The 144,179-nt window shown below is 40.7% G+C and overlaps 3 protein-coding genes and 1 long non-coding RNA gene across 17 annotated transcripts in view; 2 read left to right on the top strand and 2 right to left on the bottom strand.

Moving 5' to 3' along the window:
• rnpc3 (RNA-binding region (RNP1, RRM) containing 3) overlaps positions 1-13,837 on the bottom strand; it is a 16,808-nt gene extending 2,971 nt beyond the window's left edge. Inside the window, exons 1-13 of one of the 5 annotated variants that reach the window (XM_037078979.1) lie at positions 13,721-13,837; positions 13,018-13,173; positions 12,885-12,932; positions 12,635-12,744; positions 12,277-12,366; positions 9,949-10,060; positions 9,180-9,248; positions 8,172-8,314; positions 7,783-7,908; positions 7,257-7,399; positions 4,506-4,673; positions 2,053-2,147; positions 1,791-1,849 (exon numbers count right to left, since the gene is read on the bottom strand). In XM_037078979.1, coding sequence (XP_036934874.1) covers positions 1,791-1,849; positions 2,053-2,147; positions 4,506-4,673; positions 7,257-7,399; positions 7,783-7,908; positions 8,172-8,314; positions 9,180-9,248; positions 9,949-10,060; positions 12,277-12,366; positions 12,635-12,744; positions 12,885-12,932; positions 13,018-13,173; positions 13,721-13,822 — 1,421 coding nt within the window. In that variant the 5' untranslated portion in view covers positions 13,823-13,837. Of the gene's footprint in view, positions 1-1,790; positions 1,850-2,052; positions 2,148-4,505; positions 4,674-7,256; positions 7,400-7,782; positions 7,909-8,171; positions 8,315-9,179; positions 9,249-9,948; positions 10,061-12,276; positions 12,367-12,634; positions 12,745-12,884; positions 12,933-13,017; positions 13,175-13,577 lie in introns of all 5 variants that reach the window. The other 4 variants (XM_037078981.1, XM_037078978.1, XM_037078977.1 and 1 more) reach the window with 4 other exon arrangements.
• A 17,949-nt stretch (positions 13,838-31,786) lies between these two features.
• Positions 31,787-112,256, top strand: col11a1a (collagen, type XI, alpha 1a). Of its 10 annotated transcripts, none has more exons than XR_005071451.1 (69): positions 31,787-32,406; positions 37,263-37,427; positions 37,778-37,991; positions 40,671-40,833; positions 50,863-50,988; positions 52,863-52,955; positions 53,834-54,019; positions 54,236-54,334; positions 56,071-56,349; positions 57,759-57,824; positions 58,108-58,149; positions 58,253-58,315; positions 59,967-60,041; positions 60,188-60,271; positions 61,227-61,283; positions 62,545-62,598; positions 62,720-62,773; positions 63,714-63,767; positions 63,912-63,965; positions 64,755-64,808; positions 65,227-65,271; positions 65,474-65,527; positions 65,620-65,664; positions 66,722-66,775; positions 67,637-67,681; positions 68,184-68,237; positions 69,973-70,017; positions 70,818-70,871; positions 71,021-71,065; positions 72,631-72,684; positions 72,819-72,926; positions 73,022-73,075; positions 75,230-75,283; positions 76,266-76,310; positions 76,419-76,472; positions 76,712-76,756; positions 79,233-79,286; positions 79,890-79,943; positions 83,455-83,508; positions 83,986-84,093; positions 86,835-86,924; positions 88,190-88,243; positions 90,777-90,884; positions 90,990-91,097; positions 91,643-91,696; positions 91,910-91,963; positions 92,161-92,268; positions 95,099-95,152; positions 95,236-95,289; positions 95,455-95,508; positions 96,056-96,109; positions 98,219-98,326; positions 98,727-98,780; positions 98,872-98,925; positions 99,945-99,998; positions 102,658-102,711; positions 104,070-104,177; positions 104,450-104,503; positions 104,891-104,944; positions 105,718-105,825; positions 106,974-107,027; positions 107,123-107,158; positions 107,252-107,305; positions 107,436-107,676; positions 107,930-108,042; positions 108,499-108,567; positions 110,000-110,233; positions 110,887-111,390; positions 111,809-112,256. XR_005071451.1 is itself a non-coding variant. In XM_037078968.1 (69 exons), the coding sequence occupies exons 1-68, from the start codon at positions 32,292-32,294 to the stop codon at positions 111,031-111,033; spliced, it is 5,610 nt and encodes a 1,869-aa protein (XP_036934863.1). In that variant the 5' UTR covers positions 31,787-32,291; the 3' UTR covers positions 111,247-112,256. The 10 variants fall into 10 exon arrangements, 9 of the variants coding, with proteins under 9 accessions (XP_036934863.1, XP_036934864.1, XP_036934866.1 ...); XM_037078968.1 differs by having other exon boundaries at positions 110,887-111,033; positions 111,247-112,256; XM_037078969.1 differs by having other exon boundaries at positions 37,266-37,427; positions 110,887-112,256.
• On the bottom strand, positions 102,534-104,158 carry LOC119008552. The gene is made up of 3 exons (XR_005071452.1): positions 104,068-104,158; positions 102,793-102,804; positions 102,534-102,670 (listed from the first exon to the last, which is right to left on the bottom strand). It is a non-coding gene; the product is annotated as an uncharacterized LOC119008552 (long non-coding RNA).
• Positions 112,257-135,243: 22,987 nt separating the features above from the next.
• Positions 135,244-144,179, top strand: part of olfm3a (olfactomedin 3a) — a 22,187-nt gene continuing 13,251 nt past the window's right edge. Inside the window, exon 1 of the mRNA XM_037078330.1 lies at positions 135,244-135,801. Coding sequence (XP_036934225.1) covers positions 135,682-135,801 — 120 coding nt within the window. The 5' untranslated portion in view covers positions 135,244-135,681. The remainder of the gene's footprint in view (positions 135,802-144,179) is intronic.

Below are 144,179 nucleotides of genomic sequence, written 5' to 3'. Positions count from 1 at the left end.
ACTTAAGCCTAAGAGAAACAACTATAAGCTCTAATACATCTACTGTTCGGTACAACCAATGAACGAAGTAACAGTGGTTAACATTGCATTGTGGATATCTTAGGCAGTGTGTAGGCTGTTGCCAGTTCGACCGCAACAAGCCTAATTTTTTTAAAACTCAGATTGCGCTTGAAAAATATTTGTTTCCACACCTCTGCTCCCAGTGAACTACAGAAAAAGACATCTTCTTTTTCGTCCATGTTTCATTTGGCAACCAAAAACCTGCATCATAGTCAACATTAGCTAAGGAGTGGGATGAACAGCTGGGCTGATCCAATTACCAATTTATGATCGCAACATAACAAAGTCGGTATAAATGCAGGTTAATGACAACAGCTGTGAATTGGTGATTCACTCTCACAATTAAGTTTAGATATGACAGAAAGTCTTTCTCTTTACTGTCACACAGCACATTAACCTCACCGGGTAGCTCGTCATCAGTTTGAAAAAGCTCAGCTTTCTCAGTCAACACAGGCGTTTTAAGTTTTAACGTTTTGGAAAATCACCTTTCATAGACCTGTTCAAAAGTTGAACTCAAGCACTTCATCACCGCATCTAAATTGTAACTATAAATGTACTGGGAAAAATAAAGTTTACAGAATTCCTTTATGCCTACAGAAATCAATGTATATTGTCACCGTTTATTTTTCAGGCCCTTCAGATTAACTGCAATTGTATGTTTCGATCAAGATCATTCAATGCTTGCTAATTTTGACGCCAAGAGACAGCAAACTAGTATGCCAACAACGATCATTTCATTTCAAATAATGTTTACATGAGAACAGTGTCCATGGCACATCAGACAATGTTGAAAACAGCATTTTCAAACTGGCAATGTACAACTTTTTTGCTTTAACTAATAGTTCTGAAGTATACGGTGTGTGCAGTGTAATGTCTTTAGAAAAATTAAACCATCCATCACATCTTTCAGAAGACCTATAATAAATTCACTATTGAACCAAACTTCATGAATAATTTTTTTGTGAAAAAGTAGTTTGTGTTCTGCTCATGCCGCCACATCAAAATGCCATGATATTAATGTTCTCTGTATATTGTGTTATGTTTTTTGAACGTGTATGTAAACTTTTGACCACAACTGTAGATTGATTTTTTGATGTGATTTTAAATGTAATTATCTGAATACAAGCATACTGGTAAAATAAACCCTGGCCGCAATATCTACGAAGTGCATCTCTACAAGGAACTGCTCAGTGGGGTGTGCTGTTGTGTTTGATGAAAATGAAACCTTGACCCAAAGGTCTGTAGGTTAAGACATAAAAACTAGTATATACATATTTGCATTGCATGTAACATTTGAATTCTCTCAAATAAACTGTAGTTACACTCTAATAGGAAAAAAAAAAAAAAACCTCCAGAATTCAGAAACAGGTTATCAGAGGACAATCTGTTTCTCTGGCAGAGCTGCATCTTCCCGTTTATCACCTACATCTGTGCTCAGAGTCTGGCCTCTCTACTCAACATAAGCTCGGTTTGATGACTCAGGTGGAATATTCATTTGAAGTACTGCTGATGCACGAACATAAAAATGTCCCTCATGATCCCCTACGTCAGGTTAGATACTTATTAATAACACAACACACAGTCAGCATGAATTACTAAAACTCTCAAGGGAGAGTGACAAATTGCCAGAGTCAAAAATAGCTCATGGAGATAGGAGGGGGATGAAGAGACACGCAAGCCTATGTCAATAAGAAGTTCCGTCAAGATTATGTGGATTACAGTTTACTTACATGTTTCTCTCCGTTTCTGACGAAGGGTTGATGTATCTCCCATAGATGTACTTCAGGTCCTGCAGCACAAACGGTGATTTTCAGGAAACAATGACAATGAAATGAATTGTTTACGCAGAAATGATGTAGGATTGGAGGATTTCCAACTCGTTCATTAATATTAATCAGTATCACAAAATTCTGACAACATTAGAACAGAATAAGAATCACATCCAGTGAAACAAACACACAGAAGTGGGTCAAGTGCTATAAATGCACTTACTTTCTCTTCCACTTGCTTTGCGATATTCTTCACGTACAGTCTGCAGGTTGGCTCGCCCGGTTCATAATTTTTAAACACAGACATCCTTTTTATCTCTGTTTTAAAAAGACGGGAAGAAGAGAAAATCATGATGCAAGGTTCATTTCAAAAACAAGCGCAAGGCATCACAGAGCTGCCTATACCTACAAAAAGGTAGATTCAAAGTCATTGCAACTCAATATCATCCACTCCATGTTTTATTTAAGACGGAGTGGACTGAAGGACTAGACTAGGAGATGTGAGCAGACATTAAAGCAATGAACTTGTGTTTGATCCCAACACCTACCAGCCGGTTCATTTTAGATACGACCTGGACGTATCGTATCTTGTTTGTGCTGCATTCGAATGGAAATCAAAAGACTATTTTCATATTAATACACACTTCCAGCTCAGCGCTTCTCCTCGATTTTTTGATTACATTCATATTAAAAAAATACAGTTAGAAATGTAACTGCCCACTGATGTGGATTCAGGGGTTGGAGGATGATGAAATTCAAGAGCAAAATCACCATTCAGGGCAGCTGCAATCACCCATTTACACTTATCTAACAGAGTGTACCTATGAATGTAAATGGATCTGTAGTTGTTAACATCAACTGTAGATGTGCACCCAGGTGGTCAATGTCTGTACAGGAGCTCTTGTATCAATTTACATGATTCATTTTTGTTGAATCAGACCTTCTCTGTCTCTCTCAAGTGCCAACACTAAACATTTGTTTAGGTTGTTTAATGTTGCTGGACTGTGGATTTCCCTGTGATGGAACAGTTGCCTATTTAGATCTGCAACAGATATGGAACAATATATTAATTGGGGATGAAATATATCTTGTTGATAGCGAGGCTGCCTTAACAATGGATTTCTGGTTAAGCATTGATAATATATCAAATACGTTGGATGTAATATAAAATGTAAATAACATTAAAAAACATGAAATACAAAACAATGACTTCACTGTAACTGCGTAGCTCTGACATGTCTCTTTTCAAAAGCTTCCCGACAAAATCCAATCAACATTGAGGCTACTAAAATTCTAAAATGTCGTAATATCTGTTTGTATAGAATGTCTTTTCATATCCTCCAAATTGTACATCACTTGAATTTCAAATACACTGAATTAAACACAATTATTTTGTATTTCCTTTGATATATTTGATGAGCAAGTATTTGTATTTTGTGACCAGATACTTTGTGATCTCCATCTATGAATGTTTATTAACTAATTTTTAAATTGGTCGCAATTCTTGATTGCGATTAATGTTTTAATGATTTGTCATTAACATCCCCAATTTGTATTCAAGTGGAGTCATGTTTCTGGTCATCTAACAAATGTAGGTACAATATTAACTCTCCTTTAAGCCTTGTTTTGGTCTTTAATGGGTCCCGAGGAATGAATTTTGCTATTTAGCCATTAAATTCTATACTATGTTTGACAGCTCGTCACTAACTTTGTATGTGGTTCGGTGCTGGGTGGGTTAAATACAGAAAACAGCTGCTTGTGTCTGGAAATGGCACTGATGAGAAAGGAGAAACTAACAAGATGCTGAAACTCTGAGTAAGGCTGAGGGGAACTGACAGGTTGGGCAACATTTCTCTGTGGGGTTCCTTCACGTATCACACACAGTCTTTTGTTCCATTTCAATAATAAAAAAAAAATATTGATTATAACACTGTATGTGTGTTTTTCTACTGACAATCAGAGGGAAATGGCTTGAAATAATAATCCACAATAGTCACTCCGCTGATGTTTTGCACTCAATATTGGACACCCTCCTAAAGACAGACAGCAGCTAATTACCAACAGCAGAATTTACCATTCAAAAAGAAAAACAACTATTTTACATCTCCCCTCGGTCCTGATCATCCTGTAGAGATTTTAATCTTAGAAAGGTAACAGTGGTGCGAAACTTTCTGGCACAAGCTCCTCATCCCCTCAGGGATCTATCAGATTCTTTTGTTAAGTTAGATTTTCTGCAGTTGGCACTTTTCTTTTTTGTTCAGCCACAATGGCTCTCACTGCTCACATTAACTGCCAAATTTTTCTAATATGCATTTCAAACAAACCACTCTTGCTGCTTCCAATCTTCTTGCAGCACAGAACAGGATTTGTGCAAGGGAGGAAGACAGTTATTGCTGTTTAAAACGTGAAATGCAAAAGTGTTTTTTTTTTTTTCCAGCTTGTTATCGTCACTGCTGTTCAGTCTCAAAGTGCAATGCACAGAACCAAAACAAAACACTTTCTTACAGGAAAAAATGGCTGGATGATTGTTTGTGATTGTTAACACTTCTCTAACCTGACCACACGGTCACTTTCCTGATACCAATATTCATTTCTTTAGATAAGGAGAGAAAAGGCGCTGGTAGTTTATAACCTCTTCGTTGACTGTGCGGTTGAGAAAGGTGTTTGTTTGTTTACCGTCTCTTGACAGCCGTCCTTTCTCCAGCTCCTTCCTGGAGATGACGTCTGAGGGGAGATCCTGCTCGTCGTCGCTGTGTTGGTCTTGTTGTTGGGACGGCTGGGTGCTGGGGTAAAGCTTCCCAAAGCCCTCAGCCTCCTCCTGACTGCTGCTGAGGTTGAGCTCTTCTAAAGGGACATGGAGCGTGTTAAGGAAACTATATTTAACACGTTCATATCAACTTGTCAAGTTGTTACTGTTCATTTTGGCAATATTGCTGGCAGCACCTTACATTACGTGCCACCAAGCTGGATCTACTAAATTGCTTTATGATAGAAAACAGGACGACAACTCTCTCCCTCTAGCACAAATACAGATGGAAGTTTTCAAAGTGTCTAACAATGGCAGATGGTGAAATAATCACTTCCACCATGTTTATCCTTTTCAGTAAACCAAACAAGCACAGGATGGGGGAGTAGAGGCAAATCCTCTTGGTCACAATCAGTTCAATATATTGATGTTTAGAATTTCTTTCCGTTTTACACTGGTTGAGATGAGAATAATACAAGAAGTCTTATTACAAACTGCAACAATTAGTTGAGTAATTGCTTAGTTGGTCGAAATAAAATGAATGACATCATTATAAAGATTGTTAGGTTGTCTTTTTTAAAAGCAAAAGTGTCATCCATTTGCCCGTTCCAGCTTTTTTAGTGTAGGATTTGCTGCTTTTCTTCAATTACAATTACAACTACAATTTATGACAGTAAATGAAGAATCTTTGGTGATTTGATGGCGTCACTTTGGAATTGTGATTTTCAAAGTTTTTTTTGTTTGTTTGTTCACATTTTTCAATTTTTTCAGACTAAACAGTTAATAGTGAAAATAATCTATCTGAATTAATCGTTGCGGACAAACATGCTATCCACTGGCAAAAATAATGTCAAAGTGTGAAGTGTTTCCGCTGATAATTGACAGAAGACAGTCTCCAGAGTGAGCTGTATGCACGAATGTACGATCAAATAAAGAGCTGTAATCAAATCAAAATCCATCCCTGCTTTACAAACATGAGTTTGAAAGATGCCGGGAAGGATAAATCTGGCAGACTTTTGAGGAGCGCATGCATGTGCACACACACGTTGTAGATGGAATTACAAAGAGCAGTGAGCCTGTACAAATCCGAGGAGGAAAAAAAAAGAAAGAAGAAGCTTGTCATCCACGTAAGGGGTATGTGTGTGTGTGTGTGTGTGTGTGTGTGTATGTGTGCACTGGAGCAAGAAGTGTTGGGGAGCTTTTCTGATACACTCTCGGCAGAGAACTAGATCACTGCTTTCAAAATTATCCTCCTCCTTATCTGTCCCCCACCTCCCCTTTTCATTTAAATAGCTTGTTTATCGGATCCAACACCACCCTCCTTTCCCAAAACAAGACTAATCCAAAAAGCCACCTGTCATAGTTTATCTTTCCCCTGCCTTTAGGAAATCTTTTGTGTTTGACTTTGAGATCTATTTTACTTCTCAGGGGCTTGCCAGGGAGTGAAGTTGTAGCTAGAGAGAAGGGAGATAAGGCAAACAGGGACCTGCACAGCTGACAAGTAACACAGACTGTGCCCCCAATGACATTTCCTCGTACAGATAATGGTAAAACCTTTTTGGTGTGAGTCGCTTCTGTGATATACTGCTGTGTAACACTTGGCTCTGACTTCACCCATGGCTTTAACTTATGTCAATAGAAGTATCAAAAACCGCCTCCTGCTTCAATGTGATAATAAACATGATGTATAGTAATCATCAAATCCCTACAGGGCCTTTCTTCCTCAAAAAGAGCAGTCAGTGCACTTTTTATAGTGAATCCCCCATATGTATGTGCACACTATAGTATTAGTCTGATCTACTTTTACTACACTTTTTTTTGTGTTCCTTAAGACAACTTAGCTCAATTTCCCTGATCTGAATTTGCATTGGCACCAAGTTCCATCCCAAGATACAAATAATCACTAACAGAGAAGTGTGGGGAAAGCATGGATATTAATCTCAATTCAAGCTAATAAGATTAGAGGATTAATCGACGGATATTTAAGCTATTTTGATCACTGCATAAACAATTAAGTAATTTTTCAATCAGAAATTCTAAATATTTGTTGGATCCAGCCTCTTTACTGTGTGTAGATGTGTTACTTTTCGGTGTCTGATATTTCCAGGTTACTGACTGCTGCTTGGACAAACTTAGACATTTACAGGCACTACTTTGGGCATTTTTAAGACATCTAATGGGCCCGGAGATTAATCAGTTCATTGAGACAAAAATCTTGCAGTCAGGTGAATCTTATAATTGTGTGCTGAGCTTCAATATATTTTATAAACTCATTCGTTAATTAGAGCTGCAACCATGAGTCAATTAATCGATTAGTCGTTTGAAAGACAATTATTTGCCATTTGTAGGTAATCGTTTCAGTCCTTTTTCAAGCCAAAAAGGACAGCTTTTTTCACTTTTGATACATATTTAAATGATTAATCACCGTTTGTTGCAGTCCTATTTGATATTACCTGTGATTGACTTTTTGTGAAGTAATGTCACACAACTTTGTGGAAATCCTCAGTCGATTAGTGGATCAATTAATCAATAAAAATGTATCTTCAAACGTTTGGACACCAGTGCCTCAACTCAAATCTGAGGAGCTACTCTGCTATCAATTATTTGAAATCTAATAATTCTGGTTTTGACATAAAAATAATCAGAAGTTGCAGAAAGTGACTATCGAGCGGAGCCCTTACCTCTGCCTTCATCATCATGCTGACCTGGCCCGCTACCTTCCACTATGGCTGCCACCTCTGGACCCGAAATATGGAATTCAATTTTCTTCTGGCCGGCGGGGAGGGGCTGCTCAAACACATCGGAGGGCTGCAGCACTGGGGCACTGAGGATGGCAGAGACAATCACAACCGGCCTAAACAGCAGCCTCTAAAAAAGTATCCCACAATAAACCCGGCTCCTGAGCGGCTTAACGGCAGGGATATTTTGGTCTGGTCAACCACAGATATTTCCCAGTCCGCACACATGCAGCCAGGAGACACCGAGGCGTGTATGTTTTTATAGTTTTGAAACAGAGTCTGTCATTAAGGGAGTTTGTGTGTGCATGTGTGGTGCTGAAACAATAAGTCTCGGAGCCGCACAAGGCTGTCTTTATGAGGACGAGTTATTGTCTGGAGGTTTTTGTACTCCTTTTTAGCTGCCTGTGAATACTGTCTCGAGATGAGCTGTGCGTAAGGACCGTGACATGCATGAGTGCCTTTGGTGTACCTCTGAGAGTCTGGTTTGGGAGCATAGAGTAGATCCTTGATCTTGGGCTTCTTTCTTTTTGAAGCTGTTTTTGGTCTCAGGGGTCTTTTGCATGCTTGGTTGACCAGGCCCATCAGACGAACAATCCTGAAATAAAGCAAGCATAGGGAATAAGGGCAAGAAAAAAAAAAAAGTATAAACCGTCGGACCCACCCGCTGGAATTTAAAGACATTTCCCTTCAAGCCAATTGTGTTTCTAGAAACATTATTACTTCTGAATGACACATTAGCACGCTGGCACTACTGGCGGCTGCAATATGATGCAAAACGAAATGAAATTCCTTTGTCTCAAGAAGGCATTTACGTGAGAGACGAGTCCTCTTGAATTCGATGAGTTACGTGCACCTCACCTCTCCTTGTCTTCGTCGTCCCCGCTCTCATACTCAGATTCTTCCCCACTGGACAGCTCCATCTCCTCCTCTGGTAAAGGGGGGCAGTCGGGAGGGAAGGGAGGAGGCATGGGGATGGGTGGCGCGGGAGGCAGATAGTCAAACTGCAGGAAACAGAACAACACGGCTTAGCTTACAGACGCCTCCAGGTTCGACTGAAACATTTCATGAGCGTCTTCTTCCCCAAGGTACCTTTTAAGCAACGTTTTGGAAGTGAGGATTGGTTTGCAAGCAGCAGAATTGATCATTTGTAAGTATTAAAGCCTGCCCAGCCACCTGTTTCCTATCACAGTACGGCTGATTTATCATAGTTTTTCTTAAATCACAACATTTTGAGACTTACACAAAGTGGTCAAATATTACCTGCTCCGATAATAATAAAAGATGAGTGTATAGGTAGTAAACTTCACAGGGCTGTGATGGACGATTCTTGTCATTATCTGGTCTTCAGTACTCAAGGCTTTCTGTGTACGTCTGAATTTTTAGAACAATATCTGCACTTTTAAACGATTTCAGACTTTGAGAAAATAATTGATGCTTCCAAAAAGTGTGTCACTAAACCTATAACCCACTGACTTAATGAGGGTCCTTTTAAACTGGGAGCTGATATATCTCAACAGTTGAGCTTAAAGCTGCGATGGTTGACAACTATTACAATTAATAAATAATCATACTGATAATCAATTAACGGTCTAAGTAATTTTATTATAAAGTTAAAGTATTCTGGTTTCTTTACTCCTCCATGACAGTAAACAGAATATTTTTTTCTTCACTCTTGATTCTTGATATACTTTATGAAATACTGAATGATATTTTTCACCATTTTTGACTAAATCAAAATATTTGAAAATTGGGCCTTGTCATTAAAACAGTTATTCTCATTTAACAATAATAGCTTATCTCCATCTTTAAACCATTCAGGCCATTGTCCTTTTATTTTTCATTGGACAATAATGTATGCATGCTTACCAAGGGAGGTCTGGCAGTGACAGGGCCAAAGGGACATGGCAAATTCATCTTGTTCATCAGATGCAGTACCTGTATAATTGGAGATACGAGTATTACAGCAGTGAGAGTTGTATCTCAGGATTCAAACCACGGGCTGGGTGGGAGCTGGTAATATAAATATACTGCTGCTCTCAAACAGGCAGCCTGCAACTCGGGCTCCATATGTAAAACAGATTGCAAGGCTTTTGCATTTTCATTTAAAATACGGGGATCAAGGTGAGATTGAGGCTGAAGTGAGATAGCAGTGGTGAGGCTGAGCGAGAAGGCAGCTCCTCCGCAACACACTAGCACCACCAAGACGCTAACGTCGGAAGTAGCAGCAATGAAAAATCCAGGCAGCGCGGCTCCCAGGGAAATGTTAAACCCATAACTCATGCCTCCCACTTATGGTTTATTATTAATACTAGCTCCCAAAATTGAAATTTAAAAGGCAAATGTTTGCTGTTTGATCTTTAAGAGGTTGGATGCAGTTCAAAAACCTCTGGGACACTTATTCCAGAATCGTATTTCCATTTCACAATATAAATCTGAAGGCTAGAAATGCTGTCACATTTGCATTTCGTTTTGTATAAATTCACACTTTCCATACAAGGAAGGTGTGAAACAGAGACAGTATAAAAAGACACCAAAATACAAATACATACACACAGAGGAGAAACATCTGCATATCAGAGACATGCAGGTGCTGGATAAAAACTAAAATAATATCAAAGAAGCAGTATTTACTCACTTGAACATAAAACTTTGGCACACTGATGAGGGCATGCGCTATATTTGTCAAAATGCCATTAGACGGCGGCGGGTATAAATATTTCAAAGTGGGATTGGATTGAAATTTCAACCTGCGGGAGAGAGAGTGAGAGGAAAAGACAAAGTTACTCAAAGGGGAACTCTGTAGCTGCAACTCACAGCCTCACAGAACAAATCACAACATATGTCAACATAATGGAGACACATGAAAATGCAGCCCAGCCGGTGAGCTTTAGCCACGTAGTTTATTCTTTAGATGACAAGCACTCAGCCAACAAAATGTAAAATCCAGCCATTAAGGGACATTGGGACCGGCATGCCATGTCAGCACCAAGGCTTGTCCTCATGTAAAAATAATCTTCATAAACCGAGGCGTGGTGTGGCAAGAGAGAACAAATCTAAAGCTACTCAAGCCAAATAAACAAAGAAGTAAGGTGGGGATGCAATGTGTATAATATATTATCTGCTACTTAACTAGATGACAAGGGACTTGTCAGCAGTCAGTCCTGCTGGGACTGAGGAGAGTAGTCAACACTGTCAGAAATAAGTCAGTGAAATGTAACAACAATGCTATAAAAAATAACACAATATTTAAAAGAAAATAATCAATTAAACAAATACAATAATTTCCATAATTAATTTGTAATTTAATAAGCTGTAGCACAGTTGTAATCTACTGCCCTACCAAAAGGGGTGTCTGATTCAACAGAAACTTTGGTTTGGAAAATGCAATGTATGGTTGGTAATGTAACTGTCCCAGTCTGACAAGCAGCTCCTCGGAATTCCATACATCCTGGCATGGATCTGATGATGTACCTTGATATGTCAGTTACTGGACTCAGTGGATTAACTACATTCCTATCCACTTCTTACACTGAACAGATTCTCAGTTACAATCTTAGGAACTTTATTGAACTATGTATCAATTTTGTGATACTGAATTACACAGATCAACAAGCAACTTCTGTTAGTGTCCACTTCCTGCCAGAAATGATGACTGCCATTAACAGGTGGTTAGACACATTAGCAGTGTTCCTGCAGTCCTGCAGCACAGTTTTGCAAAGTGTACACACTAACTGCAGCTTTATCAAGAGATATGGAAAGATCCGAAACAATGTCTTGGTCTACCAGACTTTTCTATAAACGGCAGACATTAGTCACCAACAGAGACGATGACAAACCCCCATCAAACATATTAAGTAGACTTGAATCAATCGCCATAAGCCCCAATGCATTTCAGATTAATCTGGTTTCTTGTAGTAGATCACTGAAGTGCATTCTCATGATTTATAACTTAAACAGTATTTTAGTGCGATGAAAGAATCACTACAACCAAACATAAAACCAATTTAAAAAATGAATATTTGGACATTAATGTGAATATTACTTTCAGACATCAGTTCCATTTTAATATCCCAAAATATATTCCTGACAGAATAAAAATGAATTCTCAGCATTTCAACTGTGAGACACCAGAATTCTCTACTGCTCTACACAACGAGAAGAATAAAATCTTTAATTTGCTCACACTTAATTGCAATCCAATCAAGAAATCTCTAAAGATTCATCGTTTGATTCATTCACATTACACGGCTTTCGTTGACAATCAGTGAAGTATCGATTTGTGCAACAAACACATAATAAAAAAAACGGCATCATATCAGGAGAGAGTGGACACTAAAGGCTGATCCAAATTTTAGCACAAGGCAGGACAGACTGTCAGTATTGGAGCAAGAGGTATCAAAAACCACCTGGTTCCACCAACTGGCAGGACAGACGGCCTGTCAGGCACTCAGTGGCAGCCTGACCATCTAATTGGACACAGGGCCGCTGACAGCCCCTGACTACAGCTCTCAGATTCTCATCCAGGTTTGCTGTCAGCTAGCCTTCGGGGCAGCCTCTACACACCTACACTAACAACACTTTGACCAGGTTTGGAGAGCATGTGTCATACATACATACATACTTAAGGTGCATGAGGTAAGTCTGTTCAACTGCATAATGTAGTTGATTAGTATGTCTATTTGGCTCACAGCACCAGGCGACAGCAAATACTAGAATTCAAGATGATATTTTCAGTACAATGTGCTGGAGAATGACAGACTAACCTATTCACTCTGCATAATTGAAATATCACTTTAGGAAAGTCTCATGTGTCTTTGGCCTCACGGATTCATTTAGCAAAAGCAAATTTAGAATAACAGCATTCCTTATCTCATTCCAAAATCATACAGTACATTGAGATCAGCTCATATCACACCAGCGCTGTCAAAAGCTGTGTCGGGATGGACATTCATGCAACACTCACCCAAGACTAGGAGCAACGCCAGTCTCTATGAGGGGAATATTCGGCTGTTTGGTCTCCAGTGTCTCCTGCAACTTCCCAACATGTTTACCGCTGTGGAAAATAGATGGTACATGTTACAAAAATGGCTCGATTGCCGCTTTCATCTTTGATCATGTTTAACTTGATATGTAATATTGTATGTTCATATTGCGGCAGAGTGATTTTCTGTTTTCACTATGCAAGGATTTCTTGTCAGTTGTGACTCCGGTTCATCTGATTCAGGGTAATTTCTATATACATGAACATAAAATCCCTGTGTCCCTGGAGAATCACCTGAGCAGATCTGTGTTTCTCAATTCATATGATTCAAGCAACATACCTGTTAGACACCGGTGGGTCCTTTAATACTGTCACATCATCTTGGCCTTTTGCAAACTCCACTACAAGCGTACGATCAAGGATCTCTAACTGATGGAGCCTGCTAAGAGCCTAGAAAAGATGTGAGGGGGGCTGAATGTCATACAAAACGGATTATGATACAACATTAGCTGCATTAGCTTTGGCAAACTTCACACAAATCAGGCCGACTCATGTTTCTTACAATTACAAACACCACATCTGTCACTCACTCTTGCTGCTGACTTCTCACTCCCGAAGGTTGCGAAGGCTGCATGTTTCTGTGGAGACAGAAAAGGCTAGTTCAGACTGGACAGCAACTTGTATGATGTTCAAGAGGTGAAGTCCCTGTGAGGCACAACCTACCAAACGGCCCCTGTTGGAGAAAACCCTGACTGTCTCGGCTCCAAAAAACTTTAAGAGGTCCTCTTTCTCATCCTGGCTGAGCTCAGCTGGCAAGTGGCGGATCAGCAGAGTTTTACTGCCGACTGTTTGGACCTGGTCTTCATTCTTGTCCATTTCCTTTTAGGGAAGCAGGCAGAGAGAGGACACAGTTACATATCACTGAAACAAAAACAACACATCATGCCCACAACCAGCCGGCTGGATCCTCTTTATTGTCACAACTTTTGCTGTCGAGTTGCATTAAACAATAATACATATTTCTAAATCCCTTTGCCAAACACTTTTGTAAGCTGTGAACCTTACTGTATTAAACGTACGTCATTTGTAAAAGGACTACTGCCGAATTAAAATCATGTCATATATGTCATACGAGATGTGTACATTTATCCACCCATGACTGATTTAAATAGCAAGTTCTTCGGATAAATAACAGTACTGCTACAACTACACCGGGCCAGCTCTAACATTAGCTAACTAGCTGAACGAAGCTAACGTGCAGAGAATTCCCAAGCTTCCTCCACCTTTTTACTCCTCTGTTGTGAACTCCAAGTCTTCCTCTGAGTCTGACATATATATATATAAAAAAAGCCCCTAGTATCAACAGTTAAACGTTTGAGAGAATCATTCATTTGAATTCAAGTGATATCTTTGAAAGCACACCTGCCTGCAGCAGCCAGTAAACAAATCCACTTCCGCCCCCTTCCTCTTCCTCTTCCTCTTCTTCTTCTTCTGTGATTCCTGTCGAGTGACAAATAGTAAAGCGCATTACCGCCACCTTCTGGACTGGAAGATTCCTCGCACTGCCCTGTCACACTGGTTTTATTCTCCGCCACTATGAATGAAGCTGTACACACGATAGCTAGCCGTCCTGCGGATCTTATTTCAAGTGTACTGAGGAACTAAACACATGCGGTGGGTAGGTATGCTTTCAAAGTAAAAGACCGAACTGAAGCGATCAGAAGGGAACAAAAAAATACTGAAATTTGACAAAGTGACATTAATTTTCCTGCCATGGTCAAAGACCTCAATGCTATAGTTTAATGGGATTAATGGAGCTATTGATACTTAGTATTATATATTTAGGTGTCAGTAAAGGTACTACTCAAGTTAATCATGTTAAGTTTTTTCTATGCACTTTTATATCAAGGAATATAAAGCTCTGCACCATATGATGTATTTTGACATGCAGCCCTTCAGCTTGAAAGTTTAGTTGTTGTTTTTTGCCAGCAGGTGTCAGCTTCACCATATGAAATAACAGCTGCTGCAGCAGTAAATGAATGGGACACTTCAGGCTACAGCATGCAGGTTGGAAACTACTTCAGTTGACCTCTTTAACTTGATTATATTATTAAACAAATGCTTATGAGCTAACCTAAACTAGTGGCATTGTCTTTTAAAACGTATTGAACAATGTCTGCTAAAATGGACCTCATAAATAAAAAAGGCTAGATTGTTCATTATTGATAGAGACTTAAAGGGGTCACAAAATGTGTCGTCCCTAGCACAGAGGGGGTTTTCTGTAGGTTGAATTTTAATCTATCGGAGGGAGACTAGACAGTATCACTGTGGGAAGGCCTGTCCCTCTCCTGCCTAGCCTTACGAGGGCCTTCAGATTCCCATCTCCACCCCCGAGAAAATCTCCCCTACACTTCTCGAGATGCCTCCAAATTCCTGGCCAAATGAAGCCTTTTCTTTGACGAGCGATGCAAGGGCATTCCTCATCAGGGGGACACAATACCCCCTTTCACCGTGGCCTGGCTCTGAAATTTCACAGGTGATGGGAGGAACGGTAGATACTCTGTCCTCCTACCTCCCTCCGACGTGACGCATCAGACTGAGGGAGGGGGGGAAAGGGAGAGAGATGCTGATCGGGAATGCGGTGGCTGGGGGGAAAACGAGCCGAGTCTGACGGAGGAGTGACTCAGTTTCTATCCAGTGGGCTGACAGCAATATTTTGGGCGACAAAGCTGCGGATGAAAGTTGAAATCTTTTACAACTTTCATGCTGAAAATGGTATCTGGCATTCAAAGGAGGCTGACAATGACTGCACTAGATTCTCATGTTTGATAAAATGCCAGTTTCAGGCTACCCATCATGTCTTATTCAAGAACTGAAGGAAAACGGCTTGACCGTGAAAGACAGGGAAAGAGTGAAAACTGAAAACTGCAGACTTTCAGGTTGTAAAAAAAGATAAATGGAGGGCTATTACTGCCTCTGCAGGCGAGCCGAGGTAATAGCAGAGTCAGAAGAGGATTCGGATTCTGTCAGCAGGACATTATAAAGCACAAAGTAGTCACCGGGATGAAAATTAATGTTTGTATTTGTAGTCTTTTGGCTGATTCTATCCACCAGAGAAGCATCCAAAAGCTACAGACTCGGTGTCTTATTCCAGTCAGTGGGCTTTCACTGAAGCTCAGCAGCCTCTTGATATTCAATTAGGAAAACAAACTGGGTTAAGTTCATCGCAGGAAGGGAGCGGGCACACGATGTAAAACAACATGATCGACTCATGTGGCAATCTGCGGGAATGTGAGATTTATTTCTTTTAATTTTGCCGGCGCCGCACTTCCAGACAGTAATCACCAGGCATGGAAATGAGAATGTGAGGTGTGAAAGAATGAAGAGATATTCTGGTCAAGGGACACTGTGGAGTTTTGATGTGGGGGTTTTATCATCTTTACTCATTATTATCTTGGCAGCACATAAACCAGTGTGGAAACCAATCTCAGGCCTGGATGGGACGTTACGGGATCAAAATTCCTCCATCGTTACAAGACGATCTGTGTGGTCTTTATCAACATTACAGAGCTTAAACCTAATTGAATTAATGTTTTGGCAACTTACGGGCAGTGCAGCAAGTTGTAATCACCTTGGCATATTATCACTTCATACAGTTGCCTATTTAAACAGACAGCAGAGACAGAGCAGTATTAGCATTCATCTGATATTGTGCTCATGTGCTGGCAAACATTGGCGAAATATTCCCCCTACTTTTAGCTTTGATTTGGTCTCCACCGACTCCTGAGGGAAATCTATGGCTTCTACGGCTGCTAAAAGCTCTGCTGTGATCTAGAGCTGTGTCAGTGTCGGTTTTTTATGCCGGGCAGGGGAGTTCAAGGGAATTGGAGCGAGGGGAATCAGCCATTCGTCTCTCAATTTGGTATAAAGTTGAAGAAAAATGGAAAAAATTCCCCAAAAGAATCAATAGCAACATCAAAATTTTGTAAGAATTAAGACCAAGTATGTGTACACGTTTATGGAATCTGGCTGAATAAACGATGCCGTTTCCCCACCTGGCTGTTCAAAATGGATGCCGCAGAAATAAGGTCAACACTCAAAATTCTACTCATGTCTCTCCAGCATTTCATCTCCTCTCTGAGGTCGTCCGCAGAAATACTTTTCCAGTTAGGTTTTTAGCCTCAGATGAAAAGATTTGGCAGCTACACACATCCAGTCCTGTTTGTGAGTTTGAGGGACTTGCTAATAAAAAGGAAAGTGCTTCCAAAAGTCCAGTCAACAGTTTGGATTTCAGCTGACACGGATTGAACAAATTCACCTAAGTTTTGGTAAAAAAATAAATGAATAAAAAAAAAAGACAATATATATGTTTCATGTTCTCAGCCAGGGACATATTTCAATGATCTGAACCTTCAACAGGCCACTACAGTCCTCCTGGCCGGTGTATTCCCTGAGTGGACACAGAGGGAAGGCTAAATACACCCTAGACAGTAAACTCAGGTCATGTCCAGCCTCTGAGGCTTTAAATGGACTCTTTCATGGTTGGGGGCCGCAGGGGCCTCTGTGGTGGGATAGTGTGTATTTCCAGCGGCCGGCATGGAAACTGCATTGAAAAGCGTAGGTGCGGAGCATATCGTGCCTCCATTGTGGCTCTACAAATATGCCAAATACAGGACTTGGCTTATTTCAGAGGGAAACAGATCTGGGCTTACTGGGGCTTACATCTTATTTTCTTAGCAACTGCCTCTGAACCCGGCCAAGAAACAGACCCACCCAGAAAACCCCCGTGTTGTTTTTGCACCTTGGTTGTGGTACTGAGGCACAACGCGTTTATTAGCGAGCTCTGGACGTGCTGTTAGGCAGTCGGTCGGTGCTTCATAGGCAGCCACGCTAGGTGTTTCCCTCTGTTTCCATTCATTATGCTAAGCTAAACTACCCAGCTGCTTGCTCCAGCGCCACAGTGAGCAGACGGTCGTGGGAGAGCTGTCGATCTTCTCATCTATCTTTCACCAAGAAAACCAAACTTGTCCTTTAACATTAATATTAATGACCTCAATAGCATCAGGAGGAGGCAGCCACATCCCTTCCTCTTCCTGTCTGTCTGTTTAACACCGCTCATGTGTGCGTGTTTGACAAAGTCCATCTCTCGGATTGGTGTGGAATGCCAGAAAGCGGCGACTGCTCTCAAGCCTTCACTCTGCTCTCTTCTGGAGACAGTGATCCCTCAGTCTCGGCATTCATGATTGCCGCGGCATACAAGCCAAGCTGATTGTTTGAATAGGCTATTTACATATATGTTTGCACAAAGTGAGCTAATGTTAGCTGTGACAAACACAAATTCAGAGACCATCCTGAGGAGAGGAGCCAATGGGTGGATGGATTTTTTTTAGATTCTTTACTAAAACTATTATTGTCACGTGCTACTATTTCTAACGCTTATTACACTTCTAGCTGCTGGTCACAGCAGCAGAAGTCTTTTGGTAATGGTCTTCTCTGACATATGGATAAACAGGAGTCAGTCAGTGTAGTAAGGCACAGAGGTGCTTGGAGCTAAATGCTAACATACCCCTGTGGCAATGCATGTTTAGCTCATCATATTTTACAGGGTCACCATCTAAGTTGCACGTTAGCACCGTGCCAATTGTAAGCTGGCACTAAAAAGAATATCATTAGGTTGCAGGAAGGCCCATTGTTTTCTTTCTCAGTCCTAGTATTTTCTCAAAAAAAAACAAAAAACTCAGTTCTGCAGTTAACCTGGACAAACTAGTAGTTAGCCAACTTACAGAAGGATGCCCAACGGTGACAGTGCCATCAAAAGAGACATACATATGCAACAGTGAGCCCCTATTAGTGGCAGCATCTGAAAAGTGTTCAAGTCTGATTATAACCAGACCAATTTGTCTTCAAATGTCTCCTGCATGCATACTGACAGGCAGTTCTTATAGACCCAAGCTGACTTTATGTGCGACATGTGTTGTATTTCAACCAGTCACAACAGAGTTGACATGCTGTCTCGCATAAAACCATTAAAGGCGCAAATGTTTTGTGTTTAATTCATGTCGGAACAGACGACCGAGCCTTCCCACTGACAGATGTGCTGCATGAAGCCGTTGAAGCCACTCGTGCATTGAAGACTCATGTGGCCTACAGATGTGCAATGCTGCACCTATTAGGATTATAATTTCATTGTCATGATAATTTATTTGATAGTTGTGACTGTCTGGTTCTAATTTTGGGGGGGGGGGTGTACTGGTCATGCTTTGGATGTCCTTGTTCACATCTGCGTTGTCATGCGCTGGTAAATCAAATAATTTCTTGGAGGGAATAACAAATAATTTCTGTTTTGCCTTTTTTTAAACAACGCTTCCAAAAGGGAGGTTTGGTGCGGAGACTTAAAAGATGCACACTTTGGACAGCACGGAGGTTGATAACAGTGCATCTCAGGCGCTGAACCTGTTATTCTCAGCCGATCAGTCTTTATTTCGGTCTTTGCCTGAGTCCGGGCAAAGAAAGAAATAATATGAATTATGTGCAGTCTCTGTTTAATCAGCACTTCCCCGAAAGCATTTGATGGAGGATATGGCTAAGTTCAGCCCGTTAGGTTTACATGATATCTAGGTCCAGCATCAACCCAAACATGAATTTGTCTACACCTGACATCCCAAAACGATGCGAACAGCAGCTTGATTCACAGCAGACACCACCTCAAGCTCGAGTCCACCATACTCAGTCTCAGGAGCCAAATGAGCCTGGTTTCCTGTTTTCAATCACTGTCTGAAACTGAGTGAGAAGATAGAAATCTTCCACAGATTCTACAGGTGAGCCTGAACCCCAGAGTCCTCCATCCGTCCAGTGACGCACCTAAACAGACTTCCAACTCGAAGGGCAATCGGCGTCGGTGCGCACACTTTCGCTCCGTAACCATCCTCTGTGATTAATGACAGCGAGGGTCCTCTGTCCATGCAACCTGAGCTCTCATTGGACAGGTTTAAAGCGGCTCACTCGTTTGCTCGTGTGCTCTCTTCCTGGCTTGGTGGAGAAAGGTAAGACGTGTGCGGGGATCAAACACGGTGTCACCCGCTGTGGAAGGAGACTGCCAAGGGTGAAAGGAGGTCAGGGATCCAGGGCCGAGGCAGAATGCGAGGAATGTTGCCTGCAGCCCCGAACGCTGAACGCCGGCGACCACACAGAGATAGCATCGAAGGATTTGCAGAGTAATGGCCGAGGGTCAAAGTTACAGGATGAGTGATACTGGCGAGAGAAGTAAATTCACACCACGTGCAGGAAGTCGATGGAAGGAGCGCCACTCGCGCTTTACAGATGATCTGTTTGTGATCCCGCAATCGACATAAAATCAATCTTACGAAAATTAAAGATGATTTCCATTATTAAAGACAACGCAAGCTACCCAGCAAGCTGTTGTTTCGAATCATGACACACTCAAATCACATGTGGAGTAGAATGTGGGCTTTGCAGGGCTTTACAGCGAGTTTCAGCTCATTCTTTAGCTCTGACAACTTTACTGTTTTACGTCACTCTCACCATTCGCAGGAGGTTTTGTTTGGTTGCGACAGACAGCTGCGAATAAACCACAAAAAAACCCCCACAAAAAAAACGATTTGAACACTACCTGCTAAGCACCACATGGCAGACAGACACAGTTAATGACTAGCTGGCAAACATGGGGGAGCCTTTAACATTTAAAACGATGGATATTTCCCTCAGGAGCTGGTAGAGAGTTAAAAGCGAGTGCAGCGTTGGATTTATTCAGAGTGGCCAAGGTGATAGATAAATGGATAAGCGACCGTTTAACGGCGAGTTCTGCCAATACTGTGCCCACGGCTTGTTTCTGCCGCAGTCATGTTGCCAAAAATAATCAGATACTGGAGATCTGTCTCGCCACCCGAGGAAATCAGCGGTGATGGCGCAAGGCAAAAATATATCTTAAAACGGATACAAGCTCAGCTGTTATCCAGTGTATTTTTGCTTCCTGTCACTGAAAATCAAGAACCGAACACTCCTGTCCTCAAAGTTGGTGGGACAGGAACCGAAACGAGTGCTCCGACAGTGCCGCTCTGTTCCGGCACGTCGCAGCTTCACCGGAGAGGCCTGTGCCCTGTGTTTCTACTTTGCCATCCTGTTTTGATGTCTCGCCTCTCCACATCACCCCAATCCACCGCTTCAGCCAGACTGCCCTCTCCAACCTGTTAATTATCTCTCTAATGCTCGGGCACCTCCCAGAGCTCGACTGGACCGTGTCGTGAATGGAGGCGCACAGCTGGACTACAGCAGGCTCCCTCCACTGATGTTTTCTGCCAGCATTACGGATCCTTTGAGGCTGCTTTTACTGTGAGATGGCCACACAGCAGTTGCCATATGCATGTAATAGTTTAGGTTTTTGGAGATAAAGCAGCAGCTTAGGGGCTCTGGGTGAGCACTTGCCATGCATCCATTGTTTGCCTCTGAGTTCTGACATTATCACAAAATGCTCCCTCTAAACCTTCAGAGTTGTCAACACTTAAAAACCTTGCAAAGATTGTAGCATTTTCGCCGTCCAACCACATAAAATGTACCTCCCCAGCAGGATCTCCACAGAACACTGACTGATTTCAATCTCGTACACAACAATAAAAATAAAAAGTTCAAATAAATCACCACATTGCACTGATGTTGTCTGAGCAGGCCAAATAATGTGCCAGCTGAGAGCACAATGGCATCGGTAACAAAAGACTGCACATGTGGAGACTATTCACTTCTCTAAGTGTTTCCAGCCGCGGCCCTGCTCAGACCCACTCCGAATATTGTGCGGATTTACTACCAGTGGTGCATCAGTGATCATCTCTTCTCCTCATGCAAGTATTGCTTTTTTTTTTTTTTTAGCCTAACGGTCAAGTGTCAAACAGTCTCAGAATGATAAGCGTCACCTTTCACATGCCTGTTAAATAATGAGAGGTCCGCAGTGCACCAAGGTTAAAGTCAAAGGGCCATTTAAACACAATTCAACCGTTCAGGTGTGGGGAGGATGTCAGAATCCGGCATTACGATTCCCACAACTTCCCGTGTCTCGATTGCTATGATCCAACACTTCTATTGCCTGACTGCAATTTCTTAATTATAGAAGGTCGGCATCCAACGGAAGGAGACGCGGTGCCTTAAAAATCATAGCAATGCACAAAGAGCACCTAATACACAGTACATTCATTACCTGGTCCTTTGAGAAGAAACTCCAGTCCTCTGCTTTCATAGGGAAATATTATGTCTTTCACGCTGATACATTTATTTAACCATTATAATTACTTGAGTAAATGCACTGATATAGATTAAACTAACCAGGAGTGCATAAAAAAGTTAAAATGACTTAATGAAATCGCTCTCATAAATGTGGTTTTACTGTTCAAATGGAATTTTTAGGGCTATCATAAACAACTAACTTTGGCTGCCTTGAGTGGATTGGAAATGGCCGTAATCTGGACAAATATTGTCATAAAAGAGCAGGCGCTCTCTTTGCTTAACCGTATGGTCGCAGCAAACGACAAGTGTTTCTGGTCAAATACAGTATTGCACAAGAGCTGGACTCACGCTTTTATTGTTGACAGTTAAAGATGTGGGCGTCTCGAAGTCGGGACACAGTTGGACCGAATCTGTTGTATAGCTGTGCGAGAAAGAAAAAAAAACATGAAACTTTCTTTGGTAAAAATGGCCAAAATGGTGAGCAAAATGTTAAAAATAGTTTTCATTTTAAGTTCCATTCATATTATCTCTTGTCCAACCATCAGAGCAGCTTCCATCAGTCATCTTCATCAAGACTGAATTAATCAAGCTTCACTGAAGCACAGCTGTGTCATTGGGGCTCGACATGAACATCAGCCTAAGTCAAAGAAAAGACCCCACAGCTACATGAAGTGACGTGAAGTACTGAGTTAGTTCCTCTGTAAACTAACTCTTTTCCAGCAGTGTATTACTATATAGTTTGCTTTGTTTGCTTCTAAGTTTGCCAAGGTTGCATTCCGCTGAAAGCTTATGTTGCTACTTAAGCTAATTGCCACAGCCAGTGTTGTGCTTTTGTTCTGTTACGGCAAGCGAGCTTAAATTGTTTTTTACACATTTATTACACTGCGTCTCTCCAGATACATGTAAATGTCAGCAGCTAAAAAAAAAGTGGGCGCACTAGCTGCAAGAGATTGAGATTGGCTAAAAAAGACAAACCCTTTCCTTGATCATGGGTTACTGACACATCTAACAAGTAAGTAGTCGTAACTAAAACTGATTTATTACACCTGTACTTACTCTGCATTGGCAGGTTAAAAAGCCTTTTGTTGAAAATGGACTACATCAGAGTCCTGGGATAGGCATGCCTAAATGGAATGCAGTTATTATCACAAATTATGAATATATTTTGTTAAAATGTAATTTAATTTAATTCCCCGGTGCTTTAAAATGTTTTTTTTTATTTTTTTGTTTTGCATGTTATGGTACCTCCTTAGTTAATTGAGCCCTGAGCTAAGTTATGCATTAGGGAAATATTGTCTGTTTTCCCATTAATAATCTCATAATTAAAGGCTTCCTTAGAACATCCACTAATAATGGGCCAAGTGAAAGCACAGCTGAAAGATTTTTCTAATCACCAGAGGGTTTGCACTGAACTTCCCCTCCCCTCCTTTTTCTTCCGACATGCTTTTCCACAGGCATACCTGAACACCAAAGGTCTGTACTGGCAGCTCGCCTTGGGGGGCTCTGTTGGATAACTTGCTAGAGCCTGACAGGGCGAAAGAAGGCACCAGCAGCACAGGCAGCTCTGGTCGGAGGTGAGTGCTACATGACTCGTCTTGAGCTATGTTGTGACCTCTTCACCAAACTCCCTTAGTGGTCAAAGGTCAAACGGGGCAGCTGCACACAAACAGCAGCATGACACCCTCTCCTTTTTCAATCAGTCCCCTGACAGTGAGTCAATGAATTTGCTGGCCCAAATCACAGCTGATTACACAATCAGTAATGAAGGACCTAAATTAGTTTGTCAGTTTTTAGGTTTTTTTTAGTTTAGTTTAGTTTTTTATGTAATTAAGGACAGTTAGCAAGGCAAAGATGTCATTAAGCTCAACTGAGAATGGATTGAAACATGTTGTGTGTGTTTTGTGATTGGAGCTTCTCTGTTCTTTGTTTTGGCATGTTAGTGCATATGAGCTAGGAACTGATACAGAGCTCCAAAATGACTTAAAAGTGAATAATTGAGACGTTGCATTTTTAATGCTTGATATCACAAAAAGACTCATTTCTTTTCCAAAATCTGTTTTAGGTGTTTAGATTTATTAATCTAACTTCAATTTTTGAACTAATGGATCTTTCGGGCAGCCACTGGTTGAAAGTCATGACTGTGTGGTATGAGCGAAAACTTGCAGAGCTTTGTCACCTGCCTGACATACAGCAGGTAATCCATCACAGTGAACAGTGTCATCACCCAGTCTTCTAAGTGCATTTTGTCACACCAAAACAGAGCGTATATTGGCCGTGCATGCTCTGTCCTGCACGTATACACATTTGCAAATGGGAGCAGCTCAGCACGAGCCAGCATTCTATATTTGGTTACTTTAAACAGTGTTGTATGAACTAGCGTTTTATGCTCTTTTTTTTTTTTTTAGTTCTGGCAGTATCTACAAAGAACCTTTGGAGTTTAAGCAGTGTGGGGATTTGTTACCATGGATCAGTATGTAAAATACTGTTTATGGGTTAAAACAGCAAACATGACTGTAAGGGTCATCTAAGGGTACAGTAAAAAACGACTCTAATGAGATAATGAAAATAGCTTGGTAGTGCTCAAATGAATGCTCCCTTTTTGGCCACAGACAGACAGACTTGCATCAAACAAGCTTCCAAATGGCGCCACATCAAATGCCTACAGTAGCGCACACACCCTGTCATTTTGTAATATGAATAGTGACATACAGTATACCTCCTACAATGTATCAATCAGCCCGTCTGTGAACCCTGCGTTATAGGCTACCATTTAGAGGCCACAGTATTTCAGTGCCACCCCTGTGGGTGAGCACTGCATGCTGCTGCAGGGCTGTTCTCATCAACTCCGTCGTGGGGTGGGAGGGGGAGACAGAGACATATGAAAAGGAGCTCTGTGAATGAGGCTTGACTTCCACTGCCCACAGAGCAAACCAGGAAATGGGTAAAAGAAGATTTTAGCCAGTGCAGGCTGAGAAGAGCACACCCCTGCTCTATATTGGTAACATGTGTGCTGCTCAGCCACTTTATGAGTCTTATGAACACATTAAAACAGGATTCAATGAGCTAAGGTGTTTAACTTTTATGTCACGTGCAGAAATTTGTGAGTTGGCCTTGCATTACTTCTATCTGACATACGAATAACAACATGTACTCAATTGCCAGGTTATTAGGGTACACCTAGCAATGAATTATGCATTTGATTACAACAGACCTGCGATAAAGCCTTCATTAATGAAGGTTAAAACTTAGTTTTTGTTAAAAGTGTTTTGTTCTTGAGGTGTTGAATAAACTTTGTGATCATTCTGGAGGATGTAGTCCTTGGTGCTGTCGAACTGTGTAGCTTTTATATAAATTTGATATGAATGGGATGCACAAAAGACCAGAGACACTTAAAACAGTTTCAATTAAATCTGTTCATTATAACCTCAATAAAGGGAGAATTTATCAAAGGGCGGTTGTATTAGACTGCATTAGCTTTAACTCGGTGCACCTGGAAACTGGAGTGCACATCTGCACATAATAGTCATAATGTAAATGTAGTCTTCAAGTGACATTGTACTATACAGTTAACTGTCACATTTAATGACACATTATCCTGTATATGATGTTGATGACACACACACACACTTGCCTGCTTTCTTCACCTCTTTTGCTCTTATGTCCTAAATCAGCGTCTCAACAACTTTCACCTTGCAACCTGTAATAAAAAGTGGTGCAACATAAAGTGTACAGTGTATTTGCTGCAGAGTATGCCTGCTGTCTGTGCTTTACCAGCCACAGCCTCACATACCAAGGTCATGCATCTCCTCTAGCTCTACATTTTCGTCTTGAGGGCTCGCTGGAGATCCGCCCCGACCAGGTGGTGCAAACACAGAGCTCTAGCTTCGGCTCTTTATGATTGGCCGAAAGCATAGCATCTCAGTAGGCAATAAATTATTCTATTAAGGCAGGGAAATTGGTGTAGCACTCAAAGTGTCCATGAAGCTATCACATAGAGTTATCGTGCTGTGCTCCACAGCAATTTTGCAACTTTCAAAAGACCCATCAAATTCACATAAACTACATTTTTATGTTATGGCTGAAAATTGCCATGTAAGAAATATTTTACGGTGGCTGACGGAGGTTTATGACCACAAAGTGGAGAGTTGTTTTATAGGGCCAGTTTGAATACCAACTATTGTTATTCCACAATGTGGCATACTGTTAATCATTCAGCATATAAATAAAACCGTAATTTTCGATGATCATTTTGCATAGGCACACGCGCTGACATTACTTTACTTAAGATGCCTGTCAGCGACAACGTGCTCAGACGAAAGGACATTCCTGATTTTCTGAGACATGTAAAGGGTTTGTTGCATGTCTGACTGTAAGATTGCTGCTTCCTTTCTCTCGTGCACCGTAGAATCAGTCTGCTTCCCATTACGAACACCTGTAGCCCAGGCCGGGCTGACTTCAGTTAACAATGCAGACTTTTTTTTTTCTTTGGGTTAAGACAGACCTGCTAGTTTTAATGAGTACGATGCGTGTGTGTGAAGTAGTTTATTGTGCATGAAAACCACATTCAACTATCAGAACGCTGAACTTAACACACATATGTCACACATTTGTGAATAACAGAATTATCTGCATTTGAGGATGAAACAAAACCTCTATATTCTCAGATTACATTACAGTACTGCTGTAAATGATGTGTACCAATGGGAAATTAAGCAGTCTGACAGTCCGTCTGATATTGTCTGATATTGTAGGCGAGTAAGATCTTGGTACTTTAGCTGATGCACAGCGTAAGCTCACTGTTTATGTCATATATTTTTTCTAAATCAAATAAGCAGAAAGCCCATCTACACTATTTTGATGTAATTGTATATCTTAGGCCTGCATATGAAATCTTAAAATGGAGGCAGCATTTAGCATTTAATTCTGGCGTGCCACATGGTAGACCACATTGAAAATGCATGGTTGTCACTGTGTATGACAACGAAGAGCCATTTTAGTGGCAAAAATATCTCCCTAGAAGACCAAAAACCTCTGCATTCACAATGAAGCCCTGGCTTTCCATAGATTACCCCGAGTAACCCAAAATCAGGTTAGGCTTCTATTAAAAGCATTTCAGTCCCATGATGACTGAAGTTACCAGTTGATAGAATATTTTAAAGTTAATTTTATGCGTAACAAATACTGTGGTATCCAAAAATAATGTTAGTGAAGTGAGAGAACTTTTTCTTGCTTGTGTTAGTTAGAGGAGAGTATAAAGAGCTCTTTATACTCTCCTCTGCGCAGTGTGTAAACAGTGACAGACAGTGGCGGGTGGTTGGCTTGAGTGTGCCTGTGAAAAGTGCTTGTGTTTCGGTACCATGTCAGGTAAAACTCATGGCAAGTAGATGAAGTATTGTAATGTTAGCATTTATATGGGAACCGCCGAATGTGTCTAATAGCATACATTTAAAATAAACGACAGGTCTCTTTTTGCTGCACAAAGGTCCTGTCTAGTTGATATAAATTGTCTTAAGTGGATGTTCACTAGATTTTAGCATTTTTTCAAGAAGATGTTCCACCTCCTGCACACCAGCTACAGTGTGCCACCATCCTCCTGTACATCATCATATAGTTTCCTGATATCAAAAATTAACTGTCTCATAGGTCAAATGAACAGGACCACATCTGAGCTATTCCTCTTTTCAGCTTCTTATTAGGGCCTTCTTGGTTGAGAGGTCTCTCAATGAGGTAATTTATGATAAAGCTTTATGCGTTTGAACAATGGAGCGTAGCAACCAGGCACTTCATTTTTAGCTACCTGGCCTGGATATACATATAGATAGCTGGTGTGTAACAATGAACTGGTAATTGTCAAAACATTGAGGCATTAAACCCTTTTTAATCTGTTTGAGGTTTTGCATTCCTCAGTAAAAGCTGCACGCAGGCCGAGGCCAGTGATTTTTTTGTCTGTCGTATTAAAGCAATTAGCAACAATGGCTAATGGCTGTAGTAATTATGTCTCTTGGCCATCTGGGCCAAAAAAAAGGCCACAAAGTACGCTGAGGGAGGAGGTCGGGGTGGATGGATGGGTCAACACAACAACAAACTTTAACTGAAAAGATCTGTTTGCTTCCAACAGTCCAAAATGCTGGTTTCTATTAGCTAAATCGTTCCCTAACTGTAACCATGTATTTAGTTCTGTAACCTCATAGGTGAAGGCCCCTGCAGTACTTTTCTAATCTTAATCAAGGTCATATTTTGACCTTAACCCTTATGTTTCCGTACCTTTTCAAAGCACCTGTCTTCACGAGATCCTGTGATCCTGTGTTCTTGTGTACATACACAGTCCATCAAAATGGTTAGTGTAGAGGTTACTATAGCAGAACTGGAGAGTGAATTTCATTATGAGAACAGAATGGCACTGAAATCTTTTCTCAATAGAAAATAAGTTTTGACTTTGGTAACAGTTTTATATGTCAATGGGCTCCAGTTGTTGCAGCACACTTTAACTGTCGATCGGATTGGTTCAATTTAACCTATGTTAGACAGTGATAGATAAAGGGTTTGTCCAGTCACCTGCCAAGTATGTTGAAAAGGACCTGGTTTTTTCCAAACAGTTTCTAGTTGCACTTTTCAATGTTTTGTTACATGGAACCATCTATGCCAGGTTATACCTAGCCAAACTTTAACCATAACCAGATCAGGAATAGTTTTTGAGATGGAAATATTGTCTAATCGATTGTGGCATCAGTTCAGAAAACACTCAAATGTACATGCTGTTTTTCGTGTTAGTGTCATGGCGTGGAGCAACAAAGTATTTTGTCTTTTGATTTTGAAAACTTGCTCGACCACAGTTTCTTTAAAGTTTAAAGTTTCTTTAGAGTTTCTGTTTGCTCCTGCTTTTTTTCTCATGTGAATGAATCACAAAAAATAGTTGTGTCAGTCATTTTGAAATGTTCCACCCATCCATTTTTTCAAGGTGATTAGGTCATTAGTGGCAAACACAACAAACAGAGCTGCCCTTTTCCTTGGTCCATCTTATCCTGGATGGTCCTCGGGTGCTGCCTGTGTATGCCTTGAGCTTGTCTTCCCAGTAGTCATGCCCAGAATACTTTCAGAGGGAGGTGATCATTGATTGGCTGCTCTCAACCAGCTCCAGGTAGTAGGAGCTAGTAGCTACAGCTTACTTTCACTATTAGCTCCTAGTGTTGGAATTTCCAACTTCGATGCAATAGACAAGACGCTATTCAGTACCATTTTGATACCATAAGGAGAAATTGACAAAACACCGAGAAATTTAGACTATTATTAAAGGGTAAACAACAATAACAAATCTTTTACATTACAACCCATAATGATTTTTCTCTTGGCTAGTAACAGGGGACAGCAGAATGACTGTTGTCAGCATTAAGTATGACACCTGTTAGAACATTTGTTTTTTTCCTCTTTGGATTAGGCCTTTAAACTGATGTATGTCAACTTACTGTTGGAGAGAAGACAGCACAAGATAAGAATATATATGTGTTAATATATCAAGATTTTTGACACTATTACATAATTTGCTACACACAGTAACTTACTCCTTGCTGAAGGAATTAAACAACACAAGTTACTGTGCAGAATTACTTATTGTAACTGCTACAATAATAAGTGTGTAGACAGCATAGCCAGAGAGATTATTCATCACTTTTCTGTTAGCCGTTAGTTGGCTTAGTTATGTGTTGTTTTTTGGGCCATCTCATTAGCGGAGACCGTAACTGTTTTGGACAAAGGCTGATTGTCACTGTAGTCACAGCTAATAACAATTACATGCACATACTGGCAGTAATCATTGGAGAATATTTGAGACAAACTATATGTTTGATATTTTCGTTATATTCATAATTATCTAATGGTTACAAATAATTACTAACAAAATGTTTAGACTGTAGAGTTCTGAAACGGTTAAAACCTAACTTGTCAAATGAAAAGAATTTAGGTTAATGAGTAGAAACAGTGTTCACTGTGCAGTGCATCACTGTGACACTCTTGAACACTGTGACACATCAGTATATTATCAGTATAACTGTCTTATTTATATTGTTGATTAATATAACCTTATCATTTCATATGATACTATTAAGGCAGGAACTGTTGCTAAAACTATAAGTTACAAAGCAATTAATTCTGCAGTTGTTACTGTATGTACTTATGTAATTTACCAGAAATGGTCTTATAAATCACCCTGTGATGAGCTGGCGACTTGTTGGCAGTGTACCCTGCTCTCGCCCAGAGACCCCATGAAACCCCATGAAAAGGGATAAAGTGGTTACAGACAATGGATGGATGGATGGATGGATGGATGAATGGATGGTCTTATAAATCTGAAAGCTTCCTAAACTGTATTTTCTAATTTTCTACCTCTGGTCACAATAAACAATGTGTTGTGGGGCATTTCTGGAATGAAGGGGAAATGTGACTTGGTCATTGTCAAGATTTTCCCCATCTGACAGGAAATCAAACCAGCAAACTCTAAACCATACGCACGTCTCACTGTCCCTGAGGCTGCCATCTGCTGCTGTCACCCTAGCAACTTTCAGTTGCATCACCCTTTGCTGACTGCCTCACCATTACTAAAATCTGCTTTGAAGTACACTCCCGACTGTCTAAAGCAAAGCCTATCAATTATTTTGTAAAACAGAATGTGGCAGATTATTGTAAGAAAGCACAACATCCTAGAAACTAGAAAAGTCAAAGCAATGCCAAGGACTTCTTCATTATTAAAATGAAATGTAAAGGAATCTTTTTGGTGACTAGGATCATAGCAAGATCCTATGGAACGCACTGGAAGTCGGTTTGGAAATGACTGCCCCTGCTCTCTGAACCATGAGAGGACAAGATGTAGCATGAAACCTGCTCTGCCCAGACACTGACTTGTCGCACAGGAATGGCTTTTATTTACTTTTTGCCAGTGGGCATCCAGGACGAGCATCTGATATCGTTCGGTGGGACACAGATTGAGTCTGGCTGGCTAGAAAGGTTGAGAGGGCTGACAGATGAAGCCTGGTCTGGATCCATGCTTTCACTAGAGTGAGCCAAGAGATACAAGGAGCTGACTGTCTTCTGGACTGACCCCTGCTTCTAAAAGGCCATTAGCTGAGGAACCCTGGAATCCTCTGTCCCCCCAGCAATCTGTCTGTTGGGTTGTCCTAAAGTGTGTTTCGGTCAACTTGCCTTATTGTGTCATGTTTCAGGATATTTAGTCATTTGCAGGAAACTGTTGAAACAAGGGAAGCCACTGGGAACAAGTGGAGTTATCTCACACTGTTGGCAGATGATTGCAGTTCTCATAGCAGGTAACTTTAAATGCAGTTTTATTTCTCTTTCATGCTTTTTAAAAATGGAATTAGAGAGGATGCTCAGTGTTATTGCATGACTGGATGACTGGTCACATCCTCCCCGAATATTCGAACAAGCCCTGAATGCTCCCTCCCAATATATTGATATGAAAAATATCAACATCAATATCAATAAGGCAGTTTGGTCAGCGGCCTTAAGCTTCAAGCTATGATGCTGTACTTGCCCCTCTAGTATTAGTTTGGCATGTTAAGGGTTTGCGTTTAATTCAGCATGAAGCTTGTTGACGCGCCCCTCATACATTAAGACATATTGTGAATTTTTGCCCCAAATTTCTTGGTTAGGTGTGGGAAAAGATTAGGCTTTGGATTCTAGAATGATGGAAATCATAGGAAATCATGATCATAACGGATCGTGTCAAACTGCCATTATTATTACTGGTTGTAGTATTAGCTTGTGTTGAACTTCTGCGTGTGGTTTGTCCAAGTGACGGTGTCGTACCCAGTTAGAAGCCATCGTTTGACTGCCGTGGATACAACTGATGTCTAACATGTAAGTATTTTAAAATGTACTAAAATGTGGGAAACTAGAATGTAATATGATTGTTATGTAGGTTATGTCACTGCTGAATGTAATACAAAATGTTGCAACATAAATGAAAAATGTGTTTATGCTTTGTTTTCAAATGTTTTTGTTTTTTTTCTGTCCAGTGTGCATGTGAAAAGAAACACCTGTGATCTGTGGCACGATCAGGTCCAGGTCTCAACCGCCTGGAATGTAGCTGATCCAGTGTCTGCACAGAATTATTAAATGTGTGTTTCAGTGTCAGTGAGGAGCAGTGGGGGAGTATGTTACACTGAAACAGTTGATAAAAAGAATTTTGCTGGCTAAATGATGCATTTATCCTGCAAGTATCCTCGGTGATCTGCCAGCTCAGGTTGTGTGAGACCAGTGGATTGAGGACACTATGGCTGGCAGACCCTGCATGCCCACTTCTTCCCATTTTATCACTCCAAAATCATTCCCAACTTTGTCACTGTTTGATTTGCTGGCTGGGAGAGACGTGGGGGCGCATGACAAAGCTAATGGGTGGACCCGAAGGAGAATTTCCAGCCCCGTGATTTGCTAATCGGGGGCTGGTTTCCTTGTCGCTTCCCTGTAATCGTGGCTCCGGTTTGTGGAGCTTGCCCAGCCCTCCTGTCTGCGGACGCACCAAGTGTACCGACTGCACTCTTTGCGCTTCGGTTAAAGCCCGACTACCTTCACTGTGAAGGCTGGGCACTGGGAAGGAGGATCGGGGGCCTCGGTGTGGCTGAAAGAAGAGGCAGAAACTCCTCACTTATGGCTTTTTTGTAGGACAGCTTCCATCATCATTTGGGATTGTGGACGGGACGTCTTTAAGAATCACCTGAAGTCGCCCAAAAGTTTTACTCACTTGTGGGCGCTCAACCATGGAGATGCAAAGGTGGTCCACAAGGTGGAAAACGAAAAGGTGGCTTATGGATTCCACTGTAACCGCATTCATCACTTTATCCCTGGTTCTACAGGCTGCCAGTGTCACAGCAGGTAAGATTATTAGGGACCAAATGAACTTTATCTGGCCGAAAAGGGGGACGGAGCGGCGACCGGCTGGGGAGACTCGCTTGCCGATGATGGAGCTTGGGGGCGTCACAGATTTACCTGGACACAGCGGCATCATGTTCACTGTGCAGTTCAGATTTTCCCGTTCTTCAGCCAAAGTAGTTACATCAGTGCCAGTTCACCTGCGCCGTATCCATCTAGATGAGTGCGCGTTAAGTGGAAATCACCAAACGAAACGCGCAGACACGGTAAAACTGCACCCAGCTCACTCCTGTAGGGAAGTGGAAGTTAAACTCGGTTTTAGACAGCACACGCTCTCAGCGGAATAGCTTCAGGTGCACATATTCTGTTGGCCAAAACACCATGTTCACTAACACGCACCTTACTGTGGGCTACTTTTACGCATGAATGGAAGCCAGCCGCCGCGAGGATGAAACACCTCGCCTAATTAAATTGATCCCGAGCTGCTGGTATGTGCTTTCTGCAGCCCTGCATGTCTAAGACTGACTGAGGTTGAAAGAAAGCTCTTGTTTGTAGCGTGGTCCGCTCGGTGGATGTGGACACGGTTAGCAGGGTGGGTTTCCTCAGTCAGACTACACAGGACATCTGTGTCAGACCCCGGATCGGATTACATGTCACTTGCAGTCGAAACCACGGATGTCACTCACTGACTTGTAATTATATTGCTTGCCGAGTGGAGTTGTGTGATATTGTCCTTTTTTTTTAAAAAATTTTTTATGTTGACCTGATTTATTTTTGTGTGTGTGTACTCCCAAGAAGCCAACTTTTCACAGATGGCTACACTGGAAATGTGACGAGGGGGGAAGAGTATCCAGGATAGATGGTCAGTTGAAGGTTATGAGACACACACATTTTTTTGCAGACAAAGGGATGTTCTGTTAGTGAACTGTGCAAGTGTGATAATAAGTGGGTAGTAGTGAAGTGCATTTTTTTTTTTCTTCCAAAGGCCTCAGTGGACCTGTCAGTGCAGAGTGCAAAGCCCCTCTTGGTCTGCAGGGGGCTGAGTGGTCAGACAGGTTCACCCTATCTCCACACTGCCCTGGTCCACACCGAAGCCCAAAAGCCGACTCGTGCACCCCCACCCCTCCCTACCCAGTGCCCTCGCTCTTCCCCTCAACTTTGCACTTAGATGTTTGGTCGGCTGCAGGACAAGGCTGTGTTGTGTGAGCGGTGGGAATGCTTCCCCTCTAAGTACTGAGCAGTTATTTGATGATGGTCCTTGTTGCACTTCCCTATGATTTCAGAGCCTTCAAAGAGCAGGCCTGCATATGGGCTTAGCCTGCAGCCATAATGGCCACAAGTCACAGGGTTCGGGATTACATGGGCCCTACACCTTGGCCTATCGACAGCTCTCTAATGATCTATTTGGCATTAAGATACACGCAGAGAGTTAAAATACACCTTGTGTCTCCATAATGACAATTCTCCAGGATGGAAGTTTGCTTGGAGACCTTGTTTTTCGGTTAACATAGGTGTAAATTTCTGATACGGGTTTTGAAAATCCTTCACAAACACTAAATAATTTCATTCTTGCCCTTTTAATTCATACGAGACAAATCAGTTTGCCTCACTCTCTATGTATTTACCTACTCTCAATTTCTTGCTTTTATAGTCCATTGTTTCCTTTTGGGATTAGAGGCTGATAGTTCTGAAGGACTGGCTGGACTGGGATCATGCTTCCAATTAGAAATCTGACTTTTCCAATCTCGTCAACTCCTGCCTCTGTTTTTTAAATGTTAAGTATTCCGCTGCAGGCTCTGTGTTCCACTGTCTCAGTCAGCCGGAGCGGTTTCTGCAGGGTGCCCTCTCCATCTAGCAGTGTACAGACACGTTTTCTCAGCCCCCGGGGCGCAGGCTCAGATGTGCATTCCAGCAGACAAAGCTAGCATTTCCAGAGTCCTCTTCCTAATGTGCACAACCGGGAATGTCAGCTAATCAGCTCCTCGCTGGACCTTTGTCCTGTGTAGCTGTCATATATTATATAGTCATAGGCAAGCGTTTCGTCTGCCACTCAACGCAACACGCTTGGAATTGTGCTCAAACTAATTCAGCCTCAAATCCTATTTATTGTAATGCTTTCTTCGATTACACAGCTTTTGGGGATTTACACAACACCGTGTGATAACATGCTCTGATATTCATATGGAGGTGTGCGGTGAAAGGGTTGATGAGAGGAAAAGCAAGGGGAGAAGCGTGGAGGGGGGAAAAAATGCTTTGAAAAACTGGGTAGGTCTCGGTGAAGTTCCTCTGGTATGACACCAGCATAAAGCTGTCTTGTTTTAGCCGGCAGCGTGGTGGAAGTTGAGGGAAGGAGAGAGGGAGAGTGGGAGAGAGGGGGATACATAGAGAGAGACATTCTGGCTGGAGATATTATTAGAGTCTCAGGGAGCTGCAGGTGAAAAGGTCCTCCTCCATTTACCAGCCAATTTCACCTTTTTTTTGTGAAGCTGTAAGGGCTGAAAATGGCATAGAGGAAGGGGGATTAATGATATCAGTATGCTCAAGTCTTACATGTTCTGTTATGTCATGAGATGAGACAGACTTTTTTTTTTTTTTTGGCCTCCGTGCTGAGAATGGTGTTACGTTATCTCTTGGAACACACTTTTGACATCCAAGTACACCTGTTAACATGATGGAGATTAGATCAAATTAGGCAATCTGTGTCGTTGTGGTGATGTGTCATGCTGCTCCTCCCCGCCTTGTTTGCTCCTATCATTTGCATAATGGTATTCAGATGGTCCAATAACTGAGCAATACATGCTGTCTCGCTTGACCTCAGGGCCGGCTAGAGTTTTCTCTGCACCACACTGAGGAAGGTCCAGGAGTTCTGCTGGTAACCATATGGCCTGTTTGCTCAGCCCCGGGGGCAAACTCACACCAGCTCATCAGATGCACTCTTGTAAAACCTGTGCACACTCATTTGGCCACCTTAATGGATTGGCCGGTATTGACGTTTTCTCAGCACCTCTGTGTGAGGGTCGTAGCCTGGCCAAATTGCCACATCTGGAATATATGAGTCCTGGAGTTTGAACTGAAAGTAGCTCTGCAGGAACTCACAATGAGGTCCTCAGTTCACTGTCCAAAGAAAGTAGCTGGTTCATCCTCACAAGCTACAAAAATGGCCGAGTTGTCCTTAGTGCTGGCATTCCTATGGAGTAACAGTTTGCTGACTTTGCTCTAACGTATTTCTTTTTTTCCCCTGATGTGTTTACACAGTTTTGCTTATCTTATTTTCTCTGTCCTCTGTTGAAATGGGAGTTAGTAGGATTGACACTGAGGACTCTCATATATTCAGACTCACTCACGCCACACAAATTTCCCCAATTGTTGTCTTGTTGGTAAAGTTCTGCAGATTTCTTTTTTTATTTAAAATCTTTGCATTTTTGGACTGTGTACAGTTCAGAGTTTTGTACTATGCCGACTGATCGAGACCCGCTCCTTTGTCATCATCATGATCCGCATCTGGTACCTTGCAGGTGTTGTATAAGAGAAGGAGGCCAGATGTATGCCAGGCCCTTGAAAATGTCTTCAGCATGATAAAGTAAAGACAGATACCTAAAAATATCCATTCAATATGTTATCCTGCCTGCCATCCATAGAAACTCACAGTTACAGCAGGATTTGTGTCTACTCAGTCTGAATCAAACAGCATTGTAATCAACTCTAACTAATGAGTAGATACTAATACTAATTTGTATGAGCAACGCTTGTGGCACCTTCATGTTCATTTCACGTTGAAACAGGAACTTGTCCCCAAACCACCAGCTCTTCTGAACAAACAAAAGCTCAAAGGCTCGTAATTTGCCTTTTCCCTGCGACAGCTGGAATTCTGACCAGCAGCTTCACACGTTTTTTGAGATCCCGTTGTATCAAGAAGTTAAACAAAACTTTCGGAGTGATATGACCTCCGAATGCCAACCAAAACAGTGGCTATAGAGCCGCCAGAAAAAGGCTTGCTGATGCCTTTAAACACCTTGGCCAGTTTATTTACCCCACAAAACAGATTAGCATTATTACATTTAACAGTTGGCCATTGTATTGCCCATTTATTCAGATACTGCTCTGTGGAGTGAAGTAGGGGGCATTTTTTTAATACATCTTTTTGCCACTTACTATACACTATACGTTATACTATTTCAGCAAAATGTGGTATATAACAATATAAAAACATCCTTTAGGCTGTGCACTAGCACTGGTATTGAGTGTATTCTTTGAAAGGGAGGTATCTAGATAACATTTATGTTCTCATTTATTGCAGCACTTTAGTCTTAGGCCACGCAAGCACCTTTTATATAAAGTACATCAGATTTAAGCCTATTCTGACCCTTGTCAAGGTAAACCTATCCAGGTGTTACAGAAGTTGATCCGTGTTGGCACATTGTTCATTATGCTCCTTGGTTGGTCTTTTTCCACAGGAAAGCAGCATTTCCCAGCTAAACTTTATGCAGATGTGTTGACGAATGTTTGTAAATGAATAATTGTTATTGTATGATAGTTCAAGTTGATCACAGATTAATGGGTGTTAATGTTGATGATACAGATACAAATGTGCCATAGTGCCATTTTGATGACAGGGAAATAACTATTGGTACTGGTATGGCTGGTCATTATGAGGGTGAAGTTTGGTTAACTCTCTTTTTGAAAGCTCCCCATATATCAAACTTAAAGTTAAAATGCTTTGGTATAGTATGCATTTAATGTTCACCTTTGTCATCCATGTGTTGGTCATGGTGTGGATGCCAAGCACACCTTCCACCAAATGTTTCCTCCAAATGCCAGTGCTGCAGCCTAACTGTATTTTTGTCTGCTCCCCTGATCAGCAGAACCAGTGGATGTGCTAAAGGTATTAGAATTTCAAAATTACCCCGAAGGAGTGACGAAAACATCAGGATTTTGCACAAACCGAAGAGCATCAAAGCCGGACTCAGCTTACAGAGTTGCCAAGCAGGTCCAGATCAGTGCCCCCACCACGCAGTTGTTCCCTGGTAAGATGCACTTCTCAACCTTTAACCACTTTCAACCATCATGTGTGAATGGGTGTTTTGATTGTATACTTCAGAGGTGTCCTTGGACGGTGGATTCTCCAATTGATTGTTGTTTTTTGGGAGTCATGCATGTAAATGATTTCTGTAGATCTAAACGAGACTTTTGATTTAGATGACGTTTAATTGGGTTTTACTTTTGGAAGTGCACAACACTGTTATACTACCTCACATCCTCTCAAAGTGTTTTTATTTCATTTATCAATGAAGATAAGCACAACACACTTTTATGAAGTAGTTGTATGCCACATCAATTACACAGTATGATAAAACCATTTCTTTTTAACGTAAAGGTGGTGTTTTTCCTGAGGACTTCTCCATCCTGACCACACTGCGCCCCAAGTCCGGCATCCAGTCCTTTTTACTGTCCATTTACAACGAGCAGGGGGTCCAGCAGCTTGGTGTTGAAGTGGGACGCTCACCTCTCTTCCTGTATGAGGATCAGACTGGCAAGCCAGCACCGGAGGACTACCCTCTCTTCCAAACTCTTAACCTCGCTGACGGAAAGTACGTCAGATATCAAACACTCACTCTAGTAACATCAGATTCACACTGGCACACATTTAATTCTGATTCGGAAGGAATGGGTTTGTGTTATGACATGCAGGGAGGGGAGTAAATAGGGGAGGGAACTGAGGCTTTGAATTAGAAATGCTAGGTGGTGCAAAAGGAACATACCAAATGCAATCCAACGGGACAAAAAACCAGCCCATGCTATGTGGAGCTGCATTGATTATTTAATCAAAAGAAAACAACTATTTTTGTCATTTTTTAAGTACATATATTTACGAAAACGTTACCTGGTTCCAGCTTCTTAAATGTTCAGGTTAATTGCTTTTCTTGTCCATTTAATTTAAAGATGACAATTTAAAGATGTCAGTTTGGAATTTAGGAAATTGTGATGTGCATTTATGACAATTTCTGGACATTTTATAGACTAAATGATTTATCTATTAATCATAGAAAATAATTATATTGATTAATTCATCATTAGAATAAGTGTTTTTAATGGCACTTTGATCATCTTCGAACTAGTTTAATCACAAAAGCATTCAAACACCCCAAAATTTACAGGTTTCCATTAAATGCCTCATCTTGATAAAAGCAAGAAAACAACCCAGATCTTCTCAGTGTTGCGCCACAGGTGCTCATGACCGGATTATCCATCACATCAGGGGTCCGCGGGCACAGAGACAGGTCAGAGAGTGGGAGACACTGGATTATTGGGGCACAGCAGGGACTGCTATGGGCAACCTGACCCCATCCATGAACTCACTGCCTCTGTTATTTTAGAGTGGGGGAAAGGAAAGAGGAGAAAGGGGGCTGTCCTAAACTTCCTTTTTGCCCCCATGGATTACCTCACCCAACCAGAAACAGCTCTCCTAACCTTTTTCGCATAAACCTGATTATCTGCTCCCAGGTCCAGAAATCCCAGAATTCTCACTCAGAGCTTCGGCTTAGCTGACATGAGCCTGTGTGCAGGGGCAATTGGGGTATAAATAAGCAGATAGGCTGCTGGGAAAATGCCTCATTCAAAATAGTGTTTTATAGTGTCTTACAGTGTTATTAAAGTTTTCTGCACTTGCTGAGCATGCTCTGCGAGGACAGTTTGTTTTTTGAGCTTGTGAAGGAAGTCATAACCGGGTCACAGTATTTTTATGACCCAGATTGGCTTAAAATGAAATCTAGTGTGTACAGAGTTATCATGATAGATGGAAGCTCGATAAATCCCTCAAGAGTCTCATGTCAGCAACAACTCTGCTTCATGTGCAGGTTACAACAAAGCCAGCTTTGTAGGGCTGTTTTGTCCAGTTTGTAGTTTTTGTGACCCACTGTCTAAGGAGCAGTGTTCTCTGTAGAGGATTTTTAACTCTTTTACTTGGTCTGGGTGCATTCCAGCTCCAGGCCTTTTCTAAATCTTTGGTGACTACAGCTCAGGCTGCGTACAGCCTGCAATCCCTGTGGATGTATTCATTGTTACTAAGAAGCATACGCCAAGCTTGAAAAGAGAAGCACAATGATGATATTGATGAGGTGAGAAAGAGCATAATCCCTTTCTTTAAAGGGACAGGGAGGTGAATAGAAAGCTTTCAAGTGAGCTGTTCCACTGTATACCATCAGTTTTGCAGCATTTAAGCTCTTTAAACATGCTCTTCAAAAGGTTTTGTTTACATTTGCTTTTTTCATCTCCTGATCATAATGCACTTCAATAGTTGAAGACATTGTTTAACCCCACTGAAGTCAACATTTCCTTTTCTGCCAAATATGGTGACTAGTAATCCTTCCTGTTGTACGGCTAAACCCAGAGATTGTTGCACGTTTATTTTCCTCCTAATCCACAGTGCATGCCCTGGAATGTGTCTATATGATGTAGCTGTGTCCAAAAAGGACTTCATTTTCATAATTTATGAATATATACTAATATGATATCGCATATGCATGTGTGCCTGTAGTAAATGCTTCCTATATTGCCATCTTGAGCTGCATCAGTGCCAGGTTTCATCTTCCACCTCAGAACAATGTTTTGACTGTGTGTCTCCTGCTCTGGCAAGGCAGGCCTTCCTGGATCCTGACACACACTTTCCACAATGTTCACCATGTCTGTCATGCCGAGTAACCCAGAAGGAGGATTAAGTTTGGAGTTTAATGAGTGTAATCCCGTGTTAAACAGGGCCAGAGTGTGGGGCCAGGAATGTGGTCCACTGCTGCCTGGTATGCAATAGCCCTTAAGTGCAGTGGCAAACGGTCCAGAGGCAAAGGAGGTGTCAGACTCACGTGTGACACCGATTAACTCTTTGTATCTATAGGTGGAGGTCCATTGAAAAATACCAAACATAAGTTTGAAGTTCGAGTTTCTCAGAGCATTTACTTCTGTCATGAACCACACTGTACATCAGAGTATTCAGAGTTTCTTTCTCTGTGTGTTGTGTTGTGACATATTATAGGTGGATTATAATCTCATTAGATGTGCTCATAGAATAAAAACACATGTTTCACATAAACATTTGACCCACAAAGTGTTCGTTATCCTGATTTTTTGAACGTCACTTATGTTACATCATGCTCTAGTTTCAATGATTACATTTAATATGGTACACTCGCAATGTGTTCTCATCAGTGCCATTCATCCTGTCTGACCTTGGCTTCTTTTTATTTTTTACTTCTCCTTGTTGTGTCCTTGACCAGGTGGCACCGCGTGGCCATCAGTGTGGAGAAGAAGACGGTCACCGTCATTGTCGACTGTAAGAAGAAGTTCACCAAAAGTCTCCTCAGGAGCGACCACGCTTCTATCAGCACCGACGGCATCACAGTGTTCGGCGCCAGGATCCTGGAAGAGGAGGTTTTCCAGGTGAAGTTTTTTCAGTGGGGAGGACTGTAGGAACCTGTTAATTGTGACTGAGTTGCTTAAGCTGCGTATGTGGTGCCATTGCTATGTTGCGTATTGACATGCTGATTAGAATTGGTGCAGCAACCCTCTGTGACTGATGAGGTGCCCTGAAAATCAGTTGTATTTACTGTGTGTCCAGATTCTTAATGTTGCAGTATGTTGCAGTATTTTGAAGTGCTTCGCCTAAGGGGTTTTTAGTTTGAGTCCCATTGAGTCAGACGCTTTGATGCTGCCAAAAAGGAATGTGGAGATGATAGAAACCAGAGCGAATCTGTACACCTTCAGTCAGTTCTTCTGATTTTATGAGGAAGTCTGCATATCATACATGTAACTGAGATATCTGAGGCCTTTTGTCCAGGCTGGTGGACAGTAGTGTAGTTTGGCGACATGCAAAAGAGTCCTAGCACAACTTTTCAAATTGATTTACTGTTTCATAAGTACTGTTCATGAAAAGTAAATAACAATCATAGTACTGGAAACTAGCACACATATTAATGTGATTTGGTTGATAGATTTGGGATTTGTGACAAATCAGGTGAGGTTCATCAGCTGTTCATCTACCCAAACAGTTAGTAACTGTAAATGGACAGTGATACATTGGCTTCAATGCTTTCTTACTTGGTTAATGTAATTTGTGATATTTTCTGCGATTTGGACCTCAGCCATGTCAAAGCAGTTGCACTTGGCTGCCCTTTGTACATTATTATTGCTTGTTTGTTTGTTTTTTTGAGTTTTGCTGCAAAGCACACATGAGCTTTTGGTAAACTTCTCAGGCTTCTCAGATCCTTTGTTAAAGCTTCTCTTTACCTTGTAATTAGAGACAATTAGTGCCACCCGAAACTTCACGTGTAATAGGTTTACCAAAAAATAACTGGCCTTGTTGAAATATTCTCCTGGATTGACTTTTAATCTGATGGCTTGCATTTACTTGAAGTGAAATGGTTACAACCAAAGAATGGATTTCTGACTTGATTAGATTTGTGGCAAGTGCAATGGTAGTTGTATTTATCTTCACTGTTTATCTCTGCTTCACATATTAGTTGGAAAAAAATGTTATGATCCTGTCATGTAAGTATGTTTTACTTGGCACAAGAGAAGAAACACTGCTGCTGTTACAATAGATCAGCTGTGTGGTTTGACATGTTTGAGTGTCTCCAGTCAAATACAAACATCTATTTTACCATACATCCATTTATTGTGATTCAAGGAGAGTTAGCATCTCTGGTATAGGAGACATTGTTTGTTTTTGTTACTAGGCCAGTTCATGCACTATATGTTTGATACATAAAATAGTATGTTTTTATATGATTTGCTGTTTGTAAAAATGATTATCATTTGGCAAATTTCTCAATCTCCAGATTCAAGATTAATTTATCAGTCATTATGCAATACATGATTGTTGCATGATGAATTATGATGAAAAGCATACACAGACTGATTTATTACTAAATATCAGGTCAGAAAATTAATTCATGGTGGAGTGTTGAGGATGAGTTCAGGTGTCTCACAGCCTGAGGAAAGTAGCTGCGCTGTAGTCTGATGGTACTGCAGCAGATACTTCTGTATCTCATGCCAGAGAGCGGCAGGGCAAACAGGGTGGATGGGTGGATGGGTGTTGTCATTTGGTATCCTTTGGGCTCTGTGTAGACATCTCACGTCACTGATTTCGCTGATGCTCAGTAGATTCAGTAGATTTAGTCACCCGCTGCAAAGTCTTCCTGTCCTCAGCCATGCACATAGCACGCCAGTTTCATGTTATATTTCTCTATATTCTGTGAAGTTGACAAGAAATTGGTGCAGGAATTTAACAATCTTCAGTTTCCCATCTCCTTGACATTGAATAGTACATGATTGTTGTTTTTGTCCTGATATGAACTCTTATAGTTGTTTGTAATGCAGCTGAGGATGGTGGTTTGGTTCTGTATACTTTACGAGTTCTCTCAATGTCTGAGAGTCATATACTGTATAGCATGAACAGGAGGGGGCTGATCACACAGCCCTGGGGGGCTCCAGTGTTGGACACTAAAGTAGAGGAGGTGTGAAGCCAATCCGAAATGCCTGGGGTCTGTTTGTTTGGAAGTACACTATCCAGTTGCTGTGTGGTAGCCTGGAGTGTATAGTTTTCAAGGCAGGTTCATGGCTGTGATTGTATTGAATTGTGATTTGAAAAAAACCCAAAAACAAACAGCATTCTGAAAAAGTCAGGCTCTTTTAGAGGGCTGCTGTTTGACACAAGAACTGGGTTGTTAACATGAGTACCTGTAACAACTCAACAGACATAGAGCCAACAGAAACCACAAACCAAACTCAATGCCATGTAAGACACAATTGACCATTTTTCAATAATAACAAAATACTAATCATACAAACCTGTTTCATGTTTCAGGTTCAAACTTAACATCATAACTTTCTGAGATGTAGAGATGGCTATCATGTCCTTAGTCAGGGATTTTCAGCCAACATAAATAATGACTCACAATGGCTGAATTGTCATGACACTTGTGGCCCTCGCTGGCGAGAAGTAAAGGTCACTGTAAGGTTGTGTGGGGGCTGTGTGTGCCTGTGAGAGAGGGCTGGTTTGTTTATGGGCAGCAAGAATTACTGGGCTTTATTCTGTTACCACATTTGAATGATTGATGCTGCCACTCTTGTTTTAAAGCAGGGCATATTTTCTTGGCAGGCCTTGTCTTCACCACAGGGATAGAGAGAGTCCCTAATATATGTGTGTGTGTGTGTGTGTGTGTGTGTGTGTGTGTGTGTGTGTGTGTGTGTGTGTGTGTGTGTGTGTGTGTGTGTGTGTGTGTGTGTGTGTGTCTGTGTCACTCATTAAATTGTACTTCAGATTTTTGTCTTACATTTTTGCTCTCTCTGACCGAGTGCTACACTGAGGTGTTTTGGATTACAACATGCCTGTGTGCAATGATGCAGTGTAGGTAAACAGATGGATATTATCATTGTAAATAAATGACCACATAAAAATAAAAAAAAATCATTAGGATAAAACAATAGATCAGTTTGTTGGACAGCAGTTTTTTTAGGGGCAAAGTTTTAATGGTAGATTTGATTTCAGTTTTGATTAGATTTATGAGAGGGCACTGAAGCCAGCATTTGTATGAGACAGTGTGTCCACTCAGAGGTCTGCCAGTGGAAGGGCTGAAAATAGGAGGCATAAGTCAGTTAACAGGGTCTTCTCTGTGTGGTTTTTGGAACAGGTCTCCTGTCTGTTCTCTGTCCCCGCTCTCCTCAGAGATCCACGGGGCCTAATGCATGCTGGGAAATACGGGGAAAGGAAATACCATGGCCTTCTGCATTCAAGCCCCTGGTTATACAGAGAAAATAAATTAATAGGTGAAATTAGTTTTGTTGAAAGGTATGTTAGTTTTTTTAGTTAGTCACTATAGTTGATGTGATTACACTATAACATACATATATGAATTATGAAGGAATGTGAGAAATATGTGGACAGTTCTTTTGACTTGGCAGTAAGTATTTATGTACGGTTTCATATAAAGGTTTGTGTGTACTCCCTTTTTTAACCACTGTGGTAGGTCAGTAGATTTAATAATGAATTCAATAATAATAATAAATAATTTGCCTTCTCATTGAAACCCTGAGATTTGTTTTCACAAGTTGACCTGCATTTTTCATAAGCGTCTATTCATACCATACCTGGCCCAGGTTTGAGGCGACCACCGTCGCAAAGGGATCTGGTTTGGATGAATGGGAGTCTTTCATTGCCCCGTTAGGCCTTCCTCATTTCCTCTTCCCCTCCCCTCCCTGCATATTCTCCCCTGCTCACCACCTCCCCCCTCCCCCATCCACCCTCCCCACCTTGAGGCCTCCCTGCTGTGCGAAAGCCATGAGACCGTCTATTCATGCCTGGCTGACATTACCTGTCTTAATTGAGCACCCTCATATACATACCTTCTTATTCCATCTACTCATGGGAAACAGTCATCGGAGCTCATTTTGTCTAATATTAAGGACTAGATGGGTCTGAGGTGTTCTGTTTCTTAATGCTACACCAGTATTTCCAGAAGATGCATCTTGTCTAAAGTTATTAGTCTGCTAGACTTGATAGATAATAACAAAAGAAGAATCAATGAGAAGGGATGTCAGACAGTGTTTTGAAGTTTCCAAATGGGTTTTATGACTGCCAGTAGATTATAATAACATGCAGATAGCACATAACTGGGCTACTGTATAGCTCTCTCAACTGTTGAAATTGAAATGAGATGTTTTCTGTCTCTGTCCTTTAAGGTCATGTTTTGGACAGTTGACCTAAAACTGTCTGGCTGAGCTCCCTTTGCCTTTTCTTGATGTTCTTGTTTCCTCTTCTCAGGGAAACTGTACTTTATAGACTTTAAGGGAGTGACTAATTGTCCTATGGGTCTGTCTAATTACAGTTAGCTATTGCTGGACTAAAGGTATGTTGCCCTAGGCAAAGGTATGTCAAAGGACTGATGGTGATGACTACTTGTGGTTTTGATTTTGCTTGTGATGCCCTGCACTCGCCCTGTAATTATAGCATGCAGTTGGATTTTAGTCTAGATAAGACAAACAAGCTATCACAAAAAATACATGGACACTGTTCATGCAGCTCCTCTGCTTATACCATGCACTGCTGTAACCTTTGACCCCTTCCATCTGTATTTATATCCCCTGGTGCCTTGTGGTTGGCATGAGGTCAAAGTAGAGAGTGCTTATAGAGAAGGAAGTTGAGCTTTGTACTGTCAATTTTCCTGTTTTCATTTGTCTGTCAGAGCACTTCAAGGCCAATGTTACCGCATCCTAATGTACCCACCTGACGGTAAACAGCTTGAAAAATGTATTTCAGAGGTGATGAACACAATGTAAGTAAATATGTCAGAGATCTGATTAAATTAAATGCAGCAAGATTAGTCAGTTCACACATTTTGGATTTAATAATGTGTAAAAACACTGATAGTTCTGAGCAGACACAACTTGAAAATGTGCAACTTTGGCCTTGACGCAGCTACCGCTCTCCATCTGTAGTCACACTCTGTGGTCTCACTCATTGTGCCACACACAACACAATCTGATTGGCTACACGTCTGGATCAATTGCCTATTAATACTCAATAATCTAACTAATAACTATCAAATACGTGTATTGGAGTAGAAGCATAATCTTTGCCTCCAAAATATATTGGAATGGCTGTTCAAGTAACTGAAAATTTAAATGCTAAAATAAAGTTTGAGTACCTCAAAAATGTGCTTTTGTGCAGTAGTAAATTGCACTTAGTTACATTTCTCTGTCATGTGCTAAATTTTGACACACAGTTTTTCATCATAATCATCGTTCTTCACCCTCTGATTTTAAGAATCATCATGCCATTGGATGTTTTTCAAAGGTTGATGCTGCATTCAAACAGCAAACTCCACTTAGGTGCAAAAATCATGCATAACAGAACAGCAGATATAGCAGGTAGAAAGAAAGGATTCACAGGTCTCAGCTGTTGATCTTGACCCTGGTTCTCTCCTTTTGCCTCTCTCTTTTCCTTGCTGACCTCTGACACTGCTGTCATTAACACACAGGCTCGTCGGCCTGTTTCTGTGCTGCACTGAGCTCCACTGTAGCCAGGAGGGGCATATTTTGGAGCCCTGGCTTTGCTCCAAGTTGCCAGGGGCTTTTATTTCAGCAGTCCGCAATGGAAGACAGGCCCACAGCCTCGGCATAACTCTCCCCAGGTGTTTCCCAGCACAAAACATCTTTTACCATACCAGCTGCTCTCTCTTAATCCCTGACTGTCTGTCTCTGGAGAACTCCTGGTGTTCTCTTCCTGAGTTGACATCAGCTTCTCTTGTGTCTTTTCTCCCATTTGTGAGTTTGGTCTTGTTTGGTAGGCAGCTTGGCTTCAATTTTGACTGTAAACACAGGTTAATGCACCATTAATGGTAAGGAAACATACCCGTAGGGTTGCCTTTCCTAGAAGAAAATAATTAGAACTGTAAATACTACAAGTTAAGGCAAGCAGCTAGATGATTATCTGATTCTTATAGGTGTTTTTGTATCTTTTAAATCTTAGGCTTGATTGTTTTCATTTATCAGCTCCCCCAGGCATGATCATTTGTCTTACTGTTTCCATTTATCACTGAATGAGTTGACATGTAACTCATGCCTTCCAATGAAACAGTCAACTGTTTCCTAGTTGTGCAGCTGATCTGGTCTGGGGGGTTGAACACCATGTCTCCACAGCCTATTTGTGTGCAGACGGGTGGCTCTCAGACATGGACTAATTAGAGCTGACTCTAGTCAGGGTTCAAGCATTCACTGTTGGTCTTAGGGTGACACATGAGGTAATACATGTCAACTTAACTCAGGCCGAGGCTTGATCTCTCTCTTTCTGTTGAGCCTTCCCAAACACACATACACACAGACACACACGCACACACACACACACACGCGCCTTAACTGAGGCCTTTTCCGACTTGGCACCTAGGTTTACCTACCCATGCCCACTTATCAGGTCAGTTTTGTCTTTTATTGTTCAGTATGATAAATGTTTTCATGTGGTGCATATCATCATTCTTCCTACACTGAAAATCTAAAAACACCTGTCTGCTCCTCATACTCTGAAATGCTGTTTTATTTTAGTCACCAAAACTTCAATCAGAAACAGACAACTTTTCAAATTCCCTAGTCCTACTGTTTCCGTGTGGTATTGCTGTTGGCGCTGCTGTAGCAAAGACAGCATCGGCGACATGGCTACCACTAATGGCCTGGCTACTGTCCAGAGCAAAAAACAGCTATAAGAATCCCAATTTGACCTCTCGGGTAAAAATAACAGTAAGAGTAAGGGTAAAACACCTGGAGCTGTATTCATGAGTAGACATGTTTTGTTACTTCCTGATCTAGTTGAATAAATGCCTGTTTGGAAGCATCTCAAGTCCCACTAATAAGGGGAAACACATGTCAGCGAGGGAACAGACTTCGACACAACACCAGAGCTCCCCGTTGAGTGTATGCCCCGCGTTCACTCTTTTTTAAACTCACTTTTACTAACTTTCTTTTATCACTTTGCCTCTTCACACTCTTTGCCTCCTCCATCAGCAGGGTTCTTTTCTTGTGTATAGAGTTTCCACAGGTATTCCAGTTGTGCCACTTGAAAACAGTGCTTCTTAGTGCGTTGTTGTGAATTGACAGAGGCACTTCCTTTGTGCTTTAATTCGTTCTTCATTTTTGCAGGAAGAATCCAGACAGTGATGGTGCAAATAGCATAGGGAAAGTAAGATTTAAAGGGAACCAGTCTACATGCAGATGATGTCATTTTTCTACAGCCATGACACTGTGCACTCAGTATTTATGTAAGCAAAAAACTGGCAATCGACAAAAAAGTTGTCTATTGCCAATTTAAAGTGATTGAAACGTATCTGTTTGTTGAATAGCCATTGCTGTAGCCCTTTCAATATATTGATAAATTAAGCTCATTTACCATAGAGACATTAGAGGAGTATTGGTCTGGTAGTGTACACGCCAGCAGAAAATGTGTCTCAGCTGATGTTTCAGACAGGAGCGAGTGGAGTGGGATGATACCATGATTAGGGGGAAACTAGCACAGTGTCGTCTAGTCTGTCCATGGACTGTTGGGAAATAAAGGCAACCAGTCAAAAATGCTGTGACGCTGACTTTGATTTCCTCTGGCTTCGTGAATCCCTTTTTGTGATTATCATTCACTAGCAGATATTTCCCAAGACGAGCAGGATGCTTTAACTTAATGTGTGGTCACATTTGTTGTCAATGTGGTTGATGTTGGGAGAAGAATTTACGAACTTTTCCATTGGAATCTGTTGTGATATATTCACATAAACTAACTTCAGCTGGCTGCATCTGAATTGCCAGTTGCCAGACCGTTAAACAACCTCTGAATGTTGTTAACTCTTATTGGAGTTTAAGTTAGAGCAAGAAATTCTGGAGAAAGACAGGCGATCGTTGTAATGTGTAATACTTATGCTTTGGGTTGGTGACTCGTTCCTAGCCAGTGTCTGTATTGGGAATAAGACTCAAAAATCAATTATATTTGTCTAGAATTGCTGACTCCACCTTTAACATTGCTCACATTCATTAGCTGCAAATGCTTGTGTTCACCCAAATTAGAAGCAAATTGTAATTTTGTGTAAAAATGAAATAAGATGCAGTATAATAACTTGGTATGAGCAAGAGAAGTGTGGATGGCCCACTAAACCGGAGGGCTGGAACTTGGCATAACAGTAAGATAGGATAACGCATTTGAAAATATGAAGAATGGGCCTAAAACCCTAAGATGTAGTGGGTCTGCACTGGATCTTACTTCTAACTGACTGACAATAAACGCTTTCATCATCAGAGATGTATTAAACCAGTGACAGGAATCCAGTTGGAGCAGCACTCAAACCACCGAGAGGCACCCAGGATAAAATCTCTGCGCTGCCAAACTAAAGCTGTGCAAGGAGATGTTGATGGATGGTTACACAGAGAAGGTTTTCAAGAGGCACTGCTTGTTTTTCAATGGGACAAGCCTTAGCACATGGATGTTTATACTGAGGTTCATGTTAAGGATCCATAGATGTAGTTTTAACAGAAAAAGGACACACACACATTCTCGTGACAAGTTCCAGCCTGCTTCATTTCTCTCTTGTTTCACTCCCAATCGCCTCTTCTGCCTTTCAATGTACATGTCCCTGCCGACACGTGCATTAGGCTTTTACCTCACGTATCTGTGTGCTCGCCCGCTAAACCTCCTAACCAAAGTAATGCCCTTTCAACCGCCTCAAAGAAGAACCCCCCACAACTGTCTTTACAATGTGTATAGAGGCTCAAAAACCAGCCCGCAGGAGCTCAGTTCAAGCAATTACAGCCTCCAAAGAAAGATCCAGATGCTTTGGCCAGTATGTCGCTGTCTTGTAGAGAGCTGTGTGCTTTGGCTGTAGGTCTGATAACAAGGCGAGACAGTGCTGGAACAGTGTCAGGCATTGTGGTATACCATCCTGACCACAGAGAGATTTTGGTTTGAGTGATTTTCCCAAACCATGTCTGATATTTTAAAGGTTTTACTCTTCGACCATTTTTGTTTTATTTTGACAGACACTGCTTATTGTTGTTTTTTTAAGTTACATTTTCTGAAATAGTTAATTTTAGCACACTCCCTGACCTTTGACTCTCATCACCTGTGTCACCATAATTAACCATGTGATCTTGGGGGCTAAATCTTCAAGTTTGTGTGTTAGAAGGTTGGGGGATATTTTATAGTTGAACTAAAACTTTAGAAAATAGTACTGCAGCGGCAGATATAATGGCAAATGCAGAAGAGTCATCCTCTGAAAATGTATGTATCATTTCTTGTTTGTCTGCTAAAATTCTTACTTGACATATTGACTAGGATATGAAATATGAGCCATTAGTGTGGGCCAATGTTTTATACAAGCACATTTGCATGATACTCTCATATCCGGCAAAGACTACTGCTGTTGCTCATAACAACGTAAGGCTGAAGTCTTCTAACACCCATGGTCATGCCAGGTGTTGCTTGTGTCTTGATGATACATGTTTATTTGATTTCCTGAGGTAAACCCTGGCGCTGATAGTAATAATTTTCCCGGAGTCTGCACTAAGTTTCCTCCCTGCCCCGTGTGAGCATGGGCTCTGTGTCAAGCTGTTTAATCATACAAGGGGGGGGATTAACTGACTACCAGACCCTGTAAGTGTATGGGACCCGAGAGAACACATCTGCAATTTAAGATTTACATTTATGCTACACCCAGTATGTGTGCGAGCAAGACGAGACACGACCTTCCTGTCTGTGCCGCCCTGTCTTGTCTGTCGCTGGTGATCTGATTTCATCAACCTTTTTAAATGTAATTCAGCGTTGTGAGCTCTAATATCAGCTGTACATTTTTGAATCTGTTAGGGAAGATTACATATGCAGTAGGTGTAATTCTTTCTTAATGAAGACGGTGAACTGACTCCAGTGTCTTTTTCTGTTTTCTGCAGGGTGACATCCAGCAACTCCTGATTGTGGCGGATCCAAAAGCGGCATACGACTACTGTGAACATTACAGCCCAGACTGTCACACTCCCCACAGCGATTCCCTACAGGCCCAGGAGCCAGAGGATGAGGTCAGTCAACCAAGGGGAGAGGGGGAGAACCAGTCAAGGCTCCTGATTAATTTCAATTTTCTAAGATTAGGGATGCAAGTGTTTTCTTTTCCATCTCGGTATTGCTTATACCTAAAGTAAACATGCAAAACAAACATTCAAGTTTCATTTGCAGCCATATTAATCTTATTTTGTACTTCTTCAAAAGGGGTTCAGTATTTCAATGAATGAGTATTAGACTAGGCAAAGGTGGGGTATTTTGATATATGATTTACGAATTCCGTTAAGGGATAAATGAAGTGTTTTGATAGTTTCCTGTGTATTGTCTTTAAATGGTAAATATGCACTAAAACAGTACCAGCAGCCGTTGAATCATCTCATGGTGCTCATTTGGCCACACCCTCATAAGTGATGTCATAGCAGGTGTCCTCCATCAGCTGTCAAAAGTAAACTACCTGCTGCAATGTCTCTGATGGGAGGTGGGGTGAGATGTACACCTTGTTTTGATCCAGGGTAAGCAGGGTAACAGCTGCTGTCTGACATGTGATATTTAATGTATATTTACCGTCTAAAGTACCAACATGAAGATGGTTTAATTTACTGATCATAGTGCAAAAGCTGAGGAGTAAAAATCAGTGTTGATCAACATAAAGTGTAAAATATTCAAGTTATGATGAAAGATGCTCATTGGACAACAGCTTCTCTCCGATCTTTTTCTCTGACTCTCAGTTGTATTTTTCAAACCCAAGGACGCAATCGATACGCCTATAAACCCCAACTGCTCCGAATCTCTTTTCTGTGAGTGAGAGCTGAAGACAAGACCAAGCAGCAGCTAAGGATGCAGTGGAATATATGGATCTCTGTGTTTCTCCATAGATGTATTAAACATTTTAAGTACTCGCTGACTTAAATCTGCACTAGACTTAACCTCAGAGATTCATCTTTGTTGGATTAATGTGATAATCGGAAATACACATGGCGCCAAATACCATAACCTATAATTTTCAACATGTTAAACACGATGTGATGATCAAGCTTCTCTTCCAAGGTGTATCAAGGAGTGACAAACTTTATGACTAAAGGTCAGGGTTTTCTCTACACTTCATATTGTATAGTTTCAATTCAGCTTCTTTGATAAGGAGCTGCTAGAGAACTGCTAACTACATAACTAAAGGAGGGTGCATTTCTTCAAATCATGCCCCTCTAATCTAGCTGGGCTTAAAAGCCCTGAAGCATGTAATTTACATGCTTGCAGTGAGAAAGTTCCATTACGATATCCCTGAAATGCAGCTGGTATTTTGGTCTTTGAGGTTTCCCTGTTGCTTTCCTCTGTTTTATGAGCTTTTAAACGGCCCATCTGCTTACATGTTTGTCGGATGAGACCCACATGCCTAGTTTTAGCACTTATTTACTAATTTGTTTACATGTTAAGAGCTTTATTTGACTTGGTAAGACTGTGTGTTCATTAGGTTAAGATGTTTTTTTTAGCTATTGGACCATAAAGGTAATGTATTATAAATGAAAAAGATTAATACATTATAGCATTACATTGTGTGTCTTGTAATATTTCATAAAATGTCAAGATTTATAACGCACATTTACATTCTTCAACATTCTTAACCATTCATCAGTTATTTCCACAATTCAAATATATTTTGGCATTAATAGTAATTTGCATTTTTAAGTGCTTTTAACTTGTAACATGCTCAGGATGATATGTACTACACGTATCATCTTCTTGCTGGAGCCTGCAGCCTTGATGCTAATGCTAACACTTAAACATCTCTTCGTCCCACTCTTTCACTCTCTCTCTCTTCCTCTCCCCCTCTCTCGCTCTTTCTCTCCCTCTCTCTCTCCCTCTCCCTCTTTCTCTCTCTGTCTCTTGACCTCTCTAGTACACTACTGATGATTTAGATTACTCTCAGTTCTATGATTACTCTGAGGGAGCCACAGACATCGTTCCAACTGATGAGTATTCTGAACCACAGGTAAATGAAAAAAGGAAAGGAAAAACAGATGTGTCTCCTATAATGTCTCTTATTGTCAGTGACCAGTCCCATCCCTCAGTCTGTCCTGTGTGTTGTCTGTGTGTCTAAATGGTATGTTTATGTGCACACTAATACTCTAGTAACTGGGAGTGTAGTTGTCATGATAATATTTTGATTAGAATGTCTCTGCCATAAGTGTTGATTTGCACTGCTAAATTGAAAGATTGAGGCATAATCTAGTTGACCTGACCTGGTTATGCCTACTCTGATTATGACCTTACAGTCAGGCAGCAGAGGCAGAATTATCAGTGTGCATGTACACATACTGTAACAGTCCTCCTTGTGTCTGTTTTATGAAGCTGCTGCCTTCTCTGACTGGTAAAATTCCACCTGCTTTGAGTGTTTTTTGCATTCCAGCATGTCTTTAAAACTATTGTATTCATTACTTTTTATAATAGTGCTATTATTATTATTATTATTATTACAATAGCTCTAAAGAGTTGCTGAAAGGCAAATCCTGTGTTCTATTTTTGCATCTGTCCCAGAAATATCCTTATATGTGCCCCACAATTCTCCTGTATGTCACATGGAAGGCCCGGTCCGTCATTGTTGTACAGCACCCTTTCTGTCCAACTGTCACTTCATCAATAGCATGGTCGGCTTGCTGATTGCAGCTAAGAAAGTTGGTGTACCTGTTCAACGTTTTAAAATATACCATATGCAACTCCTCTAACTGGGCTAATACTGGAAGGTGGAGCCCATGGCGCTTGACAGTTGGGGTGGAAAAGACTCTGTACAACACTCACTGATTGTGCCTTTGAAATCATTTCCACTTTTGAATGTTCCATGTTTGTCTTTGTCGCCGCCCCCTCTTCCAGAGAAAGAAACGTAGTGTCTCCATGAAAAAGAAGAAGACCAGAAAGTCCCTCAGTAAAACTAAGGCCAGGCCCTTAAACTTCTTGGCTTCCAAAAAATCACCAGCTAAAAAGTTTGCAGCTAAGAAGAAGCAACAGATGCCTGGCTACCAGGCCACAGCGCCAGCACGACCCCGAGGCAATTTTAGGGTAAACGGTCACGTAAAGAAAAGACCAGATCCCATCAAGATCTTCCTGCCTTAAAAGGAAAATCTCTGATGGCAGACTTAGAGCTCCCTAACCTCTCCTGTGTAGAAGTAGCAGAGACTGTAGCCAGCTTGAAAGGACCCCTAGCAATAACCTCTGGTTTGAGCCTTTGTGTTAACCCTCGCTTTATATTTCTTTCCTTTTTTCAACATGACTCAGCCAAACATTTTAGAAGGAGATTACAATACAGACATTGACTACGGAACTATAGATGTTACTCAAACTCAGTCTCCCTATGCCACGAGCAGACCCAGTGAGGTAAGTTTCACCTTCTTTCTCACCAACTTTTAAACAAAACAGTGTTAAGTGTTTTTGGGAATGTGAGCCAGGAAGATTTTACTCAAGGAAGTACCTGGTATGAAATGACAAAGACACAACCATTCAAGTGAATCACTGTGTCTTTTGATTTAATAAGATTTTGGTGTGTGTAGTAGAGCGGATGGACAGGGGAATTTCTTCAATGCATTTGCTGATTGTGACACTGCCAGTTAACCTTGTTGTCATAAAATGTTTGGCACATGGAAGCAATTGTAACTTAAATCTATGAGGCACTGTAGTATGAGCCATACTTACTGTACTCTATATTATGATTAGAAGAGAGTTTTGTTCTCACTGTGACTTTAAGTAAAGTAACATGTGCTTCTTGACCAAGAGCCAGAAATATGTTTTCTGATATTAAAAACAGTGCCGTTTGCCTCAGTCACACTGGCTTGCCTGCTTTTATTACCCAGAAAAAGAAGGGAGAGCTGACAAGACTTGAAGCCTTATCCAAGATTAAAATATATATATATATAAATATGATGACAGAGCCTCTCTCAATCCATGCCACAGACAGCAAATAATACTGAGGATTATCGGTTTAACGATATGCCCTGTCCATCACATAATAAGCTTGGTTCTGATCACTAGTTCTACTAAAAAAAACTCTTAAGAACTATGATCAGAAAGGCTAAAAACTCCTCACAGCCAGCTATGAATGTGCATTGTGTACTGCAGCGTTTGACAAAGTGGATGTGATTCTACAGGGAATTTTGAATATATAATTTGGCCAAATGGAGTACTGCCAATAATAACTGTGTAATTGCATCCATTATGTTGCTCTCCAAAGCTAAATCCACTATGATCACAGTTTGGAATGAAAGAAATAAACATTTTGCCAAGTGATTGTGGTTGTAGTACTTGTGCCAATTACAGAGTGTACCAGTGCATACTCACAGGAGGTCCAAGTCATATTCCGTCAAAGCATATTTATTGACCAACAAATTTAGATTTAAGCTCTGCATATATGTATACTCTGTAAATATGGACAGGTACTACAATATGATGGTTAATGTAAGCTTCTGTTTGTGTCATTTCAGACATCTATTTCAGCCTTTCTTTACTATCTGTATCAGTATATCATGTCTGGTTGAATGATAAGAAAGAAAAGAAGGCTGAGACAGCATCAACTCTGTCTTGACATGAATAGTTAACACACTTTGGATCATACGTTAATGATTTTATTCAGTCAGTATGGTAACATTTTATTTGTTTTCATTATAACATATTCACTGTGCTGCATTACTGTGTTTCATGATTTAACAGAGCAGCATTAAATGTAACAAAATCATGTTGGTAAAATCTAACATCAGTGCCTAGTCTGATACTTAATTAGTACATTATAAAAAACACACAAAAAAAACCCTCCACACTGTATATTTTAGCTTTTAGCCCTTCTTTTAGACATGTCCTCAGTGATTATTGAATGGCTGTCCATATTCAAATTACAATCACATAACACTTCCAGCAAATGTCAGATGTTTTCTTTATTCCTTAAGATTTCTGTACTTGGAATAAATAAGGTGTTACCATTGCTTTTTGAAATGTTGTTTTGAGCATAAATTGCTGAATTATGTTCTGCTTTAATAACACCTAAATGTAGAATATTTGCCTTAATTGCTTAACTAACATCTGTATTTACTCACCATTGCTCCCCCCTTGCAAACCCCTGAAAGGCTGTGGAGGAGGATATTGTCGGTGCATATGACACCGAGGCCGTTCCCGTTGCTCCGGAGTCCACCACTGTCCCAGAAACAGTGGACAACTTGGACACTGGTGCATACGACTTTAAGGAATATGACCTAAAGGAGTATGACTTGGGCGGGGTTGACAACAGGTTGTATGATTACGGGGCATATGATGAGTATGGCACGGCCCCTTCCAAACCCACGGCAAACTACAATGATGAGGTGGGGCCCGGGGTTGCTGCTGAAACCGACGTTTCTGAGAGCACCGTAAGTAGCACACCCTGACCCGGTGATTGATGGGTGTGAGCATGAACAGCACGCACGTGTCGGGGTCTCTGTTTGTTATGGACTCACTCTGTCTTCCACTGCACGCCTTCCTAGTTGGTTGCTTGGCAATGTGTCAATGACATGTTGAGTGTGGAGGTTTGCTGATGTCCCACTGGCGTGTGATTAGTATTTAAGGATCGACAGCTATGACTGGAACAATGCTTGCATCTGTGTTTTCTTAGAGAGAATCTAACTGATTACTTCTATTGATCATAGATGCAAATGCGACTGTTTTGCATCAAACTTGCTTGAAAATTACATGGAAAAACGGCTACACACATTTTCTTCTTTCTTCCATTTTCATCTCTCTTCATACGCAGCCTTCAATCAGGTTACTCCAGCCCACCCATACATACCCAGCAAGACACGTCGTCCCCACCCCACCACTCCTTTCATCTCTCAGCAGTCTGGTCCCTCCCTCTTCTCCTCTGCAGTTTTAACAAGCATACACACACGCGCACACAGACACACACGCACACACAGGATGGATGGATTCCTTTTCACTTCCTCTCATGCCCAAACTTTTGATCTCTGCCTACACAGTCCACAGTCACAGCTTGTCACAGTATATAAATATTTAACATATATTCTTTTCTTTACTTTGTCTTTAGCCATTTTGACCCCAGTGCTCTTGAGATTTACTAATTTGTCAGAACATTATTAAATACAACATTGTGTCCATATGCCTTTGGGTATTGTTACAATGTGAGGGTTAGGACTTTTTTGGTCTTAAATGCCTTTTTACTGCCACTCTATGCATCCACCACCCATCCGCTTCTCATTTCATCCCACCTTCTCTCCCAAAACACCCAAATACACAACATACCGGTAGCTGAACTAATTCACTAGCACTAAGGAAATCACAGTTTTATCAATGTTATGCAAAGATCAGAAAGAAGACACTTAATTTCACTTAGAACATCGTCTCTTATTGTCTTTGTATGTGTATCCTTCTGTGTTGTTTTCTGAGGTTTGCTCACATGCATGACCTGATTTATGTCGTCACCACACCGCACAATGACAATGCAACGATAGGATTGTTCCATTTCAAGCACATAGAGGTCTATTCTTGCTCATTACGACTAACACTTTAGCCTGATTTGTAACATAATGTTATCACACCTTGTGAAAATTATGATTCACTCTTTGCCTCTGATGTAGTTACAGTAGTTTCAACTGAGTATACGATTATTGTATGACTGTATAAAATTTGTTGAAGCACTAACACACATTCTTTTCACTGGCTGAAGTCTCTTCAGTCCCCGTTGCTCATCATTGCTGTCCATTCACCTGTGGACTGTAGCTGCTGTGTGAAGAATGTCACCTCTGTGCTTGCTTTGTAACTACAGGTTGCTGGTGCTGGAGGAGTCCTTGGTCAGAAGGGAGAAAAGGGCGAGCCGGCTGTTATTGAACCTGTAAGGCCCAGAAAGTCAATGTTAATGTTATAAAGTAATATGTTTGTGTCTCGTTATTCTCACACTTTCATTGTGAATCGTAAATTATTTTAGATCAAGCGCAATCAAGCTAACTCCTGAGCTACAGCTTTCAAGTTTTTCTTCTTTTAAGACCATTTCTAAAGCACTGGTCAAACACCCAAAGGTGCAACAAAATTTGTTGACTCACCCTGAATGTGTCTGTTGTACTGCTGTTGCACAGGACAGTGTTCACGGTGTGAAACAATGTGTTTGTTTTTGAAAGGGCATGCTGATTGAAGGACCACCAGGACCCCCCGGCCCAGCTGTGAGTATATTGTTAAAAACCTGAGCATATTTAGACACCATTGTTGTCAGAGTGTAATGAGTTTGCCTATTGGTGGTCTGCTAGCATATCCTTTGTCTTGTAGGGTCTTCCAGGTCCCTCAGGGCTGCAAGGACCCCCAGGCACTTCTGGAGATCCTGGTGACAGGGTAAGTTGTCATTTATGTCCCCAAACCAGCCAGCAGTTTATTCTTAAATAAAATGTGTATACTGTCAGTATAATGTGTGATCAGTGATGGTGCAGAGCTATCTCAGACACTTAGATAGACCCTCATTTGATAAAAGCGTGTAAAATAAATATGAATGAAGAATGTGTCAGCCGAGTTGTACATACAGTGTAGTACTTGTGCATATTCACAGTATGACCACACAGGAACTTTGGCTAAACTTGCTTCATAACAGAAGGAAACTATGCATTTTTGAATATAAATAAGAGAGTAGTCTGTAAAAATCAAGGTATTTAAAAAAAAATCGAAACATATTTCGACCCACTGGTCAGCTTACGCAGACAACAAAAATCAAAGAAAAGTTCAACCGGAATATCAATGACTTGAAGCCGTAGGTAAAATGTTAGCAATCATCTACTAAAAGGACCTTGACATAATGCTTGTAATACTATTGAGTGTGAGCATGCAACACCACAACCGGTGATCTTATAGGCAACAATGAATAATTTGATTGATGATTATTATTTTCACAAAAATAGATTAGTATTCAGGTAAAAGACTGTTCTGAACAGCAGGTACCACATGCATTGCTGCTGTAAAGAACCATTTTAGAGGGAGACAATATTTATGCTTTATATGATGGAGTTAAAAGTGAACTCACCATGACTTAAATAAATTCAAAACAAACTCTGAGAATTAGATGCCAGTTTGAACACAGCCAGGTTTTTGCAACTTCCCTTAAGCAAAATAACTGTGTCTCGACATAGAACAACACTGAGTCAGTGGAGTGAACCTTAATTAGTTTTGTGTTGTGGCATGCTTCCATTATTTTCATTATTGACTAGTTACTGCTCATGTATAAAGACCTAAGTAGAGTAGAATATAGAGACCTGAAAGGTGTGACATATGAATGAGCTCAAACAGGTCAATTGTTATGGTCAGACTTTTGAAAGATTAGATTATAAAGAATGATATTTGCCCTGGGAAGAGGTATCCATATTTAACACTTTCCTCTTTATACCCTCTCTGTTCCCTAGACATGGAACACACTCTCACACACACAAACATGCGCACCAGAATTCATGGAAAAGGATGTTGGTTTTGGACTGTAGACAGTAGCGTGGTGTGCAGATGCACAGGCCGAGTCTATGTGTGCTGGGGGAGGAGGAGCACATGTTATTCAAACTAACAAACAGCACACCTCTAGTATTTACTGCTCCATCTGTGTGCATGTGAAAGTATGTGGTTGTGTTTGTGTTTCCTTCCATATTACTGCCACTGTAGTGGCACAACTTCAGAGTCAAAGTCAGAAGAACTCAGGCGCAGCCACATTTTTCAAAGCAATGTCACAGCATGTGTTTGCACATTTTGTCATTCTGTTGTACATTTTGACAATGTTCAAGAAAGATACCAGTTATCCACACCATCATAATTTGTTCAGATTAAACCCACATGCAAAGTTTTACTTGAAAAACATTTAACAGAGCCAATAAAGAAGGGTAGGCAGTTGCAAAGCTTTAATTTAATCCTGCTATATTAGTAATTTAGCTATTTTTATATAACGTCCTTTTTTAATGTTCTATTTTTTATTTTTTTTTAATCATTGTGTGGTGTTGTCTCTTCTGTGTTGCAGGGTCCACCTGGTCGTCCTGGTCTTCCCGGTGCTGATGGGTTGGCAGGGCCCCCTGGTACTATGCTGATGCTGCCAGTAAGTGCTCAGATGACAAAACCCAATACTATCTTCCAGCCACCTTTTATCATATAATTCCATTACAAAACTAATTTCTTTGGCATTAGATAGTGATGACAAACAGAAATAGGAACTAAATGCCTGCGTCTGTGTGTGTTCAACAGTTCCGTTTTGGTGGAGATGGTGAGAAGGGTCCAGTGGTGTCGGCCCAAGAAGCTCAAGCCCAGGCCATCCTCTCCCAGGCCAGAGTAGGTAGAAGGGACATTAAAAAAGGCCACTGAGAAGCCAAAAGGCTGTGGACAAAACCCCCAACCCCCGCCCTGCTCCTTCACACAGCTGTAGGAGGAGAGGAGGGGAAGGATGAAGGGATTTTGGTGGGGAGGGGAGGGGGGGGGACACACTGCATTTCATTGGCCTTTGCGGGGCTAAAAGGAGACGTGCCGAGCTGGCTGAAGAGCAACAACATAAAAAAGGTCCACTTTGAACAGATGGACGGACAGGAGAGACTGTTAAAAATACTTTAGAGGCCCTTGACCTGCGTGTGGGCTAAACCAACAGGTGTAGAAAATGTCTTTGTCTATGTGTGGGATCGGGCAGTTCGAAGAAAAGGGAAGATCTGTTATTTACGAGTCATGTTGGATCCTTGCATGATATCCCACATTAACTGCACAGTGACCTCAGAGAACAAAAAGATTAAGCATGGACGTAAACCTTTGAGTTTGCTGTACCATTAGACAACACAGTAATACAGCAGTTACAGAAAGAAACAAACCTGGATGAGATGTGGTGGAAATATGCACAAACATTTTGAATTAAGAATGCTGTGCCAACTTTTGATTGAACGTTCAATATAGTGAAAATGTATTTGGGAATATGTAATACGATTGGTCATTTACCTACAAAAATCCAGGTGCTCTTAAAAAAATGAGTGTTGAAAATGAAATTCAGTTTAGCATGCAGGGACAAACATACTGTTCCATGGTTAATAAATAGCATTTAACAAAAACAAGGTGTAATGTTTAAAATTTAAGAATGACACAGGACGAAAGGAAAACAATTCCTGTGTGACAAATAAACAACATTTTACAAGCACACATAATCTGCTATATATACAGTATGTAGGTACATGTTGAGAAGATGTTTTGAAATTGATTATACTGAGTAGTTTTTGACCTGGTTCTTGTGTGTGTGCCTGCCCTACAGCTGGCCATGCGGGGACCCCCTGGGCCGATGGGTTTGACAGGAAGATCTGGGCCAGTGGTGAGTCTGCTCGTTTGTTTTTTGTTTGTTTTTTGTCGTTATTTTGTGGTCATTTCTATGTACTTGGCTATTTACTCTACTGGCAACAGAGCCTCTCCAACGCATGTTTATTATTCAACCTATTGCATATACATATAGTGATCATGTGAGAATTTTTTTCTAACATTTCATGAATAGCTTTATTGGAGTTAAATTCAGTAAGTTTGCACCGTTGTCTAAAGAAAATATCTCCTTTGTGTAGTTTGTAATTATTAGTATTTTTGGTGGAGACACGGCAGAATCCAGATTACTTGTTTGGACATGTTGTTGCATCAGCGCTTGGTGGCTCAGTTGCCACCCTGCCTGTCTATTTGGTGCTACCAGCTGCCAAGAAAATTTCATTCTGTTGTTGCCCCTCTCCCTCCTCCTCTCTCTTGGGCTTGTTGATACACGATCCACTATTTATCAGCAGGAAAAGGCCCTGCAAAAGACACAAAGAATCACCGTCTGTAAAATCTGCTCTTCTCTGGCTAAAGGCCAAGCATATTAATCTGAAATGAATATGGCATAAGTAGATGCAAAGACGGGTGAATGTTTGGCTTTTATCTACTGCAAATGTACCTCTCCAATATGTTTCTCTCCTTTATTGATTGCATGTTTAAACCCCAGCGTTTCATTCATTCAAGCTATTTATGATTCTAGGATGACTGTCTGCAGTTGTTAATCACCAGTCTTGAATCCATCCTCATTGTCTGCAGACAGATTACAGGATATGCCCCAAATCTCTTCTTACACCAACAATTTAACATTGCATTTTTAGACTTAAGTATATGCCAAAAGACAACTAGTTCTGTTAATGTGCCTGCATGTCTTTAGTTTAGGCTAGGGGTGTATTGCGCTACCAGGATAAATTCACAAAACTTGTCAAGCTGATGCTTATGACTGATAACACACCATTACAACAGCGGTGTTTGAGCCCGCTGCACATAATCGACAATGAAAGAAAAGACATCATGGGAGAGTGATAGCACTTATAATAATTTAGGAGATCTCATTGTTTTCAGATGACTTTGAGTACTCAGGTAATTCATGTGTCCGTAGTAAAAGGAATGTGTGGAGTCATTTTTTCTGCAGATGAACATGCAGAAACAGTATCCATAATCAGCTAAACATCGCCATCTGCTGTTTACTTTATTTTTTACTCCTCTGTCCTTTAGGACACTGCATGTGTCCCCGTTTGAATGAAGCGGCTTTATGTTTGCTTTGTTTTCTCTCTCTTCAGGGTCTTCCTGGTAATTCTGGACTGAAAGGTGAAAGTGGAGACCCTGGTCCTCAGGTAAGTAAGAAGTTAGGATCTGAATGATAATGCATGAAAATAACCCTCACCAGTGAATGAAGGCCACATCCCAAATTACAAGTTCTGTTCGTCACTAAGTGTTCCTCGTGTGTCTATACAGGGCCCACGTGGCATCCAGGGGCCTCCAGGACAACCTGGCAAAGCTGGCAAGAGGGTGAGTGAACTCAACGACCTGCTCCTCTCACTGTGCTGTGTGTGTGTGTGTGTGTGTGTGTGTGTGTGTGTGCTCAAACGTCTCTGTATTTGTTGTTGTGTGGTTGTTTGTACTTGTGGTCACTGCTCAAACTCTGAGAGGCTTACTTGCAGTCCAACAAACAATTGCTTGATATGTGCTTAAAGGCCTGCGCTGCTTCCAATCCTCGGATCAATGGTTGGCCGGTTAATCTGTCTGAAAATGCCAAAATGAGAAAATGGTTTCTGGATCTGGGACGCAATTAGTGTCAAGGTGCAGTCACTGTGGAGGGCCAAACGTCTTGACCTAATTGGTTACTAATAAGCATAAACCAGTGATAGGCAAAGTTGTAATACAAATTTGATCCATGGGTGTGTTTTAGTAATCTTTTCAATAGTTATCATATGAGAACTTCTTCTACATTGTTGTCATCAGTTTATAGTCTTCTTTAATTCCACCTCTTGATTTCTTAATTAATTTCTTTGTTTATTGCTGTTTAAAACATTGTCAGCCTGTAATTTGTGTTATTCAGCATTATTCCCATTCCACATCTCTGTATGTGGTGCCCACATTGTTTATTACTTCAGGTTCCATACACAGTTGATTACTGATTCATATTTAAGATATTTCATTATTCTTATAACTAACAACACTTTGCACAAGCAAACAAAACACCCAGGCCCTAAGAAGAGTACTTGTCATTCTGGTAACAAAAGGAGATCCAAATTAATAAAAAAAACAAGTGTCGTTAAAATGTCAGTATTTGATTACAGAATCGTAATGAAGGGAACATCATAATTATAAATCTTTAGCAGTTTTTACACAAAGGTGTGTTTTTGCAGCAAAGTCATTTAAATTACTGGATAGTGCAACATGTTGGTCTTCATCTGTATGTGTCATTCTTTCTGCTGCTGTCTCTCAGGGCCGTGCTGGAGCTGATGGGGCCCGTGGCATGCCTGGAGAACCAGGCAGCAAGGTACCGTATGGCATTACACAACCTTTTCTGGTCATGTGATTTATTACGAATGAGAAGTGTATTGTATTCATAAAGTGTTGCTACAAGCATTCTATAGCCCATGGTGACTTTAACTATTGATGACTCTGATGTGTGTCTGTACAGGGTGACAGAGGCTTTGATGGACTCCCTGGACTGCCTGGTGAAAAGGGACACAGAGTGAGTTGTCGCAAGTTCAGAATCAAAATCATGTGTGGAAAATGTAATTTTTGATGTCAGAGACAGCTTTTTAGTCCTTTCCGGTTGTAGATTCTTCTGAAGTTGAATCACTGGGAGAACTGACCATGGAGTGTAATAATGAACTAGATTTGGAAGGCGTCCTAGTGAACAACAGGGTATTGTTTTGCCTGAGAAACAACTCTGTAGATGCTTTTAGGCTTATGGGCAAAATGCTGTTTCTTCTTGTGGTAAGTCAAAAAACTGGCATTGAAATGAAATCCCTTACTTATTAGGGATTTGTCCTCTTAGATTACCATGATTTGCTGAAGGACATTGTATCTTATATACAAAATGTTTTGTATGTAAGGAAAATCAAATCAACATTTCAAATGCGCCTCTCACCCCAATGTAGTGAACCACCGTGTAGTAGCAATATATATTTTTAGCGGAAAGAGGCAGATGCATATATAAAAACAACTCAGTGATTTATAAGAAAGAAGAAACAAAAAGGGTTTAACGTACACAACAAGTCAGATTGTACAACTGTATGATTGAAATTTGTTAGGGATGAAATACAGGTTTCCAAATAAAATCAGCATCAAAATGATGCAACATGTGTCCAGAATACAAATTTATTTCAGAAAACGTTCTACACATGGAACCAGCCCAGAGTTGACTGGTTAGGAAAGCTCACAGTCCAAAGATTCATTAATTAACTGATTAACTCACATTTGTGTCTCTCCTTCTCTACTCTCCATTCTCTGTATTGGCTTTCTCTCTTTACCTTAGGGGGAGCCAGGGCCAATGGGACCCACAGGTGCCCCCGGAGAGGATGGACAGAGAGTAAGTACTTCCTCTTTTAACTGACTTTTTTTTTTTGCATTCAATTCAGGTGAGCCTCATTCAGTTACATCAGCTGTGGTCCACACGCCGAGCCCTCGGGCAGCTGCAGCTGAGTGGGGACTATGAACTGGGAGGGAGGAGGGTTTGCGTTTAACCTTTCCGCCCCCTGAAACTAACTAGGCCCCCGCCCCCACCCCCACCTCAACCCCCAGGCAGTTGCTACATTTAACAATGTTTGCTGATAGTTGAGATTAATCCTGGGTTTATACAGGCTTTGGAGAGTTTGAGATTATAGGTGGTGACAGCTGATATTTAACGTGTCAATACATCAAGCCAGTATTTACCCAGTATTTTATTTGCTGAAATCTGAGCGTGTAAACACACAATTCCATAAACTTTTGTCTTTTTCTTCCCTTAGGGCGAGGATGGAGAGATTGGGCCCAGAGGATTAGCTGGCGAGAGTGTAAGGCTTTTCTGCTGTTGGTGCCATATCTCAAACATATGGGTTTTCAACATGATGCAGCAATATCCTCATTAATCTAGCTTTTCAAGTAGTCTCTGATGTCTCCTGTAGTATCCAGCAGAACACTACTAGTGTCCTACTGATAGGTGTTCATCTGTGCATTGAGCATAGCATAAAAGTCCTTGTATCGCCTTCTTCATAGGGTCCAAGAGGTTTGCTGGGACCACGTGGTCCTCCAGGACCCCCTGGATCTCCTGTACGTACCATTACCTTTTTCTTCCTTATCTCTAATCGCTTCTTGTAATTGAAATTAAGTGTACATTAGTTTTCTCACCTATCTTTTTGCAGGGTGTTGCTGGAGTTGACGGGCCTCCAGGTCCCAAAGGAAACATGGTATGAACACAAATTTCTCACAGTAAACTGACTTAAAAGTTACTCTGTCAGTTCCTAAAACTGCAGAGTTTCAGGGAGTTACCTACACTGTACATATAATTATAAATATATGCTTTTCTATAATTTACACTGTCTAAGTAAGGCTATTAAAGACCCTTTAAGATCATTCCAATGCCTCAGAGGACATGAAAATGAGAGGAATAGTCTCTTTTAAGGCAGCACAGGAGTAAGTGATAAATTGTGATGGTGCCTTTTTATGAATGTTATATAATAGGTAGTGCTTGATAATAGGCTGGGTGTGAAATTTACATCAGCTACTGAATAAAATGTAGATATAGGGTCAAAAATGCACCCTCAAGGTCTTAAATACATTTAACGACACAGCAGTAACCCGAAAGGGTGAGCAGATTGATTTTTTAGTCAAAGGAATCCATCATTTAAGAGGCAGTTCCATACAGTTCTGCACAGTCCAAAACAACTACATGACGTGTTGTGTCAGTTAGGGGTTTTTTTCTATGCGATGGAATACGGAAGGTCACAGCCCAAGACAGCTAAGAAGCAGCATTTGTATTGGACGAGATGGAGCAGGGTAGATACAGAAAGAAACATTTCTTTGAAAAGTCACTGTAACTATTTAATCAAATAACTTTTGTAATGAGCTTATCCCCAGTTAGTTTGATGATGGTAAACAGAGTACGAGTATACACTGCTGGATGATATCCTTGCATTTGATTTTGACTGGTAAAGAAAATAGTGCTATGTCTGCCCTACTACTCACCCTTTTCACAATATGTGTAAAAGGCCATATACTGTACAATAGTAAACATAGATGGTGCCATTGAATATCTGATTTCTGATTCAGTTAGTTACTGTATCTAAATCTGTATGTGACTTACCTTCTACAAACTGTAGAGTGATTGTTTACTGCGGAAGGTTGGATGGAACATGCCAGTTTTGTGACAATTACACTGATGTGCACAATTCAAGTTTCAGTATTTGGGACAGAGGATTGACTAGTGTTTAGTGTCTAGTTTTGACAGCCTCTGTTGTTTTTCAGGGCCCACAAGGAGAACCAGGCCCACCAGGGCAGCAGGGAATCCCCGGGACACAGGTGAATGCATCATTCATACACTCATGACATCCATTACAGCAGCAAAGACAAAGCACAGAGTGGAAGCTGCATGCACCATGGCCAGAGAGTCACTTGTTTTAGTTGCTGTCTGCATCTGCCGTCACAAACTCCAGGCACTGAGGAAAGCAGATTTACTTTGAATTCATTGTTGACAGCCTGTGAGCTCATGAATTAAATGCACAGTTAAGCAGCTCTATTCTGACAGCATAGTGAGAGCTTGTTTGTCTTTCCAGGTGTAAAAGGCAATGTTGTACTCAGTTAACTTTGAGGCACATAATCAGAAGTCAAACTGTCAAAGAAGATGATCATCTTCATTTATATTTTTTTTATTTTGTTCGTCCTTCCTTCAACCCACCCTTCCTCTTTTCCTTCCTTCTGTACCTGCAGAGATAAAATGTCTCAAATATTTTTCAGGGGTTATCTTTTGAAAGTTAGTGTTATGGGCTTGATCCATTTGAAAGCATCTTAGTCTTGTTGGTGGAATTCCTGCAAAGCTGCCACACCTGTTGGAGCAAGCCTCAAATTAGCCTGCAACATACACACACACACACACACACACACACACACACACACACACACACACACACACACACACACACACACACACACACACACAGTCACATGCACACACACATGTGCGATTGCATGAACACACACACACACACACACACACACACACACAAAGACACGGCATTCCTTCTCCAGCTCAACTATTTACAGTTCCAGCAAACTCTTTTGTCCAGCTCATGTGTATGTGTGTGTGAGTATGTGTGTTTGAGCATGCTTGTTGTTGCTATAGCAACAGACTCTCATTTATAACTATGTATCTCTGTGCTATAGGGTCTTCCTGGTCCTCAAGGCCCCATTGGACCACCTGGAGAAAAAGTATGTGACCTATACTACAGTATAACCTATATTGTAACTTCAGCTAATTCAGCTAAATGTCGTTGTTTGTCATTTGGTTCCTTCAGGTCAAAATCTAAACAGTTGGTATATATTTGGATTATAAAGGTTTAAACTTAATTTGCATGGCTTAGTTTGATGCATTAAACAAATCTTTTCGCCACGTCACACCATTTCTCTGCTGCTTGTGAACTGATAGAAAATAGGGTTAGTAAGTCAAGTTTACTTTATTCCTGAATCTCAAAATCATTAATATTTGATTCCTACATTTTAAACTGAACACTGACCAACAAGTTTGATAAGTGATGTTTAATCAGTAACAGACTACTCTCTTAATTCCAACTTATGTTATCTGTGAGATTTTTTAGAAGCGGATACAGCAGACAGAGCAGACACTCTGCAGCCAATGTATTACAGAATTCTGAGACATGTTTGTAACCTCTAATCTTTGACCTTGTTTTTTCTTTTTCTTTTCCTTACACAGGGACCTCAGGGCAGGTCGGGGTTGCCTGGATTACCTGGAGCTGATGGGCCTCCTGTGCGTGCTCTTATCACCTATATACGTACATACAGTACATCAATATCGCAGACACACAGAAACAGAAACATGACACATTTTTACTCCCAGAACAAAAAGTCAAACCTCAGACACTTCAGTTTCTGAAACTCCCCTTGAGCAACTTCTTTCCTTTAAAAGAGATTTCTGTTCGACAGCCTTAAAACTATACTATAGACCAGTTTTGAGTGAATCGGTAATGCGGTCAGTCTAGTAACTGTGCAAACCTGCACCTGCAAATACCAACACAGAGCTGACCTGTTTATGACTCTTTTACACCAGATCTGATGACTTGAAATATCCTCATCAACATGACAGTGTTTACTTTACAGCCAGTTCTGTGATTTTAGCCCATTTTTGGTTACAGGTGTGGGACCATGTGTAAAAAAATGTAATCACTGGCCATAATAAAGGGCTAAACCATATTTATATATGAAAATTCCACTAAATTCATCAATTTATGATTTGTATTCCATTCAAATGATTTTATATGACTAAATATCTATAACTTTACACATGCTGCCTTTACTTACTTGCTTTTTAGACATTTTAATAAATATATATATATTTTTTTAAGGTTGGGCAAACTCTTTTTTGCATTAAAATGCATAGAGATACTGAGGAAAATAAACCTGCGCAGATATCAGCATGGCATAATTAATCTGTCATATTGACAATAAGAAATGAAGTTCATATCTTTACTTTTGTGACTTTAAAATGACATCAGTACATTTGAATTACAAATCGACATTTGAAGCTGTTGTGAAAGGATCACATAAATGACTGATGCAAAATGTCAGTGTACTGTGGGGACACTGTATCGGTGGGTTAACCCCTGAGCCTTTGTGTAGTGTACTGCTAAACTGTTCCCTGGAAATCTCTCACGGCATTCTTCATCAGCAGAAATAGAATAATGCGCCTTTGAGTCTTGTTATTCTCGACCTGCAGTCACTTGTCATCCCTCTGTCTCTGCCCTCGCTGAGAGAGGCGTGTAAGTTCAAGAAGCAGGCAGCCCTTAATTGCCCTCAGGTGACAGAGCCCGGTGATTTACAGCATTCTACCTCAGCCTCACATCTTAAATGGGAAGTTCCAGGTGTTCGCAGCTGCAGGTTTCCATATGTGTATGAGAGGGTGCGTATCGAGCTGTTTGCGTATGTGCATGTCTGCCTGCCCCATCACTGACACCACCAGTGGCCACCAAGCCACACTATGGCGATTAAACTGCCTCAACCTGCCACTGAGAAAGTCAATATTTTACTTGACTGACATAAACAACATCACTTACTGTAAGTTTTACTCCTGCGTTATACTCGAATCATACAAAATATACAACGACCACACACCATCTCTTTCACTGATGAACAGGGGAATGAGAGGAACATGAGAGACGCAGAGTGGGAGTGGGAACCATATAGCACAGAATTAATATTATTCTGTGTCAGTTCTAATCAACGAGGCTTATTGGTTTGTCAGCTCCTTATGAACAAGCTTTTCATCTAGCATTTCGTCCTCCTCTTTGCTCTTATTTTCAGATTTGTTGCTTTTCCATGCCATCTTTAGCAGCAATCTTACACAACACAAAGGCTTCCCCCCCTCTTAGATATCAGTGGTGACACCAGCTCTCATTACTGATGCTTCAACATCATAAATTGTTGCTTCAACTAGCTGAAAAACATTAATTTGCTCCTTATACAGTCTCTTTATTTTCATTTTGTAGGGTCATCCCGGTAAGGAGGGTCCACCTGGAGAGAAAGGAGCACAGGTACGTGCGCTTAAGAAATTATGTGCAAAACTGCATCAGTGCAGTTGAAGGACCAAAGTCAGAGTTTTTAAAAATGTTAACAAAAATGTGCATCAATTGATTGTATTTATATCACTCACTCACTGTACACTAAAATAACACATTCAATCCCATTATTCAGAAGCACTGCAATGTTTTGTTTTAGTTATACTTAACAAACTATGGGCTACATTTAACTAACTAGCTCAAACAAGACAAATGATTACAGTATGGTTAGTTGGCACATGAAAAATAATGTATTTGTAGACAATACATGTGAATTAAGTGTTTAAAAGAAACACATGCATGTTATGTAATCAGATTGTAATTTAAACAAACCTCTTATAGAAACAGAAAACAATAATTCAGAGTCAGTAATCTCATATTTTTGTTTGTTTCTGGATCAAGAATTGTGTCCTGCAGCTTCTCTCATGGATAAATAATAAAATCTAATTTTCTAGTCATTTACTTTACATACATACATACAATAGATAAAACATTTTTCATTGGCCAGTATCTGATGTAAATATATTAATGGCCTCTTTAATGGAGAGCACAGCCAATTCAAGACAAAGTATTTCATTTGCCCTTGTGCCTAAACAACTGAATAATTACAGTTGTATTGTCATAAGTTACAATAACTACAGTAAATGTCTCCTGCATCTTTAAGCCCGTGACGACATGCAGTGGTGCATTGTGGTCTATGAACACCTACACCTTCTCTTCCAACCTCACCATAAAGCATTACTATAATAACCTCCCAATATGTTTTATTCCTCCAGGGTCCTTCTGGTCCACAGGGTCCTATTGGTTATCCTGGCCCTCGTGGTGTCAAGGTACAGTTCAGATCATGTGGATATTTGATACACCAGCCTTATTAATTCCTTGCTAGTTATAAAAGCCCACCCTTTCATCTGTTGTGCCTAATTGTATTGTTTTCTCTTACGTTTGTAATGATCATTAATCTCTATTTTCTGTCCAACAGGGTGCCGACGGCGTCCGTGGTCTCAAGGGAGGGAAGGGAGAGAAGGTATAAACTTATTAACATGCTGAATTGTTTCCACATCATTTCTCAGTTTACCACCCAGATTGTAGCCATTGAGATTAGACTGAGATTTATGCAGTTTTGTCAACAAAGATTAATATGATTAAATATTCTGACCCATGAAAACCCCGGAAAGAATTTATTTCAAACACTGCACTAATAACATAGATTTGCCAAGTTGAATCAACAGACTGAATCCAGTGGGTTTGTATGGACAAAGGTTGGCTGCTGCTCTCCAAACTGACAGTGGTTGACAACACTTCACTCGGTGACAAAGGCGAAGGCTGCAAAACAAAGTTTAGGAACAGTCTGTAAATATATTCATGTCACAGACACTGTGTTCACCTGCCTTCCCAAATTCATCTGAACTCTTCTGAACTGGAGTGGACAGCCACTGCAGCCTCAAAGTACCATGCGGAGGTCAGTCGATAACCATCTTCAGTGGAGACAGACACTTTGTTGGAGTGACCCTCAATCAGGTGTTGAATGTAAAGCTGTCATGCTTGAGGCTTTTGGTTTTCAAAGAACACTGCAATCCATCTCAAACACTTTTGAAGTGTTCAACTGTGTGCATCACCATCTGGAATTTAAACTAGGCGTCTTTTTAATATGTGTGACATTTATGTAAGATCGATACAGTAATGCTGCTGTATAAAATCTATTATCTGACTGAGGGATGTTGTTCCCCACAATGACAGGTATTCATATCAGTTTTTATATTGAATTATTTATGGCAAGAGATTCAAAAGCCAAACCTTGAGGAGAAAGGATTTGTTATGAATAAAGGATGTGCTTTACCTCAGGTGTGTGTGTTTGTGTGTGTGTGTGTGTGTGTGTGTGTGTGTGTGTGTGTGTGTGTGTGGTCTTCGTGATGCGAGTTTCTGGCAACAGACATACTCAGTGCTGCATAATGCATCAGATAGTGCTTAAAACATGGACAAGTGACAGACTAGAAAGAGAAAGTGTCAGAGGGAAGCAACATAGGTCTGGCCGAAGTGGAAAGTATCCTTAGGCCTTCATTTGAGGATAACATTTTGTGTTCATTTACAAAATTCACAAAATTGTTATTTTGTTTTATTGTATAAATTCAGTGGATCTTTGTTGTTTAAATTCTTTAAAAATGTGTGTATATCTGAGAATAAGATATATGTATATGATTGCATTTTGTTTATTGCATCGATATTTCCAAACCCCAAATTCCTAGAATTGGTCGGTGCAGGTACGACAGTGAGAGCAAATGTAATGTAACACAGCTCATCTACCAGAATTCAAATACAGCTCCTTGCATATGTTGTTCCACTGTCTGGCCAGCAGATAGCAGCATCAATCCTGTGATCCACATAGTGAACATAAGCAGGCTGAATATTTAACAGATGCTAAGTGAATACAAAATATCAAGAGACTTAATAAGTTGTCTAGTGAAATGGAGAAAAGAGCCACTTTCAATGTCTCTTAGCAGGAAAAAACAAAAAGAAATGCCTTAAACAACAACATCATGAAATTACTGAACATTGGCAAATGCAATGCAACTTCTTTGTGTCTTTATTTAGGGCGAGGATGGTTTCCCAGGTTTCAAGGGTGACATGGGAATCAAAGGAGATCGGGTGAGGAGCATTTCTGAAATTTAATGATCTGTCATGTAAAGAACTTCCAGCATGTCCAGTCTGACTTGTATTCCTTACATGGAGGCAGTGACTGACAATCATTTTGATATTCCCTGTTTGTGTTTGTGTCACAGGGTGAGCTTGGCTTGCTTGGGCCCCGTGGAGAAGACGGTCCTGAGGGTCCTAAAGGCCGATCTGGCCCCAACGGAGAGTCAGGTCCTGCTGGTCCGGCTGGAGAAAAGGTAATGGGCAAACCCAATACAAGAATCATATCTCACCATATTTTCATTTCAGTTTCGTTTCAGCTCTTTTTGCTTGTGCTGTTAATGTCTCTCAGGGTAAACTGGGCGTTCCAGGATTGCCAGGTTATCCAGGAAGACAAGGACCTAAGGTAAACTGCTGTCACTCTCACCACAATGAAGAATGTTGTCTTTTGTTATTTGTGACTGAATCTGCATAAGTCCACTCTGTTATCAGAGCTGTCAAGGCTTCATTGGTTATCAAAGTGACGGACAAAAAAATCCACACTGTACAGCTTAGTAACTGCTCTTGAAATGAAGATGAACATAACTAATAGCTTTTTTTAAATGGTGTTTGTATTAATGTATTCATATTCATTACATTTTTTAATACATCATGTAATTTTCTATAGATCACAACTTTTTAGGTTGCCAGGTGGTAATAAAGCCTTTGGCTTGTGTTTATCCTCTTCCAGCATGACATTTGTTTGGCTCTTCAGCTAATTAATGAAGCAAAAAGCCTCCGATTGACTGTTAAACCACTTACTGCCTGGGAAGGTGCTACGGATCAAAATACATTAATTAACAACATATCAACATTTTTTTACTGCAGACTTAAAGGCTCATTAGAAGTGAGAAACCAACGAGCATTCCAAACGTCTTTAACTTCATTATTTCCAAATGGAAGTTTAAAACAGCCAAACAACCTGGCAACCCCAAAACAATACAAATTAAGTAATTAGTTATAACTTACCCTATCTGTTCCGAAGATATTATAGAATTTTTAAACATCAATTATTGTCAATACAGTTTTGCCCAAATACTTTGGCACAATACAATTTTTGTTTACTAATGAGATTCATTATCAAGTAGTTTGCTCTGGTGTTCTTAGAATTAACACATATCCCATAAACACTATTTGCCCTTTACCGCCTCACAAACTCCATAATTTGTAGCAGTCATTGTGCTGGAGAAACAGCTCCCCCTTCTGTTTGTTGCTGTAAAGCAATTCAACCTTTCCTGCCAAATGAAAAGAAGAGAAAGAAAATCTCTCTCATTGGAAATAAGTGGAGTCATACCAAATGTCTTACAGTTTTTGCTGACATGATTTATTCATGTCAAGAGGTGAGACAACAACCTTTTGGTGATCCTGCAGAGCCAGTTTCTGTAAACACTTGTCTAAGTGAACATGAGTGTATGTTAAGAGTTGCTGCCCACTCAGATTGTGATGAAGCAATGCCACAGGCATGTCAAAGCATTCCCCATGGGGCTCACATTCACTGAATACTGTTTTGTCATAGGGGTTTGTTCTTCACCAGAAAACTGCAAAGAGAAGTGCTCATGCCCCTTGTGTATTTTATTGCTGATGGCATGTCTCTAATGTCAGAAGTTGTCAGAGGTTGAGCAAACAAAGTATGTCATTTGGAATTCTCAAACTTGTTAGCTTTTTAAATTAGTCTGTGTGAAAATGACTCAATGTAAAAAACAAAATGAACTAAAGAGGTAAATCAAAGTTTACATCAAAAGTATACAAGTATACGTCAAAATGTATTGCGACTTATTAGAAATAAGGTATTAGACATAACCGAGCAATAGTGAGATATCACTGATTGTTTTTGTTCATTGAATCTCCTAATGCAACGTGTGGTGAGGTGCTGCAGAACGGGTAAGCTGCTTTTTTAATCCCCAGTTTTCACAGAGTTTGACTGCAGACACAAATCGCGTCACCTTTGTCTTGTGTTTACAGAGGTCTTGCGCTAAGCTTGTTTGTTCTTCCTGTGATGTTTCTGCCTGTGTGCGTGTTCCCCACATACTCAGTTTAGATAATTTTCCAGAAACTTTCAGAGTTCTGCCAGATTGATAAACATTTTCAGAGATGCCAGAATGGGGAAAGTTTGTGAATTGGATATATCCTCTTTGGAAGGCAGACAGTGTTATTTTGTTGTAAAACTTTCACTCCATAGGATTATAGTAACTGTGTTCAAAATTAAAACACAGTCCTTACATTTAAAAGTGGTGGTTTATCAAACTGAAGTAGACACATCTTTTTAAAAAATACAACATTGATAGATGAGAAAGAAACAACATGTTATGGTCATGGGAGGGATAAGTTTGGATATTTTAAACTAATTTGAATTCATCGATTGTTACATAAGACCCACAGTGTGAAACTACACAGAGTAACCGGTGATGATTTATAAAAAAAAAATGTGCAGAAAAATACAGGATGTGCCTTCATTATCTTGCTCTGCCTCTCTCATGTTCCTCTCATTCCCCTCCATGATATCGCCCTCTCACATTAACAGGGCTCAAGCGGTTTCCCTGGATTCCCTGGAGCCAACGGCGAGAAAGGAGCCAGAGTAAGAGCACACACTCTCATTAGATACACACACTGTGCCTGTTTGTGTGTGAAAATCACCACACCATCGTATCCCAGCACAAAAGAAAATTGATTGCCATTATAAAGACTTCTGTATGGTGACTTGGCACAAAAAATAAGCAGCGAAATCAATGTAGGGGAGAGAACAAAAGATGTGGAAACAATTGTGCTTTCATTGAGCACCTCTCCCCATCACTTGGCTCGAAAAAAGTAAGTTTCACTCACATAGTCTTGATGCAGAAAAGAGTTCAAGGTGCAGATTTTACCAAACGCTCTCCATCCACTTTGTTTAAAACTGGCGATTCACAGAGGTAATATTAAGAAAAAGTCTATACATTTCAGATGATATTTAATATATAAAGTAGTGGAGAGAAAATTGCTTTTTGCTTGTTGAGTGCATCAGAATCATTAAGTGGACACTTGGAAGTACATTATCTCGCTTACAATGACAATGGCTACCTGCCAAAATGAAACACTCACTGCTTTTTTCATGAAACCAAATTTTTTCACAGTGTTGACTTAAAGCCAGCAAGCCATTTCCAGCTACTATAGAAATATTTTCCCAGCCTTTTTGGCAAGTTGCTGCTTTACTCAAACAACCAGTAGAAATATTATTATGTTGCAAAAATTATTGTTGTTATTCAAAAAGTGCTTTTTGAGATTTGATTAGTAGGCTCAGGTAAGTGATGTGTGTCTGAGTGCACTTCACTACACTGAAAGATTAGTAGAATGCCATTTAGCACAAGTACAGTTTGATTTATCTTTTGAAATGAAAAAATGACAGTGCTAATTTAAATCAGGAAGCCAATTGTTCTGTGACTGTTTGACACTATAGAAGTGATTTTAGCCCTTCTCTGAAGGACAGATGGTAAAGTGCTGTCAGAAGTGAATTAATGTTGAATAATGAAACACAGGAAGTCTGTGCCAGTACTTAAACTATATCGCCTTTGATTATCTAACAGGGTGTTGCTGGCAAGCCTGGTCCAAGAGGGCAAAGAGGTCCAACAGTATGTATTTTTCTCACCCGCTGATGACTCAGCCTATATACACATGTCATCATTTAAGTAGACTGGTGTATTTTTCACATTGTTTTACTAGTTATTGTATTTTTCTAGGGTCCTCGTGGGGGTCGAGGAGCCAGAGGTCCAACAGGAAAACCAGGTCCCAAGGTACACTAATCATTGCAACCACAACAAAACACAGCTCTTGCATTGATTTTATTCTTTTCACTGGTCAGTCGAGTAGTTCAACATCTAATTTAGAATTAAATGAAACTTTTTGAATGAAATCATGACAGATTTTGGAACAATGCTGCCATTGTTGCCAATGCCAAATAAACGTTTATGCCAAAATATGTACACCTAAATACTGACTGATGAAGATCTGTTGTTCTTGTTGTCTTTAACAGGGCACAGCAGGCAATGATGGTCCTCCAGGCCCACCTGGCGAGCGAGTAAGTCCATAACACACTCGCTCTGGGATGGTTATAATACAATACGTGTGAATACACAAATGGTTAAAAGTTTGTCACAGTTTGTCAGAGTTGCCCTCCTCACCTCTGACTGGTGTTACGGCCCTGAATTAAACAGCAACTAAAGACACAAACAAAAAGAGGCCAGTAACACATAAAGGAGGCTGACTCAACACAGTCAATTGAAATGTGTTTATTTAATAAAAGAAAAGGGCAGGAGTTCCTGGCCAAACTGAAAAAAAAAGAGAGAAGAGACCCCAGATCAGCCATGACCGCATGTCGCATGGGGAAACCTCCCAACTAAAGCTGCCTAACCAAAACTACTAACCTATTAAGAGAAAAACAAAGAGATACAAAAACAGGACTACCAGGAACTCAACCCAAATTAAAACAACAAAGCCCTGGCACTCTAACAGGCCAGGGAACTGAACCCAAACTCAAATCAGAAGCAAAGGAGAAAACTGCAAAAGACTGTGAGGCCAGCGCAGCCTCCCTCCTCCTGCAACACACCTGTAATCAGAGAGCAAGAGCCGCCCTCATACTGCCTCCTTTTACCTGCTAGGGAGATTGCCCACACCTGAGCTCAGGAAGGCAGAGCAGGGCGGAGACAGAGGACACACACACACACACACACACACACACACACACACGTAACACTGGCTTCCTTGCCCCCCATGGTTTTCTGGTTTGAGCAGTTGAGGCAGCACACTGTACATATACGGCCATGAAGAACAGCTGCAGTCATTTGGGGTTTTGCTTTAATTTTTGTTAACTAACAGTCAGCAGCACTTCTGATTTTCTTTGTCCCTCTACTTTACCAATAGTTCTGATTACCAAAAATAAAATACAAAAATTGTGCAGATCAAGATTTATAGCATTTTTAATTGAGCAATAAGTCCTTGGTGGCTAAAGATATTAGCAATGATAGAATAGCCTTCCAGCATTGCCACTTTATTTAATACCTTTCATTAGATTTTGTTTGATTTCCAGTGGTGTTTAAGAGGAATTGGTTTTGCTGTGTGACAAAGAAAATGTGAAACATTGAAATGAATCTAGTAGTCATGCAAGCCAGCAAGTTACATTAGCATTTTCCTGACACTACGGGGGAGAAAATGACTTTATTAGAGCTCCGGCAGAGCATGATGAATGTAAGTTAATCAGAAAACATGACCTCTCTCCTGTTAGATGAAAACAATAATGTTGGACAGTTACCAAACTCTGTAAAACCTCTTGTTTTTCCATATGAGCTACACAGCATATGACTCATCATGCTTCATTAAAATAGTCATATTCAGTCTTTCCTATGTCAAAGGCCAGTGTGAATCACAGGTATCATTTAATAAAGTGAAATCATCCTCAAATTCCACTAGTTTTACACTTCTGTGAAGCAGAAGTTCTGCCCATAGCAGCGCCCATGTGCTTCTCTATCTAGACTATAAATTTTAGTTTTTAAAAACGTTGGTTTTGGATTTTGGTATCAGAGCTTAAGTTTGGATAAACTGAGTGCATAATATGTGCCCTCTGCACCAGAACATCCTAGTAATGCAGAACATATGATAGCATGTTGTATCAAATGTTGATACGCAGCTCTTGAATTTCGCAGTTTGTGATTCGTGACGGCATGTGGGCAGTATGTGCCCACATACTGTGCAAATCTGAGAGATTCAAAATTGTGAAATTCAAATCAGCAGTTCACGAACTCTGTATCACTTAACAGCTTTTGCTGGTCATGTTCCTTTGAATACAAAATATTTTTAAAAAAAAATCCCATGAGAATCAGATATCATAATTAAACCCAAAAACTAAAAAATACTCAAATCTGATAGATGAAAGTGATTTATAGATAAACTTAAGTTATCAAGATGGATTTGAGCCATATTTACATTAAAATGCAAAAGATTAGATTTGAAGGAGGATATTTATTCTCCCTGAATTCCAGGCCCTTATGTTACCTCAACAATATACTGTAAAGTAGCTTTCCAAAGACAAATTACACTTGATCAACAAATGTCACAGTGACTTCAGTACACAAACATTCGTATCAGTAGCATGCTGACCTCTTTCTGACTCTTACTGATAGATAACAGCCATGATTGAATTAAACGAAATGTCTTGCTAGACAAGAAATATCACCTCTCAAACATTTGATAACATTCTAAGATTCACCCTGGTTTGAACACTACGGTATAATTAGAAAACCCTCAGAGAATCTTTATAACTCCACGCTCACTATATTTGTCTATAGCTGGATAATGGAGACTCTGTGCCCAAAGCTTTGTCTTAGCATTTCACCACCACTTTACACCATTTTCTATATCAAATAACTTGGATGTGCTTTCTCAAGCTACTCTGAAAATAGTCCACATATAGTTCTTCAAACCTTTAAACCTGTTACTGTTACGTTGATTTGTTTCCTTTAAGCATAATGCAGCACTGACTGTTTGTTTGTCTACTGCAGGGGCCTCAAGGACCTCAGGGACCAGTGGGCTTCCCTGGACCAAAGGGACCCCCTGTAAGTATTCCACCTTCCTGAACTCTCTGTGCTTTAAATCTAAATGGCTTGTAAAATCAGTTTCCTTTAGAACTTACTTTTTCTTTTCCTTCGATTGTCTCATTGCAAATTAGCCTAGTTTGCAAACATTGTAATGTAAGTCACAGTTGATTTAATTCGAGGAGTTCATGGGATGCAGTAAGACATAGCAATATCCCTAATTCTGTGCAGGGATCATTAGTCTAACTGTTATTGAAGCAGAACCCATTTTCTCACTCCCCAGTCCAGGTAGGAGACAAGTGGTAATTTCCACCTATCGATTCAGAATAGATTCATAGCTGGCTCCCAGCCCTCAGCCAGTCATGTTGTTCCCTTTCACCAAAATAATAGAAACCTGTTATTTTTTCATTAGTGTTCCAGTAAGTCCAGCTATGACTGTGCCAGTCCGAAAATGATGTTTGTACAATTGATATTGTGCCTACAAAGCATTTGCACAGTGCTGGAATAATCTCATTGCTTGGTAAAATAAACCTTCATTACTGCAATGGGGCCAATTTCATAGCATCATGATTCACTTCAGGTATGGATGTGATGGTGATGAATGTACTATTTGTTACCTAATAGGGACCACCTGGAAAGGATGGGCTGCCCGGACACCCTGGTCAGCGTGGAGAGACGGTGAGTCAGAAAGATGCAATATCCTGTTTGTGCTTTCAGTAACCCGTGTGCGCCGTGTTAGTCTCAGCCTTTAACCCCCTGCTGAGTGCAGAGACAGAAGACACTGCATCAAACTGGAAACTCAATATAACTTAATATTTGACACTTGGGTGGATTTGGCATATTTCCACTGCAAGAATGAGACACGTCATAACTTTTTTCACTTTCTGTTTGATTTTGATCCTCCTCTCAATTCTCAGTCTTATCATGTTATAAACTCATACAATTTTTTTTTTTTTTTTTTTTGTGTGTTAATGGCTTGTAGTCTCTGTACTTACTGCCATTTAGACTAAAAAAAGCTTCTTCAATTGCCTGCTGATCACAGAACAGATCTGATCCCTCCCAGTCAGTTAGCTGCACTTCAATTGACTCACCCATGTCTTACTCCTCCAAATCTAATCTCTAATGCTCTCATATGTAGTAGATTACAATCAGTGATACAACATCTCAGTGGGAAGCCAAAGGGGCAGACATGTCTGTTAAAGCCAAACTCGAAAGACAAATCCCTTGTGACCATTGTCTGAATCTATCCGCTTGTCTCCGTTCACACACACACACACACATGCTCTACTCTGTCTAAGGAAATCCAGGTTGCTCAGACTCCTGTGTCATGGAGATGGACACCAGGAGTGGGTTAACCAATTTTGATGCAGCTTCTATTTTATGTTTGCAAATATCCAAAGGAAGGAAACTGAATTTAGATTGTCCGGGTGCAATAAGATGTTCTATTGTAGCATTGTCGGGGCTTAAATAATCAAGCACTTATAAATGAGGTACGAACCAAACCAACAGACATAAAATCTGTTTTTGCACCATAAAATGGTGATTCATGTACTTTTTTGTCAAAACAGATTCATGAGCTTAATAAGTAATGGCTGCACTGAAGATGCTACATTCATGGATGTTGTATCCCATGCAACATGAGATTTATGACAATAGAAATGAAAAAAAGCAAAGTTTGACTTGATCACATCAAGTTGCAATCCCCTGCTCCCAACCTCGATTCCTTGGCACTTGGTATGCATCAGTGCACCTTGGTTTGACGAGGCTCAGAGGACAATAAATTCTACTAAAAGCTTGACAGATCATCGCCTCTATCATTAAAGCTTCCTTTTCCGCCTGCCTCTTTCCTATAGGTAACGTGATACACCGCACACGAGTGCTTCTCTGCCTTTGCTTCTATTCCAGCGACAACGATAGAGTCTTCATTAAGGTGTTTATGGCTGTAGATTTATGCGCTGATGAACAGGCTCCACAAGCATCCAATATGATAATAGATCACAGCAATAAACATGCTCATAGGCGCTCAGCCCCGGCAACACAACTCGCATTTGAGGAAGTGCAAATAAAGATTTGAGTCTGTGTCTCTGAGTCAGGGCCGATGCTGTAACAGCATGGCCTGAGGGTTTCCATTGAGTAATAAATCACCATAAATCACAACATAGAGATCAATAAGCCTGGAGTCATAAGTCAAACACGATCGGCTTTCTGAGCTTGGATTTGAAAACTTTGTTAAGTTGTGGTATAAGGAGTCGTAAATTAAATGAGTTATAAATGAATTGCGTCAGGGAAAATTTGATATGCTGGAGTTTGATGACCGAGAGGTGCAGGCACAAATGGAAACTGGTGAATTCAGCCGAAATGAGAGTCGGTTTGCACTGAGCACTGCCCTTTGAGTTTGATATGTGCTTTATGCTGATCACTTCCTGGCATCTGTAGAGTTTAACCGTATCACTCTTTTCATCCTGTCATGTGTGGAAATACATCAGTATTTAGCAACTCAGACATGTCTCCATAAAATTATACCTATATAAAGGATACCAGTCATTCTATATTCACACTCCTACTATGTTTATTCACTTCATGGCTGGACTACTAAGCATCACATTGGGTTAATATTTAGGGCTAATATAGAGTACTTGGAAGAAGACTCAATCCAGTCTGCATTGGATTGTTCCCCTCCCTGAAGATGAAGTTCATCGGATTTGTGCTGCACTGTTAGATTGAATGCTTGAGACACAGAACTTTTATCTTTTTTGGCATGTCTTGTTCTGCTGTTTGATCTGTTTAAGCATATCCATTGGGAACGCTGCAATTAAAACATCGACCCCACACTGTGTATATAAACTTTTTTTTTTAACAAGTTTACTGCAACTAATTGGTTTATATTACACCAGAGAACATTGTGTGCAAACATTTAAACTTAACTTAATTCATAAAATTCTGAAAGGGTTGGGGTAGGTCTTATTAATGTATCCAAATTCCTTTTTAGTTTCGGAAACAAACTCATGGCGCAGTCATTTGGTTTTTGTACAGACAACAGTAGCAACTTTCATCAAAATAAAAAAAGGTGTCAATTTTAAGCTGCCTGCCATTGCTGTAAAACAGGAGAATTCCAAAACACACTGACAGAATGATTGTACTGTAACATCAGCTTATGAAGTTGTTGCTAAGCTGATTGCTCGCAGATGCCTAATTAAACATTGAACAGACTTAGAGCGACATTATCATTCCATCTGAGTCCTGCGTCTTGCTTCATCTTCATATTCACTGGTCATTTAGCTCTGGTTTGGCTCATCAGCTCTCTGAGAAAATTATAAAAGGGATCTTTGGCTGTCAGATGCTTTTCTCTCTTAACCAGCTACTTGTTTGCCTTGGCTCTTCATTTGTTGATGCTGAGCTTGCCAGACCTTGTTTGATAGAAACATCTGCTTATAATTTAATATGAATTATTTTAAACTCAGCCACATGTTCCTAATTAGCAAGCCAAAAAATCTATTTAAAATCTAAATCTAAAAACAGCTAAGAGCAAAGGATCTGGGTTGAAAATCCCAGTGGTTTGGCATTTTCACATACTGACATGTCAAAATTGATGCTTGATAAAGATTCAAAATGTATAAGATTCTTAAATATTCCAATATAACATTGAAGTTGAACCTTCAGTAACATTTGATTTATATGTTTATCTTTAGTGGTAGTTGGACTTCTTAGCTATGCTCATCGTTAATACTTGAACATCCATGAAGTATACCTCCTGGAGGGTACTCTGCTTTACAGAAAGCTCTTGTCTCTGGTGAGGTATATCTACTTAATGAAAAGCACTCACTCATTGGTCTGATTTCAGCCAATAATATTTACTGCTCTCATGTTTCTCTCTCTGTGTTTTCCTGTTTGTACCTACTTTTGACTGTCAGTAAAGGCTTAAAAGTCCTGAATATACAGCATGTAATTTTAACATCTAATGAACGAAGTCATCAATGTGTATGAAATAACAAAGGACTGTAAATTTAGCTATAGTTATTAAGCAGGCAGCATTGTATTGTTATAGGAAAATGCCATACCTAAATAGCTGCTTATCAGCTGAAAACAAATTCAAGTGGAATCCCCATGCTTTATTTACTTTTAATAAGCTGTGATGTGTTTACCCTGTTATCATGAAGCATATAAATATGTCTTTGTAATCTTTTTTCAGGGTTTCCAAGGAAAAACTGGTCCACCTGGCCCTGGAGGTGTTGTCGGGCCCCAGGTAAGAGACATGTACTAATATAGTATAAATATATTATTCAGGTATAAGTTTATGGGACATCATAATTCTCCTCAATAAATGCTTAGTTCTCAGCAAAAAGTGATACAGCAGTAGTTAGCTAGTTATCTGACTAATGTTTACGATCAACAGTAGATGTAAAGCAAGCAGTGTGGTATTGTGAACCACCATCATAAATTATTAGAAAAATAAATAATGTAGGTATCTTAAAGATAAGTGCAGGTGGATATTTCTGAGCCTTTAAACAGAATTTGGAAGATCTGTTCTCAATTAGGAAATAGATCAATTATTTATTTGGGTTTCAGACTCCCACTGACTCATGGACTTTGAAGTGTTAGTGTAAGTTATCAATCAAATAGGCCTCCATGATATCAGATGATTTGTATAAATGTATAGGCCATGATGTATAGTTGTAATGTTAAACAGTAACTAATATCTAATGGTATGATGACTTCTTAGGGACCAACTGGAGAGACCGGTCCCGTTGGTGAGAGAGGCCACCCTGGACCCCCTGGGCCACCCGGAGAACAGGGTCTTCCCGGTGCTGCTGGCAAGGAGGGAGCAAAGGTATGTGTCCAGAATACTGTACTGAGGGATGAAAATAGTTGTGCCGAAAGTTTTTTCTATCAAAAATCCGAAGGGTTTTTCAATCAAAACAAAGAATACATATCAATAACAAAGCCAGTCTTAGCAGCATACACAATATACCATGAAATGAATAGGCAAGTAAATAGAACATTAAAGCAGGGGTGAGTATACATATGTTGCCATGATTACAACATACAAAAAAAACAATTAAAAACAAAAAAATGCTAATTTGTCTTTATATACATGTTGCACAACATGTTAGAAATCACCCCACTGCTCTCCATCTCCTCTTTAGTTTGTTACAAATGCGCAGAGTAATTTGTTCACAAGACTGGGCTTGGCTTTTCTCGTGGGCTGCATTAGATTTGTGTTAGACACACTGAGGAGAGGGAACCAGGGAGGTTGATGGAGAGATCAGCATTATGGAGGTGGGCTGCAAATTGAACTTATGCAGTTGCAATTATAGTACATGATTTGATTTTGCAGATTGAGCCAGAGCATTCCCAAGCAGATATATTTCTGGAGGGCATGCGAAGCTCAATAGACTACTGGATTGCTTAAATAAGACTGGGAAAAAGCAGAAATAAATCTATGGCAATAAATTCACCAAGAAACACACAAATACCGAGGTCTCCTCAAGACTCTGGCAGGTGACTGCCGAAGATACAGTGGCTGAGATTTGGGAGCGCAGAACAACATTCCCTCCCCGGCCCTTTCTTAGCTGGCAATTGAGTGCCCATTAGGAGCAGACAGTAACCATTTTCTAGAAGTATGGGCTGCTCCAAACCCAGCCCCCGACTCCAAGGACCACTCAGCATCCCCTGCCCACCATCCTCTCCCTCAAACCCCTACGTCTTCTGCTTTCATTTTCTTCCCTGAGCAGACAGTTTAATCAAGTCCGTCGGCTGACTCCAAACCCTCCGCCACTCACAGCCCCACTTTCTTCCCCACACCGCTCAGGCCTGCGCATCAGTATGCCAGGGACACTCTGTAGAGGTCTTGGCAGCAGAGCCCAAATCCTCTTATACCTCTCTAGCCCACTCTTCTGTGCCTCCCTGTTTGCAGATAAAGTCAGCCTGCCAATACAAAAGAAAGGAGAACCAAGCCAGAAGTTACTTTTACTGAAGTCAAATGTCCTTGTTTTAGGGATGTGGTAAATGTTTAGTAAATGACGTTGCCCTGCAATTATTGGCAGGGTTCCTTTCTTGTAGATAGAATACAAAGAAACTTAAAAAAGTTAGTCAGTTGTCTGAAGTGAGGGTTAGGGAAGGGGGAGAGCATGTCAACAGCTGCGGAAGCTGAACAGATTTTTGCCTGCACATGCTTACTGTCAAGCTCCGTCCCACTAGTTCAGTCAAAGAGATCTCTGTCAGTACGTTTTTGGTGTGATGTGGATTCACACCTGATTTTTTTGACATTTGAGCTTTGACACTTTAAGCAGTGAATTGTTTTATATATTTATATAATGTATTTAATATATTATGTAACCCATAATGGAAACATTTGTTTCAGAATGAGGTTGGCGAGAAGAGTGAAATCATTATATTTTATGATATAAAAGCAGTAGTGCCTTGGTTTTGATTGAATTGAGGCTTATGTATAGACTGTGTGGTGACACTGTTAATGAATCCGCAGAAAACGTACGTGCTTCAAACTAATTGCAGTTAATGGCCCATTAAGACAGATGTTAGCTACAAAACAAGCACACTTCTGATCCTGGTGGGATGTGCAAAGCCATTAGTGCATACTTTTCAAACTGATATTTTCTTAAAGGAATTTAGAGTTCCCTTGCTCACTTGCAAGCTTTATATTGTGGTACTTTATTTAAATGCATAAATTCCGAAAGATAGCAGCGTGTACACATCTCACCAGAGGGCTGAGAGGAAGAAGATGTTAAGCATCTTAAAGTAGGACGGGCATTTCTTAACTTCTGATTTACAAGGATCTCTCTGAGTGCTGTGCAGTTCTCAGCTACATGATTTATCTGTCATGTGCTTTGCATCTTAAAACCAATACTGACTCCATGCCAGCGCCAACCAGTAAAGTTACATCGGAAGTTGTGTATGGTGTCTATGACAGCAAAATTTAAAGTAAAAGAAAATAAAGGCACCTAGAATATTGAAGTTCCAAGCTCTCAATTTGCTGTTGCAAAAACTGAATCTGTGACACTTTAAGGCATTACTAATGCTGCAGCAATGATTGCGCTGGTTGTTATTTAATATTAGAACTTCAGACTTGTTGACTGGCAAGGCTCAGTTGGCAGGCAGTCGACGGAGTAGATGACAGTTCTTTCCTTAATCCAGATAAACGTTCTTTCACCTGAATGAATGACAGGACAACTTGATGGGCTGTTATTAATCCTTGCTCCTGTTTCTCAAACTTGAATACACAAACGCTGTTCAAAAAACACAGAGTTTTTGTATAGTGTAACCCAAAAAATGAATCCGAGGTGAGCTATATTCCATGCAGCATCATGCTTTATTTCTACATTGTGACACCTGATTTGAATAGTTGCTCTACAGGGTTGGTCATCTAAGAGACTATTTTCTCATCACCTGTCTACTTTTGGTTGGTTCTTAAAATTTCCAGACTTGTCCAGAATCTTGTAGTCTTCAAATTCTTTTAGATTTAAAAAAAAGTTTGGTAGTATTATCACAAAGTTGTATTGATGAACCTATCACGAACCGCACTAACACAGATATTTGGTGTTGTTTATTTAGGGTGACCCCGGACCACAGGGATCCAGTGGCAAAGATGGCCCCCCTGGCCTTCGAGGCTTCCCTGGAGAAAGAGGTCTACCCGGTGCTACGGTAAGAGCGCCAATCCACCTGCACCTATTCATCATAGCTTCTCTTTACATGCATTTGCTAGTAGAAAGTGACAGAACATTGTTACATAATAAATGGACCAGCGTCGATCTAGAGCTTTTCACTTCATTAGAGACACCAGCCCAGGAATTCACTCGTAGCAATCAATCCGGTGCAGAGGAAATCCAAAGCGACATCTAACAAATGAACAGGCGTGCCTCTGCATCGCTCCGGCACAACTGACACCACTGTTTTAACTGACGCAATGCATCATGGTCCTCTATTAAAGAGGTAGGCTGGGGGAACTATTTCTGAGTGATTCTCTGGTTTAACTCAAGGACTTGAATTGTTTTTTTTTTGTTTTTTTTGTATTTCTCTGCTAGAATTTTTTTGGGAGGGGGCAGCAAAGTTATTTTCTTTGTTTTTATATGCATTATTTACTCAATGAATTATTAAGTGGGCAATGTTGGCAATTAGGCTGTGGTGGCTGGGAATGGATATACTGTCAGGAGAAGAAGTGCGTTGCTGCCTGCATCCTCAAGGTCAGTCAGACTCTGCAGGCCAGCAGTGGGGCTGATTGTTTTCTGCCATTGTAATTTACTCCAGCACACAGCCAGAGCCAGCAGAGACTCATTACTGATACGACCATGTGCTCTGTTGTGGCCCACTAGGGAGCTGCAGACGCACACATTTTGGGCAATGACAAATACACAGGAAAGCACACCTGCATACTACATATTATACACAACACTGCATGTAAAAACTCACACGCCTGCATGTGCCCAATGACAATTATAGGCACCTACATGCAGACACATTCAGTCCTTAATGCCTACAACTTGTGTATCTATATACTGTATATATACCCTCAAACTAAATCATACAAACACCTTTATTAAAGGGGAAGGCATCTTTTTCAAAATTTCCAGTGAATAACTGAGTTGCTTATAATGAATGATATTTTTTTGACACCAACTATACTTCTGGCCTTGGGCTCATGCTGGTGGTCTACCCAGATGAAAATGTCAATAGCAATGATATTTCTTGAAGCAGGGCTCTGAGGTTAAATGCACTCAAAGCATATTTCTGGTGGTGTCTGGCTGAAGTGATGGATGAGTAAACGAAAGCAGACAGTCCCTGCTGGATTGGCATCTGATGATGGACGTGTTGAAATGCAGGGCTGAGGAGCAAATGCATAGGCTGAAAGTTACCGAGTTTAACAGCTATGTCAAGGAAGTCCTCACGTGTTTTCTCCTTCTTCTCCTCAGGGCCCAGCAGGTCTGAAGGGCGGAGAGGGGCCACAAGGTCCACCTGGTCCTGTTGTAAGTATATATTTATGTGAGATCAAAGTACCACTGGGTAAAAATGGTTTCTGTCCTCTCCATATTGAATTTTTCTTATTTTTTTTTTATGAAATTCTATGTTTGATTTGGCTTGTATAACATATGTCATGTTTTATTGATACCCTCTTTTCCCCAGCACCAGAGTGCAGTTTACATTATTTGAACAGGAAAAAATGGTCTCGATTTACCCTGTCTATCTGCTAGGCCATCTTTATACTAGCTTTTAACATCACCACCAGGGAAACAGGAAGTTTGGGGCAAAGTTCTGAAACTTAAATTAGAGACAGGTAACATTTTTTTTTGTATCACAGGACAGGTTTGGTGAGCAGGATGCCCTTTACAGCTTTGTAATGTTGAAAATTTGTGAATTTATACACACTCATGCATTCTGTTGAAGTCGTCACAACTGCCACAGAGAAAGGAGAGCCTAGATTACAGGACGTTAGAGGTCATAAAGGTAAATAAGTCACTGTGAATGTTAAAGGCACACATGAACAAAAATCAAACATAGTAAACTAACTTATAAATATAAACATAGGTATGAATGTATAATCTCACTAAGCCATCATGGTCACATCATAAGTGTTTAATTATTAATTTTCCAATTAAAGAGTCATCAAACTTTATCCCGTCCCACTGCACACAGCGATTTGTCACAGGAGCGATCATGCACTAGAGGAGCTGGGTATCAAGAATGTTTGCTCCATTGCCTCCTGGCACACACAGACAGAACCAAACAAAGAAACACACACACAGCAAAAAAGCACACAGCCAGGAGAGCATCCATATGGTGAGTCAGTTTCTAGTCATCCCGGGCATTGCTCCTGCACGTCCCTCATCCGTCCCAAAGGTTGCATTTTGGCTCATATGTTCTTTCGTCACTGAAACTCTAGAGCTTCTTTGTAAGTCACATTTATAATCTTACAGCAGTTAAATGACATGATGGGCTGCTGCTGTCACAACACAGTTCTTTCTTCCTCCTAATCAGCAGCACCCACCTATGCTGCTAAAGAAATTGATAGTTTCATTGTAAAAACTTCAATGAACTTTTGGCCATCACGTTGTCTCTATACATTAACATACATTGTTACAATGGCAACGTTATATGTCATTGACTGCAGTATAACTCAGGTTTCCACATAATGTGAATATGTTTACTTCATTTTCTTTAGAATGCAATTTTCTTCTCTGGAGGATTGACTGTCTATCATTCAGCACTTACTGTACATATACATTAAATGTTGATTGAACGTGTTGAGAATAATGTGGCAGCAATGTGATTCCACTGCAGTAATTGCAGCCTTGGGAAATAAATACATTCATAACTTCCTACTCAAGACCATAATCAGAGTATCCTGAACTCTACATTTAGTTATATTGTAGACCATAGAGTAGGTCTAAAGTTAATTCAACATTAGAAACCTTTGAGTATTGGTGCTTCAAGATGTGGGAAATATTAAGACATAATATTCATAACCTCCCTCACTCTTCTCCCTGAGTGCATTCAGACGATGTTTACCAACAACAGTTTTCATTGTTTTTGCAGAGATGATAACGAATGATGTCAGATGGGTCATTTCACACTTCAATATAGGAAACATAAGGTTCTGTCGCTATCGATGAACAATGTAGAATGAGTTGCATGTTCTTTGACATGGATGGGATCACAGAGTACTCTCATTCATGTAAGAGGTGATAAAAACATGATGATATTTAGATTCACTATTATTAGTATTAAGATACACAAGATGAAACAAATATCTGTTCCGCTAGCTCCAATATGTATCAGTGCGTAAATACCAAAATAGGCACAAAATATCAACATGCGAACAACACAGATTCCATAATTAGGTTCTTGATTTCACAGGACATTAACCAGTCGTAATTTGTATTTTCTTCGTATCGATAGTGTAATGTATTCCTGGGAACATGAAGTTAATGCACATGCAGGTACACAGTCAGCTCAGTGCAACAGAGATTTAAAAAAAAGAAATGCTGATTATCATTCACCATCATGTTTTATGGATTTAGGTGTGTTCCTGTATGTGAGCACTGATACACAGCGGCAGCCTCTTTCATTCAGAACTGCATTTCCAACTGCAGGAGTGAAATTCTCAGAGCTTAGAGCCACTGAGGCGTCAGCTCCCAGACATACGGCACATAATGCTCGCTGCTTTTAAGGAGCAGCGCTGCGTTATTAGAACTGAAAAGCCACCTGCCACTGTTTGTTGCTGCAGTTTTCCTCTTTAAAAATGTTTGTGAATGTAAGCGTGGATGTGTGTGTGTGTGTGTGTGTGTGTGTGTGTTGATCCATTAGCAGTGCAACTCAGTTGGATCTCGCTTTGTATATTTCTTAATGACAGTGGTTATTGTCGAGCATACTCAGGTCATATTTATGGACAGAACTGACAAAACTATTAAGTATGTCCATTCCTCTCTGGAATGAACAAAACATGGCTTCTGCCTTTTATTTTTCATGCATCATCTTTCTCTCTTTCCCACACACACACAGGGCTCTCCTGGGGAGAGGGGTCCTGCTGGTGCAGCTGGTCCAATTGGCCTGTCTGGTAGGCCTGGTCCTCAGGGTCCCCCAGGTCCTGCGGGAGAGAAGGGAGCACCTGTAAGTGTTTGTTTTTCCCACAGCAGCTGTTTCTTCTTTTTTTTCTTTGTTATCTTTTATTCTGTTTTCAAAATGTAATTAAAACAAATGTCTCTGTTCTTCTAGGGCGAGAAAGGGCCCCAGGGTCCTGCTGGTCGTGATGGTGTTCAAGGTCCTGTTGGCCTGCCTGGACCTGCTGGACCTCAGGGTCCACCCGGAGAGGACGGTGACAAGGTCAGACAGCCATGCTCGCCACCACCCATCCCGTCCTGCTGGCCCAGTTACAATCCCTCTTATTTCCCATAGTGGGATACATTTTGAGACTGAAACAGATTGCCAATCAATCCTCATCCTCATGTTCCTACTTAGGCCATCTGCATCGAATATGTCTGTCTCTTCTCCTTACTGTAGCCTATCCATCTTCATTACCAAATTTGCCAGCAAATGAAATTAGAGGAGATGTTAAAGTGAAATACTGTTGCTCTTTTCATCTTCTGCAATCATTATGCCCCTTAAGATTACTACCAGGCATTCTGTTCAACTGCCAGACATATGTCACTGTAGCTGGAGGTTTGCTGTGCAGTGAGCTAAATGGTGAAAAAAAATTCAATTTTTGTGCATCCATAAAGTACTCTGTGAAGATTATAGTTACAGATGATGGTTGTTTATGTTGCGCTGAGCGTTTTCAATGATTTTTCATAAGCTGTTAACAGTTAGAGACAAAGCTAGCTAAGCCCACACTTTGTGTGCGTGTGTGTGTCTGTGTTTCTCTTTCCCAGGGAGAGGTTGGAGAGCCCGGTCAGAAAGGAAGCAAAGCTGACAAGGGAGAGCAGGTGCGTTATGGAAACAAAGTCCATTCATTCCTTAGTTTCACTCATATTTACAACCTATTTTCATAGTAATTAAGGAGTTAGTGATGTTTTCTGAATGCATTCCTACTTACAGAACCACACACTCACACCATTATCACACTGTGAGTAAGCTAAGTCATACTTGAGTGCCTTTATAGGATGATGTGGCAGCAACTTTTTCTTGTTTGTATTCAGGGTCCTCCTGGCCCAGCTGGTCTCCAAGGTCCCATAGGTGCCCCAGGTCCTGCTGTAAGTACACATGCCCTTCAAAACATAAATGAATCTCACAAATGAAATGAAAAGACAGGCCGGAAGATATATGCAAGCTAGATACGTCTATAGTATTTCTGAATGTCTGTATTTCTAGACAGTGTGTTATATCTGTAGAAGTAGTAGATCCCAACAATCAAACACACAATGAATATGCATGTGTTTTTCATTCTCAGGGAGCTGATGGAGAGCCTGGTCCCAGAGGTCAGCAGGGTATGTTTGGACAGAAGGGAGATGAAGGCTCCAGAGGTTTCCCTGGACCCCCTGGTCCCATCGGCCTGCAGGTTGGTGCCATTCACACATTTTCACCTGTGCAGACACTACAAATACACACAGACACCATACATACAGAATCCAGCCTCCACAACCTCATCTATTCACATGACACAGCAACCGCCCCACCTTATGATCTCTGTACAGCTTATTGAGGTCCTGTAGCAGTATCGCTGGGTTAGAAGACACTCATCACTGTTGTATAAACACATTCTATCCTCTATGAGCCGTAGTTCAAGCTTCATAAAGATAATGTTAAAAAAGACATTTTCTGGTGAGCCATACATGGAGGGAGATATCGGCTCCTCGGGTATAAAATCTCTCACCAAAGCACCCAAAAGTATCTCAGATCCAGCGAGTAACTTCATTTTCATTTTATACGCTTTACATTACTGTAAATATTCTGTGTGGCCCTGCTGACATGCTTAGCCTGCAAGCTCAAATGTGTTTTATACTCTTTTAGTCTTGTTTTTCTGAAGGTTTAAGAGAGTTTCAAGGGCCATTCAATTAACTGATTTACTAATATCAATAATCACATGTTGCTAAGGAAGGAAAGGCTTCTTAAGTATCTACAACAACTGGGAAGAAGAAAAATGCAATGAATGTATTACAGATGACCACTACAAACTGCATTTAAAAGAATTATAATTTATTAAGGTATAGCCATTCATTGTATATTTTTCTCAAATGTCTGTTTTATACACTGTATTATATTGCATACATCTCATATTACAATTTAATGGACTAGAATGCTGCAGTCAAGTAAAAAAATGAACTTTGACTGTTATTTTCCAACTTGTCCTGTCTGCAGCAGCAGTGGCAGTGTCATGGGATGCCGTACATAAGAATCAGGATCATTCAATTACTACTCTAAATAGCCTGGGCTACGACACTGTGTGACATTTATCCCACACCACATTACAGTGCAAACAGAGGCACACACACTGACACACACTGCACAGATGGCACTCTACTAAACTCTGCCTTAATTGGATCTGTGGTGTGTGTGGTGTGTATTGTGTGCTGACCAAGCTTTTGACCTGCAATAATTACACCTCTGACCTTCACTCGCTGACAACATCCTACCTTAGTCGCTACATGGTTAAGGAGGACCAGTGAGCGTGCTTCCTCAGACCGACAGTGCTTGTCAGTGTGAGTGATGCTTCAGAAAAAGGCATTATCATCAGCATTGCACTTTGCTTCATGATATTAATTGTTTAGTTATTCATAAGTGTGTATACATGTAGGTGTGTACAGAGCCCATCTAAGGAATACTTTGAGCCAGAAAATAATTATTTGAAAGGCAGATAAGCTTAATGCAAAAAATGTACAAGAAAACCAATCTGCGCTACAACTAGGCTTAATAATGTTTCCATGATAATAATCTAACAAGGTCGGACCTCCACCTCAGTGGCAGCCCATTTGCTCATCATTATCTGTTTTATTAGTAATCAACTTCTCAAGATAAACACGTTAAGTGTTTACTACAGGGATTGGGGTCATTGTCTTGATGAAATTACATAGACTACTGCTCATCATTCCAAGGTTCTATCCTATCTCTGCAGGATGGTATTCAATGGACTTTTAATTGGAAGTAATTCCCTTCCCATTGCGATTCCATTAATTGTGTGGACAGACCTGCTAGGATAGTCAGTTCCTCATCGAGGACACTTACCATGCTGTATAATTAGTGGCACCGGTAACGATCTCAGCCCAGTGGAGACCTTTACACAGATGAGGTTTCTCCGCACAGCAGGAATCAGCATGCAGCTACACACACTTTTTAGCACTCACGGAAAACCCTTGCAAACAAAGGAAGGAACACACACGTGCTTAGATGTATGGCAGCGCACACAAACTGACAAAAGGCAGCAGAGTTATTTTTTCTCCGGCACTTGTTGTGAGTGTTTTAGGTTGGTGTAAGCACATGGAGAAGGAGTAGTTCTCTGATCTCCTCCTTTGCAAAACGGGTGACACACTAAGTCAAGAAACAGACACTCACGCAAAGATAGAGCGGGCTACAGCAATTAAATCAAAGCAATTACCCATAGAAATGTCAGGGTTCAAACGCACATGAGGTCTCGACCGCGCTGCTCATTTAACATGCATGAGTGAGTTGGACAACAAGGGAAAAAAGGGAGTATTGTGTTACATGTTTGAGCGCCGATGACAGAATTGTAGAATCAAATCATCTCACTTGTATTTATAGGGAAGCTTCAAACTCTGTTGTGTGGTCACATCCGGGTAGACACAATCTGGCCTATCTGACGTTTCTGCTGTGCTTATTTCGAGTACTGCATTGTTGTTAAAATTCTCATTTCCTCCATGTCTCATATGTCATTCAAAGAGCTTTTGAAAGATTGTGTATATTTGCTTAAAGGGTTGTCTCCTGCCATCAATAAATTGCACTTCATTTGTTTCTGTTAGTGCTTCCTTCAGTTTGCCTGCACAAGATTGACGGTTTTCTGAAGGTCTTTGGTTCATCTTGTTGGAGTCTTGTTCTTGACCTTACTTGGAAGATATTCATTGAATATTTAATTAGACAGATAATAGGACTAGACTGCAGTTAAAACATGGATTCAAGTGATTCATTTATGCATGTTCTGGCCCACAGGTATATTTAATATTTCAGTGCATCACAGCAATGTATTCACAGCAGTCAAATCAAATGGCAAATTAAATCTCAGGCAGGAACAGCTGTTGTGAATGCACTTAACGGCGCAAACAAAATTAAATCATTAAGAACACCATCATTCATTCGAGCAACAGCACCTTGTGCTTGTAACATGACTGTTTTCTTTTCCGCTAATATAATTGTTTATTCATTCTTGTCATCCTCAGGGGCTTCCTGGACCTCCTGGCGAGAAGGGAGAGAACGGTGATGTTGGCCCCATGGTATGAGACACATCTGCTTTCTGTGTTCACTCTTATTGATGGTTTGATTTATTTTAACAACACTGCATTTTTTTTTTCTGCAGGGCCCACCTGGTCCCCCTGGTCCCAGAGGTCCTCAGGGTCCTAGTGGAGCTGATGTATGTATCGCTAATTAATAACAATGTATATACCCACAATTATATGGCCTTCATATATAAAAAGGGATTTGAAACACTATGTCATCCATCTAACTACATTTTAAGTGGCTTCCTCTTTGAATGTGATGAGTGATGACTCATCTCCTTTTTTATCTCCTGCTGCAGGGTCCTCAAGGCCCACCAGGAGGAGTGGGCCCCATGGGATCTGTGGGTGAGAAGGTAAGAGTCAGAACATGGCCAAGAGTTATCTGCCAGCTAAGCATGATGTTAGGCACTGGGACTGAAATACTGCTGGCCCACTCCAGACAACTCGGCCGCCCTCCCTTTGTTACCACCTGCAGTCTATTCGTTTCATATACCCCAGCTTTTGTCTGAGTTAGTGCTTTGACACTATTAATGTCTATTTTACAATGCTTCCAACGAGATTCGTCCATTTTACTGCCATTTGGCAGACGGCTGCACTATAAATACTTAATGCTGCACCATGGCTGTTAAAATGACTCTGGAATATGAAACATGAAGGGCTACCAGCACTTTAAGAGGGCACTCAGAACACAGTAACTTTTAATACCCTTTTCTCAGCTACAGTTGTAGTCTTAGTTAGGTTAAATGTCTGACTTTTGTTGGTATTAATAACATCATTAAGTCTTACTATGTAACAACTGTTTTGTTAGTGTATATGTGACTTTTTTTCTCAAGTTGGAAGCTCTCCATGTGGAAGGTTTAAGGCTTATCTGTCTAGACACTGACATTTGTGTAACCACAGGGTGAACAAGGTGAGGCTGGAAACCCGGGACCACCTGGAGAGTCTGGAACTGGGGTAAGTTTGCTCTGTTTTTGTTTTGATAGTTTGTCAAACTAAATATGTTTTGCAGCAATATCTTATATTGGTATCTCTTTGAATATATGTGTGGCTCCATATGTGTGTCACAAGTACATCACAGCCTACTTATCAACACTCATTTCTATTATTAGCTTAGCAGCACTTTAGTTGAAAAATATTTTTAAAAAAGCAACTTCACATGACTTCAGTGTAGACACCACTCACTATGGTGGTCAAGTATTTTTTTTGTTACAGTACAATAGTACCAGCAAGCAGCAGCATGTATTTGTAGGTTATCCACAAGAAAAAGGTTGCTTAATGGATAGCTTTAGGCAAACACTGAACAAAATCCAATCTAACGGGGTTTTTTTTCCTTTGGGTTGTCACTTTGTATTCATCACACTGAAAGTAATTGCTCCTCACATTTAGACTGGTAGCTCAGCTCAGCATGGCTCTTCAACATTGCACCCCATGTCCTCATGGCCTGCCAAATTGAGTCTCCTCCCAGACTTTTAAGACATAATTACCAGGAGGATACGCCTGGTGCGTCTGCCCTAAACAACAATGTGATGAATCAAGTCAGCATCAAAACGCCAGTACAGCGTTTAGCTGTGGTTTGCCCTGTTTTAGTTGCTACAATGGGAAAGTTGTGAAGAAATTCACAAGTTTTACCCGGTATATGGATTGTTCTTATTCTACTATGGGGTTTATAATATTAAATGCCTTTTCAGAGATTCCATGTTAATGTACCGTATCCACAGACTTACCTGTGTTTTTGCCAGACAGAGATTTATGACATTTTTGTTTTTAAATTTCACCAGACAACCATCATTGATGGCTCTATTAGCTCCACTGCCTCATTCATCATTATTGAGGCACAACAGCAGATTGAAAAGATGGCCTTTCTCCAGTGGGAGTGGCAGAGAAGCGTGATTACCAGCATTCATAATGTCCCCTACTAGTTTCCCATCATACTGCTGGTGTCATTGACATTTTCAAAGTCAATGTGCAGCTTAAGTCCCCATCAGCACAGCCCAACCCTCGGCCTTTCACATAGTTTTTGAATTCTTTTGCATTTAGTTTCGATGGCAGTGGGAAAATTAATATCCTGCCGTTGCTACAAAAAGATATGGCATTGAGAAAAAATATTGTATTGGATTTACCTTCATTAAAATTGTATTTTGCTTTATCTTTCATGGCATAATGTATTATATTCAACACAATGGTTGCAGTAAGAGTTTTCAGATTTTACAATACAACTAAAAGGGTAATTATCATCCTCATCCATTGAAGAGAACTGAATCGGACACACAGTGCTGAACCGTAAACACCATAAATATACAATAAATAACAAAAACACCATAAAGAAGCTAAAGTATGTGTGCAGTGCAAACATCATATAAACTTTATAAACTGTGATTTAGCTGTTTCTTTTACCCGAATATTTAACATGGCTTTAAAGTCGTACAGCAGATAAAAACTACAGCTCTTTGCTCTCATCTGCTTAAGAGTTCCACTCAGTGAATAGAAAAAGCTGACTGCCCTAATGCAGTGCAGCAAATGGGGAAATACATGGCAATCTCTTATTGAAATCATCAGCTGGTATGAAACGATATCATATAATCTGTAGAATTCCTTCTAGCCTCAAAGTGTTTTTCACGCACCTTCTTATGAACACAAATAGAGCTACAGAAGCTGGGAAAGTTTCTTACAGTAATAATGAAACATGATTTGAAAGTCATCACCAACATGTTTATTCTCATTAGGGAGTATGACGAGTCAAGGAAACATGGTCTTAATGAAATCTGTAAATGTTATATGTTGCACATTTTACATTAGTCTGAGTGGTCCCCATGTATCAGGAGTGCCTTGACACAGTAACATCATATTCAATGGCTCATTTAGCTGGAAATCACATGCAAACAGTGTTGACCTTTCTAAGATGTTTTCCTCCATTGCTGTGATCAGTACTGGATCCCATTTCTCTCAGCCGCCCCTGACCATGTCAGTTTTTGAACCGCATTCAATTTAGAGTTGACTCCTTTAAAAAAAAAAGCTGCCCCCCTGTGGTACTGATGTAATGAATGCCCGCCCCGACTACTATAGGGACCTAAAGGTGAGAGAGGAGAGAAAGGAGAGGCTGGCCCCCCTGGAGCTGCTGGACCTGCTGGTGCCAAAGGACCCCCCGGGGATGACGGTCCAAAGGGGAACCCTGTAAGTCTGCCAGATACTCTGAAAATCTGCAGCGTTTCCAGCACTCAGTCTATCAGGCTCACATGTACTGCTTTAAAGGAAATGTCCCCCACCAGCCTAGAGGTGGGCAGTTTTATCCTAGAACATATTCAAGAGCTAAAAAGCCTTTTTATTGAGGGAGATTATATTTTATGCCTGCATGGTAATGGAATGCAGTGAGGCCTTTTCTCATGGATTTGCAACATCATCATTAAGTCCATCAAATTGCCTTCAGTGGCTGTAACCAGGTACACCAGGACTAAATCACTGTCTAAATTACTTACCATTGCCTTAATATCTGTATCCAGGGAGATGTGCCTCAGCAGCAGCACTTCAGGTTTCTATTGCTACACTAATGCATCTCACGTCTTCTTCTTTAAAGGGTCCTGTTGGATTCCCTGGAGACCCTGGCCCTCCTGGAGAGCCAGGTGTTGCTGTAAGTATGACATTTAGGTAAAGTTTACACTTAATAGGGTGGATATTTTTAAAATCAAATATGATCTAACCTGCACATTTCTCTTTTATAGGGCACTGATGGGGAATCAGGAGAGAAGGGAGAGGATGGTGAGGCTGGTCAGCCGGTACGTTTTTCCGCAGTATTTGGACTGAACAAGTATATATCATGTACTGTATATGGTTCACTTGAGGGACATTTAAAAGAGGATGATATAATTTAATCTTGGTAATCGCCTTTTTTGTCACTGTGTATGAATGAGTATGAATATCTCTTGTTTATGATTATTATTAATGTTGTAGTCCGCCACAAGTTTGCCTCCAGTAAAAGCTGTTATCATATCTAGTCAGTAAATGATTTAGACTGCAGCATTTTAATTCATGATATTTGCTCTGTACTCTTGGGTGTACGGTAACTGGACTTATCTGCTTTGCAGATTCATTAAGTATGGTTGGAAATAACAGCCAAACACTAATGTGCTGGTCGTGTGTAGAGTGCAGCAAATCACAACGCTTATTAATATTTATAAATGTAAATCAGCCTTTATCATTGCCAAAGAAAGACACACTAGTATTTTTTTTACTCCATGAATGTTACATATTTGAATTTTTGTTTATACACACTGATTGCATTCTGATTTGCTCTAACGAAATGACAACAACGTTGAGAAGGTATCTTAAAACATGATGACGTTTGTACAGTGGCTAGGCATTCTTTGAGAGGACAACATACATACTTCTGTTATTCTTATTTACCTGTAACTGTGTTACAGCTGAATATTGTGCTCTTTGTACACTTTTCCGTACTGAGAGATATTTACCTATGCAAATTATGATAAGAATTGTCTGATTGCTTGCAATTAAATCTGAGATAATTGGACGAGTGTCTCAGGCAGCCCAGTATGTATGATTTTTTGCAGTGTAGAACCTAATCCAACTTTGGGTTTTAACTCTTCTATATTATCCCAGGGTTGAATATTCCCTAAACATCAATGCATGGTGGTTATTCTTATTTTGGCAAACATAACAAAAGAACAAGATTCTCTTGTGAAAATATATATTAAAAAAAAGGGCTGTTTTGTTTGTAATACTTGTTTTCTTATCTTTAATAGTATTCAGCATCTCCTGTTTCCTTGCTTGTTTTCAGGGACCTCCAGGTCCATCTGGAGAAGCTGGCCCACCTGGACCACCTGGCAAGAGAGTAAGTCTGTGGCCATAAGAGCTAAAATTACAATCATATTATATTTTTGTGTATCAGTGGTGAGCTTTTGGCAATAATCCAAAATAGGCTGACTATAGGCAAAAGTAAATTGTTCTGAGTGAAAATATCATGACTAGACAAGCCCACATGAAATGCCTTAGCCCTGTTCTAAAACAGATGAATGCCTTGTGCATTGTATTCTGGCTCCAACAGACCAGAATCATGCCCCACTTCACTATACCCCTCCTCCCCCAACAACTCAATCTTGGCAGTAAAGCAGGAGAGATTCATTTTCATTAAAAGTAGAGTGGGGAAAACAAAGTGGGAGATTTAAGGGGTCAAGGCGTTGCGCTGTCTGCAAAGAAATCCACCTCAAAGCCCATTGAGAAATGAATGGCAAGATGTGAAAATCATTCTTTTTTTTTTTTTTTTTCTCAGCAAGAAATTGAAAAGGCTCACCAAAAAATAGCTGGGAAAAAAGAGACGTCTGTTCCAAACTCATTTACGTCCTTGTGGCAGCAAAAGACAGTGAGAGAGATATAGCAAGTCTGACACATTATTGATCCATGGTTGCTGACTGACAGCCAGAGCAAAACAAAGGCATAACATGGACGTGGTAAAGTTGTTAAGAGGGTATAAAAGGAGAAGCATTGGTCCACTCCCCCACCCCCCAAAAAAATTAAAAATTAAATTGAAACCTTAAATCATTTAATGTGTTGATTGTGAGATTTCTGTCAGCTGTCAGCCTTGACCAGAGGATCTCTCTACTTTGAGAAAAGTAAAGAAGATTTTAAGAGATTAAAAGTTTATGTTTCTTTGATGTCCATTCTCACTTCATACAATAAGGAGATCTTCTTCATGCACCACACAGTATTAGAGTCTAAAGCCAGTAATCTTCTTTTCGAATGCACACATCCGAAATGGAACATTAACATATTAACAATATAATGTGAAGCTCAAAGTCCACATGAAAATGAGCAGCCATTCTCTGGACTTTGAAAGAAAGTCACAATCTCAACTGAGGGGGGAGGACATGACAAGCATTTTAAACCAGGGCTGATTGCTTTGCTAATGTGCCCAATGTAATTTACATTCTGAGTATTTAGCATGGTATCAGCATATGCTGCACCTAAATGGCCTCGGGATTATAGTAAGGAAAAGGGCTATTTTATCACACACAGGTCTTTAATCACTAAGAAAAAAATAGGGCCTGAGATGATCCCTGCTAGTCTCCAACAGGTTGCTCCTTGGAATACACAATTTCACAGCTCAAGAGTTGTTTAGGATCTATAGGGTCCTTTTTGTGTCTTCTCAGCATTTTGCCTGTATACATTTGCATCAATCCTCACATTTCTCATCAGCACAGCCACTGATTCTGAATAGGTCAATTTAGCATAGCAGCATTTTTAGTTTCATCTGATTTGATTAATGCCTTAATACTGAACATCATTCAACATTGCTTCTCAGATTAAGACATATGGAAAACTAATATCTCATCTGTTTTCAAGTCTTTTTTTATTTGGGTATAGGTTACTATTCTCTGTAACTGTGAGCCATTTTATTCAATTAAGAATATAAATAATCTGTGTTTTATACCTTGACTGCGAGTGCACACCTACACATTGACTCTAGCCGCTGTGCTATCATGCTACAGCTGAAATGGCCCTTTGTGCTGATCAAGAGGTAGAGAACAGGAGAAGATGAAAGCTCTAAGACAGCAGGCAAGCTGACATTATAGGCTCTCAGTCAATAGCTCTCAGGCCTCAGTCAAACAGATGAGAGTGGAATTTGGATGGAGAGCATTCTTGAAGAGTGGTAACCAGAGCTGGAGTTGAAAGAAATCACTGTGTGCATGAGAGATCCTGACCTGAAAGGAAAGACGGCCTACCAACCCCTTGATTGAAGATGGCTATGTGTGTGTCTGTGTGTATTTGAACATGGCAGCACAATTTTGTGGGTTTTTTGTGGGCGGACAAAGGCATGTCACTTAAATGGGTCTTGACATAGCTATGGTGGTGCACATTCAAGGGCATTGGATTATCATCGCTGAAGACTCCGCCCGCCGAGTATTTATCAGGCAAGACAATTGTTCAATATGAAATCAAATAAGAGGAAAGTGAAATGCCAAGAGGCTGGAGGAGAAAGCCTAGCAAAATGTCCAGTGCAGGGTTAACTCAAACTGAAACTAATGCTAAAATTAGCAGTGAAAAGGTTGTTTTTTTTAGTATATTAGGTATAAGTTTCATGTATTGTCATTTTGCAACACAAGGGTGCACAATGAAGTGAAAGTTGTAGCCTGTTCATGCTGCACATAGAAAAATGTACACTAATATTAAGTTAAGTAGTCAGAAGTAGCCACTACTAAACGGACTACTAAATCTAAAATGACATGTAAACTAACTGAGAATCCAAAACTACAGTACTATAACCTTGCTCATTCAAGACTATAGCATCCATCCAGCTAACATATGCTGCACATCTAACTTACAAACAGAAACATGACCAATTTTTCTGCTCACTGATCCTCTGGTTGGCCTCAGAAACGGTGTTCAAAGTCAATGATGAACATCCCCTGGTGTGTACAGTCTTGTTGAACAGTTAGTGTGTGTTGATGCTCTGCCGTTGAAATGCTAAAGTGGTGTCTTGTCATCTCCCTCAGGGACCTCCGGGAGCTGCTGGTGCAGAGGGCAGGCAAGGAGAGAAGGGCGCTAAGGTAACAAAATCAATTCATCCTCCTCACAGCAGAGCCGTCTCAGCAAGTCCCTGGGCTGCTCCCTCCCACCACCATACTCACATTGTTCCCCATCTTGAATTAAAAACAAAAAACAAAACAAAAAACACAGAATTAATTTAATTTTCCAGACTAAATTAGATGGAAATTTATGGACACAGTCTGTTTGAGTAAAACTAAGATTCACTTGTTTCTTGTATTGTGCTGTGACTTAATTTCAAGGCCGACAAAGGAGTAAACACATTTATGTCTAGCCCTCAGGTATTCATAGTAATCATGCTCTACTGGTTTAAGTGAGAGTCTGGCCCCAATGACGTTCTCCAGGATGGCACTTGTTTTACACAAATCTGGTTTCATCAGAATCTGAATCTATACAAATGATCTGTTTCTTTGAGCATTGACATAAACAATTAACATTAGCTGGTGCATGCTCAGTATAAATCGTGTCTACCACAAAAATATAGCTTTCTTCTCAGCATACCCACAGATGGTTACTTTACATGTAATACTATACCACTATATTGTGCTTCAAACCCCAGTCTTACGATATCAGCTTTAACTACTAAAGCAATTTTATAAAAATTTGCACTGAAAGATAATCACCTTTTATGCAATACATTCATGTTCTGAAAATTGCAGATCGTCCTTGAATATGTTCCTTATTCTAACAGTTTTATCTCTTACTTCCAAAAGAAAGAAAGTGAAGCGGTAAAACACATTAGGTTGAATAAATGAATTAAAGCAGTTCGCAGTAAGTCGGTAATCTGTAAACACCTTGCAGCTCAAACTTGATACAATATTTCCATGGGCGCTGTCTAGTCTGTGTGCATATTGATGTAGTTCAGATTAAAGTTGGTCAACTGTGGCACACTTTAATCCTGAGGCCATAGTACTTTCCTCATTACCCTAAAATGAAAACACGGCAGGGTTATACCACCATCTATTATTTTCCCTGTTCTAAACCTCATTTGGACAAACAGGAACACTTGATAACTCAGACTATTGTTTACTTGTCCCCATCTACCCTATCTACACACTGCATACTGTCTCAGCATAATTCAAAGCTAAAAGCAGCCCACTCCTCAATTCTGACAAAAATACTGTGAGATACTGAAAGCGCTCCAAAGAAAACCTGACAAGATACCATGTGCTGCTGCAGAATTTAGAAGTTGTTACACATATAGAAGGTTTGATTCTGTCCCATTACCAAACCTAGCATTACAGTTTAAAATTATACAAAACTCTACTTTTAGCCTGGTACAGCAAGCTCAAATTCCGTAGTAGTGCTGAATTCTTCAGGCTAAGTCAGGCTTTAACAATACTTTCATATCCACATACAGGGTGAGGCAGGTGCTGAGGGTCCAGCAGGTAAAACAGGACCAGTTGGACCCCAGGGACCTCCAGGAAAACCCGGTCCAGAGGGTCTGCGTGGAATCCCTGGCCCTGTTGTAAGTCTGTACAAATACATTCATACATGCTCAAACTCAGACACACACACAGTGTACACACACAAAAAAAACCTGCAAAGGCATGATGATAGACTTCATGGAATAATCAATACATCCATTTGGCTTATACTTTAGTTTCGCTTGTTTATTCCAGCACCCTTTTTTTCCCCTGTTTGGGCTATTAATCATCGTGCTGAGCACAGAAAATCAATGACAGGCCAGAGAAATACAGCAGGCTATAATGCTCACTGCAATTGAACGGCTTTTCACAGGGTGAACAAGGACTGCCCGGCGCCCCAGGACAAGATGGTCCACCTGGTCCCATGGTTAGTATGCACAATATCTCCCTTTCTCTCTCTCTCTCTCGCTCACTTTCATTATTTATCTATCTAGGTGGAGTTGAGAGATATTCTTTCACATTTCACGGAGCCAAGTTTATCCTTGCTCCAAGTCTTTAAGTTCAGTCTTATTCCAAACCTACTCTCCCTGTACTGAAATTGCTGTAAATCATCTCACTTGTCTTTGGATATGCACATTACTCAATAGCTAGACTGTCCTCATAAGACATATGCTGTACGTAATATGCACATGTTGTCATCTTTGCTTTTCCATGCTTTTCTCTAAATATACCTGTATAATTGATGCTACTTTTGTTCTGTTTCTTTATACTCCATCTGTGAAATGTATTTTTAACTTATTTTGTGGTTGTTTAGGGTCCTCCTGGTCTTCCTGGTTTGAAAGGTGATCCTGGGTCTAAAGGTGAAAAGGTGAGTGTTGCCCTTTTTCTTATGTCTACCTGGAAGCTGGTTTCATTGCCCACCTTCTAACTAGGCTGGAAAATAAACCTGAAAACAGTGAACACCGATCTTAGTTCAGACTTCAGTCATGACTGCTCTCTACTTGCAAAGATTCTCATCTTCGCAAGTGATGAAATGAAGGCTTATGTTAGCATTTTGGAAACAAAATTAGTTTTTTGCCATAGCTGCTGCAAGAGAAAAACTCTTCCAGGGTTAAATATGCAGCCGAATGTGATGTATCACTCTAATCTGTCTAATCATGCTCTTTTTCTTCAATGCCACTGTCAAATTTGTCAGAGAAATATAACTGCAAACGATATTCAGACAGCACACATTACTCTATCTAATTTTCCTCCCACACACTGACATGGCGGCTTGAGAGAGAGCAGTTTAAAAGCACACAATAGAGGCACCGTGTTGGCTGGTGTGCATTCTGAATGCTGTCAAATCAGCAGGCCTGGTTGAGCTTGCCTATTTCAAATTCATCATCTTTGTGTTGTGAACCGTTGTTTTGTGGGGGGTGGGGGGGGGTTCTGTTGTAGGAGAGTCATTTTAATTATAATTTCTGAGGATTTGTATTTGAATGAAACTTCTGTCCTTCCAGCCTCCCATGTGCATTTAAATTTAGAGTTTTCGCTTTTGTTAGACGTGCATGCAGCAGCTTTAAAGTTTGAGCGCGTGAAGAAGCATCGCTGTTATCCTTGATTGTTCTTTGTGTGTGCGCAATTGTTTTTGCCCTGCAGGGTCACCCAGGTTTGATTGGCCTGATTGGACCCCCTGGTGAGCAAGGAGAGAAGGGAGACAGAGGTTTGCCTGGGCCCCAAGGTTCTCCCGGTGGCAAGGGCGACAGTGTAAGTAATTGATGATTCTATCCCCACGTTGGTCCTGTGGGCCATCTTTTAGCCCATTTGCCCTTCCACTGTGGCCACAGGTCTTGCCACAGTTGCTTGCTGTTGATTAAAATCCTCTGCAGCTGAGCCCCGCACTGCACTGCACATCTTCACTCCCGATATCCACTGTGAGCAAATACATTCTGTTGGTTCCAGCTTTGCTTTTAAAAGAGTGGGTTTGAGGCATCCTGTGTAAACAGTCGTCTTCCATTGATTGATTGATTGATTGTTTTTGGACAGTTTTGCTCTGAGTGAATAGAGCTTCACATATTTCTAGTTTTCCGCTCAACATCCAACCATTTTCCGTTTCTCCTGTTTTCCAGTGGCGGCCTGAACACCTTGAACTGTACACGTTAGATTTTTCTTTTCAGCGCTTGTTTGAATTGTGGTCATTTTTGTGTGTCTCATGTCTGCTGTGATAATATGATATTCTGCATCATGGAAAACACTGATAAGAGTTTCCTTAGAATATTTAGTTCTACCACTGCGAGCCTCCACTTGAACCCAAGGCAGTGCTGCAAAGAGGTTAAAGTCAGTCTCAATAAAGGGCTGATGACAGCCTTTGTCCATTTTAGAATAAACATTGCAGAAAGACTAAATATGCTATTCCGTCCTGCTGTGGGTCTGAGCTTGCCCGACACAGTGATTTAATGTGATGAGTTGGATTTAGTATCTGGAGATTCAGCCTAATGAAATCGTAATGTCGCCTTTTGTCAAGGGCTTCTAAAAAAGTTTTATCTCAGTTTACCATTTCTATTTTGGGGCCAGAAAACATTCCTCATATTGTTCGTCTTCATTTCCTGACAAAATTGAGCTACAAGATTGTAAATTGCTGGGTTCAACCAGTCGGCCCCCCAACAAGTGCAGTGTTTGGTCTTCCAAAATAAAGACTACTTCTTCTCTCAGTTAATAAAAAAAATCTCCATAATTCCATGTGAAAGCTTTTTACCATTATGCATCTGTTCAGCTCATAAACTAAATATTCATTCCGTGTGCCTGGCACTGTGCCATTATATTCTAGCTTTTTCTTTTCACTCATTATTCAAGTCTCACAATAATACTCCGATGTTTCCTTAATGTACATCTGCTTTCATCTCATCACATCACAGGGTATTGGTGGATCGTCTGGTCCGCTCGGTCCCCCAGGTCCCCCTGGTCTGCCTGTGAGTCTTTCGCTGATTAGGTCGTTCATTTAGATTCTACACTGATAATGGAATGACTTTGCCAAATTGCTCTGTTTATGTCCTGTCTGACGCAGGGTCCTCAAGGTCCAAAGGGAGCCAAGGGTTCAGCTGTGAGTACTTATCCGTGCTTTTAAAGACATAATGCCACTGTGTGCATGTTAGATGTGTCTTAGGTAATATGTTTCTATTCATGTTCATTCCAGGGTCCCGCTGGTGCAAAAGGAGATACTGGTTCAATTGGTCCTCCTGGTCCTCCTGTGAGTATTTAAAACCACCACTGTTGCCCATTTTTTCATTTAGTGAAAATTGTCCCAGTTGCTGAAGTATTGTCCAAGTTCAGTCTTCTTGGATGAAATCTAAATCTGTTGCTCCCACCACAACCTTCAGGGCCCACCAGGTGAAGTCATCCAGCCCCTGCCCATCCAGTCGCCCAAGAAGACCAAGCGCTCCAGTGACGTGCAGTCAGACGCAGCCATGATGGACTATGGCGAGGGCATGGAGGACATCTTTGGCTCGCTCAACAACCTCAAACAGGACATTGAACGCATGAAATACCCCATGGGAACACAAAACAACCCGGCTAGAACATGCAAAGATCTGCAGCTCTGTCACCCAGAGTTCCCTGATGGTAAGTTGAATAAGATCAGGAGTGCTGAATGAAAAATACATGTATATAAAAGCATAAAAGTAGAACATGCTTGAGACATGGTGATACAATTTTATCAAGCTGTGTATAAGGCAGAACATGAGTAGTAAGCTACCATAAAGCCGAGTTTCACATACAGTAGGATGAAAGATTCTTGCACGCTTTAAGGAGCTTTGAGCCATTTCCTGTGGACACAAGTTAAAGAGGATGTTTGAGTGTGCTTGGCTCTCCTTAGGCGAATACTACATTGATCCAAACCAAGGCTGCTCAGGAGATTCCTTCAAAGTATACTGTAACTTCACCGCCGAGGGCGAAACCTGCATCTATCCGGATAAGAAGTCTAATGGAGTAAGTGACTTTGGATTTGTACCCACGAGATTCATAACTCCCTATTTGTAATCGTCATTTCTCATCAAATATTAAGCCATCATGTCAAAGCAATACATCAACAAACAGCGCATCGCTGGGCCGAAGATGCCAGAAAAAAAGCCATTTGGTTTGCTTCAGGGCTCAGCTTACAGATTTGATATTCAGTTTTGTGCAAACAACAGGAAAACCACCAAAAGGCAAATGGAATATAATGATTTGGATGTGTGAACTTTTTAGAAAACGATATTTCAAAGATATTAAAATAACAAACAAGTTTATCTTCTGCTCCCAGATGATAAACTTTGATGCCACCCCTCGAGGCAGTGCTTTCTACCACAAGTTTTTTTTCATGTTCAATCCATGATTTATAACAGAAAACACTGCCCATGATAATATCTGCTGTTAATACGCTCTGTCTGGGTTTGTTTTCCACAGGTCAGAATATCCTCATGGCCAAAAGAAGCCCCTGGGTCATGGTTCAGTGAATTTAAGCGTGGTAAAATAGTAAGTCTATAGTGCTGCACTAAATGGATTGTTTCATCTGTCCTATTTTTTTTGCCTTCTCCTCTGCACCTGTACAGAGACTCAAGCTGCTAATAGCCTCAAATAGCAGCATTACCCATAAGATTGTGAGGCAGTGACCCAAAGTTGCTCCTCATAAAGACATCCCAGGCCACACAAATGAGTTAGCATTCATCTGTGGAGTGGACAGAGCAGAGAGAATTCAAAGTGCAATGGATATTCTTTCATCACAAGTATGATCAGCTTTTAGTTAAATAATCTCCCTCCTTTTGAACTAGTGCTTCATTTTCTTTGTCACAACATTGCAATTCTCAGACTATTCCATATAAAGAAGCAAGCATCAATAAAACATAATGGAGAATTCAAGCAGAATGCCTCAGAATTTAGCATTCCAGTAGTTCTCACTCTGCCCTTGAACAGTTTAAAATTCCCTCAGTAAACATCAGCTTCTGTTTCTTGTTGTCAGAAATGAAAGAAACAAGCTTGCCATGCTCCATCAAACCAGTGTCATACTTCGACAGATGGCAGACTTAAAAGCCTGACTGTCATAGAATATGGGATTAAGAGTACAGTACACCTCCTGGTAATGCACATTTTAAGAAGGGTTCACACAAAGTTCTCATCAGGGTCAAGTGTGTTCTGTACAGTCCTGTAGTTTATTTTGTTTTAAAATAGAAAAAATGAAGTTGAACTAAAAAAGAAAAGAAAAAACAGTGGTATTAAATAACAACACACAAATTGTACAATTATGTATGGAATCTATTTTTTTTTCTGCCTGCGCATCAGAAGCTTTAATCAGCATTTCATTTTTGCTAGCCTTGTAAAAGCTGCTTTGTAAGTCAGATTGGTTAACAGGCAGCAATGGTAACTGTATATCAAATTGAAAACCTCTGTCCAACTGGTAATTATAGATCAGACAGTTTCTTATACTTCTTACACATGCTCCTGATTTCAAAGGAAACTAGTTGGATCAGTCGTATCTTTAAGATTTCTTTTAAATTCCCTCAGCATTTAAAAACTCTAGTCTTAATATTATTTATAAAATCCTGGCACCCAAAACTATTGAATTTATCTTACACCTATTCAGTACCTTCATCTTGCTTTATTTTTCAGTAAAGCAGCCAACTGTTGATGTAGATATAAGTTTGGTTATTGATCTGGCTATGGGAGCTCAAACATGAGCGTTGTCTGTCATCTTTGTTTATCTATCAAAGAACTGTAAACAGGCTCTGGTTAGAACTATTAGCTTTTGTTCTTTTATGTATGATTGTTTTTCTTCATATGTTATGCATTTTTTGTATTCTTTCTTTCTTTCTTTCATTTCTAACAGAAGTGCAACTGCGAACTGAAAATGTAGACTCATGTTCGCTTCTTTACATTGACCCCTCTGTCTCTCTGTTCGCCCCAACAACAGCTTTCCTATGTTGACGCAGATGGAAACTCAATAAACATGGTACAGATGACCTTCCTCAGACTACTGACAGCCTCAGCCAGGCAAAACTTCACCTACAGCTGCCACCAGTCTGTGGCGTGGCACGACGCCACCAGCGACAGCTATGACAAGGCACTGCGCTTCCTGGGCGCCAACGATGAGGAGATGTCCTACGACAATAACCCTTACATCAAGGCCCTCTCAGATGGATGTGCGGTAAGCATCGGCATCACTCAGAATGACGGTTATGGAGACATTACTAGTGCTGGCTCTTGAACTTGTCTTTCAAGTAACATGTTTTGGATGAGTTAACTTTCTACCACTAGTAAGAAAAAAAAAAATTACAAAGACGTTGTTCTCCAACAGAAACCAAGTCCGATTAGTGACCGCTGATGAACTATCACACTTTGAGTGGTTATAATCTATTTCTCATCCATTTGGCACTGAATACAACTATTACTCCTGAAAAGAAATCCAGTTAGTTGTTAAACAAAGAAGAGTGGAAAGCTATGTGGTTGATGACAGCTGATGACTGTCACAACTCTCTCAGGCACACATTAGCAATGTTTTCCAAGCACGTCAGGCCAAGGAAATGAAACTGGCCTTATGATGATGATGAACACAAAGTAAAAGCCTTTCTACAGTTACAATTAGGGCTGCATGATATTGTAAAAAATCATTGTATTATTTTGACAGATATTATGGATTCCAGTGTGATTTTTTTTACCTATTAAAATAATGATGATGTGACTTTGTTGGATCAAACAAGCCTGCTTAATTCTGGTGAGCAAGATATGTTTTGTGTTTATTTTTCTGGTGTTTTTTTGTCTAATTGGTTCCTCTGCATCTCTGTGTCTCTCTTATTGCAGACGAGAAAGGGCTATGGAAAGACTGTGATGGAGATTAATACTCCCAAAATCGATCAGGTTCCAATCATCGATGTCATGTTGACTGACTTTGGGGACCCCAACCAGAAGTTTGGGTTTGAAGTTGGGCCCGTCTGCTTCCTTGGCTAAGTAAAAACGAAAAAGAAAAAGAAAAAAAAAAAAAGGACTCGATGGGGCCAGCAAAGAAAGTCAAGTTGAGACGTTTTGGGTACCACCAAACCCCATTTCTAGCTCCCCACCCTTTTCTATGCCACATGCAAGTTTTGAATAAGAGATGGTGTAGCAAACATGTCTTTCCATGTATGTACGTGTAACCCAGGAAAATACTTGTTGCCCTTGTAGGGCTCGAACCACATGACTTAACCACGTTACGGAGCAAAGGTGAAGGACATTTGAAGGTGTGGCAGAGGAGGGTGAATCGGAGGTAACCAAGAGAGGGGGTCAGGAGACATGAGGGGACACGGGCCTCCTCTCTGGATACTCCAGGTGCTGTATGAAAACGACTACAATGGTGCTTGTTCAAAAAACACAAAAAGTATAAAGAGGTGCTAAGAAAGAAGGTGTATTTTGATAATTATAAAAAAAAAAAACTGTAATTATTATTTTGTACAATACTGTTATTTCTGAATCCACTTTCAAAACTTGCATGTGTATCAGATTCTGCTTCCAGCTCTCATGTTTCAATGTTGGTTAGACGTACAGTGTAAGTTAAAGACATCATTCAATCAAATGAATTTATAATTCTGGTATTTTATTTTGTTGAACACATGCTGTGTACCTGTCATGACACAAATAAAGTGAGCATTCAAACAATTCTCTATTGCTAAATTAGACTGTATGCCCTTTGTATATATTGACAGTCCAAAGCTTGAGGTTATTTGCTGTTTTGCCCTTGTGACCGTAGGTGAACCAACTGGAAGTATCACACCAACACGTATACGGCAACATCTCCCACTAATGTTGTGATCCTGTGCTAGTAGGAAGCAATCCTGGCATTCATTTTTCCTTTATTTAATTCTATTTGTTGTTTTTTTTTTCTCTGTTTTGTTTCCTGACAGGCTTTTTATTTCGGTTGTATACCTCAAACTTTCTTGATAACCTGTACGATGCAAGGATGTTATGCCCTGTATATACCTTGGTTAAGCAATTAAGTTTATATATTTTGGGTGGGGATTTTTTTGTTTTTTTTAAAGAGAGAAATACGATAACTGTTAAACATCCACTGTTCAAATCCTTCTGTGAATGCAATGAGAAGCCCTTTAGGTGACCCATTTTTGTAACTAAAATGAGAAAATGTTTTAATGTGCTTTTTATAGTTCATTTAAATATTAAAAACTGGATTCTAAACAACAGTGAGCTGAATGTCTCAATGGTTTGTGTTAGGTGACTTTGGAGTAGATCTAACTACTGTAAATGTCAGATGCTTTAAATCAAAGATATGTTAATTTGACTAAGACTCTGGGCTGGTGCAATTCCATCTCTCTTGAAACCAATAAAGTACCATCTTACAATAATTTCCTTTCATTCTGAGTACATGAATGGAAATGTGAACAAGACATCTCATTTGGTTTGTCATAGGAAGAATGAAAAAAATGACATGCTTAAATACATTTTCAAGTATGGCTTCTTATTGCTGTGTGCCTCTGAGAAAGATTAGCTACGGACATGTCACTGGATCTGAGTGTAGTGAGTGTTTGCCCGTTCAAGAGGCACACAAACACACACACACACACACACACACACACACACACTCAGAGGGAAATATCCAGGCTCATTATACATAAAGGATAGAAAAGCTCCAATACAGTAGGAAGAGATTTTAGCACAGCAATCTTAGTCTTAATCTTGTATGACAAATGTCAGGGTTTTTTTGTTTGTTTTTCAAATATCGAGCTATCTTAGATTTGTCCGTTCTACTCAGAATACCTAATTTACCCCCAAGTTTTCATTTTTTCTACAAAAAAGAACTGTATGACTGTTTGACTTGGTGAGGAAGAGAGGCTATTAATTGTTCCCGGCAAAGTGCATGAATTGAGGTGTGAGCTGAACCTTGTTCTCAGACATGCACAGAGGTGATCAGATACAGTAAATCTGAACCTGGAGCCAGCAGCCTGTAAACTTAGATTAGCAGAAACACTGGAAATGACACCTGGTCTGGCTCTGGCAACAAGACCCATTTGCCCAGACTGATGTTACCAATTAACACATTACATTGTGTTTGTGTGGTTTGAGGAAAAGCTGATGTGAAAACCAACAGCTAGCGTCTTTACAGCAGGTTTCGCACTCAAATATTTCTAACATTCTTTACAAGGAAGATCAGGAGGACAGATACTTTTTGTTCATTTCATTTAGCGGAGGGAAAGGGATTTGCATCACCTGGTGAAGACCATCTGCACAGTTGTGACAGAATCTTGGAAATACACTTTCAGGATAAATTAAAAAGAAATGAAGGGTAACTGGACAGGAATGAAAACTTAAAACTATAGTTTACATTTTGGGAAACTTATTCTTTTTCCTGCTGATATTTTTGATGATAAGATCTAATACGGCTCTCACATCTCCATACAGACCATCACAGCCATAGCTTGGCTAATAGCTAGCCTGGCTCTATGCAAAGGACACAAAATCCGCTTACCAGCATCTCCGAAGCTGCCAGGCTGATTTTTTTTGTACTCTCTCTTTCTCCCACAATTTCCACTCTTTAAGCAAAGCTAAGCTAACCAGCTCTGCTGCATATGTAGTGATGAGCCGTATCAATCTTCTCATCTGGGTGAATAAGAGGGCATATAAGCGGATTTCCCAAAATGTCAAACTATTGCTTTAAGTTTTCATTTCTGCCCCTTTATCTTAAAAAACCTATAATTGAATTCATCCTGAAAGTATCCGCAGTATTTCTAATTATGATTCTGGTGTAGATTGTTTCAGCCAGATCACTGCGAACCTCGGCAACTCCTCTTCTCTCCTTGAAATTATGGAGGAAAAAAAAAACAAAAAAAAACCTAATTAGCATTCAGTCCTCCTGAGCCTCCTTGAAACAAATGTTAGCGATGGCCTGTGTCACTTCAAAGGATTGACCACCGCTGAACCTTTTATTTTCTCTTCCAAGAGTGCAAAAGAAATTCACATAATAACAACTGACAAGTCAGTGCCATGCAGCAAAGAAAATGGACTTTGTATTTTCGTTTTATCTTTCTTTCTTTGGAGTGGGGGTCTTTGTAGAGAAGCTACCAAAGAGAATACTCATGTGGAACAGCACACACACCAGGAAAACAATCAAGAAATGTTCCCCCGTGGCTTCGGAAGCGAATTCAGCTCCGCTCTCATGTTACTTTCAGCTTGCTTTTTGAGTCCTTTAACAGTGTTTGTCTCAGGAGATTACTTGCATCTTTAATAGCTCTTTTTACATATTCACAATGCATGGTTCATTTAAATGAGGCAATCAAACTTCTTTGAGTTGTTGTGGAAGATCACAGCAATAATCCCCTACATTATCATATAAATAAGTGTCAGTTTTTGCTATTCTCAATCACTGAATGAAAAAACACAATAGTGACTTGAAGTATATCCATTAGAAGAGCCTCAACGTCTGCTAACCAAATACTGTGTAGGTCCCTTTGTAAGCAAAACCCTCCGAGCTGAACAGAAACAGAGCGCCACTGACAGACACTAGTCTTTGTGAACAGGTAAACTGATGGAAAGAAATTGTCAAACTGATCGTCAGACCAATGATTGCTGGGAAATGGGGTGCAGGGACACAACAATAGCTGATTAGCAACAAAGAGGGGATGTGCAACTTGAAAGCCACTGCATTCAAGCGTCTCGTGGCAGAAACCCACATCAAACAAACTCCATTCTGAAGAGATTTCATTTAGTTGTCCTTAACACTCCAGTTAAATCTCCAGTATCTATCCTCTTCACCCTCCCTGCACCTCGCTTCACCTTGATGTCTCCGGTCCAGATCTCAGTGACTCATTCGACAAGAGGCTAGTCAAAAGTTTTCGCACTTTTACCGGCAATTCATTTATTTTCAAGTTTTCGACCTCTTGCATGACCTTACAACGCTCTGTTATACTGACTGTAACTGATGACTGTTTGTTTTTGCTGAGTGTCCATGATGTAGATAATTAACAAGGACGTCTTTCCCATGGACCATTTAGTCCTCAGCAACACTGCGAGTCACAGCTATCCAGCCTGCACCTCTTTTCCTCTGGATCAGAGGATGTGAAGGGGATTGCGCAGCACTCCAGGGATCACACCGTGACCTAACAGTCACAGTGGGCTTTAAGTGGAGCTGAGATACTCATCTAACGACAAGGGCAGCTTTCCTCCCCAGCAAGTCAAACTCGCCTTGCATCACCTTGAGACAAAGTACTGAATGAGGCCTTTTTTTTCCCACAGAAAGCGTCTCAGGTCAGAGTTGATTTAACAGACGCATTGCACGCGACAATAGGGATAAAATCAAGTTTGATCATGTTTGGTGACTGAAAATGTATCAGTAGAGAAAGGCACCACATACAAAAATCTCATACAAAAGACTGAAAAAAAAAAAATTCACTTCGATTCATCAACTGGAGACCATTAATATCAATCATAGCAATCTAACTTATGGCTGTTCAGACACACACAGCAGTACTTATAGTACAGCCCCATCGCTAACTAGCCAAAAAGATAAAAGGTGTTCGAATTTTCCACCACTAGTGCCCATTGTACCACCTGAATCTAACATCGACTTGAGACAACACTGATGTGTAACCATGCCAACACACTGGATCATAGCAGAGTAGGACAAGCAACAAAGTCGAGTAATATAAAGAGGACAAGCCGTCTATGTAAAAGCTCCAGCCGCTGCTGTTATCACGCCTCCTTCGGGCTGGTGCACAACTGGCAGCTTGACACTGGATCGGCTGCTTTTACAGAGGAGGAAAAAGGTTTTTCATGTCACAACTCCAGACGAATCAGTCAGTGTGGTCGATTGGACAGAATCAAAAGGTCTGTACCGGAGAAACCTTTAACTTTGCCTATACATCTGAGTTTTCAGGCGGAGTTTGACAGACAGACAAAAAGGGACAACTTTCAGTGCTCTGTGTCGAGTGGGTGTGGATGTGCTTATGGCGGTTAAAACGGGTTAATAATTTACAATTCTGCAGCAAGATGATGTTCTTGGCTTGTTAGGTCTTTTCTTTCAGGTTTAATATTTGAAGTCTATTTTGATAGCAGTGAAAAAAAATCAGCCTCTGCCACACTCCACCAATGACAGAATGACTCAGACTCTATTTGTCTATGATATTATTAGCGTTTTAACATTCTAATGTACTTTTTTTTTTCAAGAGGTAATTTTGGCCATTTGCAATTTGTGATAAAGAGAGGCTGAAAAGAGGCCTGAATATCAGCAGCAAATACACACAGCCCGAGGCGTTTAATGTTGGGGTTTGATGGCTTACTGAGTCACACCAGGAAAGTGTATTGGAAAATTAATTAAATGTTTTGTATGACTCAATTATCATAATTTTGTTTTCAAGCAAGAATAATGTTCTTCATGACGGTCCACAAATAAATGCAATTTAGTTAAAAGGGCTTTAATTGAATACATTTTGAAGACTGGGAGCTGTCAGCGTCGGAGCAGGAGAACAGTGTCTCCCATCGGCCGACTGCAGCAAACGCTCCTCCGGTTCAAATGAGGTACACCAGATGAGTGGAGGCTCTCTGGCTCTAATACAAATGGCACTTTCTAGTGGCAAACTGGTCCAAAGTTAAATTGTAATGCTGCTGACCAGAGCTAGTCTTAGAGTGCCCAGAGAGAAGTGGATTTTTTATTTTTTTTCTAAAACAAAACACTGGCTTTGGATAATAGAATAACCTCCTTGCGGTTGAATGGCTCCACCCCCAGTTAAATTGCAGTTTACATGAATGTCTGTCCAGGAATTAGGATTAAGTGTATCTTTTGGGGGGGTAAAAAAAATGAAGTTATTAGTGAACTGACACGGATTACCCCAGTGAATCATTTCCAGTGAGGAACATGCTCTCTACATTTAGAGACTGTATTTGCAGAGGACTGACAGAGAGCTTCGTCACATGGTGCTGCAACGATTAACTGAAACTCATCAGCTCGTGCTGCTGCTGCAAAGAAGCTGCGAATTCTAAAACGCGGGGGGGGTCCGCCACATGGATTCAAGGCGGGTATCCAAGATTAGTTTCTCCAATTCATTCAACCAAATGTGAAGTATGGTCGCAACATCCCCTTCTGTTCCTGAGTATGGTGTTGACGAATGGCCAGAGAAGTTTTTTTGTGGAAGATTATGATGTCAGTGAAGTTGATGTGAAGTTGTTTTGGATTTCGTTTCATCCGATTAGACATTTATGTGACATTTGTACATCATTGAGCTAAGATGTCATTGTTCATCTGCTGATGATCCCCAAAATGTCACATGACCGCTGAACAACACACAGCTACAACATACAGACAGTTGACGAGCACTCGTGACAGGCAAACCAGACCAGACATACTTGGTTAGACTTAGGAAATGATCGTGGGTTAAAATAAACAAGCTATACAAGTAATAGAAAAGATTTGAGACGTATGTGATATAAGTTTGAAAAAAAACTCACTGATGACTTTTGACTTTGTACAGGACACAAACAAACAGCGGTGTGAACCACCGGCCTCGAGACTGTCACTCTTACTGTTCTAAGTCACCCTCCTTTGCGCCTCTCATAACTTCTACATCCACTAGAGGTCGCCACCAACAATTAACATCAATACAGGTCATACTAGGCTACTTGAGGTGGGTGGTGCTGGGTGGAGGGACAACCCGAAAGCATAACACCTCTGGACACAGTTGTCACCAGTGAAGACGCGTGATTAAAAACAGTATAATCCCCACACAAAAGCACTGATGTGTATGTGCCTCTCCCTGTACCAGCTTTCAAATGATCTATATACGTACGCTTCAAAGATGGATTCCTGCTCAGGTTTGCTCCAGAATGTATACAGCAGGGATCGTCTCTACATGACAGATGGGTTAACACAACCCGCACACTTCATTTTTACTATTCCTATATGACCCACCAACCCCATAGCAGTGTATTAAACATGCAGGCAGAGTGCTCCGTCAGCACAAATAAGGATTGAGCGGCAATCGTTTTAAAGCAGGATCCTGGCTCTCAGCTCCATGCAGTCCTCAGAAGGGAAACTGGGAAATCTGCTCGATACTCTGACTGGGAACCCCAAGGGAACGATTCCCAACCACTGTTACCGTTCTTAGTAAACTGAGTACGGATGAGCAATGCTCTGAGCTATTTTTTGCGATTCAGTTAATTAGCAGGCCCAGCGGCTTGATGCCACTGTATTGTCTACAGAAGAGATGCAGGGGCTGATCAGCTACTGTAGGGAGCTGAAATAGCTTTCATAATGGTTGACAAGTGCATGTGCACGAGTCGGTGCCACGTCTCTGCTCTGAGCCTGCATGGAATTACTGCTGTTCAAGTCTATGTCTATGCCTCCGGTTCAGAGTCGTATAAGAGCAAGGCTCCAATAAGGTGAATCAAAAGCAGATCTCGCAGCTCATGTATTTGCCTTTTTCAGAAAACCCTTGCAAAGTTTCCAAACAACTTCTGAGCAGGACACAGAAATGTTGAAGTTGATGTGAAAACAGTTGTCATTGCCTGCTTAATATTCTCATAACACTCCAGGGCCGGGCAGCAGCAAAACAGAGAAAAAGCTGTCAAACGAAAAAGGGTTTTCAAGGATTTAAGTGGATATGCCGTTTCGCCAAAACAGTTTCCCTATCGTTACATCAGCCACCCGATATGTAAGGCTGTATTTGTTTTTAAATGAAAATAACACCACAGCCCTTCAGATAAACACAAATCAAACATTACTTATGAGGAAGTGGAGAGATTAATTCTGATTTACTGTACATAAGTGCTTATCAAGTGAAATGCTTACTTAAATGCTTACTTTTGTTTAGTGTTAAGCACCAAAACTACTTGGCTCAGATCAGTTATGTTGTGCTGACTTACGTTACATGGGTGATGTGAATTTTTGCTTTACAATATGCAGAACACTGTATATCCATCACATTTTTGCCATTACACCTTCGCCGTTACCTTACACAAATTGGTCTCACTCGTGCATCATCATCCAAAATAAATTGCTTTTGCGGTGTTGGCTCTTTGTTGTCCCTGGATATTTTAACTGCATATTACAAAGGTGGCACATTTCACTTATATCCACAGGTGCAATAGAGCCCCGAGGTTGTAATGATGCCGCATGACTCATAGTTCTTCACAGAATATCATGACGTAAGCCTATGATTTCCACAAGTTCGTGTGTAATGGAAATTGTGCAGCACTAAATGTCTTTTCGAGCGTTTTTGTCTTTTTTGGTATCCATTGAGAAGGACTGTTGTTCAGGTCATTTCTGATCTGATTTTTTGGCTTATTTAGTTTACCTCATGACTCTTTGCACCTATTATTTTGGGCACTCAGCTTCTTAAAGTGACTGCAGTGATGAAAGTGCTTAAGCCTTTGGAGGAACAGTTTGACCTTTTTGGGTAATACTTACATGCTAGCTTGCCAAATGTAAGATGAAGAGATGACAGCGAGGACAGCCAGTAGAACTTGCGGTGTGAGACAGCCTTCCGGGCCTTTGTGCTACACTAAGCTAATGGGCTGCAACCATTAGCTTCAAATTTGCTCGGCTGTGTCTTGGCTGGGTTCAGTGGCTTTGTGGAGCCTCCGTTGACATTAACTCACCACCAGAAAAATCAAGACTTGGCTAAGCTGACTGCTTCCTTGTACATTTAGCCCATATTCAATAGACCAACATGACAGTGATGTCATACTTCTCATCTAACCCTTGGACTAAGCAAAAATCTGTGTTTCCCTGAAATTCCCCTGTGACAGATCAATAGTCTTATCTTAAACGTTGAGCTATTCCTTTAAGAGACGAAGCCATAGGCATACTTGTTATTATATTTATACAATAATGGTTCCCTGATTGTTCATCATTTGTACGATGTCTTCCTGCAGTACATCATCAAGCAGCTACATTAATATCCCGGTCCCTGTGGTGACAATCATGTGATAGATAGCAACTGTCAGGAAAGAGGCAAGTGAGACCAATCAGGGTGGACTCCTGGCATCAGTCACTCTCAGAACCTCCTTGGAGAAAAACCCGAGACTCCTCTTAATGATTCAGAGGACAAAATGACTGTCCTGTGGTAGCCCTGGACCGGCACCTGGTGTACACACCCCTGTTCTGTGTTTGCCTTTCGAAATCCTCAAGTGCACTTCAAGGCCATATTCAAAAAGGGGAGATAAAGAAGCGGAGAGAGTGATCAGAGAGGCACACCAAGTGATTGTGAACAAGCCCTAAGGCACATGCCAAAGCTCCCCTCGTTAGAAAACCTGAGAGACCGTCAACAGCAGCTCCGCTGGGACCCATAACAAAGCTCACCACATGCAACGCTTCAAAGACGCGCGCTCATTTAAATAAGTTCAGATGAGCCCTGTTCTGCACTCTCCCATCCTGTGCATGAAGTATCGTAGCCGTGCGTGGCAATGAATCCCGAACAGGACAGCGGGCTCCCTGACCTCCCTGCCAATAAATTCTGGTGCATATCCCAGGAGGTAGTGAGCCGGCGCGCTCTTAAATAGCAGGTAAGGGACAAGCGCGAAGATTGTGTTTACCAGCCAAGGACAAGGGAGGCAAATCTCGCAGGGTGGGGAAGACACTGCAGAATAGATCTTGGCAGCACCTGTTAAAACATTTAAGAGCTTGACTTTCCAAAAGCCATTTCTTTACTTGAAAGGTTAGGAGCAGATCTCAAGAAAATGAGTGTAGTGGAGGATGAAGGGGCAACACAAGGAGGGGATAGGTCTCATATTTCATTAATTATGTTTGAATAAGGATTATGTGAGACGCATCTGATGATGGAGAATAGCTGCATCCCGCTAGAACAGAAGCTTAAAGTCAGCCTCTTCATAATAAATTCCTAATGCTGCTTTGGTTTAACTGGCACCTGCCGCGTGTGGGTGTATTTTAAGCAAAATTATGATGAGTGAAGGCTGATGGACTTTGAAGCGGACCTTGCTTGTCTCTGTGCGACTGGCTGCATAATTGATTCTGTGAATAATTAATCCTCTGAAAATGCTGTGGTTAGTTGGCTGGGCAATTATCCCTATGTGTGTACAGTGTGTGTGTATGTGTGTATTAGTGCAGCATTTCATTTACCTTTTTCTCTCAGTGTTTGTTTGTTAGACAAGATAAAGCCAGGATTTAATTAGCAAATACTTTATGAGCAGTGAAACTCAATTCTGGTTGGTTTGGTAACAGTTCTGTTTTTGCTTCTTTTTTTTTTAACAAAACCCTTAGGTACTCATTTAATTTCTCCGGCTCAGTGCTTATCCATTATAGTCACTGTCGCTGTCTAAAACCCTACTACTTGTTATTTAAATACTGTCATACTGCACTGCTGACATCATCTGTTTCAAATGTTCAAGTTCCATCACTTTTCAGCCACAGGGATTATTTTATGTACCTACAAGCTCTAGAGCGCTAATGGTCAACTTAATTTAATGCATGTACTCTTGATGGTGGTTGAGTTAATGTGTTTTTTCATCCACATGTTTTTCGTGGGCATTTTCAATGTGCATATGTGAAAAACTGGTTTACAGTTGTTGCAAGATGACATATCAACTCAACTCTATAAGCAAAAATCTGCATATGAATGTCAGTACATTTAAAATGAGCTCATAAAAAACTAATCACGAGCAAAATTGCTGTCAGGCAATTGCATGCATATGACCAAAGTCCACTGAATTGTGATTGGACAATACTACCCGGAAAACAAATTCTGAATTCATATGCAGAAATGTGGTTATAGAGTTGAATGAGACAGTCAAGGATGGAAACCAATTCATTTTTTGTTTAATTCAGTTCCTTCGATTTGATGGAAACTGGACAAATGATCCTGAAAAAAAAACAAAAGGCATGACCATGAGTCTGATAGCTGCAATAGTGGAAAGTAAAGTATTGCGTTTGAATGTAATTTGAATTTTAGTTGCTTTACATGAGTATATATAGTTTATTTTACTTTTAACTTCTACTCCACTGCAATCCGGAAATGTTGTACTTTTTACTCTACAGGAAAAAGACTCCCGCGCGGTGTCCTCCTCAGTCGCAATGACGTTTACCGGCAACAATGTTTCGGTACTTAAAGCTTCATCAGGATAGTGTGATCAGGTTAGAGGGCTCCTTATAACAAAATATCAGTAATTTTTAAAGAATTGATATACGTTTGAGGCACAGAGCTTTATTTGTTCTTCTTTCTTTTTTTAAGCCTTCAAATATTGGATGGCTGACACACATAGGAGAGCTGTGATATCTAAAAGGAATACATCCCTTCCGCAGTGTTGTCCTAAAAGGATGCTCCTCTGTTGTGAAGTGAAAAAACAGTGAAAAATCTGTTCCCTCCAAAGACAAGTTAAGGAGAATGTTCTATACAAGGTCACACCTATCGACCTGCTTCTGATGGATCTGATATTTAGCCCTCATCTCCCCTACAGCCTTATTCACATCACAGCCATCTGAAGTCCTGTCACACTCAGTGAGGGAAAATATTCTACCTGAAAGACTGGCATTTTCATTTGGAAATCAACTATACACCTGTAAAGAGCTGTCATCATGTCGCAGCTATTACATTATGTCCAAACCCTCTTTAGTTTTCACACTTTCTGAAAATGATTAGACTTTCTATTTCCCATTGCAGCATGCTTTTTTCGCGGCTGAAATTGTGTTGATCTGCAGAACCGGTTGCCTCAGCATCGAAATCTGAAATAACAACATGCACAAAACTACATTATTACACTGCAGCTTTCCTCTGCCGCTTCAAAACCAGCTCACAGTCATCTGACTCACATTAGGAATCCATATTAAATCCATAGATTCACATTGAACAGTTGGTACTAGCATCAGACATGGTTAGAGGCAACACTTCTACTTGACCAGGCAATGAAATACTTATTTGAGCTAAATTCTTTATTTGAGCTGAAAATTGATGATGTCACACACCAGTGGTCTAATCCTTTGGGTTGAAAAAGCCCACCAAGGCAGCACAGTGTGTTTTGGATTGCATGCTGCCTGATTGCACACTACGCTCTAATGTATATGTGGCTCGATACGTCCAGTACACACTCTGGAAGTTTGGTCGTCTGCTGTTACCTGCTATGACTTTGCATTGTATGAGATGGTAATACTGTTAGAGAAACAATTTGCCCAAGACATACAGTTTGTTTTTATTGTTATTATTTTTTGTAATTTGAAATCCCCATAATGCGTGTCATCCTCATTCAGCCTCAGTACACGACAGTGCGTGGCACATAAAAACGGAAAAAAACAACTCCTGAACGGTCTTTAATGTAGAGATATTTTCATTCCTTCTTTTGAGTTTGCTGAGGAACCATTTATGTTCATAGAAATTTCCAAAGCACTCCGAGCTCCTTTGCACACTGAATTTCATGTAACAGTCTCATCACTTAAGGCAATGTTGGCTAAAGATGGCTATAAAGACAGGCAGAGCCCTCTACCCCTGCCTGTAACTGTATTTATCGACAATAAACTCCAGTTAATGAAGACTCCGGCCATAAGCAGAGAATATTTCAGCATTTAGATTTTAAAAGCTAGGGAGGCAGTTTCTCCATTGAGAGAGGAAATTAAAACACTCAGGGACAGTGGTGAACCGAGAGCCTCAGCTGCGGAGATAAAATGGACTGTTACTGTGTATTTGACCACAAGCCAGCCGAGCTGACATTTTAATGACACATTTCTGGGGTAATTTTACATCTGTGCGGCTTGGTCAAAGAGGGAGTCGCGGCTCTTCTTTCCTCTGGGCTTTTGAGAGAATGAACTGACCCTCACCTTAACACGCACACACACACACACACACACACACACACATTCACACTTGACACGCTCTGAAAGAATATGTGCTATTGAAGCCATGAAATAACCGGGAAACCAAAGGCACTGCACGCTCTATCCTTCACAACCAAGTCTGACACCTGGTCTGGCGTGCATTGGAGGGCGAAGAAAAATAAAGATTACTGGGTACTGAAAAACTGCATCCTAGAGCACAAGGCTACCACCCTATCACACGCTAACAAGCTAGGCTAATACTTTTTTTCCCCCACACAGAAGGTGAAGTGAGTGTCCTCCCAGGATTATTTGTGCTTGTTTGTGCAAATTTGACCGCAGGCCAATCGCTCCAAATGGCCAGAAAACCTTATCGTATATTAGCTGTGAGATTGATTTCAGAGGCAGGCAAAAGCAAAGGCCGGTCATTTCTTGACAGTGACAGTCTATTTGTTTCAGCCGAAACACAAACTGGCACTGGTATATTCAACTGTAGCCAGCAAGCTAAGCAACATAGCGTTAGGTTCATGATAAAAATGCACAGAATATTTTCCAAAAAAAACTGAGGCCAAGGCTACATCCAGACGAAAAGTTGACATTGATGCAGAAGACAGAAAATCTTGCTCCCTCATCACCAGTGTAGTTAGTTGAAAGTAGGCCTATGTTAAGGTGTTTGATCAGATGCTAGCACTAGCCTCCTATCTTTTATACTCTAATAGGATCGAGGACTGGCATCCAGGTAGAAGAAATATCATTACACAGTGGATTTTTTGATCATTTTGTCTTTCTCTAGGCAACTACTCGCTCCGAATTTTGTAGAATAAATGCCTCTGACCTTCCAAGTCATACAAGGCTACTGTTGGATTTAGTAGTAAGTCGCAAAAGCTGTCATTTGCAGATCAACACAGTGACAGATCCATTCCTCACACTTCTGCTCTTGTTGGTTTTGTTCGGTTTCTGAGAGGATGACAAAAAGCAACTGCCATCCACTTCCACTTTCCCTCAAACCACAAAACAACACAGTCTGAACAGCTATTCAGCGAATTACCACTCGAGCAGAATATTCAACATGGATGAGAGCTGACAATTAACATGAAGAGCTGCTGTTAATCACAATTTAACGTTCACCTAGTTGACCTCTCAACAGCTCCAACCGTAATCTCCATATGAAGATGGAGCGGGTTTTAACAGATCTGCAAATATCATTATCAGCAGCAGAAATATTGCTGGTGCTATAATGGAAACACCTACCCTTGAATAACCTTCGGCATTGAGATTTGATCAGCTTGTGATAATCAATATATTCCAGGAGTCATTTTGGGATGAAATTATGGAGTTCACTCCGCTGTTGTAGCCTTTTTCTATCTGCCTCTACTTCCATGAAGCATTTCCTCTGTTTTCTAAGAGTGACTTTCAACAGTCCCCGCAAATTAGGCCTCAACTTGTCGTATCCAGTTTTTGATTAAAAGTGGAGCTTGGGGGAGTTGGAGTGCTGGTAATAGCAGAAAACAAGTAAATGAGAGTTTTGGCGGGGGAGAGGTGGTTATTACTGGATTCTGATGTTTCTGAGGATGCTTAAGTTGCATTGCATTGGAGGCGAAAATTGGATGCCTAATATATCCGACTGATGTGTTTGGCCAATATTGGATTAGAGTTATTCAGAGATGTCATTTAAGGCTATAAGTAGCTTCAATATAAAAATGTTTATAGCTAAAAAATGACTTTTGCTGCATTTTATAATGCACAAAGGAGTTACTGTGGTATTTGTAGTTCAACATGGGCAAAGTGACATTTCCTCAAGCCTTCTTGGTCATGCAAGGAGGGAGTAAGGTTGTTTGGCTGTACACATCTGCAGCATACTGTACACAGTATCACGTCAAATAGAGGAAAAACAGCAAGATGGCTAGATAAGTGACCTGAAGAGAGGACATAACAGAATAGAGAGAAGATAGAAACTAGACAAGCCTGTAGACAAGCCTCTTACATTTGCTGTATTCAGTCTATTATGAATCATGTAGCACCACTGTTGATGGAATGCATTGTCATGCCATTAACACCTCCTTCATCCAGTGTCAAATGTGTGGACAAAGCCATCCCTCACGCCCTGGTTATGTCAGAACCCCCACAGCATGCTTGCCCCCATCGTGTGGGGGCACATTGACAGGGTCATCCCAGGTTGACTGGTTGAGTGCACATTATGCAGATTTCTCTGTGTGGACATTCAGAGCAAGATGAAACCCACGGGTTACCACTGAAAGGCTGAACTTGTGCTCACTGAACTTGAATTATAAGTAATGGTAATTGTAACACTTCAGCCTAAGCACCTTTATTTAGCATTTACAGCACATATTCATATTTGATAAATGGTTTATAACCAGCCCAGTCATCAGGAACATGTTTATGACCTTGCTGTCATATTGGTATGTGGAGGGGATGGTAGTGGGGTTATAGGCAAGAGGGATGCAAAGCAAGTGACCACAGTTCAAGGCTTCAACATTTCTAAGTGTTACACCACTGGATATCTGGACCTTGGGGAAATTCTGGATGTGTACAACTGCTTTGACAAGACCTTGTGACACTGTGACACAAAACAGGATCTTTTTCTCACCCTAACCAAGAGATTTAAGTGCCTAAACCTAACCTGAGCACATTTTAATGTGTTTATGAATGTACACTTCCTTTCTGTTAGAATTATAACTCTTCCTGATGACACATTTAACACCAACTTAAAATTCATTATCTGTTTATACAGTATACAACAGTTGGCCGTGCAGCTAAGATCCACTAGCAGCAGGACTGTGATTTGCACAAAGCAGATGACAAAACTCTTATAACAAATTAACCGACTGTGAATAATTAAAGCATCAACTCAAAACTTATTTTTGTTCGTGCAATCTACCATGCATCTTTTCACAGGCATACAGTAGTTATTCTTATGTGACAGATATTTATGTGCATTCTAGTGTGGTTCAGTATTCATTCTTCGGGAAATCTAGAGGGAGAATCCCATCTTTTTCTCCCAGACTTACCAAGAAATTCATTACAGTAGCTTAAAGAAGAAAAGGCTTGTTTGGTTTTCAGTTAATTGCTCTAACTCGTCGGCTAGATTAGCATAACCTTGTAAGTGTCAGATGCAAAGGACGAATGCATTAAGCTCCCCAGTTAGATTAAAATGTGGCCAGTCCTTTCTTATATATCAATTGTGACTAATAAGCAAAGGCGTATTGCATTGTAGGGGATGATAAAGAGACCCATATTTGGTTCAAACAAAGGAGGCGTCATCCTCCAGAGGCCACTCAACTTCCAGCATTCAAGAGGCAATTATATAAGAGCTAATTGGTGCACTGTACATTGTAATTAGCTGGGCACATTGGGATCAATGTGTTGTTGTTGAAAGTTGTTGAGCTTCATTTGAAGTAGAGACACCCTGTGAAGAAGTCGTGATCATTAATATTAACAACACTCTTCTCTAAAGTAGAGTCAGTGATATTAGCATGTTGGCTGATAGAATAAGGCCCTTGCTTTTTAAAGCACAAATGTGTTGTGGTGGAAATCACTTTTTCACATCATGAAAATCAAAGCACACCGGGGAGAAATGTGGTGTTCCACCTTATTTCCAAAAATTATATATCCGGCCAGTGGTATTAAAAGATGAACCCCAATTTGCTCTATATGGGACTAAATCTCTTATTGACAAATATTTGTTGACAGTCTTTGCCATTTTCAAATTGTTAACTGAAAAGACATGATTTTTTAATGACAGGTGTCTTGTCAGTTTCTATGTAAACCAAGACAGATTTAAATTCAACTCATCAAAACTCCTTGCTCCCTGAAAAACAATTTCACAAGGAGACATTTTGGCATGTCACAAAAGGGAAAGTGCAGACAAGATTGCTGAAATGAATGGCTTACTGTCAACACCATGTCAGCAAGACCCTGAAACTGACACAGCTAAATGGGATTCAGCCATTATTTATTGACACCGAAATTCAAAAACAACCCTCTCCGAAAGGATCACATCGTGTTAATCCTTCAAGGCCGTGGTAAACCCACATCAGAGATTTTGGTTGTCTTAGGTTATTAGACTTCTCAGAACTGTGCGGGCCAGTATAAACTGTGCTGGACTTGGAACTCTTGACTCTCCTGTACATTTTGTTGCACCTGTTAGAAAGGAACAAATTGCGCCTCCAATGAAATTCCTAAATTTTGCCATGCAAGGGTGCCACTGCTGAGGTAGGATGCTGGCAGCATATCAGGTAGCAGGTATAATGTTGAATTTTTTTTATCAGTGGGTTGTGAAGACATGTTATTTTCACTGCATGTTGACAGAGACAGCATTGTACCTTTTCCACATGGGTTCAGCCTTAACAAGCTATGTGAAACATGCATGTATTACTAGGTGTTGTTAATGATCCTGGGAGACATGGTATTTTTTTATTCTTTACCCTGTTGCACAGGGCCAACAATTAAAGTTGGTAGTCCATGAAGTGTGGCATCATCATGTAATTGCAGCGTATTTCCACCCGGCTTCATCCGGAGCAGGTTTAATTAGCCAGAGGTGAAAACACCTGTGTATGTGGGCAGGGCGCTCAAGGTCCAACAAACCTCACAAGACACTTTTTTGAATATTTAAAAAAAAAAAACCCAGACTGCACTAATTGGTCAGCAGGCATACACCTAAATCAGTACCAATATCAACAACAGAGCAGTTTTGCTGACTTCATTTTTGTGTGCCAAACTAGCCACTAGTTATAAATTGTACAAATGTCTGACACGGTGATAAAGTTTGATGTCAAGAAGTCACAGAGTTAAAGGCCGGACAGCTGATGAGGTTTTGCTTCAGGAGCAGTGTTTTCTGTGGGTGACAGGAGCTTCTTTGACCTTTTTAACTTTCCCGACTTTTCACTTGCACAAGTCGTTATGTTATATAACTTGGCCCAGGAAAGGAAAAATAGCTCCATTTGAAATATAATGTGTTATATTTTAAAACTGCCCGTTTAAAAACTTAGCCAGAAAGTGACTGCATAAGCAGAGGGTCCACTCAATGATTTAAGTACTTTTTTCAGACCCACTGGCTCTGCAGAATGACAAAAGACCCCTCACATTGAATGTGCTGTTTCTTCTAATCTGTTTTTTTTTTTTTTTCTTTTCCACCAAATACGACTTGATGTTGCTGAGCAACTAATGCCAGAAAAAGAGCAAGGGACAGAATGAAAAGGAATAACACAGTGGAGGGAATGACAGAGGAAGGATAAAGATGGCACAGCAGCAGCACATAAGGTTTTTTTTCAGATGAGTCAAGCAAAAGGGCAGGGAGGCAATTCTGAAACAAAATGCTCAGGAGGTGGAGAAAAGAGGAAAGAAGAAGTATGGTAAGGGGTAATGGAACAATTTCAATGGATATTGGTCTGTCAGTGTTGTCAAGGTCTGACATGAAAAACACATGCATTTCCTTTTTGTAGGAGGTATGGCTGGTCACATTATGTCAGTCTGTCTATTACAGTAGCAGAAGCAGAAGAGAGGCGCTCAAGAAACCGGTCATAACTGCTTTATATATTAAAAGACATGCACGTAATAATGCAGGATATACACTATAAAAATGAATACATATCTTACCCATGAAACAAAATATGGAATAATTACATTTAGGGATGAAACATTGATTTGAATTGATTTATCATTCATTATTAAGGCTGTACAGGGTGCTGCTTGAAAGTGCACGTGTTTGTTTTAGTTTAGAGCCAGTTTAGAGAACATAATTTGTGTGTGTGTAGTGTGTGTGTAGTGTGCCAGTGGTCAGTTGTGCTTCTTTTGTCTTTTTCTGCTGAGAAGATTGCTCATTGTTGTCTGGATGCATTTCAGTGCAAGTTGTTGTCATATGACCATGAGTGCCATTACAATGAGATATAATGACTGCTTATGCAAAATGGGCGTCTGTGCACCAGTTTTATTGCTTTATTCTGAATTATCGGCGGGTGCATGGAACAGTGTGGGGACAGACTGACTATCATCTCGGTTTCATCTGCGGTTGGCTCTTATTACAATGGTTAAATCTATAGCATAATACTTTGAAATGTTACACGGAGGATCACTGCCTCTCGCCTTTTTCCGCTCTAGGTGAGGAAGTGCAAATGTAGAACCATTCATTTAACCAGGGTATGCTTCACCTCACAGCAGAGGGGCACTCGGGCCACTCAAGTGCAAGCCTCAAATTAAACCACCTCAAAGTCCAAGTGCCCCCCAGGTGCTTCTTTGTTTGTCTCAAAGACCCCTCTGGTTTGCACAAATGCTGCTCTGGTGTGACCTTTTGCCGAAATCAAGAGAGACCATTAATTTTACATGTGAAAAAAAATATGGACGCTGCTTTCCGGCCTTAGAAGCCCCTTTAATCCGCATTTAAGGGGCCATTAAACTGAAATGCTTGTCAAAAAGCAATCTAGGCTTTATTTGTGAATGTGTACGAGTCAAACCTTCATGTAAACGCATAATTACAACCAAAGGGGCACTTTTAGTTTTCAGTGGAGTGCGACCTGCCAGGAGGGCTTGAGGAGGCAGTCCACCTTTACTCTCCTTCCTGTTAGGTCGCACTCGGGGATCGACATTTTTTGTCTGCCATGGCGGCAGTGTGCCGAAGATACAGCTGCTAACGTGAGTTGTTCAAAAACGTTCCTTTTAGAAAAATCTGTGTACACAAACAATGTTCTCAATGCTCGTGTTCATGTGTAGAGACCCTGGTGATACTACAAGCAAAGTTTCATGTTGTGTCGAGTCTTCTTAGTGTTTTAAAAATAGCAAATTTGATGCTGATGTAAGAGTGCCCCGGCACTCCAGTGAAAAGCCTAGGTTGCTTTTTGGCGAGAGTTTCACTCTAAAAAAGAAGTGTGATTGTTTGTAATGACTGTACTTCTCACTTGATTCAGTACCTCAGTAAACAGTTGTCTAATGAGTTTGCAGTCTTCTTCAAAACTCTATGATGTTCATTTAGTCAATTATGGTCCCACTGACACTAAAATAGATGATAAAGCAGTGAATGCTTTAGGGCGTGGTAAATCCAAATGAATATATCCTCCCCAGCTGCACCCTTAAATCCAAATATGGTCCCCAGAAAAAAACAAGTCGTATTGATCTTTAGCAGTATATTGTGCTGTCTGTTTGGTACTGAGTAGGTATTTTACAAAATAATATGGCCTTGTCACTGAGAGTTATTTCTTCATGCGGTCCTTGACAGCATTTTCTGTAGAATTTGCTGCTGGTTTCCTGTTGGTAATGGCGAGTTGTACCTTAATAATGCTTGGATAAAACTAGGTGATTTTGAATGTGACTGGGCTTTGGTGAATTATTGGAGTTATTGTTGCTACTCTGGCTTTGTTTGGGATTTGGCATGCTTTTTGTTTAAGCTCCACACTGGTGACAATCAGGGTGTTACTTCTGTGTTCTGTGTTTGGTCTGTAGCTGTCAGATGTAGTCAGATGTTTTGTATTGAGTTGAGCGTGTTTTTGTTATTCACTTTTGAAAAAAAGGACATGACAGATTTGGTCTTGCTGATAATCCTGCAGAATATCACACATATCTGCCATGTATAGTGTGTTTACTATGTGACTTACTGCTGCATTTGCAGGTAGGACCAGAAATTACGTAGTCTTTTTTTAAATCATTCTTTTGTATTCTTGTTTGTTGTGTGTGTGTTTTATGTTTATTTTTTACAATATTAATGACAATATTAACGCATCTGTTCCCTGACATTACTTTCACTGGAGAATCGAGTCACAGAATGGTCTGATGCCTCTGCAGACTGTTTTTGCTTAAGAAACACTATTTCAGAGCTCCACATCTTAATACTCAAGTGGCTTTTTTTTTTTTTGTTGCTGTGGCATGATTGGTGAAGTTTCTACTATGTGAAGGTAAGGTTGGTGGGACTACTCTTAGAGCTTTCACTCAGCTTTGTGGGGTCTTACCAGTTATGAACTGAAGAGATGACAGAATAGAATGAAAAACACGCCTATAATGCTGAGCTAATGTTACTGGGAGTTCTACAATATGGTCCAAAGCCATTGGAGCTCATTGCTGTGGCTAGTGCCGGTACATTTTGTTAATGCAGACTCTGACTGACCCACCTGTGACACATGCTCCCCAGACTCCTCATTAGATGACCTCTGGACAAATGATTTCGGATGAACGTGCGTGGCACATTCATTCACACGCTTCCCTCAGTTGTGCATTGACCTTTAACCACAGCTCTCTTCTGGTGATCTGGTGAACGCACAGACTAATGTGCAACGTCTCAACATTTCTTACCTCTGTCATATTGTAAAGGTAGTCTTTGATAAGTTTGAAAGAGTCTGAAAGCTCTCAAGGACACAATAGAGGAGGAAGATGAAAAGGAGCGCAAGAGTCTAAAAGAGCCGAGGCGAGATGGCCGCTTTTAATTTGCCAAACAAATAGCACTGTCCATTAAATGGCTCCTAATGTGGTGGTGAATAATGCAAAAGCGTTATATATAGAAATACAGTATGTTAACCGCATAACACATCACAAACAGCAGAACCCGCAGTTCACAAACACAATCTTCTAACAGAATGTAAAAATAAGCCCAATGGTCTCTTTCAGTACGCGGTCTGTTTAATTTTAATTACTCCAACTTGACTGTCTGAACTAGCTCTATTAAAACCTGCTCTATGAGGACTATATTTGGCGGTGTGAATGGGCATTGCATGGCTCCTGGATGTTTTTTTTTTTGTTTTTTGCAAATCTACTTAATGGATTTGATTAAATTCCTTTTATAATTCCACCCAAAAAAACTAGAGGTCACACTTGTCCAAATTAACATGCACACATGGACTGGAGCATATTTCCTTTTCAGTGTCAAAGTTTCCTCTTCAAACGACCAAGGCCGAGGACGGCTCTGTAGAGCTCATTGGTAAGCAGTGCTTAAAGTGGTGTATTGAAAAGCAGTTTCATTCCCTGTTGCTTTAAACTATGACAGGATGTTTTTTTTCTCTGCTTGGGAGAGAACAGTGTTGCAGTCTGAGCACAGCATGGCAAAAAAAAACAGCAGACTGCTCAAAACATACCAGATAAACTTTAAGGCATCAGAACCAACATTTCATACCCAAAACTAAGGGTAATGGGTAAAATGCACGTGAAATGAAGACAATAATCCCGCGAATCGAAGCATTGAGACACAAATATTCACCGCCTACTGTGTGTGAAGGTTCAGTGGTTCTTACTGAGTTATGAAAGTTCAAGCTTTCACATACTCACAGAGTACATTTAAATACAGCTTGTTAACCTCTTCAGTCTGCTACTCGCACACCAACTGCTGCTGTTTGTATGTGCAATTAGCCCTCAAACACACCTCCAGTGGACAGTTCACTGCCGAGTAGGATTTTGTTTTCCTGCCAGATTTTTACTGCTTCTCTGCATGATTGCACACTGTATGTAACAAAAACCTAATATCAATATTTTTACTCACTAGTTTATTGTTCACCTAAGTGGCTAGACTGATAAAGACAGATTTTTTCCAATTATGTCTTGCAGATACGAATGTCTATGCAACTTTGAGGCTGTACATTGGTACAGCAGTGCTCAGTGCTAAATGTTAGCATCAACATGCTAAAATGCTCATAAAGAGAATGCTAACAGCCTAACGTTAACAGGTTATAATTACCATGTTCAATCTTAAGACAGTGTGTTACCATGCCAGCAGTTGCCAATCAGCCCTAATTACACTAAGTACAGCCACAGGGTTGCAGGCATTTGGTGATGAACCAAATTATTGGACAAATTCTAAATTTTATTAAATGACAATCATTTGTATGGGTGTTTCGCAATGTGAAGGTAATTCTGATAATGGATGAACAGTCAGGAGATAATCAAAGCCATTAGGATTCCCCCCTCTGGAGACCATGGACATATGTAGCAAATTCGATAGCGCTCGATTAGTCTCAGGCATTGTTAGTGCATGGGCCAGGACAGGAAGGGTCTACAACAGCCACTGCCAACATCATTGGTACCCATCCACAGAGCATCAGAGCTTCTTTCCTCAGGCTTTCCCCCCTGTGTGGCATAAAGGGACTACAACTCACACGTAATAGCACAATGTTGTAGAATTGCAATAAATGAACCTTGAACCTTGGTAAGATTTAAGTACTTTCTTCAGTGTGTGATTTCTCTGCTATCCTCTGCAAACAAAACTTACAGCAACATGTAATTTCTGATGCATTTCAGTGAAGAGCTCAAAACAGTTCTCAGTTTTTTTCTGATATCTCAACAGTTGCCTCCTCTAACTCCACAACTCGGTCCAAAGTGTTTTCATACAGTACCCAAGCCAACAAGAACACATGGAAGATCCTGCTAGCCAATTTAACATTCTTCCAAGTGAGAAACGCCTTGCTGATGTAACGAAAACACACAACAGATTTAGAGTCTAGAAGAGAAAAAAAAAACAAAAACATTGAAACTTCCAAATGCTTTTCTTGACAGCAGGGGTGTAGGACAAAATTTTGGACAACTCCCTGCATCCACGGCTTTTCAGTCTAGCATGTCCTGCCAGTATAGTTGTGCCTCCCCTCTTATAGCCCTGCTTTACACTGACTTCTTGTTATCTTGTGCACCTATTGAAGGGCACTAAAAATCATAAAGAAAGAAGCGAGACAGGTAAAAGGTGAAGAGAAAGATGATGCAAATGTAACCAAACTGAAGAGAAAACACATTATTGCACAGAAAAGGAGACAAGGACACAGACTGTTTGGAGAGACTCTACTTCACGACACCCAAGAGCAAAAGTGTCACACAGCCGATGTCCAGATTATGAAGACTTCAGCTGCGAGCGCTGCATCTCGTGGCATCGTGCCGCCGACTTTCTAGAGGCAGCCCCGTCACACTAGTCTGCACTGGCATCTCATCTCCCCACCGCTGCTCTACTGGTGAAAATCTCAGGCAGGAGATAGACAGAAAAACTGTTCCAAGGTTGAAAAAAAAAAAAACAGGTGTGTGCAGAACTCATCAGTCAACCTTGTAAATAAAAAAAAACTCATAGCTCTCACTCTGAGTGACAGTCATAAAAAAAAAACATCAGCAGGGAATATTGTTGTTGTTGTTATGGTGAAACCTTTTTCACGTCCACTATTTATCCTGATGACCTTGAGTATGGGAACCTTTGGGTGTGAAAGGCGGTGTGTAAACTGTGAGATGCAAGAGCGTGTTAATGACCACAGAGCATCTGGATCTCAGCCAAGCACAATGCAACACGATTAGTGACAGACACCTGTAAGGTAGAGAAGACCAGCTCTTATATCATCATCCTCCTCCTCCTCCTCCTCCTCCTCCTCCTCCTCCTCGTCTAGATATGCGAGTGGGGACTATATGTTAGACTGTAACTTGTCAGTTTACAGCCGCAAACACACAGTAGTTTTAAGCAGTCTTTAGTGCATAGTGATGGTAGGAGGCAGCGGCACTGAAATCAACAGGCATTTTCATATGTTAAAATAATTATGGACAAATGTGAAGGTGAATAAAAACATAGATAGATAGATAGATAGATAGATAGATAGATAGATAGATAGATAGATAGATAGATAGATAGATAGATAGATAGATAGATAGAGCGCTAAACCCATCAAGTGATGTCACAGCCTTGCTGCGCCTCCCCTGCAGTCTGCTGGACCTGAGGTTTTTGAATATCCCCCACCCACCCTTCGCTCAAAACTTTTTTTCCCCGGCACTGCCTTCAGTCGGAGCACCGGAGAGCGGTGGGTGTGATGCCGTTGAGCGTGTGGTCGCCGCGCCGCCGTCGGAGCGCTCTCTCTGCGGTCGGACCACAGTAAGAAAACGCGCAGGACGGCGAGCAGCAGCACAGGAGCTCTATGTTTAAGGACTGCACATTGGAGAAAAGTGGCTGCCCGGAGCCCGTCAGCATGCGGGTCCTGTTGAGCGTCCTGTACCCCGTCCTCTCCCTCACCATCTTCGGATTATATCCCTCCATGGTGAGTTTCTTACTCTTTTACAACCCTGCAACCTGTTTCATGTCCGAGCCTCAGTGTGATTATTGCTCACAATTAAAGACAATGTTACGCGCTTGGAAGACGCGGTGCACGTAGTTTCTCTGCCCCGATGCGTGACGGGTTTCTGTCACAGAGGCTGTCGCGCCAAACTTCACTCAAAAGTCGCCCAATTTAATACGGTCTCGTTTACCGCCAGGAGCACAAAGCCGGCTGGATATGATTTAATGGGCTTTACACGTCCTTAAGGACAGGACTACACTTCGGCTGTATTGATTTCCAGAATAATTATCTTCCAACTGTGGATAATCAGCACGCCTGCAAACCTCCCCCGCAAAGGTGGGCTGAGACACATGGCGAGAATCTAATCGAAAAACTTAGAAAACGCAGTGCTTGTTGGTGAAATGCAAGTCGCGTCATTTCGTGTAGGTGTTCGAGTGCCGTTTCAGATGACAAAGATGACACTCAAGTCAAACTGCGCACCAGACAACTGTGGCGATCGCACAAGAAGCAGAAAGTCGCACCAGCATTAATTCACTTCCCTGAGGAGCACTGCGTTGATTTAAATGTAAATCGGGTTTATGCTGAACCACAAATTCTTTTTGTGGCTAATCGCCTTTGATTGTTCACCCATCTCGCCCACTTGTGGATCTCCTGTTTGGAGGCTAAATGGCTTATAATGCAATTGTGAGGGCATGCACATTAGGCATGTCAGCACGGGATATTGATTGTTTGCCTCCAATAGCCTGGATGCTGATGCTTGAGACCTAAAGTTGCTTTCATTTGTGTCATAGAATTACTGTCCAGCAGGAGCAGGGATATGTCCCAGTGGCATAACCTCCTCCTCCCCTCACCAAGGACCGTCCCTCCTCTGCCTGCCTCTGTCAGTGCTGGCTTTAGCCCTTGTGCTCAATCATAAGAAAATGTAAGGGAAATAGAATTGCATGGGCAGTTTTGAAATGAGGTAAAGATGGAATAACATGACTATAGCTGACAAGTCAAAGTCCCTTATGATTAATGGATAAATGAATGTGTTGCTCAGGGCTCGGGGTCTCCTGGTAGTGAGGGTGAGGTCTGAGGAGCTTTCCACTCTGCCGGTGCTGAAACTTCACTGCACATGCTCTCCGGCTATGCAGCAGAATGACAGGAAATATGGAAATGCTACTCATTGTTTCACACGCAGCCTTCCAAACCTTTCTGAGCGGGGCGTAGTGCCTGCTGATGAGACTCCACTCCAGTTGCAGACAGCGCTTAACTCATATGGTTGAGATGCTTGATCCATCCACGTCAGGCCATTAACCAATTAGTCCATGGACAGAAAACAAACTGATGGCAGTTTTGTTAATCACTTCATCCTTCATGTCATCTATCAAGTAGAAAAACAAATGTCTCCTGGTTGCAGTGCAGCTCTTAAAGTGTGAGGACGTGCTGCCTTTTCTTTCATGCGATCTCAAATGCCTTGGATTTTCGACTGGATTTTCGACTACACAAAAAGGCAGTTGGATGCCTTCAGTTTTGTTGTTTAAAACACCTTATAGGTCAAGCAATTCAGTAAGATGGATAAGCATTAGATAAGTTGACCAATATTGAAAAATAATATCGTTCCAGCCCTGTGTGTCCCTGGTCCCTTCATTAACAAAGAGCTCTGGCTATCTACTCTGTCATCCCATTTATATTTTAGAAGTATGTTTCTGCAGTGTTACCTCTGGTTACCTCTCATGACAATCACTCAGCTCAGTCTGTAACCCTCATCTGTTTGTGATTAAATCAATGAAAACACTACTGCCGTGGAGGAATATGAGAAGATATTGCTGGAGCAAGAGCTGCATGCAAATCGCCAGCACGTACGGCACTGAAGGCCTCTCTGCCTCAGTGTTTAAAAATGATCTGGAAAGGCGAACCTTTTATGGTATTACACTAAGCTGGAAATTATAAATCTGTCACTCACAGGCTGTCAGATCTTGTACACAGGGCTTTGTTCATTTAAGGGAGAGGTGGCAGCCTCTACCGCTTGGCATTTAAGTTTATGTGTTAGTGCCTTACAGGGTTTTTTTCCCCTCACAGGTTTAGATGAGCAACTTTAAAATAACCTGTTACAACCCAGATCTTCTCTGGATAAAGTGGCTAAAGCTAGGGCTGATGGTATGGATTTTCACATTGTTGTGCTGTGGCATCTGGTTAGACAGATATTACCTCTGCAGTGTACACAATGGATCCCTAAGGAGCCTTTGTGGGAAAATGAAATATTTGCATAGTGTAGTTTTCCCTTATGGTCTGTGCCAGCCGGGTAATTACACAGTGGCTGCTAACGGCACTGTGTAACTCTCATCATGATCAAAATGATGACTGGAATTTGTGTTTTATGATTACACATTATATGCCGCACCTGGAGGACATATCGATTGGAGGAGAAAGACAGATGTAACAGACTTGAGGAGTCTGACGTCAGACCTGTGCCTTGGACTCAGCTGCCCACTGAGACGTATCCCTCCATAGTCAGCTAATGGCTGTAATTTTGTCTAAAAGTCCATTTTGAGATTTTTTGCCTTGAATCGCATTGATTTTATGTAAGTTATATTTTATGTATTTTCACTATTGTCTTTCTGTATAACTCTGTTTTATGACCTGGTAATGCCAGTATGAAACAGGTTGTGATTATTTGCACGTCAGTGCAGCACAATAGCTTCAATATTACTGTGTAACTGTGCAGTATATCCAGATGAGGATGCTCCTTCTAACTATATTTGAAATCCAGTTATCCAGTAAATAGAGGAACGTAAAGGAAACATATCATGCTCATTTTTGGGTTCATGATTGTTTTGCATTACTACTGCATTACATTTAAATACTTTGATGCTCTAAAACACATCAGTTTTCTCATATTGCCCAGTGCAACAGCATTCTATCCCCCTTCTGTCTGAAATGCTCTGTTGTAGCTCCTGTCTCTTTAATGCCACGTCTCCCAGTCAGCTCTGATTGGTCAGCTTACACGCGCCTGAGCCAGCACCAGTAACAACAACAGAGAAGCTTTGCTAAATCAATTCCTGCATGCCAAACTAGCCCTTAGGTATAATGCAAATGTGTGACATGGTGACTTAGTGTGATGTCACAAAGTCACATAATAAAAGGTGACACAGGAGGCGTTTGGGGAGCATTGTTTTCTCTGGGAGAGAGGAGCCTCTGTTGTTGTGGTCTTATACCTGTCTAACTTTGAAGATCTTTTACATGCACAAGAACCTATAAAACACTGAAGGAAACAAAAACAAAAAGCAAGATCGGTCTCTTTTAATGTATTTCAGTATTAAAATCACCAATCTGTCAGAAGAAAAATGATTTTGCTGCCAAATAGTGCCATGTTGTTCTCTAGGATATGAAGTAATCTGGCCAGGGTCAGCAAACAGGTGCAAACTATTGTGCCTTCTCTTAGGGTGCATCATGAACTTGAATCCTTCTTGATTTGTTTGTGCCCTGGCAGAAAAAAAAAAAAGGTGTGCATGGCTGCGCTGAACAAAACTCGAGTAACTGTGAATAATATGGATGTTGATGAGCAGCTTCTCTTGGGGATTAGGCTAGTTACCACAGCTGTGGGATGGAGCTTTGTGTAGGAACTTGCCCTGCTTGTTAGATGCTGTGAGTAGGCGGCTGCATGAGGTAGGTGGCGGGCAAGCGTATACACACACCCACATGCAGTCACACTCTAATCCACTTGTAACGTAAATGCCAGTTTTGTTATTTATTAAAGGTGCAGTTTCCAGCCGCTGTTCCTATATTTTCCGGTTTTGATCATGTGTGATTTAATCATATGAAACATGCTCACTGCTGCAGAGGTTGGCGGGGGGGGGGGAACCCTGCAGAGAAGATTTTACATCCTCTCTCCGATTCGACGTCCTGTTGATCGTTAATCATGTGAAACACAGAGAGGCGTTCTTTGAAGTTATTGTGCAAAGTAGAGCTGAAGGGGCTCGTCTGCCAGCCGCCGATTTTTTTTTTTGCTTGTTCGAAATTCTTTTTCGGCTTCCATTAACATTTCATGCGCCTGGTACACTCAAGCTGGGTAGCAACATTTGTCTGGCACAGATGCCGTATTAAAAAGAGGAGACTTGCCGTGGGGACACACCTACAATCGCACGCAGCCATTCAGAGACGGTAGGAAAAAAAAAAAAAAAAAAAGCTGGAGGGTCTCATATCTCACATGGCTTTCTTGCACCGGAGGCTAAATTAAGGATGACATCCTCTAACTATATGTGTCAACACAAACTAAGCAAACAGCTCGCCACACTGCCAACCAGCAAAGTCATTAGTTGTGACGCTGCATGTTTCATGTTGGGAGCAGGCAGGGGGGCTGTCAGACGCGATGGACTGGAAATAAAGAAAGTAAGTCCAGCGGTGATGGATGTGAATCGTTTATAGCAGCAGCAGGGTAAATATATGACGCTTTGTGTCTCAGACTTTGAGAAATGTTAGACTGTGTGAGCCTGTGTGAGGTTCTAATGAGTTTGCTGTCACTTCGTTTCGAACGTGCGCTTTAGGATGTGTCTGTTGTTCGGTGCGTGGGGCTGACACATTTTTGTGGGCAATTCAATGGAGCTCATGTTTGTCAGGCAAATGAATTCATCCTGTTGATTAGCAATGCGACGTCCAAGCACTGACAGTGACAGATCACCAACAGTTACCTTTGAACAATTTTCTGTTCTGCTGTTCTTTGCACCATTTTGCCCCTTTGAAAGGTTATTATTCATTCCATAAAGACATCAGAGGTAATATTAACACATAAATGGTTATAGGTTTTTTTTTTTTTTATATATACACACACACACACACACACACACACGATGAATACGACTCTTTAAAGTGACTTTCCCTTGTTTTGAGCTCTCTTCTGTTCCCCTGGGTGAGTGCATCTCAGTTAATAATAGTCTAAGCATAATTACAGGAGTTGAGACATGATGTTGAAACTACCAGGGGCATCGTTACAGCCCTCTCCCTCTGTTCCCCTTATGATTACTCTAATTACAGCCCGAGCGGTCTTTATATTAGACGCCGATCACTGCGTGAGAGCTGAAAGGCTGGACTTGATAGGAATGAAAGGCATTTGTGGTTTCAATAAATTTATACTGTACTCAGTCAACCAGTGAGATGATTATGGGCTGCGCTTGTTAATTTCCTACCAGCAAAGATAAAATGTAGGCTAATATAACTAATTCAGTAGCTTTAAACCGACAGAGAAAGAGATTAGTACTGATGCTGAGGTAGCAGATCAGAGTTTAGTTTGATATAAGCTACCGAAGACTGAGGTTTGGGTATTTTTGTGTACTTGTAGTTTTGTGTGTGTGTGTGGACCTGACCAAATCCCCTGTGCCCCTTTGTTGCTGTGGCAAAGCGTTCCATTTTTGCACAGTACAAATCAATTTTATTCTGATCATGGTGACAGATATACAGCTTGAAATTTGTGATGGCATCTTTTTTTTAGTTGGTTCTAGTTGGTCCTTGATGTCTCATTTTACAGCCAGCAAATGTCAGTTTTCACAGCTGAAATGGCATCTTTCCCCAGGAGATTAGATCTTCAAGATAAAGAAGCCAACGTCGACGGGTTAAAAACTGGTGCTGTCAAAAGTACAATAAAGACATACTTGAGTAAAAGCAAATATCCTGCGTTAAGTACTATACATACGGGCTCATTTTAAGCCTTCAAACAACTAATATTAAATGTACCAAACTATCAAAAGTACAAGTACAAGTAAATCATATATGTATTTACATGTTGTACTGTATGCTATGGGTAGACCAGTTGTTAGGCTTGTTGATTATCAGATCTAATATTCAAACATTTTTAAGTTATCATTTGCAATTGAGTAAAAAGCACAATATTAAAGTATAAGAAGTATAAAGCAGAAAATGGAAATAACTTGAGAAAGCACGGGGACCTCAGAAGTGAGTGTACATGAGTAAATGCATTTAGTTACATTTCATCTCTCTTCAGTCTGGCTGAGGTCTTTATGGGTCCAGCTGACTCGTTTCAAAATGAGAATTGTAAAAGCAGTCTTTATAATACTTGTGGAATGCAGTTGTTATTTGATTGCAGTGTACAGCTAGTTCCTCCTTATATTAGAAGTGTCATACATGACAGTTTAAGATCTGACTTAATTCTAAACAGCGGTGGTGTAAAGGCTAGAGAAGCGAACTTGTCACTGGTTTAATTGACTGGCCTGATAAATCTGAGAGGGAGAGGTGAAAGGCAGCACTTGCCCCTCCCTCATTATCGCCACTGAAGTGCCCTTGAGCAAGGCCCTTAACCCTCCAGTGAGCTGCTCAATGACCAGCAGATCAGACTGTGGTTGTACTTAATAGCGTCCAGGAGTTAATGTGCAATCCTGATACTATTTTTGAAAAGTATGTCTTCAAGTTTAACATCACAAGAGAACATGTTTGTTGCTTGAAGGTGCAATATGTAAGAATCCCTCTAGAACTCCAAACAGCTGGGGGTCAGCATCTCACCAGAGTGAGTGCTGACTACTGCTGCTGTTGGCTAGTTAGCGATGCAGCAAGCTTTCTTGACTGGGAGTGCTATTATGTAAAAGGATGAGCAGAGGCTTGCTATTCTACCTTTGTTTTAAATGCTTGAGTAGCACTGGCTCGGCAACTGGAGCTCTGTAAACTTCCCCAAATGCAGGAGAGCAGGACAGAGCAGCTACAGCGTCAGCATCCCTAACTCTCTCAGCATCCAGGGCTGACTTCCACACTGTCAAACATGGATGTAACCCTACAGACAAATATAGATCGTGAATAGGTTCTACATGGCTTTTAGAAGTTAATACTCAGTTATCATCGAAGGGACAGAGATAGTAAGCCAGACACTCGGCACATTTGCAGCCCGTTTTATCCATTCCTTGCAATTTTACTCTTGTGTATTTGAATTTGGAGAGGCTCGATAAAAAGCCACCATGCTCGCTCCCTTTAAATGTCAAGTATCACTCTGAGCACAGCCGTGCACTCGGCTTCAATATATGTAGAGAAATCCAAAGCTAGACAGACCTGCTTCGCCTGGCGATAGTTGTTAAGCCATGATTGGACAATCATTGTTCAGGGGTGGGGTTTAGAGACATATGTGATCAGTAACAGTCTAAGATGTTTCTTTTCTTCAAAAGCAAAGTGCGTCTTTCTCACAATTTTTCACACATGTTCAGCATTTACACAGTAATTCCTCCAATGCATGAGAAGAAATGTGACCAATTCCACATTTAGTCGGTTAATTGCTGTATATTCCCATTTCATCGTACTTCAATTTAAAGCAACAAGTACATGCACGTATTGTTGAAGTTGCTGAAAGTTTTTCAAAGCAAAAACTATCATTAACTGGAGTTAAAATCAAAAGGAAGCAAGTTTAAGGAAAGTAGTTAAGCAAAATAAATTGGAAAATAGCTTCAAAGAACCTCCGGGAATGCAATGATCATACTAATTTGATGGTATCTAAGAGTTTAAAGCAGTATTTTGATGGTATTGCTTTACCCAGAGTGGATCCCATAAATGCAATTATTGTCTGTTGCCCTGCTGAGCAGCAAGCGAAGTGAACACATACATCCTTAAGTTCTGCATAATCTTATTTTCAGCACATTCTTCTGCTTCGACATCAGCGTGGACACTGAAGTGGAGCGTTTTGGTTTTTTTTTACTGCGGCTTCAACATCCCCAACATACTGACACCGCTACCAAGCATAATTGGGAGCAGGAAATTCAAAAGGTTGCTAAAGAGCGAGGGAAAAAAATCAGATGAACCACCTTTGCTGCAGCATTTTGTGAAAAGTCTGCAGATTTGGTGGCATTAACATGGCAGAAATGTCCTTTTCCCGGAGGGGTAAAGCCGTCGAGGGTTTCTTATGCGATTGCTAATGAGCACGCTCTCGAACACTCACACCGATGAGCTGCCAGGACATGCGAATGTTGATGATACAGATTTAATTTGATCAATTAAAGGAGGGTTCTTATCATGGCACACTGCTCCACTAGAATCACCAACATAAGAAGTAAAAAAAAAAAAAAAAAATCCAATTACAGTGTCTCCTTAGGTAATGCTCAACGCGAGGGTCCTTCAGACTTTCCGAAAAAAAAAAAAAAACACCAGTTTTATCATCCCATGGCTTAATTTTAGCTCCATCGATTTACCCTATTTACCTCAGTGACACTCTGGCAGTCGAGGGGACACTTCTCTACGGATAAAAGCACAGAGGCACCCATCACAGCCCGAGACATCCTCCACCTGACCGAGACGCGGCTTTGTGTCACAACACTGTCACCGTTGCTTAGTATTCTGCTTGTGTATGCGCGTGCCATTCAGTGTGGCCCGGAGCTGTCCACTGGCTTTACCCC

This window comes from Acanthopagrus latus, chromosome 19, assembly GCF_904848185.1.
Source record: "Acanthopagrus latus isolate v.2019 chromosome 19, fAcaLat1.1, whole genome shotgun sequence".
NCBI lineage: Eukaryota > Metazoa > Chordata > Actinopteri > Spariformes > Sparidae > Acanthopagrus > Acanthopagrus latus.
The sequence above is the reverse complement of the archived record's forward strand: the minus strand, read 5'-3'. Positions and strand labels throughout refer to the sequence as shown.

Excerpts from the sequence above, each read along its gene's own strand:
- col11a1a (XM_037078968.1), top strand. The coding sequence starts at position 32,292 with ATGGAGATGCAAAGGTGGTCCACAAGGTGGAAAACGAAAAGGTGGCTT. Across the intron at positions 72,685-72,818 it reads TGGGAATCAAAGGAGATCGG|GGTGAGCTTGGCTTGCTTGG; the intron begins GTGAGGAGCATT and ends TTTGTGTCACAG. Across the intron at positions 104,504-104,890 it reads ATGGTCCACCTGGTCCCATG|GGTCCTCCTGGTCTTCCTGG; the intron begins GTTAGTATGCAC and ends GTGGTTGTTTAG.